This window comes from Delphinus delphis, chromosome 15 (assembly GCF_949987515.2).
Source record: "Delphinus delphis chromosome 15, mDelDel1.2, whole genome shotgun sequence".
NCBI lineage: Eukaryota > Metazoa > Chordata > Mammalia > Artiodactyla > Delphinidae > Delphinus > Delphinus delphis.
This window is the reverse complement of record NC_082697.1, coordinates 1,352,212-1,474,107: the sequence shown is the minus strand read 5'-3', so window position 1 is coordinate 1,474,107 and position 121,896 is coordinate 1,352,212. Positions and strand designations below refer to the sequence as shown.

The window sequence follows — 121,896 nt, the reverse complement described above, 5'->3', positions numbered from 1 at the left end:
GGGGGCAGCTATGTCGTCACCGTTATAGGGGGTCTGGGGGATCCCCAGGGCCCGGGGAGGATGGGGGGCAGTTACTGAGCGGGGTCTGGGGGCGCGGGGCCGGACCACTGCCTAAACCCCGCGTTGTGCGCCGCACGCGCCCCCACGAGACCACCGCTCGTCCGGAGGGCGCTGGGCCCACGCGCCAGCGTCCGGGCTGCAGTCGGTCACCTTCCCCCCGGGACGCGAACCTGAGAGACCCCGCCCCGCTCCCCGCAGGTGCCCCCGCTCGGCCAGCCCCGCGGTCCGGGGGTCCCGGGTCCAATGCCCACCGCTCGGCCCGCGCCCTACTCGCCGTTCCCGGCGCCGCCGCCAGGGGCCGCCGCCGCGCCCCTATGACACAGCAACAATAGAGGCCGCTCTGGCCCGCACGCTGCCGGCCCGCGCTTCCGCCGGAAGAGAGCCGCCGGCACGGGGGCGGGTCTGGCGGCGCAATGGGCGGCCGCCCTCACCAATCGTCAGCGGGCCAGCGCCCGTCCCTCACCTGACGGGGCCCAATCGGCGGCGAGAGCGGTAGGCGGGGCGGGGCAAGCGAGGGCTTCCGGCGGGGCCCGGCAGGCGCCGAGGAGGAAGAGCGAGCCCTGACGGCGCCTCTCTGCCGAGTCTCGGCGCGGCCCAGGTGCGGGGTCGTCGGGGGCGGGGACGGTTACGGAGGCGGCCAGGGGCGGGGCCTGCGCCTTCGGCGGCCCCCGGGCGGGCGCCGGGTCGGCGGGGGCTGGAGAGGCTGGGGGCCGGGTCGGGGGCCGAGCGCGGGCCGGGGTTCTCGGGGCCTGCCTCTCGGGCAGCTCGGCCGCCGCCCCGGGCCTGCCGCGGCCGTAGCCGAGGGCGTCGGGCGGTGGGGCCTGCGGGTGGGAGCGGGTCGGCCGGCCGCGGGCCTGCGTTTCCCCAGGTGCTCGTGTTTTGTCTCCGAAGGGAGCGAGCCGGCCGCGCTGCAGTTCACTGGCGGTGTGTCCGATGGAAACTAGGTTTAGGCCCAAGTGTGGTCTCCCATTCAGTGTGGTTAGCGGTGTGCCTGCCCAGATCGAGGTTTTAAATCTTTCGGAGCCGCAGGTTAAAGGACAGTTTATTTAAAAAGTACGGAAGGTGGTGTTGGCGAGGGTCTCCCGCTGTGATGGGGTCTAGATGCAGAGGTAAATTTCGTTGTTTGAGAACCACGAGAAGCTGGGGACCTGGCTCCACGGGCTCAGGTACCGTGGGGTCGGTCCACCCCAGGAGGAGTTCGGCAGCAGCTGTGGGGCGGCTGAGGCCTGTCCCCTTGCCCCCAGCAGGGGACAGCCTGGGCTTCAGAGAGAGGCCCTTTCCCTCTGCCCGTTCCCGTTCCCGCGTCGCATCTGGAGGTGCTACGGTAGTGACCGGCTCTGCATGCTGGTCCCTCTTTCAGGATGACGACTTCAGGCGCTCTGTTTCCAAGCCTGGTGCCAGGCTCCCGTGGGTCCTCCAACAAGTATTTGGTGGAGTTTCGGGCCGGAAAAATGTCATTGAAAGGAACTACTGTCACCCCAGATAAACGGAAAGGGCTTGTGTACATTCAGCAGACGGATGACTCCCTCATTCACTTTTGCTGGAAAGACAGGACATCGGGGAACGTGGAAGACGTAAGTGTCTGGGAGCCTGAACCTCATCCTAAGGACTCCCGTCCAGTCGTCAGGACAGCGTGGTTTGTACAGGAGGGCACCATGCTTGGGGCACAGAGCAGCTGTTTCCCAGTTCGGTGTGTGTTGGTGGGATGTGTGGATCCGTTAGTTTAGTGCCCTCATCAGCTGCTTTCTTCTGCGTGTGGGGCTTCCTAGCCTCAGTGACTATATAGATTTCTGCCATCTGTGTACGTATGTTTAAAGCTGAAGATTAGGTGCTTAGAATTGGAGAAACCATGTAAAAATCTTGATCTTTATCACAGCCCTCCAGAAAGCTTTCTCTAGCAGTCATCTTATTTAGTGTTCTTTGTTCTTCAGACTAAATCGTTTTTCGTAGGTTCGAGAGCAGGTCAGAGTTGACTTTTTAATTCATCTTGGAATGTTGCTCCCAAAACGTCTCTGTTAGAAATCCTTCAGGAGCCGGAAGCCCTCCTTCCCTGTTCAGCCCTCATGACCTTCGTGCGGTGCCTCAGACCCTCGTTTGTCTGCCCTGCAGAGACCCTGTGGTGACGGGCTTGGCGACTTGTTGGCGTCTGTGTCCCGTGTCCTCTCCCCCCACCCGCACTCACTTAGGCACAGGGTCCAGCCTGTTTTCCTGGAGGTCCTGGGGCTCGGCAGTGGTGTTTCCGTGGAGCTGACTCTGCTCGTGTGCTGCTCTCTAGGACTTGATCATCTTCCCCGACGACTGCGAGTTCAAGCGCGTGCCGCAGTGCCCCAGCGGGAGGGTCTACGTGCTCAAGTTCAAGGCGGGGTCCAAACGCCTCTTCTTCTGGATGCAGGTGTGTAGGTGTCGTACAGTTAGGCTAGAAGCTTCTTCACCGGATGGTCGAACTCGCCTTCACAGACCAGCCAGTGCTGACCGTGCTGCCGTGGGACCTGAGGATTCCAGTGTATCGCCTTGTTGGGGGGGGGGGGGGCATTGGGGACAGGCTCCGCCAGAGTCCAGACACTTGTAGCTGGGCTTTGGGTGCCCTTTCGAGGATGGAATTCCCTGGCTGACCGACAGGAGTGATTTCCAGGCTGGGTCCTGTCTCTGCCTGTGGTTTGCTCGTCTCCCAGGGGCCCCCCCACCCAGGGTCATGAGCAGCCTGGACCAAAAGCAGGGGTGAGCCTGTGCGGTGTCCCTTGTCCTGCCTCTTGTCCCGTGGTGTGCTCTGTGGGTCTCTGGGTGGCAGGGCACCGGGCCGTCCTCGTACCCACTGGCAGTGGACTTGCTCGTGCAGTGGGTATGCACCTGCGTTTGTAGTTTTGACAGAGGTTGTACTGCTGCCCTCCCCCCAGCACCTTCTAGAACAGGGCAGGAAAGGTTTTCCTCTGTGGGCTGGATGGTCTGTGTTGCACCTGCTGAAGTAGTGTGACAGTGGCCGTGGACGGGAAGTAAATGGATGGGTGCAGCCATGTTCCAGTAAAACTTTATTTGCAAACACAGACGGGGTCGTGGTTTGCCAGTCGCTGGTGTAGAGCTTGTTTCTCCACAGTTTCGCCAAGAAAAGTTGTCAGACTCACACCAGCCACTGCATTTTCTGCTCCCCTCTGCTCTGAGGTTAGGGCTGTGTCTTGTGTGCCTCCCCTGGCCCCCACCCCATGACCCTGCAGGCCCACTGCACACACGCTCGGTGACTCTCGGGTGCTTTGTCTCACAGTTCTGGGGGTGCCCACAGGGTGGCGCTGCCTGATGCCCCCCTGCCCACACCCAAGCGCTCAGAGTCAGTGCCCAGCTAACCCTGGAGGGCCACGGGCTGGTCAGTGGACAGTGGTGCGGTAGCAGGGTTATTTCCCAGCAGTACACGTGTTGAAGGATTTGCGGTTTTAGACCGTCGCGGAAACAACCGCGTCTGGAGGGTCAGGGCGTTGCCCTGTGCTGAGCGCGCCTAGTGCTTTAGCCTCCCCGCCTGTGAAATGGGTGTTCGCACAGCCCCAGCGGGCACATCGGGCTGCTGTCCCCGTGCGCCCCGCCGGGGCCTCTCCTTGCTGTGGCCGCGGACAGGTGGCACCTCTCCAGGCCTCAGGTCCCTTGTCAGGGTGGTTGTTGATGGGTGGCTGCTCAGCTGCGCCTGCTGCCGTGTCTTCCCCGCAGGAGCCCAAGACGGACCAGGACGAGGAGCACTGCCGGAAGGTCAACGAGTATCTGAACAACCCGCCGATGCCTGGAGCTCTGGGGGCGAGTGGAAGCGCAGGCCACGAGCTGTCTGCGCTGGGCGGTAATGGTCCCCTTCCCGGATGTGCGGTGAGGTCAGAGTAGCTTTCCGCCAACGTGGATCCCTGGGGGTGCGGGCCGGTGGCTTTTTGGTTTTTTTTTTTTTTTAATGGTACGCGGGCCTCTCACTGCTGTGGCCTCTCCCGTTGCGGAGCACAGGCTCCGGACGCGCAGGCTCAGCGGCCATGGCTCACGGGCCCAGCCGCTCCACGGCATGTGGGATCCTCCCGGACCGGGGCACAAACCCGCGTCCCCAGCATCAGCAGGCGGACTCCCAACCACTGCCCCACCAGGGAAGCCCCGGGCCGGTGGTTTTTAATGGAAGTAGAGGTGTCCAGGTTAGAAGCTCCTCTCGGCAGTTCCCCCTCGGTGCTCCCACCTCCACGTGGTGAAGCGGTGTACGAGCCCTACTGCGCTGGCTCGTGTCGGGAGACACTCGCCACACAGTTCGGGTGGGGCAGCCGAGGTGGGGGCTGCCCTGGGCCGTGGCCACACAGTTCGGGTGGGGCAGCCGAGGTGGGGGCTGCCCTGGGCCGTGGCAGCGGGCGTGCGCACAGCTGGAGGCCCGGGCCTGAGCGCCTCCTGTCTTGCAGGTGAGGGCGGCCTGCAGAGCCTGCTGGGGAACATGAGCCACAGCCAGCTCATGCAGCTCATCGGCCCCGCCGGCCTCGGAGGACTGGGTGAGGGGCCGCGGGCCCGCGCGAGCTTGCTTTGGAGTTGGACGCCTTGCCGCTTCTCATTGGTTCTGAGCGGCACCTGTGCATGTTCTGGGCCCTGGCCTCCCTGGGGAGGGGCCTGCTTTGCCTTAGGGTTTGACCTGGGAGCTGGGTGGGCAAGGCCTTCCAGGGCCCCCAGGGAGGACCCAGTTCCATACTTCGGGGGAGCATGGCTGGCTGAGGTGCCGGGCCTGAGAACGCGTGCTCGGGGCCCCTGGTCTCCTGGGTTGGCCTGCCTGCTGCCAGCTCCTGTCAGGCTCGTGTTTCTGGGACACTTTGGAAACACCGGTTACTTGTACGGGATTTGAACCCAGGTGCATTAGTAGGGTCACGGGACGGAGGAGTGGTCTGATTAGCAGATTCAGCTGCCAGGACACACCTGAGGAGTCGCTGCTCCTGGGCCCCCGCGGGCCGGCTGTGGTCCCCACCTTCCCCTGCTCGGCACCTGGCTTTAGTGCGGGGCCTTTCTGCTCCTGGGCTGGGGGGGGGGGGGCCCTCCAGCAGGACGTGATGTGTGAGCTGTGTCTCCTTGCTCCTGGTAGGTGGCCTGGGGGCGCTGACGGGGCCGGGCCTGGCCAGCCTACTGGGGAGTGGAGGGCCTCCAGCGAGCAGCTCTTCCCCCAGGTGAGCCTCACGCCGCACATCTGGCGTGGCCGTGTCCCCTCCTCCACGGGGGCCAGATGTAGGAGGTGCCGAAGGACAAAATAGGTATCTGGGGAGGGTCCGTCCCTTTTCGTGGTTCAGGCTCTCCTGGGGCCCTGGCAGCACAAGGACTGGGGCAGGACCGACGCGTTGTGGCGCCTTGGTGGGTGCGTAGCCGCTGCAGCGCTGGCCTCGCTCTTCCCAGCTCCCGGAGCCCGTCGGCAGCGGTCACCCCGTCCTCCACCGCCCCTTCCACGCGCACCACCCCAGCCCCCTCCGCTCCAGCAGCTGCCTCGGTGAGCAGCCCGAGCCCCGCGCCCAGTCCAGGCAATGGAGCCAGCACGGCAGCCAGCCCGACCCAGCCCATCCAGCTGAGCGACCTTCAGAGCATTCTAGCCACTATGAACGTGCCGGCCGGGCCAGGAGGCGGCCAGCAAGGTAACACGTGCTCGTCGGCCCCAGGCTGGGGGGTGAAGGTGCCCGCTGCCCCCTGCCCGCCCGCCCACTGATGGCCACCTGCTTGTGCCCCAGTGGACCTGGCCAGCGTGCTGACGCCCGAGATCATGGCCCCCATCCTTGCCAACGCGGATGTCCAGGAGCGCCTGCTGCCCTACCTGCCGTCTGGGGAGTCGCTGCCGCAGACCGCGGAGGAGATCCAGAACACGCTGACCTCGCCCCAGTTCCAGCAGGTAGGCGCGTGGCCCGGGTGCCCCGCTGTGTGCTCGCAGTGGGGGGCACTGCCCACGGCAGCACAGCCCCCGCAGTGCTGAGCACCCCTGCCCCTGTGGCTCCGCCAGTTCTCTGCATGGACTCAGGCGCCTGGCTCTTCCCTGCAGGCCCTGGGCATGTTCAGCGCGGCCTTGGCCTCGGGGCAGCTGGGGCCCCTCATGTGCCAGTTCGGGCTGCCTGCAGAGGCCGTGGAGGCCGCCAACAAGGGCGGTAAGTACTTGTCCCTCGCCTCAGTCGAGGCAGAGGTGGTTTTCTCCTTGCATTTGAAAGCAAAGGCCTCCCCGGTTGGTTTGTGGAGCTCGGGGCTGGCTTGTCCCCATGGCCCTGGCCGCCATCTGATTTCCACCTCCCAGCCCCCTGGTCAGCAGGGCCACGCCAGGGCCTAGAAAGGTCACCTCGTGCTTTTAAATTGGTTTTAGATGTGGAAGCATTTGCCAAAGCCATGCAGAGCAGTGCCAGCCCCGAGCAGCAGGAGGGCGGCGGGCAGGACAGGAAGGACGAGGAGGAGGACATGAGCTTGGACTGAGTCGCCTGCTGTCAGAGGGCTGGCCGCCCGGCCGTGCGGCCTCAGCGGGGGCGTGTGAGCGCGCCCCTCCCACCTCTGTCCCAACTTGCTCATCAATAAAAGTCTTCTCTTTTATCTGCCAACTCTGGTTTGCGTGCCCGGGGGTGGGTCGTGACGGCCCCGTCCGTCCCCCTGTCAGTCATCGGGAGAAGCCCCTCCACGCCCCGCTTCTGACTGACTCTGAGGGACCGGCGTGCTGGGGGAGGGGCTCCGCACGTGAGCGCTCTGCTCGCCTCGGACCTCCAGACCCGCTGGACTGCTTTTCTTTTTTTCTCCATTTAAAGTTGACACTCGGTTACACAGAAGTGACTTTAATTTTTGTTTCAAGAAGCAGGGATGAATGACTTACAGAGCTCCCATTAAAAATTGGTGGAAGGGAAATTTCATAATTAATTAAACTGAAAGATAAAAAGTATAAAACCCCCATTTTGCAGTGTTTTACCCTTTCCCTTAGAAAGTCAGACATAACTTAAACCATTCCCAGAAATAAGACTCATCGCCTGGAGAATCTGCAGTCTACATGAACAAACATACACAAACCATCTAAAAAATCGGCCGAGGGCGTGTTGTCAGCAGGTTGTGTGGAGGGGCTGGGGGTTCCAGGGTGGGGAAGGACTCTGCCCGATGGGGCGGCCTGCCTCGGGGCTCTGGGCCTGGGGGCTCTGAAAACCCTCTCCTGGCTGCTGGAGCTGGTGGCTGGGGTCCCAGAGGGGCAGCTGTGCTACGTGGCTGGGCAGCCGCTGGCCCCCACCGCCCCCTGCACGCCCGCAGCACGAGGCCAGGAGACCAGGGCCTGGTTCACCACCAGATTCCGCATGCAGCCGCGGTAGGTTGGAGGCTGCGTCCAGGGTTCTGGGGGTGTGGGGGGGAGGGAGACGGGTTGGAGCAGAGGCCGGCATCCCACCAGGCTTCGGTCTCCCCGCCGGGGTGGAAAGCAGGGTGACCCCAGTGCCTGGTCCCCAGGGACAGCCTTCCTCCCTCCCCCTGCCCCCAGGCCGAGGCCACACTCACCAGGCAGGCCCCCGAGGTACAGCGGCACTGGGGCGTCAGCCAGGGCGGCCGGCGCGGGGCCCAGGGTGTGGTTGCTCTGCAGGTCCACCTCCAGCCGGAGCCTGTTCCCGCCTTTGGTCACTGCCGGGCACAGGTGTTCCTTGTGGCCGCGCTGGGGCGCCCCTCACCAGCCAGCCACAGGATCGGGGCCCTTTGCCCCTTTGCTCCGGCTTTTGAGTCCCTGCCCGCCCCCCGCCCCAGGGGTCTACAGCTGCCCCCAGTGGGGGTGGGGTCAGGAGGGCCCAGCTCACCTGCTAGGTGGTGCCACTGCCCATCACACAGTACCTCGGGGAGCGTCACCAGTGTGGAGAACTCGCCTGAACCGTCATCTGCCCGCAGCAGGACCTGGGGCGGCATTGGGTCAGGAGGGCCCTACCAACCCAGATCTCGCCCTGAGGCTGCGGCCCAACCCGCTTACCTGCCTCCCCAGCACCCGCAGCTCCAGGTAGGGGGGTGCTGGGCCCCGACCCAAGTGGAAGACGAGGCCGGTGGCTGTCTGGGGCCGCACCTCCAGCTCCAGGCCCAGGTCAGGCAGTGTGGCCCCCAAGGTGTCTGCAGGGAGGGGCCGTGAGAGGAGGAAGGCCTCGGCCCCAGGCCCCCCCGCCCTGTTCTGGGCGTCACTCCCACCCCAGCCCAGGCACGTAGGGGACTGGGGGACGCCAGCAGGGGACAGACCTAGAGTGATGGCTCCCCCGCTGCCTGCAAAGAACAGGCCCTTCTCCAGGGGACCGGAGAAGCAGGGTGTGGCCCCCACCACCCGGGTGGGAGCCCCCAGGAGTTGCCCGTCCAACCTCAGTCTCTTCACACAACCACTGAACCCGGAGCGGCTGATGGCCACCTGCATGGGCACAAAGGGGTGAGCTGGGTCAGGTGCCTGGGGTGCCGAGGAGGGCGGAGAGCGTCCAGCGGGGCAGGGGTGGGAGGCTGGGGCGAGGCGGCTCTCACCGGGAGCTGTGGGCTGTGGCCGCCAGCAGGGAGGCCCCCCACAAAGAGAGTGTGTGGCCGGGGGCCTTCCTCCCCCTGGTGCCTCCGGCCCGGCCCCTCCCGGCTCTGGGCCCAGACCCCGTCCGTCACCAGCTGGATCCGAGTCTTCTCCCAACGCACGGACACCTGGGAGTGGGAAGGCACGTCAGGATGGGAGCCCGCAGGGCCAGTGCCCCACCCCGCCCCGCCCCTGCGTCCCCTCTCCCCAGCCCCTCACTGTATGCCACCGGCCAGTCCGTGAACGCTGGCGGCTCTGGACTCGGAGCTGGGGCCCAGGGCCTTCCGTCTGAGCAACAAAGCGTCCGTGGCTCAGGAAGAGGGCTAGGGAAGGGCTGCTGGCCGTCAAGGGGGCAGCGAAGAGCAAGAGCCCTCGGGGGGCGTGCGGGCGGATGAGCATGGAGAGCTGCGACCTGGAAGCCAGGCGGGCGCGTCAGCCGAGGCTGCCCCTACCCCGGCAGCCCCCTCTCCCCACCGCCGGCCCTGGCCTTACCAGTCATTGGTGGGGGGCGGGACGTGTGCAAACTCCAGGTGACTGGACAGGGGACCCCCAAACTGGTAGGCATCTCGTATGGCCCTGCGGGGCCAGGGTGGCGAGCAGGAAGCGTCCTGGGCGGGCTGCCGGCTGCGGCGGGAGGCCTGGGGGGTCGGATGGGGATGAGGGAATGCAGGAATGCATGGAGGCCACCTTCTGCCTACCCCAGCCCCATGTCCCCACCTTCGTGGCCCGCAGTCCTCGCGGGCTCTGATCTGGCGCCTGGGTGCGAGGGGCCGGGACGCAGCCTGAGCTCACGTTGATACTCTCCAGGTTCTGCTGCAGGTCAAACACGCGCTGCGGCCCCAGGAGCCTGCGGAGGGCAGGGGGTACGTGCGGGTCGGTGCTGGGCCGGGCCGGTGGGTCGTCACCAGCCCTCCCGGGGCCCGCTCAGCTCACCGCAGCACGAAAACGTTGCTTATGCAGCCAGTGAAGTTATGGAGGGCGTCAGACTTGGGCAAGCCCCCCAGGAAGAGCTGACTCGACTCCTCAGGCTGGGGCTGGGGCGGCGGCCCCCGGTGGGGCCTCATCTCCTGAAGCTGGTCGTCCACATAGAGTCGGACCCTGGCGAGAAGAGCAGTGTTTCCCCCGCCCTGCCCCCGACCCCGGCTCTACTGTGCCCCCTCCCTGGAGAGGCCAGGTAAGCCGGACTCACCCCGTGGCGTTGCTGTAGAAAGTGACATAATGGGGGGCCCCGTCGGCAAAGCCTCGTCGCGTTTTCACCTCGGTCCTTGCAAGCCGGAGGGTCACGTGGCCCTGCTGCAGGGACACCTCGCATGGCCCGGTCTGGGGACAGTGGCTGGGTCAGCGGGCCAGGCCGGGGGCCCAGACTCCCTCCCTTGGGCCACCAGCCCCGCCCTGCTGCCCCAGAGGTGGTGGGGCGGACGCACCGGGGACTCTCGGTGGAAGAGCAGAGCGCTGTCCTGGCTGCTGCGGAAGCCGAAGCCGGAGTAGACGTTGCCCGTGAGGGGCACGGCATTGCTGGGGAGCGCCAGGCGCAGAAAGCCGTGGCCGTGGAAAGTCATGGCCCGTCCCACCTGCGGGCAGGGTGACCGTAAGGGCCCGTGGCGGCCGGAGAGGGCGCGCAACTGGGGGAGGGAGGGGGCTCACCAGCAGGTCAGCGGTGCAGCCGGAGCTGATGCCCGTCGTGTTCAGCCTCTTGAGATCCACGTACTTGCCCAGAGCTTTGATGCCCTTGATGCAGCCGCGCACCGAGCCTCCGGAGGGGAAGAGCCGCCGCAGGCTGCGGGGAGGGTCCGCGGGACGAGCGTCAGGGGTGGCCTCTCCCAGGCCCTGCCCACCACGCCAGCCCCACCCCAGGGCCAGTGCTCACCTCGGGGGCAGCTGGCTGGGTGGCACGCCCCCCAGGTAGTAGGCGTCGGCCAGCTCCAGCGTGCTGTCCTGCTCCACGCTGAATACCGTGGTCCTCTCCACGCGCACCAGCACGCGCTTCCGGGTGCCCCCCAGCAAGAACACCTGGATCTGGGAAGCGCCAGCACGGGGTGGCACCTTCAGGGCGAGAGCTGCGACCCCCCTGCCCCTCCCCACGCCGGGCCCTCCCCGAGCCCAGCCCTACCGCCTTGCTGGTCGTGGTCAGAGGCGGCGGGCGCTGCAGCGGGTCGGCCTCCTTCAGGCCTGCGCCGAAGTCGTAGAGGAACACGAGGCTGCCTTCCCGCACGGCCAGGCACAGGAACTGGTCCTGGGGGGGAGGGGAGGGTCAGCGTGGGCCGGGCGGGCTGGCGGGCCGGGCCGTGGGGACGGCGGACGTGCCTGGTGCCGCAGGAAGAAGAGGATCCCGCTGTAGGACACGAGCCGCAGCTCCTGCTCGAAGCGTTTGGTGTTGCTTAGCTGGCTCTCCACGCTAATGCGGGCGAAGCCGGAGCCGTCCAGGTAGGAACCATCCGTGAGCCACGGGTCCCCGGTCGACTTGGAGCTGCGGGTCAGAGGGGGCAGGGTCAGCCGAGGGCGGGCCGAGCCGCGGTGAGGTGGGGGTCAGGCCGCACGTACCGCGCACAAGGCTTATCCACGGCTGTGTCCAGCTGGAAGGTCTTCTCGAAGTTGTAGAGACTGACCACCTCTTCGTTCAGCGTGTCCAGCTCGATGCAGCCCCGGTAGCCGGGAAAGCGCAGGGGTTCGGGAGGCTGTGGGCACAGCACATGGTCAGGGAGCCTCCCCGCCCAGGACCGACCCAAGGGGAGGAACTCGGGCTACAGCACGACGGACCGAAGCCAGACCCTGAGCAGGACTTCCTGGGACAGGGGTGCAGGGCGGGGTGGCCGCGCACCCAGGCCGCACCGGGCTCACCGTGAAGTTGCCAGGGTAGCCTCCCACGTAGAAGACAAAGTCATCCGGCTGCACACTGAGCAGCCCTTCGTCCCCAGGGGCCACCGTATCACCCTTGGTCTCTTGGACCATCTGATTCTCCACCGCGACAGACATATGGCCGTACTGGAGAGTCCTGAGGGCAGAAGTAAGAGAGGGAGGCGTGGCCGCGCGGCCACGCTGGCGGTGGGGGGAGCACCGTGAGGGCCGGGCCTCCCACCTGTCAATGCTGACGGCTGCGAACTCTTCCCCGATGTCCTCGTCGATGCTGAGGGCCGTGGGGCCTGCCGCCCCGAGGCGGTACACCCAGTGCACCTTCTGGCCACGCAGAGCCACACCCATGTAGTCGCCGGTGGCCTGTGGTGGCAGGAGACTCAGCGGGACAGGGACCCGGCGTGGGCCACCCGCTCCGGCCTGGCGCCCGGCTCCACCCAGCCCACCGAGCCCACCCGCTACCTGGCGGCTGCCCATGTACAGCACAAACTGGTCCCTGGCGACCTGGCCGGGCGGCGGCTCTGGGCTCTGCAGGTAGAACTTGAGGGCGGTGTAAGAGGCGAGGCTGGCGAGGTCCCGAGGGGTGCGCAGCTGCACCCCTGAGCTACCGTTGAACTTCATGGGCACCTTGACCTGAGTGGGGGCACAGAGCCCATCAGCGTCTGCCTCCTGGTCTCCCAGACGCCCACCTGGCCCTGGCACTCGCACGCACCTTATCGGCAGCACCCCGGGCCTGGGCAATGAGCTCCCGCACGCGGCCGATGCTGGCCGACAGGGCCAGGCTGGCGTTGTGCGTCCCACGGTTCTGCAGGAGGCTCAGCTTGGCCAGCAGCTGCGGCAATGTCTTCTCCAGGGTGGACACTGCAGGGGGGGAGCGGATGTGGGGAGGCAGCCCTGAGCCCCTGGCCACCCCACCCCAGCCCGCCCTCTTGTCAGGGCACTGTGCGTCAGGGCCCACCTGAGCGGCCTGCGTCGAGCACCACCCGGCCCAGGTCCTGGCTCTGCAGGCCCTTGTACTGGCCCTGCCACCGCTCCACGTTTTTCTGCATGTCTTGAAGCCGGGACTGCACGCGGGCGGCCGTGTCCTGGGCTTCGGTGACCACGGCCTTGGCATGGGCTATCTTCTTGCTTGTCTCGTCTGTGGCAGGCAGTGTGCAGGCTCAGCGGGGGGGCAAGTGAGGACCATCGGGGGGCCTCATCCCCATCTGGGGAGACCACTATAGACCTCCATGCCAAGACCAGCAACAGGGATGTCACCCCCGCCCCCGATCTCGTGAGAGCCTCAGCGCGGTGGAAACGCACCCTCCGTCCTCTCCCAGACGGCTCCTCCTGTGCCAGCCTCTCTCGCCACAGCTGGGTCACCCAGTGTCGGCTCAGCCCCGCCTCCCCATGGCCCCCCCTACCCCTGCCAACACCATCTCTCCTGAGTGCACCCCCCCCTCCCAGAGTCCCCGTGGCCCCAACCCAGGCTTGTGGGGAAGGTCGACTCTCGAGTCGGCAGGGATCCCTCCTCTGCCCTGAGCCCTCCCAGCCCCCCGGCCCCCGAGCCCTCAGCTCCAGCCACGCTGGCCTCTGCTGCTGCCTCCCCCTCCCCCCTCCCCACCTCCCCCAGATGCCCCAAGTCCCTGCCGCACACTCCCGCCTGCCCCGCGCCACCTCTCTCCGCGCGCTCCCTGCCCCTTCCAGTTTTCACTTGCTGCCCGGGGCTACGTTCGTTTGGCATCTGTCTCCGACCAGAAGCAGATCCCCAGGGCTGGGGAGGGTCCCCAGGGTTGGAGCTGCCCACACAGGGGTCCCCCTCAGCCGCCCCGGCCACCACTCCGGACGGCACAAGTGTGAACATGTTCCCCATCAGAGCCTACTGGACAGACTGGCTGATGTCTATCTGGACAGGTGTCTCTTCAGCTCTGGGGACAAGCAGTGAGGGCGGGGGCAGGAAGAAGACCCACCCTACCTGTGTCCATAGCCAGCATGGCCTGCACCTCCCGGAGTCGGGCCGCCAGCTGTTCCTTCCTGGCCCGGGCATCGCGGAGCCGGGTCCCGGTGCCCTGGAGGGTGGCCCACGCTGCGGGGCAGGCAGCCTCAGTCCCGAGGAGCCCCCGCCCCCAGGGTACAGGTGCAGCCCATTTCAGTCCTCCCTCCTGACCAGGGAGGATTAAGGCTCACACGCACACAGTCAGATGGAGACGTGGACACGAGGGCCCTCAGCTCAGGGGGTGGCACTGGTGCCCAAGTCTTGGGGCAGCCTCCTGGGCCCACAGCCAAGGCAATGATTCCCATGTTACAGGTGAAGCAATGGAGGCTCAGAAAAGCTGGGCCATTGCTCGTGGCCACCAGTGCCCTGAAGTGCTAGCAGCAGAGGGCGCACCCCACTGCCCGCTCCCCACCCGCTCCTCCTCGACGGCCTGGCATGCACACGGCCCTCAGCCAGGACATCAGGGAAACCATCAGCCGGGCCCCACGGCCCCTTCCCCAGGCCCTTCCACGTCCCGGGGGCCTGTCATGAGGCCAGGGGGGGTGGTGGGCCTTCGCAGAGCTCCCAGGGACGCACTTGCCGAGCAGTGGGGAAAATTCCCACCGAGGGCAGCCGCGACCCTGGTTCACACGGTGACGACCCACATGGCCGGAAGGTGAGGGTCCCCACGGAGCCCGGACGCCCAGCTGGACCCGGCACTCACCGAGGCCCAGCCTCCGCTGCTCCCCAAGGACGGCCTCCTCCAGGGCACTGCTGTCCGCCAGCAGCTCCCGGGCTCGGGACGCCAGGCCCCGCTGCACGACTACCTGTAGACACAGAGAAACAGGATGCAGTTCACACCTGCCCGGTGGAGCTGCAAGGGAACAGGGGCTCCCGCCGGGGCTGTGGGGGGCGTCGGGGCCTCACCGCCCATATACGGCTCGCCTGCTGCTGCGCCTGGCCGGCGGCACCCTCGGCGGCCCGCACGGCTTGCAGAATGCTGCTGTAGGCGTTGGCGGCCTCGACGGCCCGCTGGATGAAGCGGTCCTGGTTGACTCCCTGGATGATGCTGTGAGGGGAAGCGGGGAGGATCCCAGGGTGCGGGTGGGGGCTCCGCCCACCTCACGGGCCTCCGCCTGCCTGGCGGCTCTAGACTCCCGGCCTTGCACCGCCCTGTGTGCCTGTCCTGCTTCTTCCTGCCACCCTGGGCCCAAACTTCTGCCCGGCCCCTGCAGGGACACCGGCCTCTCCTTCTAAGTGCCCTCCCAGACCAGCTAGGCCACCTCCAGGCCCTGGCTGCACGCCCCCGGGCACCCTCTTTGGGCCCAGTACCTGGAAAGGTTGAGCGCCAGCTGGTCCAGCTGCCACGCGTGGGCCTCGGCGGCCTCCACCAGGTCCACCTTGCTGCTCGCCGGGGAGAAGGCCCGCATCTTCTCGAGCAGGGGCGTCCGGGCCCCGTCCAGGCTGGCAGCAAGGTGCTCGTACTCCTGGGGGTGGGTGGGCTTAGGTGGGACCCTCGTCCCCATCCCCTACTCACCCCCACCTGATCTGCCCCCGCCCAGCGTGCAGCCCTTTGGGAGGGGGGGGTGCTCACCTCCTTGGCCTGGTCCATGCCGCGCAGAAGCTCAGTGAGCCGGACCAGGGTGTCTCTGGCGGCCTGTAGAGTGGCCCCCAGAGTGGCGTTGTCCCGGAACAGCTCCTGTTTCCGTTGCTGGAGACGATGGGGAGTGAGAAAGACGTGATAGAACAAGGATGAGGCAGGAAAATAAAGGGGTGGGGTGACAGAGTAGCGGATGATGAGTATGAGAGTGAGCAGGGGGGAGGGGGCGGGGCTGGGGGTCGCGGGGCAGGCTCCCTACCAGGGCTTCCTCCAGCCGCTCCTGGTTGCGGCTGTTGAGCTCCTCCGCCTCCCGTGTAGTGCCCACCGCCCTGTTCAGGGCTTCCCGCAGGTCCATGAGTCCGGCCTCGTGCTGGGCCAGCTGGTCTCGGGTGCGTGCGACCAGCGCCTGGTTCCTCTCCCAGCGCCTGCTCAGCTGCTCCTGCACGTGGGCCAGCACTGGCCAAGGCCCAGGGCAGGAACGGTCACTTGGGCAGTGACTCCTGGTGCCTGCCAGTCCCCGTCCACCCTCCCAAGCTGACGGGATGCCACTCCAGGCTGACCTCAGCCCCAGAGCCCCCAGCCGGGTCCTCACCCCTCCCGTCTCTGCCCTGCTGGGGCTGACACCACTCACGTCTCTGGGCCTCCCCCAGCTCAGCCTCAGCGGCGGCTCGCGGAACCCCCAGGTCACGGGCCCGCATCTCCCGGAGCAGCCGTTCCACCTCGGCCAGTGTCCGGCGCAGCTGCTCACCAGATAGGGCTGAGGCGTTGGCTGGTGACAGGCGGTCCGTCTGGGACTCGAGCTCTGTGTGGGTTTGGGGAACGGGCTGTCAGGGCCCAGGGCTGGCCTGCTGCCCGGGCACACCTCTGCCACTAGCTTCCGAGCCAGAAACGCCCAGTCAAGCATCTTCAGCTAACCCCCGTGTAAGCCGGCGTGCCCCGGACGGCCCCCAGCTCCTGGCTCCAGGCCGCCGGCCCTCTCGCCACACCCCCTCACCTCCCAGGGCGCCCCCCCAGGATCCCCACCACTGCCGTCTGCTCAGCCCGTGGGCGGGGGCACTGGCCCGTCTTGTGGGGCCCGCGTGCCCCCCACCTCCCAGCCCGGACCCACTGTTTCCGCGGCCGAGGCCCATCTCCCTGTCTAAACATCCAAACATGCCGGTTCTTCAAGGCCGAGCCCCCTGGAGGCACGCCCCCTGCCCTGACTCTCCCCGCCCTGCCCAGGTGGGCCAGCCCCTACCGCTCAGGGCGCGGTCCACAGCCCGGACGGCTGCCAGCAGCGTCTGTGCCCGGCCCAGCGTGGCCTCGGTGCTGTCCAGAAGCTGGCCGGCCTGGGCTCGGGCCCCTGTGGCCTGTGGATGAAGTACCCATCAGGCCTCGAGGCTGAGCGGCGGGTCAGGGGTGACTCTGGATGGTTTGGGGCCCGGGGAGAGAGGCCTCTTGGGGAGGAGTCTGCTGAGAGAAAGCGGTCCCGGGAAAGGGCTTTCCTGGAGGAGGAGCATTCCAGGGGGTGGATTCTGGGGCAGGGCTCCCCAGGCGCCTGCCTGGCCGTCCAGCTGCTGCACGTCCTGCCCGAGGCTTGAGGTCTGTCGTTCCAGTGTCTCCAGCTGCTGTGTAGTCTCATGACGGGGGCCAGGAGGTTTCCGGAGCTGGCTCTGCGGGGAGGGGAAGGTGAGAACCTGCGACCTGGGCAGGGGAGGCTGGGGGCCGGGCCGGGCAGTACCTGCAGGTCGGCGATGGAGGCGTTCAGCCTGTGCAGCCGGGCCCAGACCACGGAGCTGGCATTGACGCCACGCAGCTGCTCCCGGATGGCGGGGAGGAGAGCGCCAGCCCGCTCCAGGTCGTCCAGGAGCAACACCACACAGTGGTCACACACTGAGGGCAGGCGGCAGGTGGGCGTGGGGTGAGGGGTGGGCCTGAGACCACCAGAGAGTCATGGGGTCGGCGAGCTAGAAGCGGGTCACTAGGGGTCACGGAGATGGAACGGGGTACTGAGCTGGGCTGAGGGTTACGAGGTTAGGGGTTGCAGAGGTCAGCGTGGGGGTCTCAGGGTCAACAGGAGGACAGCCGTGGGGTCTCTCAGAAAATTGACAAGGAGCGCTGGGACCAGAGAACTGATCTGGAGGTGGAGGTGAACGTCGGGGTCACCGAGTCAGCATGGCGCTGGGACCGGCACCATCCCAGATGGAGTTGGGAGGGGCGGGGGAGCCGGGTGTGGCCAGGCGGCTGGGGCAGTGGGGAGGGCAGGCACACACCTTCGCAGTGCACGCCGTGGCCCCCAGGCCCTCCTGGCATGGGCACCTGGTGCTGGTGGCTGCAGGTGTCACAGCGCTCCCCACTGAGCCCCTGGGGGCACGTGCAGCGGCCCGTGTGGACGTCACAGTGGCCACCCTGGCACTGGCAGCCTGGGGTGGGAGGGGTGGGGTGAGTGGCCGGCTGAGGGCCCTGGGGTACTCCTTGCTGCCCCGAGGTGTCCCGCCGGCCCGCACTCACGCCTGCAGCCCTGCTCAGGGAGCCCCCAGTGGCCGGGGGCACACTCGCGGCACTGGAGACCCCCAGTCCCGGGCCGGCAGTGGCACTGCCCGCTCTGGGGGTGGCACTCGGAGCCCTCGGCAGCTGGGCCACAGGCGCACGGGCGGCAGCCCCCGCAGCCCTCAAAGCCGAAGTGTCCTTCCTGGGGGCACAAACTGCAGTCAGGGCTCTGCCCAGCTCGTAAGACCCAGCTTCCTTCAGCCCTGAGAGCCTGCACCTCCAGCCATGACGTCCTGCCCCTACACCCATATCCCATCCCTCTGGCCCCGAGCCCCGCCCCTACGCCAAGGCCCCGCCCCACAGCCACAAAACCCCACCCCCACACCAAGGCCCCACCCACAAAATCAAGGCCCCGCCCCACCCTGGCAGCGCTACCTGACATTGGTCGCAGCGCTGACCGGTCACACCCGCTTTGCACAGGCAACGCCCACTACGGGGATCACAGGCCTCCGTCCCACACGGGGAGCAGTCACACCCTGCAGAAGGGTGGCTGTGACAGTAGCCCTGACCCCCACCCAGCCTCTTCCCTCCCACCCCGGGAAGCCCTTACTGGGCACCTACTCCACACGCATCTCCATCCTGCCCCAAGTGAAGCCCCCGGGCCCTCACTTTTCATCCCCTCCCTGCTCCACCTAGGTCCAAACCATGCAGCTGCCTGCTCACCGGCCCATTGTGCCCGCCTCCCCTGCAGCCTGGGCTCAGCCAGAGGACCCGTCAGAGCCCTCGTCGGGTGCCCTCCCTCAGGAGAGGCCAGAGTCCCCAAGTGACCCTCGGCCTGGCCGTGGGGTCGCCTGACCGTGAGTCCTGGGGGCCTGGTCGGGTCCACCCTCTCCACGCTGGGCCCGGCCCGGGACACAGCCTGCTCCGGGTGGGACACCCAGGGGCCCTTCAGCCCCGCCCTCCCTGCCTACGGGTGCAGTTGCCGGGCAGCAGGGCGTTGCCGTAGAAGCCGGGGGCGCAGCTCTCGCAGCGGGGCCCGGTGGTGTGGCGCAGGCAGCCGCGGCAGGCGCCCGTCAGGGGGTCGCAGTCGCTGAAGAGCATGTTGGGGTCGCCGTTGCCGCTGCAGTCGCAGGGCTGGCACGAGCTGCCCAGCACCAGGGGGTTCCCAAAGAAGCCGGGTGCGCACCTGGTGGGGCGGGATCATGGCTGGTGCTGGCAGGCAACGCAGCGTCCCCGGGGCCACGCACGCAGACCCCGCCCCAGTCAGGCACCCGCCTGCCCAGCTCACCGCTCGCAGGAGGCCCCAGCATAGCCGGGTTTGCAGAGACACTGGGCGCGGCCACCTCGCAGGATGCAGCCCGTGGCGAAGCTGCAGAGACGGAGGTGGTCGTTACACCCCAGCACGCTCCAGGTGAGCACCAGGTAAGCGGGGGGGGGGGGGGGGGTCCCCCACTTCACGGGCCCACCCCGGATGCCCCGGCCTCCACAGAGGGCAGTGCTGACCCAACCAGGTAGGGGGTGGTGGTACTCCATTCCGGGTCTTTAAGGACTTTGGTCCACCAGTCAATGGCCGGGGCCCTGGAGGGGCTGTGGCCCAGCTCACTTGTTGGAAGGCACAGCCAGAGGGCAAGGGCAGCTGATGCAGGGGGCCGCAGGGTCCTCAGGTCCGCTGCGCACGAAGCCGGCCTGGCAGCGCTCGCAGTGGTCACCCTCGGTGTCATGCTGGCAGCCCTGGGGCAGACGGGACACATCAGCACCGACGGCGGAGGCCTCGCTTCCCGCCAGCTCCCCCACCCCCACCCTGCAGGACTCCGCCCACTGCCAGCAGGTGCCCTGCCCAGAGTCCCTCCCCTCCCCCAGACCTCAGCATACCCGTAACTGCTGACCAAAGGCCCCCTGGTCTTCCCTACCCTGCGCCTCTGGTGGCCGTCCTCCCCTGCGGGGCCCCACTCACCACACAGACACCCGAGCCAGGGAGGCAGCGGTCTGAGTGGCCATGGCACTGACAGGGGATGCAGCGACCCAAAAAGAGACCTTTGACGTCCCGGTAGTAGCCAGGGGCGCATTCCTGGGGGCGGGTGGGCATCAACAGTCAGGAAAGGAGGCGGGGCCAGCCTGGTGTGGGGGCAGCCGGGGACCCCGCTCCTGAGCCTGACCGACCGCTGAAGGCACAGTCACCGCCCATAAAGCCACACAGATGCCGCGGGCTCAGGGGACCACCTCCTGTTCTCCTCCAAACACCTCTTCCAGGCGGGCGGAGGGAGGGGAGGGGGGTTCGGTGATGCTGTCTGGGTAAACCGTGGACGTGGGACGGACTGGGCACTGAACAGATGAAGACCAGCTGCGTGCACGGGGGGCCGGGCAGGGGGCAGGTGACAGCGGATTAACAGACGGATGAGCAAGTGGCCGGCTCAGCCTGTGGTGGGAAGGTCAGCTGCCGGGAGCGTGATACCCAGCTGGTAGGAGGAGGGGTGGAGTGAGATGGAGACGGAGGCCAGGCGTGGACGCTCGGGGGAGGGCGGACGTGCGCACGCGGGGCAGGGCGACCCGTCGGCGGCAGCCCGGCAGCCCGGTGCCTGCCCCCGCCACCTCACCTGGCACGAGTCCCCACGGTAGTTGGCAGGGCACATGCACAGCTCCACGTTGCTGGCCGGAGGTCCCCCGCCCACCTCGCTGGCCACCTCCAGCGCCACCCTGCGCAGGGAGATGGCTGAGGAGGTCTGCGAGAAGAGGGCGCGGATGTGCAGCTGCTCCAGGCCGGCCAGCACCATCATGAGCTCCTCGCGGGACACAGCGCTGCGCGTCTCCATGTGCCGGAAATTGCCCTGCGCGGCCATGACAGGGCCTCAGTGCGGCCGCCGCAGCGGGGCGCAGCAGGAGCCCAGGACAGACCCTCCCACGGGGGGGTGGGGGCACGCAGGACACGTGGGGGGGGACACGCGGTACAGGTGAGTGACGTCTGATCTGAGAGGCAAAGACTTTAACGCACGAAAGCACTAACTGCAAATGAAAAATGAACGACTTGAGTACATCAAATGCAAGAATGTCTGTTTATCAGAAAAGATCTTAGAGAAAGACACAGGCTACGAGAGTACAGACTAAAACAAGACGATCGCAGCTCTGAAGCCAGGACACAGGGCGAACCTCAGGAATAACACGAAACCCCTCGGAAAGGAAATGGACGAAAGACACGAGCTGGTGGCCTGCAGAGGGAACCCCAGGGCCAGGCATCAGAGGACCTGCTCACCCGTCAGGGATCAGGGGTTTGCAAGCCAGCAGTCGGCCCAGGAGCGTTACCCCCACGGGGAACCAGAAAACAGGCGTGCTGACGAGGGTCCCGCCCACTCCTGGACCCTGTTTTCTGACACGGAGAGCAGCCCCTGCAGCCTTGGGGGCCAGAGACGGCTGCTCACCTCCACCAGCTGCAGCTCCCCGCGGTGAACGTGGCCGGGCACCGGGTACACTGGCTCCAGGAACGCGATGCTCATCTGGTTGCCCTGGGGAGGCATGTGGGCGGATGAGGGCCAGGAATCGGGCTGCCCACGGTCCCGGCTCGGCTGTGCCCGCTGCCCGCGCTTGCCAAGACCACCCGGTGGGCCACCTGCAGCACCACGTCTGGTCTGCTCTCCGTGGGGATGAACACGTCTCCCCGCTGGGTCTCCGAGTGCAGTTCGTAGCGGAGGGTCCCGCCGTAGGACGACACCTGGAGGCCGGACAGAGGGATGCGACCTGGCCAGACCCCGTCCACAGGCCCAGAGTCGGCGGCAGTGGTTCTAGGCCCCCTATCCCTCCCTGGACACCAGCATACTCACTGCCGGCCCCCCCAGGCCTCCAGGAGGTCCTGGACACCCTCCGGGTGCCCTCCCAGGGGCCAATTGGCCTGCTCACCCGGTCCCCCAGGTAGGAGGGTGGGGCCTGCCAGTACAGCTCGGGGAAGGCCTCGGGCACGCGCCGCAGGTCCGCGCGAAGCAGTGTTCCCTCCGCCTGCCGCTCGTGGGGCACCACCTGCCGGTCACCACTCAGCAGCGTCCAGCCCTCCATGTCCACGAACTGCAGGGCACGTGGGTGGGTAACACAGGCGCATGCCCTCGCGTATCACAGAGCCCCGTCCTACATCTCAGACCCCCTCCCTGAGTCCCCTCCCGTCCTGCCCGCACACCTCCCGGCGGGCGTAGGCGGAGCTCCGGCAGCGATCCGTGGCCCCGAAGCAGAAGCAACGGGTGCAGCCTTTCGGGTTGGCAACGTCCAGGGAGAACGTCCCAAGGCGGCACTGGTCACACCGCGGGCCCTGCACGTTCTCCTGGGGGCAGGAGGGCACGACAGGGCAGGGCGGTCAGCCGTGTGCCCGTGTTGGCTGTCACCCCACAAGTGGGCTGACTGTCCCAAAGGTGCCAGGAAGCTCCAACCTCCCAGAGAGAACGAAGGTCCGCTGAGAAGACAAGACGAGGGACGGGGTGGGGTCGTGTCGGCAAGTCTGGCCGCAGACCGCCCTCACCTTGCAAGAGCACTGGCCTGTGAGGGGGTCGCATGTTCCAGGTGCAGAGCCTGCTTCATGGCAGTCGCAGGGGCGGCAGCTGGGGAAGCCGTAGAACCCGGGAGCACAAGTGTCACAGCGGCGTCCAGCCACGTTGGGTCTGCACCTGCCGTGAGGGTTCAGAAGCCGCTGGGCCTCTCCTCCACCTGGCCCCTCACACTGACACGAGAGACCAGAGGTGCCCCCCACCAAGGTGGTGCCCCCCTGAGCGCCGGGGACACTACCGGGGGCTGGATGGGTTCAGGGCTCAGTGGCAGGCGACCCGGGATTGCCCCGAGGCCACGGGGACCCGCACCCTGGTGCTCACTTGCACTGGCCACTGTCCACATCACAGGTGGGGTCCATGAGTTCCTGGACGCCGGGCCCCGAGCAGTTACACTCCTCACAGCCGACCAGGGGGTGGCAGCCAAAGGTCTGGGGCTGGCAGATGACACAGTCGGGTGGGACGGTGCGCGGCGGGCAGATGCACTGGCCTGTGAGCTCATCACAGAGGCGGCCGCTGCAGTCACAGGCTGTGGGGCGCGTGCACAGGCCCCGGTCAGGGGACCCGACGGCAGACCTGGGGACACTGAATGGCGGGGGCGGCGAGGCCACCCTACCCCCAGCCTGGTTCCACCCAGCTCCGGGCCCCAAGCCCCCGGCAGCTCCTCTGACGTGGCGTCAGCTGGGCAGAGCTGCTGCCTAGTCCCCGGAACCTCCTGGACAGCCCTGGAAGGCCTGGGCCCTCGCAGACAGGACGTGGCAGGGCCGGTCCACCAGGAACATGCTCCTGACCACTGTTTCCTGGAGGCACCCCTGGACGTTTCCGCGGACTGGGGTACTCACGCCTGCAGCTGGGGAAGCCCCAGTAGCCAGTGGCACAGCGGGAGCAGTCACGGCCTATGACGTGGGCGCGGCAGGGACACTGGCCCCCGAAGGGCTCACACGTGGGTCCCACGGCGCCCACCTCGTGGCAGCTGCACGGCCGAGCCCCGTTGTTATAGAAGAGGGAGAGGGAGGTGGCGGCGTTGCGGCAGAAGGACGACGAGCTGGAGGGGCTGGGGTGAGGGCGGGTGGTGAGGCCAGCTCCCAGCCCGGCCCCTACCCTGCGGCCCCCGGCCCCGAGCCCGGCCCACCTGACGTGGTAACCGTGGGTGGCGCACTGGCTGATGAAGTCGTAGGATTTGTCCAGGGGCTCCTCCTGGAAGTAGCTGGGGCTGTAGGCATCTTCGGGGACCACCAGCACATACTCCTAGAGCATCAAGGCCTGGTCACCTTCCCGCAGGCCCAGCGAAGGGTGCAGGTCGGGGGTGGGTGCCGGAGCCCACCGGCAGGGGCCGACGCCAGGGCTTCTCTGCCACAGGCCAGGGTCTGGCCGAGCAGCCAAGACAGCGGTGGCGATATCACACCCTGGCCCGGGGCCCCAGCCAGGCTGCCAGGCGCTGGGTCCCTGCTGGGGGCCACTCAGAGGGGAGGCCAGCCTCTGTGGCCAAGCGGAAGCTTGGGGAGTGTGAGGAAGGGCCCAGGCTCCTGGCACCCTGTCCACCCCTTTTTGCCGGACGCCTCCCTCTCCAGGAAGGCCACTCTGACCAGCAGGGCCCCAGAGCTGCTGGGCAATATCTTGGCTCCTGGATCCCCTCAGGAGCCTCTCGTGATGGGCCTGGAGGTCCCCAGAGGCTGCTGCCCCTGGCACCTGGCCCAGGGTTGGGCCGCGGCAAGCAGGGGACACGCTCTGGCAGAGCGACCGACAGTGGTACGACGGGTGGAGGACGGCTACCAGCCAGAGAACTCACCAGCCAGAGCCAGCGGCCCTCGGGCACACGCACGGTCACAGTGAGCTCGCTGTCGGTCACGTCCAGGACGGCCCGGCCCTCACACACCACCAGGGTGCGGCAGCCGTAGGCATGCGGGCAGAAGCTGGCGTTGGCATGGCCTGGAGGTGAGGAAAGGCAGGTCAGTGTTCCCAGCACACACACAGCGCCTCACCCAGGCTCGGGACACTCCTGGAGTCAGCAGGGAGGAGAGGATCCCAACGGTAGCACCCACGGAGGACCACGCGTCCCTGAACAAGACACGCATGTGACCCGCCCGAGACCCACGTGGCTGGGCCCACTTGTGCTACGTGAGTCGGCTGTGGTCACACACGAGGCCCCACGAGGTGCAGGAAGGTCCCCGGGCTCGTCAGAGCAGAATGCAACAGACGTGCACGGACCCGGGTCCCACAGCGAGCACAGGACGGGGTGAACAGATGTGAGGGGCAGGGCCTGCCACACACAGCGGGCCCTGGGGCACCGCATGTGAGAGCTGATGGCAGGATGGGGCACACGGCCCTGTCACAGCCAGGCAGCGGGCACCGAGCCAGGGCCCCTGTGAGCTGTGGACCTGGCACGCGCCCCATCCACGTCGTGTGTGGTATCACGCGATGGGCCGTGTGGATGAGACCCCGAGAGCCTCCTCGCCCCGGGTCCGCCCCTCTGCTTACCCTGCCACACACGACCCCCGTTGATGAGGACCTCCACAGCGAAGGTGGGGTGGGCCGGCTGGTAGCCGTGCAGCAGGAAGGCGTAGCGGCCCAGGGCGGGCACGTGGGTGGTGAAGACCACGGTGCCCTGTGCCGGGGGGAGCAGCTCCGGTGAGTGGGCAGAGACGCAGGAGTATCAGGGGCTGCAAGTCCCACCCCAGCCACCCCCCCGGCCCCTCCCGGCCCCGGCCCACACCTGGGGGTGGCGCAGCAGGGTAGGCTCCACGTCGGGGTCCGCAGCGGTTGGGGGCCGGGGCTGGGGCCCGGGCGGGGGCGCGCCCGGCGTGAGCTCCCGAGAGTGGGTCAGCGGGAGGCCGGGCGGCAGCGGCAGCACCTGGCAGTCCCTGAGCACCACAGGCTGCGGCGGCTTCGGGAAGCGGGAGGGCAGGCAGGCGGCACTGGGGGGTGGGGAACACAGGGTGAGCCCCCGAGTCCCGGCCACCGCCCTGGGCTCCCGCCCCCGGCCCCACTACCTGCTGGGGCTGAAGGCGCCGTGACTGCTGATGCAGCGGACGCGGGGCTCCACGAACTCGGAGCTGAAGGTCTCCGCGGGCACCAGGGCGGCGCTGTGCTGCAGGAGGGGACAGGTGTGGGTGTGGCAGCAGGAGCGGGCCGGCCCTGCTCCCTGCACCGACCCCCGGCCCCCACCCCTCCTGCCTCTCCTCCAGCTGCACAGACCCCAGCCCTCCGCTGTGGATCCTGGGCCTGCAGCACCTCCCAGCTCCCCGGAGGCCGTTCTTCCTCCCACTGCGCTCCACCGCCCTCTGTGGTCATAGGGCCGGGGACCCGGCACAGGCGGGCGCTCAGCGAGCAGGGGTTCGTGAGCAGGCATCTCCGTCCTGTACCGTCTACCATGGCGAAGAAACGTGTGTGACAGATACGGTAAAACGTGACACCTCAGGGGGTCTAGAAAAACCCGACAGCGAAGACAGAATACCACGTGACCATGGCGACAGCTCCATCCATCCCTACCATGGCGTCGGCCAAAGAGGCAGCGCAAAGGAACACCTGTGTGACTCCAATTATAGAAAGTTCCGGAATAGGCAAACTAGGCGGTGCTGTCAGTGTCTGGAGGCAGTTACCCTGGCTGGGGCGGGGGGGGCGTTGGCTGAGTGGCGTCAGGGGTGGGGCCATGTTGCTTCCTGGCCTGGGTACTGGGCTGTGGGTACAGCTCCATGGAGAGCCTAAAGTGTCCCAGCCCACGACTACAGCGCCGCGTGTGCATGAGGACAGAACCGCAGGGGTTCCGATGTCGAAAAATTAGGAGGAAGCAATGTAGCAGGCGTTACTTAGCAACGTGGAAGAAACGGCCTGACTCCGGAAAGTAGAAAGAGAAGTGCGCAGGTGGGGCGTGCGATCACACTTTGTTGTTGCAAGTCTGTTTTCAATGTTCGACACTTTCATAAAAATACGTGCATATGATGCTCTGCTAAAACTTTTAAAGGCCTAGGGAAACGTAACAGTGAGACTAGGTAATACTCTGATGGGAACGACATCACCCATTTTGTCACTTACTGAATAAACGCGTGTGCTTGGTTCTGGGCATTGAACTAACGATTAATATTGCCCAGAACGTTTAGCCTTGGGATTTAATCTTCAACTCTGTGAAGCTGACACAGAAGCAAGTTACGGGCTTCCCTGGTGGCGCAGTGGTTAAGAATCTGCCTGCCAACGCAGGGGTCATGGGTTTGATCCCTGGTCTGGGAAGATCCCGCATGCCGCAGAGCAACTAAGCCCGTGCGCCACAACTACTGAGCCCACATGCCACAACTACTGAAGCCCGCGTGCCTACAGCCCGTGCTCCACAACAAGAGAAGCCGCCGCAATGAGAAGCCCGCGCACCGCAACGAAGAGTAGCCCCCGCTCGCTGCAACTAGAGAAAGCCCACGCGCAACAACAAAGACCCAATACAGCCAAAAATAAATAAACAAATTAAAAAGAAAAAAAGGAGCAAGTTACCACAACTGTGTAACTGTGTAACTGTGTAACACGCTGTGTGGACCCCTTCCTAATTCGGGGCCACGAGGTGTTGTGTTTTTGTAAATTATACCAAAAAGCAGCCTTTCGTTCAGATTGCTCTTCCTACTCTGACTCCAGCGCATCACGGTCCCCTTATGTGACCGTGAACATTATTTATAAATAAATTTACATCTCATACCCACAGGGAAAAAACCCTGCAGGAGGAGGATTCTGGAAGAACCTCCACCCGATGTGAGCTGAAGATGGCACTGGTGATGGGTACCCAGGCTCATCACATTTTCTACTTTTGCGTGTGTTGAAAATCTTTGGAAAGACCTAACCCCACAGTGGGGTCCTGCGGCCCATGCAGGTGAGGGGATTGGGGCCTTACCAGGAAGAATCGTGCCTGCTCGGCTGTGAGCCGGACGCTGGCCTCCGTGTCCAGGTGGAAGACCGCCAGATGGCGCTGGGCATCCAGGGCGGTGCCCCGGCACAGGGTGCTGGGGGACAGGCAGGGGTGGTCAGTGGGTAGGGCAGCCCTGGAGCCCAGAGCCCTCCACCGGCCCCCGGGCTTGAATCCTCTCCCCACTCCCTAGACACCTGTATGGGCAGGGGTGGAGGGTGAGCGCCCCCTGCTGGGGGGCCCGCTGGGGGGTGTGCACAGCTACGTCCACCTCCTGGCGGGCGTCCTCATTGGCGTACTCCACCACCAGGGCATAGGGGCCTGGCTGCGTCACCGCCACCTGAAGCTGGACGTCCACCTGGGGGGACAGGGCAATGTGAGGCCCCCGCCCCAGCCCCCCACCTAGAGAACAGGACACTTCTGAACACGGTCCTTCCCATCCCCTCCCCGCACAGCCTCGTCCCCCATCTCAGGGCCTGTGTGCCCGCCATCCCTGCTGCCTGGGGCACTCCCACGGCCACTCGGCTTCCAACTTCCACTTGCTCCGAGGCCCCCCGCCCACCCGTGGCCTGCCGGCTTCATCACTGTAGAGTGTCCGGTGCCTGAAGTGAAGCAGCGACTTGCCACCTCCTCACAATAAGCTGGAGGGCTGGGCCATCTGCACCCCGTGTACGGATGAGGCCCCGAGGCATCGACTCCCACGGTCAGAGCCCCAGAAGGCAGCAGGTGCTGCCTTAGCTGGCGGGCTGGCCTTGGGCCCCCGGCTGTGCCACCCATGCTCTGCCCGCCATCACGCTTGCCCTGCGCCTGGGTCCTGTCACTGCAACGTGGACACCCCCTCCCCGCCAGGCCATGGGCACGTCTCCCCAAGTCTTGACCCCGCCCACCCCCGTGGGGTCCCAGGGACACGCACATCTGCGCCCTGGCAGGCGACCAGCAGCGGGTGGGCAGGGCTGAGCTGCTCCGTGGGGCAGGGCCGGGGTAAGCTGTTGCCGTGGCGACACAGGGCCTCAGGCCCAGCGGCGGAGGGGAAGCCGTCCAGGGGCAGGTGGGTGTAGAGGAGGCAGCTGGGGGGCACACAGTCTGGTGAGCACGGGGCAGGCGGCCTGAGCACAGCAAGGGTCAAGCCCGCCCCCTCCCCCACCGGCTGGCCCTCACTGGTCCCCGGAGCGCTGCGCGTCGGGCTGGAACATGCAGGGCTCGGTCACCCGCAGCTGCAGGAGGGCCGCCTCGTAGTAGGCGCTGGGCAGCAGAGCCACGTAGTCCTGGGGAGCGGGGGGGAGGTTAGGTGCCGTGGCCCCCGCCCCACGCCCTGCCCCAGCCCGCTCAGCCCCACCTCACCAGGAGCACCCCCTCGGCCTCCACGAGCAGGGCCCAGGCACCGGGGTTCAGCACGAAGGGCTCCCCAAAGCCCCTCTGGGGCACGGTGACGAAGGCAGGCTCCGTGCTGGGCGGGAAGGCCACGGGCTGGCTCTGCTCTGCGCCTGGGGTGGGGACGGCAAGACTCCTGGGCACGGCATGGCCAGCGGGATGGGCCTGGCCTCCCACCCACGTGCGGGGACGAGGTGGGGCGGGCTGGGGCGAGGCGTGCATGGGGCTGGGCCCAGGGGGTAGCCCCCCCACACTCACAGTTGGTGCAGGTGGCAAACTTGCCCTGGTCGTGCACGGAGACCCGCCCGCTCACGCTCGAGGTCCCGCGGTTGACGTAGCGGAAGACCAGTCGGAAGAGGTCAGGGGAGGCCACGTTCAGCCTTGCCACGATCCTGGGCTGCGGTGGGGAGGGGTGGGCGTGGAACGTCGGGGCTGCTCCTCCCTGGCCATTCCCGGCCCGGCCCTGCGACCTCAGGGGCCTGCCCGCCACTCGGCCAGCCACAGCGGGCACTCAGCCAGGCCCCAGGATGGGGCGGCACCGCACCCACCTGGATGGGTGCCATCTGCGCGTAGCCCCTCCAGCTGAAGCTCTCGAACTCGAGGGGGTTGAAGCCGAACCGCACGGCGTGGCCCTCGGGCGTGGCCGCCTCCTCCAGCTCCAGGCGCAGCTGGTGCAGGTCGGGAAGGTAGTGGTCCTGCGCCGGCCTGGCCACGGCAGGGCCGGTCAGGGCAGCTGGCAGCCGGTCTGGGCAGGGCGGGCACTGGCCCTGCCCGCTCACCAGGGCCCCCAGGGAGAAGCCCGGGGGACAAGCTGCCGCCCCAGCCCCCTGCCCGCCCGCCCAGCCGGGGCGGGGGCACCCACTTGCTGCAGGTGGGGCCCTGGGTGCTGGGGCGGCACAGGCAGGCGCCTGTCCTCGGCTCACAGCCCTGTCCTAGAGCTCCGCCAACGTCGCACTGGCAGCCTGCGGCGGGAGGGAGCAAGTCAATGTGGCCCCGCCCCCGTCGGCCCCGCCTGCCCCGCCAGCCCCCGCCCAGCCTCGGTGCTCCACCCACCCTCCGCCAAGAGCGGCTGGGCTGAGAGACCGCCTCACCTCCCCCAGGGGCTGCCTGGGTCCCTGGACAACAGAGGCTCTGAGTCCAGGGGCAAGGGCCCTGGGATCGGTCAGTGACGCCTGCCGCCAGGGGAAAGGGTTGGAAGGGGGAAGCACCGAGGGGCGAAACCTGCCTCCTCGCTCCCACGCCCGGCACGGGTCTGGCCGGCATCTAGAAGCAGCTCGGCAAGTACCACGCCGTGCCTGGGCCCTGGCTGGGCCCCTGCCCCCTCTGCCCCTCCTGGGCCTCAGCATCCCCCAGGATGGGGTCCGAGGGCCGCGTAAGCGGCCGCTTACCACGGCAGCCGAAGTAGTCAGCCTGGTCCAGCCCGAAGAAGCCATCCTTGCAGGCCGCGCAGGTGTGGCCGCATACATGGGGCTTGCAGAAGCACTGGCCGTTGCCCTGGGGGCCGAGGGAGAAGGTGGGACCAGGCAGGGGAGGGTCCCTACGCGCGGCTCCCACAGCCCCCAATACCTGGGTCCTCAGACTCACCGGCTGGCACTCAGCAACTCCACCCAGTGTGCCCCTGGGGTCACAGCTGCAGCCTGGGGAAGGGGCAGAGTGGGCCTGAGAACAGAGCAGGGGGCAGGAGGCCCTGAACTCCATCCCCGCCCCAGCTCTGTGGAGCCAGCCCTCCCCCACCCCAGGGGTCTCCCCCAGCTCCCCGACACCCACTCCGGGCAGACTCACGGGTGCAGCCCTCAGGGTTGCTAGGACTCAGCCCCCAGAACCCAGGTTTACAGCGATCGCAGCTCGGCCCCTCCACGTGAGCCCGGCACCTACAAGGGATGTGCACCTGGGAGAGGACGAGACTGAGGGTCAGAGTGGGCCCCTGCCCTCCTACCCGCAAACCCTCAGCCCTGGAGCCCTGTCCCATCTCTGGCACAACCCTGCAGTGAGGACAGAGGAGCGGCCAGGCGAACAAATGGGCTCTGAGGTTGTCGTGGCAACCGAGCAGCTGAGGAAGTGATGGTCCCTCTGGAAGTGATGGCCTCGGCCCCAGAGGGCTGACCTGGGCTCACCTCAGGAAGATCATGATCGGCTGGGGCCAGGCCAGCAGGGTGGCAGGAGCCAGCTGTGGAGAGATGCCCAGGCCACCGTCATTACTCAGTCACTGACCCCGACGGCCAAGGGCTTCCCCAGGCCTGGCCAGGACCCGAGGCTCCATGGGAGCCAACACACACGCCTCCCACACATGTGAACAGGCAAGAAACCACGTGTGCCTACATGCCCTGGTGCCCGCAGCCGTGAGGGCATGTGCCCTCCCCCCACACACAGCACGTGATCATGAACACGCAATGAGACACACAACAGGCAAACACGTGTGAAGTCATGTGAGCACAAAGCACGTGAACAAGCATAAACAGACACACCACGTGACCACATGCAAGTAAACAGGCACGTCCAAGAACCACTCACAGCACGCGAACGCACATGCATGACACACGGACACTCGTGAACGCAGCACGTGAGCCATGTGAACACACACGAGCGCACAGAGCACAGGGACGGTCATGGGAACATGCAGCACATGACACGCACGGCACCAGCCTCACCTTCGCAATAGGGGAAGTTGTAGGCACCGGGCACACACATGTCACAGTGCAGCCCCGTCACTCGGGGTCGGCAGCTGCACTGCCCGCTGTGGGGGTCGCAGGTTGTGTGCAGGGAGCCTTCGGGGGAGCAGTGGCAGGCTGGGGGAGGGGGGAGGAGAGCGGGGTGTGAGTACGCGGTGGGCACACGCCCTCCCCCACCCCCCTCCCACCAGGGCACTCACGGGCACAGTCGGGGAAGCCGTGGAAGCCTGGGCTGCACTCCTGGCAGGTGGCACCCGCGTAGCTGGGGTGGCAGCGGCACACCCCGCCTGCCCCACACAGCTGGTCCAGGGCACCCCGGGGGTCGCAGGCGCAGGCTGCAGAGGACTCGGGGTCAGGCCCTGGGGACCTGCGGGTGGCCCTCCCACCCCGCCCAGGGCCCCCGAGGCCCTCTGCTCACCGTGGCACTCGGGGTAGCTGTGGTGGCCCGGGCGGCAGCGGTCACAGTGGGGGCCGTCAAACTCGGGTCGGCACGGGCAGCGGCCAGCGTCATCGCAGCCCTCGGGCAGGGTCCCTGTGGGGCTGCAGCCGCACACTGCGGGGCCGAGAGGCGCACGGGGCCCTGAGCCAGGCAGGCCGAGACCCCAGCCCCCCTCCCACCCTCCACTGGGGGCGCTGCGCTCACGCTGGCAGAGGGGGAAGTGGAAGTAGCCAGGGGCACAACGGTCGCACGCCGCCCCCTCGAATCCTGCCCGGCACGTGCACTGGCCCGAGTCGCGGTCACAGGTTCCGTCCACCACGCCGGGGCTGGAGCACTGGCAGGCTGCAGGGAGGAGGTGGTCACAGAGGGGCTGGGCTCCTGGGATCCACGAGGGGACGGAGACGGGGACGGAGCTGGACTCACGCTGGCAGCCCGGGCCGTAGAAGCCCGGGGCGCAGAGCTCACAGTGCGTGCCCTGGAAGTTGGGTTTGCACACGCAGCGCCCCACCCGTGGGTCCTTCCGGCAGGCGTTGCCCTGGGTCCCAGCGGCGCTGCAGTCACAGTCTGTGGGGGGGTGGGGGGGAGGAGTCTCAGGGGCCCCGTGGACCCCAGCCGCCCCCCCCAAAAAAAACCCCTCCCTTCTCCACAAAACTCCTTTCCTTACACTTGACACTGCACTCATGCAAAACGAAAAAGACTTTAAAAATCCCAACAAGGGGGCTTCCCTGGTGGCGCAGTGGTTGAGAGTCCGCCTGCCGATGCAGGGGACACGGGTTCGTGCCCCGGTCCGGGAGGATCCCATGTGCCGCGGAGCGGCTGGGCCCGTGAGCCATGGCCGCTGAGCCTGCGCGTCCGGAGCCTGTGCTCCGCAACGGGAGAGGCCACAGCAGTGAGAGGCCCGCGTACCGCAAAATAAATAAATAAATAAATAAATAAATCCCAACAAGGGAAAGCTGATATTTTGGGAAAACAGTGGCCTGAGGTGAAATCAGGACCACTACACATAATTAGTTGTGTATAATGTAGAAACCAAGTCAACTGCGGGCATCGACACAACCAAAGAAAATGCAAAAACAAAATCATAACAAAGTGAAAAGAAAATCCTACTCTTCATAAATAATTCTGGGGATTAGGAATAAAAAAGAAAAAGTGTGCTAAATGTCTTAACTGATGCACAAAAAGGGGGTAATACTATTTAATTTTTGCTACTGACATGGAATAATGGTTCAGTATTTGTCAAAGCATGAGGGTAACCTCGGGCCAGACCAGAAGACAGAAACAGAACTCGCAAGCCCTTGGAGAAGAAAACACAAACCAACCAAAACACGTTTTGTTGGTCAATCCAGCAAAAGTCGGGAAAGGAAAAATTTAAGCAGGATGAGAGAAATACAACTGGGGCAGGTGTGACCCAAATTGACAGCAGTCACAGTCCCTCCGCTGGGCCACATCTCCTCTCACGAGATAAACCCAAAGGCATCGGCTGGACTCTTGAAGGAGAATCCAGTCATGTCCTTCTGAAAGAATGCACCTTGAACCAAGGATCTGGACAGGAAACAAAGAGCTTCCAGAAGGGAGAGTGGGTGGCACGGACACAGAGAAGGGGAGCATGGAGCGTGGTGAGCCCAAGGCACGAGCATTCGTGGAGACAAAGAGGGATGTTGTGTGTTGAGAAAAAGGACTTGCCTCAAGAGATGCAGCATACGCAAGGCTCAAAAAGCAGGAGACATACGGTCCAGGGGTGCTGAAAACTAAAACTATCGTAGTGGGAGGAGAATTTGGCAAAACCATTGTCATAGAAGAACTGAACATACTGTTCCCAGAATGTGACAAAAATTAGGATTTGGACTTGCCTGGTGGTGCAGTGGTTAAGAAACCACCTGCCAGTGCAGGGGACATGGGTTCAATCCCTAGTCTGGGAAGATCCCACATGCCGTAGAGCAACTAAGCCCACGCGCCACAACTACTGAGCCTGCGCTCTAGAGCCCGAGTGCTGCAACTACTGAGCCTGCGTGCTGCAACTACTGAAACCCGTGCGCCTAGGGCCTGTGCTCTGCAACGAGAAGCCACTGCAGTGAGAGAGAAGCCACGCGCCACAACGAAGAGAAGCCCACACGCCGCAACTAGAGAAAGCCCACGCACAGCAATGAAGACCCAACGCGGCCAAAAATACGTAAAATTAAAAAAATAATAATTAAAAATAAATAAATAAAATCTGACCATGATGCAGTAAAATTAGGACTGAACCATCAAAAAAAAATAAGGATGGAATGGAAACCTAACCACCTGAAATGACAAACGCTGTTCTAAACAACTCGGATCAAAAGGAAAATGAAAACTGAAATGATACACTGCTTAGAAAGGAACAGCTGTGAGAACCCAGCATATCAACCCTATGGGACAGCTAGCCAAAGCTACCCTCTGAAGCAAATTTATAGCTTTAACCCAGGGTTTCTCAACCTTGGCACCAGTAACATTCTGGCCTGGATAACTCTTCATCGTGCTGATGGGGGCTGTCGTGTGCACTGTAGGATATTTAGCACGATCCCTGGCCCTCACCCACTAGGTGACAGTGGCACCCCCCCCAGTTATAACAACCAAAGAAGTCTCCAGACATTTTCCTGCAGAATAAAATCACCCGATTGAGAGAAAATGCTTTAAACCTTTTGTAGATAATTAAGAGAGACTAAAAATAACAATTCAAGAAGCTATAAAAATAATACATAAAAAATGTACAGAAAGACAAATACTGTATGATCTCACTTATATGTAGACTCTTAACCCCCCCCCACACACACACAGTCGAGTTCATGGATACAGAAAACAGATTGGTAGTTGCCAGAGGTGGGGATTGGGGGTTGGGTGAAATGGGTGAAGGGTGTCAAAAGGTGCAAATTTCCAGGTATAAAATAAACAAGTCATGGCGATGTAATGCACAGCATGGCGGCAGGAGTTGTTAATACTCTGCTGCATAATTGAAAGTTGCTAAGAGATTAGATCTTCAAAGTACTCATCATGAGAAAAAAATGGTAATTAGGTGTGGTGACAGACGTTAGCTAGACTTTCTGTGATGATCATTTCACAATATATAAAAATACAAAATCGTGGTGTTATATACCTGAAACTAATATAATAATGTATGCCAGTTATACTGCAATGAAAAAAAGAAAGATGGTTTTAGTTCAGAATTTTCTACACTAGGACTTCCCTGATGGCACAGTGGTTAAGAATCCACCTGCCAATGCAGGGGACACAGGTTGAAGCCCTGGTCCTGGAAGAACCCACATGCTGCGGAGCGACTAAGCCCGTGCACCACAACTACTGAGGCTGTGCCCCCGAGCCCGCGAGCCACATCTACTGAGCCCGCTTACCTAGAGCCAGTGCTCTGCAACAAGAGAAGCCACCACAATGAGAAGCCCGCACACCACAATGCAGAGGAGCCCCCACTCGCCGCAACTAGAGAAAGCCCGCGCACAGCAACAAAGACCTAACGCAGCCAAAAGATAATTTTTTAAAAAATCTTAAAAAAAATTTTTTTTTCCGTATTAGGAAATAAAATCTCTCTCCCAAACTAAACAGAGAAAAACTCCAGCAGATGAGTAAGCTGCACTTTGAGAACACCAATAAACTCAACAAACTTCTGCTGGGTGTAATAAAGGTAGGAAAAAAAAGAAAAAGAGAAAATAAATATAGACAAAAGGAATGAAAGGAAATTTAAAAATCATGTACAGAATGTCGTGCATAACTTTATGCCAATACCTTTAAACATCCAAATGACAAACAATTTGCTAACAAAATATAAATAATCAAAACTGACTGGGCTTCCCTGGTGGCACAGTGGTTGAGAATCTGCCTGCCAATGTAGGGGACACGGGTTCGAACCCTGGTCTGGGAAGATCCCACATGCCGCGGAGCAACTAGGCCCGTGAGCCACAACTACTGAGCCTGCGCGTCTGGAGCCTGTGCCCCGCAACGAGAGGCCGCGACAGTGAGAGGCCCGCGCACCGCGATGAAGAGTGGCCCCCGCTTGCCACAACTAGAGAAAGCCCTCGCACAGAAACGAAGACCCAACGCAGCCCTAAATAAATAAATAAAAATTTTAAAACTGACTTACAATGAGATACAAAATAAACACACGTAATAAAAGAAAAGAAAACCATCATCTAAGCTCTCCATGGGAAACAGGTGTCAGGACCAGATGGTTTTTTAAGTAACTTCTAACAAGCTTTTAAGAAATTGATAATTCCTGTGATTTTTTCAAAAAATAAATTTATTTATTTGTTTATTTTTGGTTGCACTGCATCTTCGTTGCTGCACGTGGGCTTTCTCTAGTTGTGGTGAGTGGAGGCTACTCTTTGCTGTGGTGCATGGGCTTCTCATTGTGGTAGCTTCCCTTGTTGCAGAGCACGGGCTCTAGGCACACGGGCTCAGTAGTTGTGGCTCGCGGGCTCTAGAGCGCAGACTCAGTAGTTGTGGTGCACGGGCTCAGTTGCTCCGCGGCATGTGGGATCTTCCCGGACCAGGGCTCGAACCCGTGTCCCTGCATTGGCAGGCTGATTCTTAACCACTGCACCACCAGGGAAGCCTGATAATTCCCGTGATTTTTAATCTGCTCTGGAGCATAACAAAGTATGGATTGTTTTTCAAGTATTCTACAAGATGAATTACAAAACCAAAACAAGATGGTACCAAAAAAACAACAAGGCTTTCACCCAGCCTCACTCACGAATATAGACACAAAACGTTTATGTTCAATGCTGGGTCCACAGTAGGAAGGATATTAGCAGAATTCATCCTACGGTTCACAGATTAAAAGTGAAATGCTGCACCAGCACAATTACTGAGTGCTCACCAAGGGCCAGTGGAGAAAGGAGGGATTTTCAAGTTTATACCAGGGATTGGCGAACTTCAGTCCAAGGTGCCTGTGCCTGGTTTATAAAGTTTTATTGGAACACAGCCATGCCCATTCACTTGCACATGGTCCATGGCCACTTCCAAGCTGCAACATACAACAGCAGAGCTGAAGCTTTGTAACAGGGAACACACGGCGCTCTAAGTCTAAAACATTTACTGTCCGGCCCTTTTCAGAAAAAACCTGCTGACCCCTGCTTTACCCCATGATGAAAAACTAAACATTTAAACGTCAAAAAGAAAACCGCCAAAGAACCAAGAGATATGCAAATAGTTGGGTTTAGGGACCTCCATTGAGATATGACCGAGTCAGACACCAGGAAGAACCAGGTCAACAGATTCAGTGAAAAAAATAACAGGAAGGGCAAATTACCCACTGGGAGGAAAGCACATGACGCGTGAGGAACAGATAATATAGTTAATACAGAAAGAGCTCCTAGCAGCAAACCAGTGAGAAGAAAACTGAGCCACAACCTCGGATGGGAAATTCACAAGTGAAAGCAACAGGAGTCACGAAACGCAAGAGAAGATTCAACCTTGGACCTCCCTGGCGGTCCAGTGGTTAAGACTGTGCTTCCACTGCAGGGGGCGCGGGTTTGGTCCCTGGTCGAGGAAGTTCTCTACATGCCGTGTGGTGCGGCCAAAAAATATATATATATAAATAAACAAACAAAATGTATTCATAAGTAAATACTTACATGTTAAAAAAAAAAAGAGAAAGATTCAACCTTGCAAACGAGGCAAAGAAACGCAGCCAAAACCAAGGAAATACCAAATGCCATCTGATCTAAGACACAACCAATTACAGGACGCACCACGATTTTGTACTGCTGTGAAAGGAAGACGCCGGCCAATTAGACATCAGTAAGCCGTCAACTGAAAGGCGCATCCCAATTCCAGGAAAACCGAAAAGTGGGGAAGTGAACCAATGAGAAGATTTCTGCGATAATGAATGTTGCCGGGTAGCGACAGCAACGCCCCACACACGTGACGCGGCTGTTGCCATTCCACCTGGTAGACGATTTTATGTCAGGAGAGCGGTTTGGCAACCTATGGCCAAGAAGGTCCCTGAACATGCACGTCTAGTGACCCAGAGCCTTCTTCCAGGAAAGCGTGCTACGGAAGTAGTTAAGAATTCATGGAAAGCTTTAGTCGCAAGGAGGTTTACTGTAGTGTTATTTTAATAAAATCTGGAAAGAACCTAAATTTCCAAGAATTGAGAGCAGGTTAAGCAAGAGCCACATCTGTCTGCACAACGTGGGACACGAAAGGATGTGTTTACAGGATGGCGTGGGCGGGAGACGCGATTACACAACAGCGCGCACGGCGCACACGGCTGTTTATAAACACAGCGCGCACGCAGAGGGAGGAGGGCTTGTCCGCAGGAGATGCGGTTCTGCACACCTCTCTTCTCTAGCATTCCGCCCACCTATATTTTTCACGGTTTTCTAGCACAAATACGTAATATTTGCATGAAATGGAAAGCCGCAGAGACGTGGTGAACAGAACGGAAATACCCGCTCTCCGGGGGCCTGGGTGTGGCCCCTCCTGCCCCACGGCTCCGGTGAGGCCCAGGGCAGGATGGAGACCTCGGGGGACACTTACGCACAATCTGTCCGGCCGGCAGCACCTGCTCCCCCGTGTCATTGTGAGAGAAGGACGGCACCGCTGAGGAAGGAGACAGCAAGCGTCAGCCAGGCTGGCTCAGTGCCCGGCCACCCGTGTCTCTCGGCATCACTGGAGATACAGGCAGGACGAAAGAGTCCCCCCTGGGGTCCCCCGCCCGGCTCCAAGCCCAGCAGGCGGGGATGCTCAGGGGCTCAGGGCCTGCCCCCGCCCCCAGGCCGCGCCCTCACGGTGGCAGCGCGGGAAGCCGCTGAAGCCTTCGGCACACGCATCGCATCGCGCCCCCGTGAAGTTCGGCCGGCAGTAGCAGCGGCCCGTCAGGTCCTCGCACGTCCCGTCCGTGAAGTCCGACTCGCAGTCACAGCCTGGGCAGGGGGCGGGAAGTCAGGGGAACCCAAGTCCAGGGCTTGCAGGCCCCGCGAAGGGGCAGCGTCTGCCTCCCCAGCCTGGGAGGTGGGACGAGAGCCGCGAAGGCCCCCAGGACACCCCGACCTGGGCAGACCCTGCTCCTGGACACCCCTTAGAATGCCCCCGCCCAGGCCACCCCACCCGGGCCGCCCCCACTCACGGCGGCAGGCATGGGGTGAGTCGAGCGGGTGGTCTGGGGAGCGGTAGAAGCCGGGCAGGCACCGCTCACAGTTGATGCCGGTGGTGTGATGCTGTGGAGGGGCGGGGCCGCTGAGTCCAGGGGCAGCCCCGCCCCCACGAGGGCCTGCCCGCCTCCTCAGCCCCACGCCTGGCCTCACACGGACCCCGCCCACCTGGCAATCGATGCACACGCCCCCGCCCCGGTAGACGCGGTCCTGGTTCTGGCTGGCGTTGCTCCGGTCCACCTCAGGGTCGTAGTAGCAGTCGTGGGCGTGGCCATGGCAGTTGCAGGCTGGAGAGTGGGGGCTCAGCTGTCAGCACGCCTCCGTGACCCCGCCCGACTGGGACCCCTGGGGCACGTCCCGCAAGCCACGGGTGACCCCAAACGCGGCCTGGCTCAGGGGACAGAACGTGCCACGCTGCCCGTGTGCCAACAGCACGCGTGTGGGCGTGTTTAAGCGTGTGTGAACACGCGTGAGCCGTGTACGTATTGTTAGCACATGTGCACACACACAAGTGTGCACAAGCACATGCGTGTATACCTGGTATCTAGAGTGTACATGTGTGAACGTGTGTGTGTGCGTGAGTGTACCGTGTGGGCGTCAGCACATGCAAGAGCCTGTGTGAACGTGTGTGCACACCATGTGCACGTGAGCGCACGTGAGAGCACCGCGCTGGCGTGTGAGCACGTGCGGGGGCACTCACACTGGCACTCGTTGGCGCTGTCCGTGGTTGCCGGCTTCCATGGCTGCTGGTTGAAGCCGGGGCAGCAGCGGTCACAGGAGCTCCCACACGTGTTGTGCTGGCAAGCGCACTGCAGCCTGTGGGGGGCACGCGGGCACAGAAAGCGCTCAGATCCGCCACGGGCCCCCAGGGACACGAGAAAGGCGGGGCTGTGCAGGGCCTTCACGGAGGGTGGGAGCTGGGGCAGGGTGCTGAGTGGTCAGCGCGGGTGGCCCCTGTCCACAGGTCAGCCTGGAGCCCTGGGCCCTTCAGGATTTAGTTCCACCACAGCCAGGACCCGAGGCCAAGTCTACAGCTCTCCTGGGCCAGCTCTGAGACCCAGGTCTCGCTCAGCAGGCAGCCCTGGACTCAGCCAGACGCCCCCATGTATCCAGGGCACCTCCCCAGGAGCAAGTGGCCAAGAACGGCTTCCTCTTCCATCCGGGGGTGGACACCAGTCAGAGAGCTGGAATCCTGCCTGCTGTCCTGGAGAGCAGCTCCTGTTGGCTCAGTGGGCAGGTGGACAGCTGGCCGCAGCTGAGGACCGAGGTTGCAGCCACCCACTGCACAGAACCCCATCTCCAGCACACACCTCCTCAGCTCAGCCAGGTGGAGAGCAGGAATCACAGCCCCATCCCTGGGCCGTTTGCCCCTCGGTCCTGGGTCAGCACCACAGCTGTGGTGCTGTGCAGGTCCTGAGCAGCCCCCAGGAGCCAGTCCAAGAAGAAGAGACCCAGAGCTCCAAATCATGCTCTAGCCCCTCCCCCACGAGGGGCCGCAGGGCCCTGGGACTCAGCCCCACCGCTCCTTGGTGTTCAGGAAGGAAGCAGGAATAACCTGCCACAGAGAGGTCATCACAGGAAGGGCCAAGGATCTGTGACGAAGAACCTGTGGCCGGGGTTTGGTTTTTCAAGAATCTACGTAGTCAGGGCACCCCTAAACCAAGAAATGAACACAAAAAGTAGGGTGTCTGTCAAAAGCCCTTGAAACACCACGCTGGAGGGATTCTTCCCAATCCAGGGCACACCCCATCACACGGATGAAGCCCCGCTGAAGAACCTGCAGAGAAACAACCCAACAGGGTCACCCGACGCAACCAACAGCAGGGCTGCACCCCGGAGCTTCATTTAATGGAGCAATTGAGTAGAAACCATAAAAAGAGAGTGTTTAAAGATTATAACCAAAAGAACCTAAGACATAATAAAAACCACAATGCTATGAAAAAAAGGCAGATGTGACCAAAGAACCAATCAGAACTTCTATAAATGAAAAATAAAATGACTGAAATTAAAGACTCAAAGGATGGGCTACACAGCGGATCAGACACAGCTGAAGAGAGATTCAATGAACTGAAGAAGCCATCCAGAGAGCAGCTCAGGAGGCAGAGGCGGGAATACAAGAAGTCCCGAGACCCAAGGAAGCCACCCACGTTCCCACCTGTATAACAGGAATTCCAGAAAGAGAAAAGAGGGAGCGAGGGGAGAGCTCAGAGTCCTAGAGGGCCAATGGCCAAAAACGGTCCTGAAATAACGAAGACACATATTTTTAAATTCAAAAAGCACAACCCTTGAGCAACAGGAAACATGTCCACTACTCAACAATGCAGAGTAAACCTGCAGAGCACTGAGGCAAGATCACAGAAACACCTAGAAGAGGCATAAAACCCAGAGGGACAACGGTGCAGATGACAGCAGACTCTCCCAACCACCAGAAGATGCCAAGAGACTGAAATGACATTTCCCAAGTGCTGAGAGACACGGCCAGCCATCAACCAGGAATCCTACAGCCAGCTAAACTATCACCCAAGAGTGAGGGCAGAACAGCCATCCAAGGACTAACAGACTCTCATGGAAAGTACTAAACGAAAAGGAAACTGAGTCCCCAGGGATGCCCTGGCAGCCAAGGAAGGACAGAGAACAGGAGCTGGCAGTCAAGGTGATGGACCCATTGCTGGGTGCAGATACCGTGCCTGGGGTTAGTCTCCCTGGGGTCACCAGGGAGACAACTAGTTAAATCTGCTTTTGGCGAGGTCAAGTACGCCTGCTGAAGAGGGAGGGCTACCACTGCAATCGACAGAACTAGAAAAGAAACGTAAGGGTGATCACCAATCGCCACAGATTGAATGTTCGTGTCCACCCAAAATTCACATGTGAAATCCAACCCTGAAAGCGATGGTGTTTGGAAGCGGGGCCTTCGGGAGGTGATTAGGTCATGAGGGTAGAGCCCTCGTCAATGGGACTAGCATCCTAATAAGAAGACCCCTGAGAGCTCCCTCACCCCTTCCCCACTGTGAGGACACAGCCAGCTATGAACTAGGCAAGGGGGCCCTCGGCGGCCTCCAGAACCACAAGAAGTAAATCTCTGTTGTTTGCAAGTCGCGCAGCCTCTGGCACCTTGTTAGCCTGACTCAACTAAAACACCAATAGAGACAAAACATGTCACTTCCAAACCAAGGGATGGGGGAGAATGAACAGGGGGCTCAGTACAGACTGGGCAGGTAGTCAGCCCTCAGAACGATGGCCAAGGCGACGGAGGTGGGAGAGCACTTCCGGGGTGGGGGGGCGGAAGCAGAGGGACGGTGACAGGCCAGTGGGTGGGGCAGAGGCGGCAGGGCAGGCTGATACTGCAGGACACTGTGTGTGAGGGGTGTCAGCGTTTGTGGTTCTGGGGGAGGCGCCCCACCCAAGCCCCACCTGCAGGGTGAGCTGAGCTCCGTCAATGCCCAGGTGCAGGCGAGTCAGGGCGGATGCCGACGTCTTCCCAACAGGCAAGGGCAGGCCCACCTCTCCTCTGAGGCCAGTTTGGCCACCCAGCAGGCACCCTTCCCAACCATCACGAGTTCCCACTTGGCACTTAATTTCCCAGAGCAATTAGCTGCGCCCGAGCTCAGTGCTTGAAGCTGCGGGCAGGAACCCACGCCTGGGGCCCGTGCAGAGACTGCACAGGCCAGGCGGGTCCTGAGGGCCTGCCTGAGTCCTCTGGGGAGTGTGATCACACCTCTTCCACCTTCAGACCCATCAGCCATGCCTGGAGAGGTCTGGGGCTCACCTCTTGGTGCAGCTCTGACGGTGAGAGCGGGGGTGAGCTCCTGCCCTGTCTGGGCTTCATTCGCCTCCCCTATCAGTTGGGGTGTGGACACAGCAACAAGACCCCAGCAGAAGTGGGAGCTGTGTGATCTTGAGGCGAGGGAAGCAGCAGGAGAAGCTCGCCCGCTCCCTGCTGGAGGTGCCCCTCGGGGGCGGGGGCTGGGGAGCCTGGTCACGGGCTCCCCATCGCAGGCTCTGCTTCCTCTCCCAGCACCTCCTGTCCAGCCCTGGACCTGCTTTAAGACCCCCAGCGCGCTCAGCCCCACCGGGACCTCTGCGCCGGGCACAGGCCTGCCCAGAACAGGTGCTCCTGGGGCAGCATGTGTGACGGCCACACACAGCTGCTGACGGATGGGAGCAAAGAAGGAAAGGGGGGGGGGGAGGGAGGAAGGAAAGCGAGGAGGGAAAAAGGAGGGGGGAGGGAGGGAGGAAGGAAAGCGAGGAGGGAAAAAGGAGGGGGGAGGGAGGGAGGGAGGAAAGCGAGGAGGGAAAAAGGAGGGAGGGAGGGAGGGAGGAAGGAAAGCGAGGAGGGAAAAAGGAGGGAGGGAGGGAGGGAGGGAGGAAAGCGAGGAGGGAAAAAGGAGGGAGGGAGGGAGGGAGGGAGGAAAGCGAGGAGGGAAAAAGGAGGGGGGAGGGAGGGAGGAAGGAAAGCGAGGAGGGAAAAAGGAGGGGGGAGGGAGGGAGGGAGGAAAGCGAGGAGGGAAAAAGGAGGGAGGGAGGGAGGGAGGAAGGAAAGCGAGGAGGGAAAAAGGAGGGAGGGAGGGAGGGAGGGAGGAAAGCGAGGAGGGGAAAAGGAGGGGGGAGGGAGGGAGGAAGGAAAGCGAGGAGGGAAAAAGGAGGGGGGAGGGAGGGAGGGAGGAGGGGAAAAGGAGGGGGAGGGAGGGAGGAAGGAAAGAGGAGGGAAAAAGGAGGGGGGAGGGAGGGAGGGAGGGAGGAAAGCGAGGAGGGGAAAAGGAGGGGGGAGGGAGGGAGGAAGGAAAGCGAGGAGGGAAAAAGGAGGGAGGGAGGGAGGAAGGAAAGCGAGGAGGGAAAAAGGAGGGAGGGAGGAACGAGCAGAGCAGATGAACAAACCCGGCCGCGAGGCTGCGAGCCAGGAGAGCTGGCTGAGCGCCAGGCTCCAGCTGATAACTGAGCTGCGTGCTCACTGCTGAATGTAGGGCGCCTGGAGCCACTTAGGCACGTAGCATCTAGTGGCAGCTTGTTAAAGATGCAGGTTCGTGGGCCCTGCCTTACTGGCTGACGCTGGGTGGGGCTCAGAGCCCCACTCTGGGTGGGGTCCTCCTCAGATGGGGGTCTCTGGGCTACTCCCTGTCCTGAGCCTTGGCCCCTGCCGGTGATAGGGTGTGATCACGGCTGGGGGCAGCAGGGAGTGTCATCGTTTGTGTTCTCAAGGAAGGCGGGGGAGCTTCCCCTACCCCAGAGAAGAGAAACATGCAGCCTCAGGCGGATTACCTCTCACTGACTCCCCTCCACCGGGCTGGGGGCTTCTGCTGGGGGCAGCTGGGGGCAGCTGGGGTGGAGGGGCAGCTGGCTTGCAGGTCCAGGCAAGACTCCACGTCTGCCGGCAGCAGGGCAAACAGGCCCAAGCCAGGCTCCAGGCACTGCCCTTCCACCTCACAGTGCACACGGGGAAACTGAGGCCGAGCAGTGAGGGGCCAGCGCAGGTCACAAGGGCGGGGGACATGGTGGGTAATGGAACCAAGCCTCCTCTCCTTTAGGCTGGGCAGGGAGCTACAGGTCTCACCTGAAAGGGTCTGTGGGATCTTTAGCGTCGCAGACATCCGCGTGGCCGTGGCAGACACAGCGGCCGCCGATGCTGATGTCCTTGATGCTGTAATAGTACTGCGCCCGCCCGGGGAAGTCAGCGGCCGCCCACACCTGCCCCCAGATCCCAACCCCGAGCCCACGCGGCCCCGCCCACACCAGCCCCCAAAGCCCCGCCTGCCTGCTCACCCTGCGGGTGACTGTGGGGTCCCGCAGTGCCTTGCCCATGAGGTGGCCCAGCAGCGTGTTGGTGCGCAGGAAGCGCAGGCGGATGTTGGTGGCTTTGGTGAAATCACGCAGCAGCGGTGAGTAGGAGAAGTTCATGGCCCCTGGGCGCCCGTTCACCAGGGACACCACGATCTGCGGAGGGGCGCGGGTCAGGCGTGGGCGCGGCTCCGGCAGGGACCGCCCGGCCACACCCCCTTCCCGCGCCGCCCCGCCCACCTCGCCATTCTCCAGGGGCACGATCCGCGAATACTCGGTGCTGCAGATGACGTCGTCGTCCCCAGAGATGCGCTCCAGTGTCCGTGGCCCGAACCGCTCCAGGCAGTCCCTCTTGGAGGCTGCGGGAACCGCCGGAGGGTGAGGGCGCAGGGCTCCAGGGAAGCCCTCGGAGGAGGCCCGACGGCAGCGCCCTGCTGCCCTGCGTGCCCGGACTTCCCTGGAGCCTCATGGCCTCAACCGGGAGGCAGCATCCACCACGAGGCAGGAACGCCGCCCACCCTCGAGACCTCGAGGTCTTCAGACTGTGGCACTTGGGAGGCCAGGGGAGCTCCTCAGGAGGGCAAGGCCAGGGCTCAGGCTGCCCCCGCCCCGAGCCCAGATTGCCTTGCCCGTCCCTCTCTCTGCAGAGAACAAGTGTGTCCCCTGGGTGGCCCTTGCCATCCCGATCCTTGGGGGACCATTCCTGACTGTCCTTTATAGGACTGACCGCCCCGCACTCACTCTCGGGCCTTGGAGTTTGGGGGGACACGTGTCTCAGGCCCGCCCAATCGAAGCAGACCCTTCGACATGACTGGTCAAGGTGGCACATGGAATGGCCGGCCAGTGAGCAGGGGTGCAGGGCTCCCGTGCTCTCCTGACCGGGCAGCTAAGCTGGCCGCCTCTGTCACCTCAGGAGCTGCCGGAGCATAAGGCCAGTCCAGAGCAAACCCGGAGATGGCATGAGAGGCTCCTGGTACCGAGGGCCCCTGGACCCAGCCATGCCCGTTTCAGGGACACAAGCCACCAAACCCCCACCAGCCTTCGGGACATGCACCCGACAGCCCTGACCCATGCAGAAGCCGGCGTGAGGGCAGGCCTGCTGTCTGGAGACCCTGAGAGAGCGTGCGGCCCACCCCAGGGGACACCCCTGGCCCCGGGAGACTCACAGGCGAAATACTGCCATGGCTGGTAGGTGTGGCCGAAGTCCGCGGACCGCTCCAGCACCCAGAGGTCTGGCCGAGGTGAGTTGGCAAACTTGATGAGCACGTAGGCCACGTGGAAAACCTGCGGGGCGGTAAGTGTATGGACACCCCTGAGATCCCTTCCATGCCACCTGGAGGGCCAGCCCCACGCCGTGAAGTGGGGCTCACAGTGGACCTCTGTGTGTTTGCCCTCAAGGGCCAGGCACACCCAGGTGAGAGGGCCGGCTGGCTCAGGGAACAGCCCCTCGCTCACTGGCCGGCCCCTGGCCACTGAGGCCTGCGCCAGGACACAGAGGTGACCGGTGGAACCCAGCATTTCCGGAGGGCTCCCTCTTGGGCCTGGGGGTGCCTCAGGGCCCAGCCCCACCCCAGGAGCTTGGAGAGCCCTGCTGTGAGGCTGCACGCAGGTCTGACAGGGACTGGAGTCAGACGGGGCACACGCGGGCAGCCTGTCTCCTGGGCCTGGGCAGTGGGGCTGGGCAAGGCCGAGGCAGGAGCTCATCCCACTGTCCCCAGAGCTCTGGTGGCCAGCCTGGGATGATGGCCAGACAGTGTCCCAAGCTCCCAGGAGCCTGTCCTCCTCGCACAGCAGGCCGGTGAACCCCTGTCCTGGGATGGGGGCCCCCGTCACGGCCTCACCCTGGTCATCGCCCCCATCATCTTCAGAGCCAACTGGGGACCCGCCCATTTCACCCGCTGACCGGCCTGCAGGGGCAGCCAGCACGGAGCAACCAGGGCCCAGCCTCTGCCTGCCGCTGTCAGGAGCCCCCAGTGGGGAGACAGATGAAAACGGGCCCTCCCAAAGCTGGCGCGGGGAAACCCTGCCAACCCAGCCCCGGCCCGTCGGGGGAGCACCTGGCCAGGGAGCAGGGAGGCTGCTCTTCCAGAGGCGTCCAGAACCCCCCAGGGCCCACCTGCTGCTCTCTCCCTGGGTCTCGGCCTGACCTCACTCCCAGGGAGGGGCCCATCCCTCGTCTCTCTTCTCCTCCTGGCCAGAGGTCAGCATCCCTGGATGTCCCTGTGTCCTGTGCCCCTGGGGGCTTGGTGGGGCCCCTCCTTGGCTAACTGCCCCCTGGCCCTGCAGCCTGGCAGGTCTTAGCCTTGGGGACTCCAGCCCCACCTGGCACAGGCCCGAGGAAAGGGCTCTGGGGCCACTGAGAACAGCCCATGGGCTCAGGCAGAAGCACCTGCCCTGCCTGTGGCCTCGATGATGAGTCACCGAGACCCCCGAGAGGGTGGGCACGTGAGCAGAGCGCACATCGGCTGTGCACCCCACACACCTCTGGGGGTAGCGCCCTGGTGCCCACCCAGCCTCAGCTTGCCCTGCGTGGTGACCACGGGGTAGGGATTGTGGTTTCCAGACCTCAACAGCTCTGAGGGCCAGGGAGCCCCTCCCCCATCCCAAAGCCAAAGACGAGACCATCGTCCAGGCTGGTCTCTGTGCGTGAAGTCTGGGCTCCAAGGAAAGCCGGGCAGGGCCAGTGGGAGACCTGGGCACCCACCCTGCACACGGAGAGAGTGGGGGCCCCAGATGAGGGGCAGAGACACAGCTAGTGAGCACACCATACGTGGACAGCGCCTGTGCCCCCGTTGGAGACCCCCGGCCCACACCCCCATGCCAGACCTGCTCACAGGGGCACCCCGAGGTGGGCTCTGAACTGCCCACCAGCCTTGAGGGCAACGTCACGCCTCCGGCCGCCCGCCGTCCCCTCAACGGGGCCCTGCCCAGCCCAGAAGAGCAGGTTTCCTTCTGGTGTCCACTGCTCTGGACTTCTGCCCCAGACCAGCTGGTCTTCGGTCAGCCAGCCAGGCCCCGAGCCTACGGCCACATGGGGGCAGAGCGGGGAAGCCCTCCAGGGCTGCCCAAGGCGCACAGTCACCCCCTACCCCTGGTCAGCCTGAAGCCGCTGTGACGACCCCCTCGAGGGACAGTGGAGGGAGCATGGACACCTCATGGCCCCATCCCTCAGGAGGCCAGCCTGCTAAGAATCCAGGCGTGGCAGGGTGGGTGGGGGGCAGGGGGCATGAGGTCCTGAGACCCTGAGACACGCCCATTCTGAGTCCTGCCCTTCCCGGAAGGCCTGGAGTTTACAGGGAGGGGCCCAAGTCAGGCCAAGAATGGCCTTTCCCTGGGTGCTGGCGGGGAATGAGGGCCTATTCACCCACTGCCAGGCCTTGAGATCATCTTCCACTTTGCCCTGCCCAGTCAGGGGAGGGGCTCAAGCCTCTGGGGGGATGGACCCTACACCCGGCAGGCAACTTGGCCAACTCTCAGGCATTCCAGGGAGCCCTGGGGATCTCAGATGGCCCCTGTGCCAGGAGGGGTCTTCGTGAGAAAGGGGGGCATGGCGGCGTGGGGGGCCTGGGTGTGCAGTGGACGTGGACACAGGCTGCTCTGGGGGCGGCAGCATGGCCCGCATTGAAGGCCCCCAAGGCGATTAAAGCCTCCCGCCGAGCCCCCTGGGGCCCACCCCCGCCTTTCCCTGAGCGAGGCCACCAGGCTGCACCCTCCGCTGGCCAGCTCTGTCCCTCCCCCAGGTCTACGGGCCGGTCGCATTTTTCCCAGCTGAGAGCACTTGCACAAATATTGACTCGGAGATGCTAATCGGGCAGGACACAGGCAGTATGGAAACTTCTGCCCCCAGGCCCGCACGCTGGGTGCACTCCAAGGAAGACCCTTGCCTTCTGTCCATCTGTCCACCTGGTCATCGGGCTGGCACACAGGGGCCCCGGCCCAGGCTGGAGCGACGGGAAGGCATGTGCTCAGCTCTCCCCACCTGTCCCCAACCTGGTCCTGGTTCCCAGGGCCGCACAGCCGCCCTGGGCGTGACTCGGGAGCGAGAGCGGACCCCCGGCCTCCCTGGACACGGCCCTCCCCACGCCGCCCCTGCCCGCTCGGCTCCACTCGGTGCCAACGCCGGCTGACCCCTCCCGCTGCTACAGAATTCTGTGCAAAAGGAAAAAAAGTCTTTTAAAGCAAAAGCCAAACAAAAGCCTCCGGAGTTATTTTTAAATATTAGGCTCTTCTGGGGCAGGCACGTCTCCAGGACAGCAGCCGGACTCGCCTCTCGGCCACGGCTCCCCTGATGGCCCCCACACGCAGCCCGACCTCGGAGGGCCAGGGCTCGCCAGGAGGGGATCCGCCCCATGACCGCCGCCTGGCGGGGGGTGGCAGGGGGCTGCAGAGCCCTGTGGCGAGAGCTGGGGGCCCTGGGTGGGTCCCAGGCCTCAGCGGCTAGATGGTCCTGGGTGGGCGTGGGGCAGTGGGACAAGCACAGAGGAAGTCAGAGACCAGGGCTCAGGGTTCAGGCCCTTTCAAAATGCCGTGAAGCCTCTGAAAGTCTTGAAAGGGAAGAGGCCCGCAGAAGCTGGCAGCCACCTGGCAGGGATGCCGCAGAGGCGCCACCCAGAGCCACTCCGCACACGCTGGTGCCCAGAGGCAGAGGTGGAAGGAGGGGAGCGAACACGGGCGGGGCTGGAGTCAGGAAATTCAGGGAGGGCTAGAGAGGAAATGGGTGCTGCAGACCCCGCGCGGGTCCCTGTAGCCCCAGGGATGGCGGTGCAGGAGGTGACAGCTGGTCGGCAGCCTCCCGGGCGCAGACACCCACGTCCCAGGGATTGGGCTGGGGCTGGAGCCCCTGGGAGCACAAGGTCATCAGGGCCAGCGCACGCCCCCTCTGCCTTGGCCCATCTTGGGGCTGGGGAGCCCTAGGCCAGGCCCTGTGCCCCTGTCTGGGGCAGGAGGGGCCCAGCCCCCGACCGCTGGGCCAGGCGACATGAATCACCAGGCAGCCTGTGACTCAGCCCCGGCCCTGCAGGAAGCCGGGCCCTGTGCCGATTCCCGGGGACGGGCCAGGGTCCCAGGCCGTGGCTGGGCGGCGGCAGGAAGCCCCTCCTAGACGAGGCGTCCGGGCCGGCTCCCCACCCTCCTGGACCCCCCACCCCAGACTGCTGGGCCGGCCCTCGGGGCCCTGTGTGCTGAATCCAGTTGACCCGGCGCACCCAGGTTTGCCCTCTCTGCAGAGACCCCACCTGGAAGCCTCGATAAAGAGGAACGCCGTGGCAGGGGGCCAGCCGGGCAGGCGTGTCTACTCGGGCCCCCAACTGGGTAAATAAGAATGGCCACCCACACAACGGGAGCCTGAAAACAGGCCACATGTGGATGTAACTCCCGGAGTGGAAGAGCCACTGCTGGAAAGAAAAATAAAACGTTGAAATGTAGAGAGGGCAGGTACAGGCCCCAGGGACCCCGACTGCGGGGCCGGGAGCCCAACACACTGGTGTGTGGAGCAGAGCAGGGGGACTTTCAAGGGCTGGGTGGGGGTGGAAGGGCTCCGACGGCTCTGTAGGAGCTCACCAGCTAGAGTGAAGGGCAAATGCCCATGTGGCCCAGCACCTCAACGGAGCTGAGCCTGGGGGGATTCAGAGACACACACCCCCACCGACCACCCAGGGGCTGTCTTGGGCCCCCTGCCTTGAAGGGGGGTTTTTAGGCCCTGCCCCCCCCCATCCTCCCTACAGCCTGGCCCAGGTCAGGCCAGATGGGCAGTCCCAGGCCACAGGAAGTGGACTTTATCCCACGGGGACCCCGACACACAAACAGTTTAGTCTCAGGTGTGAGCTGTATGGCCAGAAACCAACGCCGTGGCATTTGTTTAAAAGCAGACAGAAGGGGCTTCCCTGGTGGCACAGTGGTTAGGAATCCGCCTGCCAATGCAGGGGACACGGGTTCGAGCCCTGGTCCGGGAGGATCCCACATGCCGCGGAGCAACTAAGCCCGTGCGCCACAACTACTGAGCCTGTGTTCTGGAGCCCACGAGCCACAACTACTGAGCCTGCGAGCCACAACTGCTGAGGCCCGTGCGCCTAGAGCCCGTGCTCCACAAGAGAGGCCACTGCAACAAGGGGCCCACACACCGCAGCAAAGAGTAGCCTCCACTCGCCGCAACTAGAGAAAGCCTGCGCAACAAATACCTAACGCAGCCAAAAATAAATAAATTAAATTTAAAAGATAAAAAGCAGACAGAGAACAGAAGCCTTGGGGGCCACCAGAGCCTGGGGGAGTCAGTGTGGGGTGGCGGGGGTGTCTGTGTGTGCCCAGCGTGAGCAGACGAGTGTGCCAGGATGGCCAGGGGACCGAGGACGAACGGCCCCCAGCCCCGGGCACGGGGGGCCCCTCCGGCCCCGCATCCTCCGAGCAAAGCGACAAGCAGAGAGAGGCAGGGTCTCGCGGTTCCCACGAGGAGAGGTGGGGCCTGTGCCGGCCCGAGGACCCTCGGTGGGGAGGCCATCCCGGACGCCCCGCCCTCTCCTCCGCGGGATCCCAGCTCAAGGGGCCACCTCCGGCCCAGCCGCTGCACCTGTCCTGGTTGCCGGGCCCTGCAGCTAGAGCCTAGCCAGCCCAGCCACACTTCCTGCCACTTCCCTCGAGCCACCCGCTGACCCTCCTGGGGCACTGGCCATGTGGCGGAGCGCCCAGCTAGGTCTGGACAGCCAGGCCAGTGACCATGACCTCATAACCCAGAGGACTGGCGGGCACGCCAGGACCAGGAGGCCTGCCCGGGGAGCCCTGAGTGGGCCAGCTTGGAGGGTGTGTGGCCCAGAACCGCGGCGGGCAGGGCGGACCTGCACGGGGCATCCCGGCCGCAAAACGGCCGGCACGTCCGGGACCCTCAGCGCGGCGCCAAGGCCCCAGCAGGTGCTCTCTGCGCCCGCACCTAGAGAAGGGAGCCTGGCCCGGCCAAGCCCGGCCTCTCCTCCACACTGGCTCTGTCTCCCCAGGTGCTGCACACACCCCCACGTGGTGGGGGGCAGCTGACGCCCCCCCCGCCATCCCCCAGGGAGGGCAGACCCCCGACCCTGGCATTTCTAGAGTTCCCCAACCAACACTTTCTGGCCTCACACCCAACTCCCCCAGCCTACGCTCCACCACCAGCCCAGCCCCGCTCTGCACCTCACCCCCTCCGCCTCCGCTGTACCCCCCAACCTGGTCTCCAGGCCACGCCCCTCCAGCCCCAGCCTCTCAGGGCTGGGATAAGGGGCCACCCCGCCCAGGGCACAAGGAGAAAACACAGCTCACGGTCAGCAGGGGATCTGCATTCCTCACCTGCATCTGGGGAATGAGGGCTGCAGCCCGCAGGTGAGGGGCGAGGGCTGCTGGCGAGAGCCCCTCCCCATGGCCAGGCCAGGAAGCGGGCGTCTGGAGAGGGTGGGGGACGCCCCCCAGGGCCAGCCCTAACCCTGCCCAGCTCCTTAAGACCACGGGGCTACGTGGACGGGTGAGGCTCCGCGACGGGGAGCCTGAGGCGGGCAGGACGCAGGAGAGAAGCAAGAACCCACTGTGCCCCCCGGGAGGACAGGCCAGTGTCCCCTCAGTCACCAGCTGCGCAGACTGCCCGCTCTGGAGAACCCCCTTTCCGAGGCGAGCAGCCCGCAAACCTCAGACCTACAGCTCAGTTCTCTCAGGTCTGAGGGTTCCTGGCTGAGACCCACATGGTGAGCAGGGCAACGGCAAAGGCCTAGACCTCGCCACGCCCTTCCCACCAGGTCTCTGCTCCTGGGGCCTGGTTCTCCATCTGCAAAATGGGGGAAGAGGGTCCAACGGCCCTCGGCCCTCACCCACCCTGGAACGGGGAAGGTCAGAACAGGATGAGGTGTGACCGGAAGACAGAGCGAGCAGGCTTCCGAGGCCCCCCACAGGCAGACGCCGCAGGGACCAGGCCCCACCAGCCCTCTGTCCTCCCCAGGGCAGGAAGTCCTCCTGATGCCCAGGGCCAGCCGCCCCATCACCCCGCCCCGCCCTGCCCCGCCCCGCTTTCCCGGGGCATCCGCTCCAGCTCCCAGAACAAAGGCCCCTGGCAGCCGCTGCACTGGGAGTGCCCAGCCCCACTGCCCACTCAGCCCGCTTCCTCACAGAAGCCCCAGCCCCACCCCAAAGCAAGGGAGCCCCCAGGGTTGAACCAGCTTAGCCAGGCCCCTCCCACTCGGCCTCTCTCCCCATCTGCCCCAGGGAGTGTGCTCAGAGGGTCCTGCCCTGCCTGGGGACATCCTCAGTCTGACTGCGGGCCCCAGCTGCTGCCTCACCAGACCTGGGGGCACTTGAGGATACAGACCCCGGGGCCCCTGTGAGGGCCAGCCGGGCAAGTCGGGCCCACTCCTCCAAGACGCCTCCCGCCCAGTGCCCCAGCCTATGCCACCTCCGTCCTCCCCTACCGCCTACCCCAAGTGGGGCTCCTCGGCCGACGCAGGACCTGGTCTCTGTCCCCGACCCCCGTGAGCAGGGCACCCTGAAGGGACCCAGTCGTCGCACAGTGGCCAAGGGAGGAAGGGGCAACAAGCTCCTTTTCCGAAAGGGAAGGCGGTGAACGCGCACGTCTCCCCTGAAATTCCACAGTGGCTCAGAAACGTGCCCCGGAAAGAGCGCTCTCGCCCGCGGAGCTGGAACCTGGGCCCTTCCGCTCCACCCAGCTCTAAAGCACACTGGTGGGCACCCCCCATGCTCACCAGCTCCCACCCCAACCAAGGCTGGCAGCCCCCCGGCCCAACCAAGACGGGGCTTTGGGAAGTCAGTAAAGGGGGAAAGGAAGAGAGGAGGGAGGAGGGAGGGTCGAGTAGATGGAAAGAAGCGTTGGTGGGTGAATGGATGTTAGGTGGATGGGCTGGTGGATGGATGAGTGGATGGGTGGGTGGCAAAAAGGAAGGAAAGATGGGGGGCAGGGAGAGAGAAAGAATGGCTAGGTGGATGGGTGGGTCAATCTCCCCCCCAGACAGGGCTGGAAATGGCCCAGGCCCAGCCTACAGAGTCACTTGAGTCATTTTACATTTGCGTTATCTTACAGTCGGGGGAACTGCGGCTTAGAGGAGCAGGATGTACACAGTGAAACCCTCTCCCCGGCCCAGGCCCAGTCTACAAAGCAGATGTGCCGCCTGCCTCCACCCCGCTGGCCCATTTCCTACATATGGACACCGAGCCTCAGAGGCCACAGAGCCAGGGGGAGCTGAGCGCCATCCGAGCTGCCCCTCGGCCCCATCCACTGCACCTCCTGCTCCGGGCTACCCCGGGGTTGTCATGGAGACCAGGCCACTGTGCGCCCAGCAAGGGCCCTTGCCCTGCCCTAGTCTGGCCAGGCTTGTCCACGGGGGAGGAGGGGCGAGAAGGGCCCAGTAGCTCAGCACAAGTTTCCCCGATTGACCCTGGGGCAGGGGCAGAATGCACTTCCCCCTCCCCCACCCGTGGCAGTGCCAGAGAGAGGGGCACCCGGGGACGGGGACGCACAGGGTTGCTGAGGTCCCTCCCTGCCTCCAGGGGGAAAGAGAGCACAGATGCAGTGAAAGCCCAGGGAGCTGAAGCGAAATCGGCGCAGCCCCACCCAGACCTGGGTCAGGCAGCACCACCAGCCCCAGAGCCGCAGGCAGGGCCCGCGATGGGCAGCCCCTCCAGCCAGGCTCACAGGAGATGCTCCACCACCTCTCCTCCAACGCCCCCAGGATGACAGCGGCATGGAGGCTCAGCAAGGAGCAGAGACCCACCAGGTCACACACCGGGACCGTGGCAAAGCCGGCCTGGACTCAGGCACCTGGACTCACGGGTCTAGAGCTCCTTCCCCGGCCCCATGAACAGGGAAGGGGGTGGAGGCGAGGTCTAGCAGGATCGACCTTGTAACCCAGCTCCCAGGCAGGCCCAGAGCTGTGGCCGCTTCTGGGCTTGGCCTCACCTACCTCCCCCTCCCCCACCCCATCCAAGGAGGCATCGGGACTGTTGGCCCATTTCACAGGCCAGGATACCAAGGCCCGGCGCCTAACAACGTCACATGAGGAGTGGGACGCAGCCCAGGTCCACCAAGGGGGGCTCGTTTGTCACTGGGAAACGCCTGGCTCCCATCCCCCACCCCTGCCTGTGCAGGGGCCTGGGCGGGCACACCTAACCCCTCTTGTCCTCTGCAGCACAGGTATCCTAGGAATGTCCACTTTCTCTGGCCTCCTCTGCATTCCTGGAGCCCCTCCCACTCCCGCCAGTGGAGCCTGGCTCCCTGCAGAGGAATTCCTCAGAGTAAACACCAGGGCTCACAGCATTTCAGCCCCACCTCCTGTTTTCCCCTTAGCGCCCCTCACCCTAACCCTCCACGTGACCTCTGGAAAGCCCCCCATCCGGCGCCCCTCTCTCCCTGTGCACCACGAGGATGCTGAGAAAACAAACGGAAGGTGCCCAGTGCCACGCCTCCGTCTGTACGGGCCTGCCACCAGCAGCCCGTCTGTGCCCAGCCTCTGCCCAGCCTCCCAAGCTCATTCTGGGTGGACACCTCACCTTCTGGTCCTCGCCCCACGGTGAGCCCTTTGGCCAGGGACATAGGGGACAGGCTGCAGAAGGCGAAAAAGGGACTCTACCTGGCCCAGGTCCAGGGTGACGTTGACCTCGTTGTACTCCAGCCCACGCGACAGCGGTGGGCTCTGCCACCAGCGCTCCGTGCCGTCAACGGCGTTGCTCACAGGGTGTGCCCTGTTGCTGCTTGCAGCTGTGCAGATGTCGCAGTACTGGCCCTGTAGGGGAAGGGGCGGTCAGATGGACAAGAAGGGCTGGGACTCCTTACCCCTCTGGTCACCCTCCCACCCCATCACACTGGCCGCACCCCCAATCTGTGGACCCTTGTGCTCCAGTCACTCATTCACCTGGCAAGTACACACTGAGAGCAAATATGATTCTCAACTTGGGATACGGTTCATGTGAGAGATGATCACACCCATTACAGAGGAAACAGGAGAGCAAGGAGGGAGCAGGGCACCCGCTGCAGGTGGGAAAACATGGCGGGCCTCCCTGAGAAGGTGGCATCTGAGGCCTACACCATAAGGGGGCGGGTGTGCTCCAGGCAGAGGGGCTGGCTGTGCAAAGGCCCTGGGGCAGGAAGAGCAAACAAGGAGTAAACAGCAAGAAAGCCAATGTAGCTGGAGCTGAGGGGGTAAGAGCCCGGTCAAGGGGCAAGTCACACGTTTCTCGCCCACCCCCGCCCCTCAACCACCAGCCACTGCAGGGGGCTTCAGAAGGGCTCTTGCAGGATGGGGCCTGGGGGGGACCTAAAGAGAAAGGAAGGTGGGGCTACAGCCAGAAGGCCCAGGCCCCATGTGAGCCCCTCCCGACCTCCACCAGCTCATCATCCCCCAAACCTCTCCACCAGGCTCTCACCCAGGCCCATCTGGATTAGGGTCTCCAGACAGGCGGAGTTAAGCCATCTCAGCGGCCTGTGGGGACAGGCCCCAGAGTGGAGGCACGCGGGCAGCCAGCAGACGAGGCCTGGACCTCCTGGCTCTGCCACTTCCGAGCCCTGGGACCGGGCCAGGTCACGGCAGCCTCAGCGCCCCGGGGTGAAGAGTGGGGGCGATGCTGGCACCTGCCTCGGCCACTGTAGGGCTGACGGATCCCACACGGGGCCTGGCAGCTGCTTCTGTCATGGCCCAGCCCCCTGCCGGGGCCCTGCCCTCTGAGAGGAGAGAGGGGGCTCCCAGCATCATCCTGGCCTGCTGTCCCCATGGCAGAGGAGTAGGCGCTGGAAGCTTCGGGGGCGGGGGCAGAGGCAGAGCTGGGCCCTGGCTGCTGGCCCAGGGGAGGCCCAACCTCCCACCCCAGAGGAAACCAGACCTGCTGTCCCTCTGCACACAAAGGCAGCCCTCGGAGACTTGGCATTGTCTGAGGCCCAGAGAGGCCACGTCTGGGAAACGCGGCCACTCCACCCCTCCCAGCCTCCCAGGGGGCCAGACCTTGTCCTAGGAGTCAGAGGTGGGAGCGTGGGAGATGCCCTGCCCCACTCCCAGGCCCGGCAGCCACAGAGGGCCCCCAAGCCTCCACACACGCATGGCGCGGACACGTGTGCTCCTGGCTTCCACGGTGCGCCCGGGATGGAGAGACCACGAGGCAGCAGACTCAGGCACCGAGCCTCCCACCCAGGGGCTCCCAGGACCCCTCGTGCTGGGCGCTTTGGCTGACCCCATCTCTACCCTGCTCCTGCCTGGGGCCTTGGCACCCTGATCTCTTGTCCTCCAGCTCAGCTGTCACCTCCTCAGCAGAGCCCCAGAGCTCCAGACCACAACTCCCATCACTGCACTTTATTTATTCTACCGCGGGAGACGTGGAATCGTCTGGCTATTAGCAATTCTCCATTTACTGCCTCCTGGGGGGCGGGGGGAGGCGCACCTGCCTCGTTCTTAACTGTGTCCCTGAGGCCACCACCCAGAGGTGCCACGCCGAGGGGCTGGAGCAATGGAGGACACCCAGAAAAGGGGTACCATCTGTGCAGGCCATACTACCAGCTCAAACGCTGAACCCCAAACTGGAACCCGGGCTCCGGCTCCCAGACCTGTGGGAGCGGCCAGAGGGTGAGCAGAGGAGGGGCTCAGAGAGGCTCACCGAGAGCGCTAAGCACGTGCGTGGGGGCTGTCTGGGGCCTGGCGGAGCTGGGGGCCTTCTCAGAGGTGGTGGGTAGGGCCATCTGGCTGGGGTGGGCCTTCCAAAGAAGGCTCCCTTGGTCAAGGGAGCCAAGGGACGTGTCTGCTCATGTCCACCCAGAGAATCAGGGGAAGATGACGACTCTACTGCCCATGTGGCCGCAGCGGGACTGCTCGGTGACGTGGTCGCTGCCGACCTCTCTGCCTGGCGGATGGGGCTGGGGAAAGCAGCCTCTCTCCGCCCCTCTGCTGCAGAGGGTCCTGCCAGGAACAGAGCAAGGAAGCAAGGAGCAGTGATAAGGACTTCCCCTCCCAGTGAGTCACCACGCCGGCAGCCGAGCCCCCGACTTCCCCTGCGGGGCTGGGCCAGCACGGAATTCCTCCGATGCCCACCTGAAGTCGCAGGGCCAGACTCCCAAGGAGCCCTCTGCCTGCCCTAGCTGCCCCGATGCCCATGAGGGCTCACCCCACACCCCAGGTGGCATGACCCCGGCCAGCTTCTGTCCTATCTCCCCCAGGGGGCCCTGGGAGCTGCTGGCCTGCAGCCTTGGGCCCACGTCCTCCCTGACCCACCCACAAGACTGGGCTCTTGGGACAGAGAGGTGCGCCTGGCCACTCAGCTCCAGCGTCTGTGGGCAAGGCCCAAACACCAACCCAACAGGAAGCCAGGGCGGTGAGCAGATCCCATTCCCCAAGAGGACAGGGCAGAGGCTCCAGTGGGTCCAGCAACTTGACTAAGGTCGGCCTTCAGCCTTTCCCGCTGGCCTTTCTGCCCTGGCAGCCTCAGCAGAGGGGTGCGATGGCTGAGCGCTGCAGAGCTTCAAAGAGAGGCTTCAGCTCCAACTTGCCAGACTGGGAGCTGCGAGGGCAGGGCTGAAGCGCTCACTCAGGGCCCCCTCGCTTGCCATGCACAGCCACTGCCACTTGCCAAGTGGTCACTGTGTGACGGACAGCTTCCCCAGCCCTTCAGGCCAAGCTCACAACTTCGGGTGAGGCCGGCCCTCGTGTTGTTCCTTTTACAGATGAGGAGCCTGAGGCTGGGGGGGGAGCCACACAGCTAAGGAGAAGGCCTTTGACCCCAGGCCACCAGCTCCTGTGCGGCTCCTTTAAGCACCAGGAGGTGGTAATAAATGACCCCTCCCTCAGGGATCCACGCAGCTGCCCCTCCTCAAGGGCCTGGGCCAGGCAGCACAGGTGGGCAACAGGGCGCCTCTCCCCAACAGGGAGATGGCTTGGAGCCTGGGCTGATTAACTGCGGAATCCCAGCTGAGCATCTAGGCGGGCGGGGGGGGGGGGGGGGGCCAGGGCTGGCCAGGCCCTCTGAGCAGCTTTGGAGACCCCCCCCCAAGCGCCTCTCCTCCACCTGTCCCCTTTGATGTCACCCAGAAGCGCTAAGGGCCCGTGCTGGGGTCTCAGGTCACCCCGCTCACCCCAGCCAGATCCTGGTCTGGCTTTGGGGCTTCACAGGCCTGAGTTCCCCACCTGAAACGTGGGCTTGAGACCTCCTGCTCAGCTGTACAGGGCGTTGAGGAGATCATGGGTCCAGGAACCGGCGGGAGGTGACATTTCTGTCCCGGATGGCTCTGCTGCACCAGGGCCCCCTCGTACTCCTCCCTCCCTGGGGGGTGGGGTGGGGCAGGCGGCAGGGAAGGGGCCCCAGCTGAGGCTCCCTCATTCATCACCCACCCCATCACTCTACTCTCCAACTACCTCCTCCCTCCCCCAGCCTCTCCTACCGGAAAGGTGGCAGCAAGTCCCCGGAGGCTGAGGCTCAGGTTACAACAGCCTTGGGGCCCCCAGACTCTCCCTCAGGTTTGGCAGGGGTGGGAGGATGGGCCTAGCACGGGGTGGCAGGGAGCCTCTGGGGCAGACCCTATCGCCCCAGGCAGAGCGGCAGCCGGTCTGTGTTCCCATCCTCAGTTAAAAGTCCCTCCGTTTGTCCCCCTCCCACCTTGAGGGTCCCACCGACTCCCCAGACCCGCGGGAGCGAGAGCTCTGTCTGGCCCCTCCCGCCCCATCCCCGTCCCATCCCGTCGCCAGCAGGTTCCAGCCTGTCCCGGGGGAAGGCGGAGTGGTCCGCCCCCATCCCACAGGCAGCCGGCCGGGGAGGCCAAGTCCCGCCCTCGCCGGGATCCCAGGACTTGGGGCCGCCGGGGACCAGGCACCAGCCCCTCCCCTCCGGCCAGCCGCCGCCGCCGAACTCGAGCGGTGCCGGCCGCGCCCGGGTCCGCTGCGTGCCGCCTTCCCTGGGACACGCGCACTTCTCTGGCTGAGCCCGAAGGGCCGAGTTGGGGTCCCTTCCGTCCGCCGAAAGGCGGAAACGGGGCGTAGGGACGGGCGGCGGGGGCCGCGGTCCGTACCTGGCTTCTCCGCGGCCCCTGGGGCTCCTCACCGAGTCGGGCTGGAGTTCCGGAGTCCGAGCCCGGTGCGTGCCCCGCGCCGGCGTCCCCGCCACCCCGGCCTGGCCCGCCCGCCCCGCGGCCCGCGCTCACCTGGATGGTCTGGTTGGGGTCCCCGCCGGCCACGGGGCCCCCCACCAACTTGCAGTAGAGGTCCTCGGTGGGGCGCGGGGCGCCGCGCGTCGGGGCCTCCTCGCCGCAGGTGGCGGAGGCGGCGATGCGGACGCCCTCCGCCAGGTTGAAGTAGGGCGGGTGCAGGCTGAAGCCGCTGCCCGCTGCCTCCCGCGCCCGCACCGCGCCCAGCAGCGCCAGCCCGGCCAGCAGCAGCGGCGCGGGGCCCCGGGAACCGCGGGGCCGCGCGCCCGGCTTCGCCATCTTCCAGCTCCGGGGACCGCGAGCGAGGCTGGAGCCTGGCGGGTCTGCAGCGCGGCGCCCGGCCCGGCTCGACTCGGCTCGCTCCGCCCGCGGACGTCAGGCCCCGCCCCGGCCCGCCTGGGCGCCCGAGCCCCGCGCCCCGGGGAGGGGGCGGGGGAGGCCGGGGGGAGGGGCTGCCGGCCGCCTTAACCCTTGGGACCCCGGTCCGGCCGGCCTCTCGGAAGGGACACCTGCTGGCCCCGGGCCGGGCCGTGGGAACGCGACGCCGCGGCGGCCCCCGGGGCGTGGCTCCCGGTCCCAAGCGGCCCCCTCGCGCCCTCGGGCACCCAGGCCCCGGGCGCGCCGGCCCGCTCTTCCCCGTCCAGCGGCTCCGCTCTTTGTTTCCCTAACTTCGGGCACCTCTCGGCGGCCGAGCGCCCCCGGCGGCCCCGGGTCAGGTGCCGCGGCCGGGAGTCAGGCACGCTCGCTCCGGGTCCAGCCCCGGCATCTGCCCCATCCACGGCCCGGCCCGGCCCCACCCGCAACCCCAGAACCGGCAGAGCGACCCGAGCGACCGCGGCCTGGGAGTCCGATCGCTGGGGTCCCCCCGGGATTGAGGGGGTGAACTCCGGAGCGCAGCGCTGCCTCTCCCGGCCTGTTTTTGGTTTTTCACCCCTCATACTGGCCCCCATATCTGCCCCATCCAGCAGGTGTGTGGGAAGGTGCTCTCCGTCAGCTGGGAGTGGCGGTAGTAGCGAGGGAATCTGATCTGCCGAGGGACAGGGAGACCCTGATTAGGGACTCCATGCCTTTCTGGGGGGGCCATGTCAGATTCCATCCCACCCGACCCCCGGCTACCCAGGGTTTGGCTCAAAAATACTCTAAAATAGGGAGGTGTATCAGGAGGGACTGGCCCCATGGGGCCCCTGCAGTGAAGGGAGGATGCCCAGGGCTCCGCCGGTGCCAGGAAGGCTGCCTGTGAAGGAGGACATCTATTGAGCACCTGCGGGGGCTGGGGCTGCAGGGCCAGGTGGGCGCTAACCCTTGTGCCTGGGGATTCCCTGCTTTGGGGCACTGTGGACCCCACTATCTCTGTCTGCCAGTGGAACCCTCCTGCTCAGGGCAGGCACTCAAGGACGCTGGGGAAATGGGGTTGGACGTAGAGGCCTGACTCAGGATTGTGTCCCAGCTGATTCTGCGTTTGGGTGGCTTCGGCCACTGGGTCTCCTCCCCTCCAGCTCCTGGCCCAGATCGGCCTCAAGGGAAGCCCTGATGGGGCAGCTCCCTCCGGGTCTATGAGCCAGGCCAGCTGGGTGTCTGTCCCACTTGAGACCCCCTGGACAGTCCTGGGGGGCCGAGTAAATGTGTGGGTGGCAGCCAGCTGGTCCTGGTGGGAGCTCTGCCCCAGCAGCTGTTCCCGGAAGGTTGCGCCACTAGCCACATCTTCCTGGCTGTCCCCTGGCCTCCTGTGAATCTGACTCCCAAGGGGCTGGAGTGCCGCTTCTCTAGGAGTTGAGAAACAGGCAGCAGGATGACCCTCCCTCTTCTCTCCCCTCTCACCTCCCCTCTCCCCTCTCCTCTCCCCCTACTCCCAGGAAATTCCGTAACTCCACCTGGGGGAGGGGGAGGAGAGGTGGTTCCCCGTCGGAGAGGCTCTGGGTGGGGGAGGGGCTGGCCTAGATGGTGGGGGAGGGGCGACAGGCCATGCTGGAATCCTGAGTCCCCCACGCAGACGGGCCAGCTCACCAGCTAATTTATGATCCCGTGGGAGGAGCAGCCGGAGAGCCGCCTCTGGGCAGTAGCAGGGTTTCCAGATGGGGGATTTGACCTGACCCCGCCCCACCCTCCCTACTGCCCAGAGGTCCCCTGTCACGCACATCACAGCAGAGCACTTTGGCCCCCGGCACCCCCTTGACAGCTGGGGACCTGTCAGCCTGGGGACTGGGGCTGGCAACCTCCCACCCTCCACCCCCCCAGGTCGGCTTCCCAACCCCCGTGGAGGGACCAGCGGTTAGAGGTGAGGGGTGGGAGCCCTCTGAGCCTCCTAGGGGCCAGTCATCCGCCATCCAAGAGCAGGCGGGAGGGAGGGGCGGGAGGGGCCGCCGCCCGAGAATGCGCCCAGCACGGGGAGGGTTAATCCTGGCCGAGCTGCTTCCAGGCAGACAGCTGCCCCAGAGCAACTGGTGGCCCGGGCCTGGGGGGAGGGGGTGGGTGAAGTGGGCAGAGGAGAATGTGGTGAAAGGGGCTGGGCGAGGTGCCCACTCTGCCCACACCTGGTGCCAGCTTATGCGTCCCAGCTGGGGCAGGAGTGGGCGGCATGGAGGATGGAGGTGTTACTCCCGTCGGGCTACACACTGACCTCTTGGCCGGTGGTGGTTCTAGGGGAAGGTCGTCAGCGGGGCTGGGGGCGGGAGACCCATTTCCCGCCTCACATTTCCAGCCAGTCATTTCCAAATGGCCTAGCGAGTGCATCTCCCATCTTGCTCTGACTCCTGGGCCACCCAGCTGCCTTTCCTACTTATGAATTCGGAAACTGGTGGTCAGTTTCCGACGTCGGGGGGTCAGTCAAGAGCGTGTGGTTAGCAAGGGAGAGGGAGTTGGACTGGCATTCATTTTCTCCTCTCGCACGTGTTGGGCCCCTTTTGGGTATGGGGCCCTGAGGTAGTGCCCCCCACCCCCCAAGCAGGCTGCCCTGCCCCAGCCTCTGTCCTAAATCCAGGAGAGAGATGGTCAGTCCTGGGAGGTGGGAGGTGGGTAGTGGGTGGGGGTCAGCTCATGGGGGAGGGCCGTGGAGGCAGCCTGACCGCCTCTGTCCTACTAGGCTCTGGACGTGCCCCGAGGGCAGACCCCAGACCCAGAGCCCCTCCCCACCCAGCCCCAGGGTAACAGAAGCCCTGGGACCCGGGGGAGGTCGGGCACAGGTGGCAGCCTGAGTGGGGAAGAGGTGCTCCTGGACCTAGGTAGGGGGTCTGGCCAATTCCTCCTGAGCCCAGGGGTATGGCCTCTGCCATGTGGCCTGGGCCAGGGGAGCCTGCCCTCAGGACAGTGGCCCTCACCTGAGCCACTGCCCCGACTCCTACGGCATCCCCAGGAGCCCCTGCTCAGCCCCATCTGTGGGGCAGCTGTGGGGACCAGCAGGCCAGGCCATGGGCACACCTGCCTCAGCCCGAGCCGCAACTGTAACCTCTCGGGGAGCAGCTGCGTGGGGCGCCCCTCACTGCACTCAAGCCTTGTCATCGCGTCACAATCATAACCGATGGCTGTGCCTGACCGCCTGTTCCGGAGCCCCCTCTCTTGGGAGAAGCTGCACTGTGGAAGTGGGTCCGCGCAGCCGCGTGGGAGGAAGAAGCCCCGAGCTCTCTGCTCGTGACTGGGAGGGTTTGTCTCGGCAGGAAGAGGTTTCAGGAGAGGCTAGGCTGTGGTTTGGAATATCTGAGGCCGCGTTTCCCTCCCCCAGGGCTGCTCTGATACCTTCCAGGGAGCCCAGCTGGTGAGAACATGTCCGCCATCCGTCCATCCACAGGGCAGGCAGCAAGGCTGATGCTGGGGGCCCTGGCAGCCCGGGTCCAGCCCAGTCCTGCGGAGGGGAGGACGCAGCCCAGCTGGGCGCCCTGAGGACTCGCAGCTGAGAGGAGGGCTCGTTAGAAGGTTGTAAACCCACCTGGTCTGGGGCCGGGAGAGTTCCGGGGCCTCTGGGCCATTGCTCAGCCCAGAACTCTCCCCTGGCCTTGGGCTGGCATGGTCCCCTGGAAGGGCTGGAGGCCAGAGGGCAGAGGACAGGCCTCGATGAGCTGAACGCGCACCAGAAGGCTGGGGCCAGGCTGGAGCCCCAGCATTCCCGGCGGAGGAGGGTCTGGGGCCAGGCCCCTTGATGCTCCTGAAGGAGCAGCGTCTCCCCGCTGCCTGTGGCCCCAGCTGGGCCACCTCTGGGCCCTTCCAGGCCTCTAGGGCATGAGCTCTGGGGAAGCTTGGAGGCCACCAGGTTTTGCGTTGACCCCAACGAGGAGTGGACGGCTTTGACCCCATGCTGCCCAGCCAAGGGCCCCCCTCTGGGAACCTTCTGAGCCTGGAGCTCCGGAGGGTCCACCTCTGCCTGCTGTGTGCCCAGCTCATAGGCCAGCCCCCAGGGTGCCCACTGCAGGCCTGAGCCTCGGGTGTCCTGATGGGGGGGCTTTATACTGGAGGGGGCACAGACAGGCTTAGGTGTGCCCAGTGCCACGAGACGCAGGCTGGCCAGCCCCCCGGGTCCTGGGCTCTCCACGGAGGTTCCCCAAAGCTCCTGTCTCCCACTCAGCTCACCTCCTTCCCAACTGGTGTCCTAGGCAGGCAGGCCTGGCCCTATAGAAAGCACAGGAACCCAGGATGCTCAGACATGTGGGGCTTCATGACTCCCCATGGGGTGGTCAGCATGCTGTCCATGAGCAGAGAGCCCTGACCGGCCAGGAGCCCAGAGTCCAGCTCCCGCTGAGTGTAGGGGAAGCCCCGCCCCGCTGACATGGGGACGCCAGGTTTTGCGAAGTACACCACAAGCTGGAAGGAATCCGGCCGGTCACCTTGTGGGCTGGAACCCTTGCAGTAAGAGCTACGGGTGCTGGGTGGCTGCTGGGGCTGGGCGCTGGCTGGTACACGTGTCTCACCCCATCTCCTCCCAGGCCAAACTGGCTTCTGCTTGTTTTAGGGTAACAGCCAGGCGCCTCACCGCAGCTCCCTGGGCCCTGTGGGGCCTCTCAACTACACCCCGCCTGTCTGGCCAGTTAGCAGAGCCTCCAGCCTTCCCTCCCCCTCTATCTCATGGGGACTTTGGCCTTATTCCCTCTGCGCAGGACACAACAGAGCCCCTGCCCCTTTGTTTGACCACCTGGGCCTCTAGGCACCGCCCCAGAGAGCCATCAGGTATGCGCCTGGCCTGCTTTCTCAGGTGCGTTCATTTTATTAAATCCAATCCCACCTGTGTCCTGCCTTTCCCTAGCCCCAGGCCTGGCGAAGAGGAGGTGCCCAGAGAGTGCCCACTGCTCGAGGGAATGGCCTCTGGGGTTCACCCCCCGCAGGTCCATCCAGGCTGTGAAGGGCCCTGTGACTTTGGGAGGCGTTTGGAGGAAACCTCGGGTTCCCAGGAGAAGCCTCCCCGGCTGTGCCCCAGGGCCCCTTCCCAGCCCAGGGTCTGTGAGCTGGAAGGAGAGGCAGCGCCTGCTGGGGAAGGGGGTGTAGGGAGGGGCTGCCAACTGTGATGCGCCCAGGTGTCTGCATCCCTGCAAGACATCACTCCCCTCCCTGGCTCACCGGGCACCCCCAACCCGGCCCTGGGCTTGAGGGGCAAATCTCAGCAGCACATCTCAGGCCCCAGCCTCAGCGGAGGGGGTGGACCGGGTAGGGGGCCCTAGGAACCCCCGGGGAGGGGGCCTGGGACCTCCCTGGAGATCCAACCATCTCCAGAGAGCGAAGGGAGGGGATGGTTCAGTAGTGAGGTTGCTCTTAGGACCCCAGACCCAGGCACCTCCCTTGAGGAAGGGCACCATCAGGGCACCTGCCAGCACCTTGCTGGGGTGTGAAATTGGGGGTCCGGGCTTCCTGATCGCGGATGTGTGGTGGGGAGCACGTGGGGTGACCCTGGAAGACGGTAACGACATTGCATCAACCACGGCATCCTCCACGCGGGACTGCAGCGCGCACATCGGACACCCATGGGGCCAACATTTCTGCAGTGTCATTTTTTTATCCTACTTGACCTTTGGCCCCTAGTACTCCCCCACCCCCATGCTCACCACCTCCCTGCTCTGTACTCCGGACTGGGCAGCCCTGAGGGGGAAACAGGTGAGGGGCGGGGGGGGGGGTGCCCAGCACAGAGGGAGGGGTGGCACCTGCGGGCCTGGGTCGCCCCTGCCCTCCTCCTTCACAGGACCCATCTCCAGCAGGCCCCTTCCCCTGCCTCGGTCCCTGGGGCCTGGCCAAATGGTTCCCGCGGGGTGAGAGCTCTGCAGCTTCTCCAAGAGGTACCCACAGACAGCCTTATATGGCCAGGAGGACTCACTGCCCAGGCGGAATCTGATCCCACGGGAAGGGCAGGGGTGCGGGGCGGTGCCCCGGGCCAGAGCAGGCCCACACGGGGAGTGGCTGGAATGGCCGCAGCCTCCTGGGCCCACAGTCCCCTAAAGGGAGCCACGTCAGTCCGAGCCCCTCGCCAGCTCTGGGGCATCTGGTTGGGGGCCCTGTGATGAACCACGGGGGCTTGCCGCCCCGGCAAGAGCCATGAGATTCGAGGGCAGCCTGCCCTGCCCAGCACCACCCAAACCGCACCAGGTACGGCCCTCTCCCTGCCTGTGGGGCTTAAGGCCAGCAGCCCCTGCTCTGCCCTTGACCAGCCAGGCCACTGGCCCTCAGCAAGTGGCCTCCTCCTCCCGGGCGGCCCCCGCCACCCAGAGCAGCACCGGGGTCCCTGTGCCACACCCGGGCCCCGCTGGGACTCAGCCCCCCGCCTTGACTCCGCTCCCCAGCCCTCTTCCTCTCCCTCCAGCACCCCTACCTTTCTCTCTTCTGACTCTCTCCTCTGGGCTTCTCATTCTCTGGTTACCCTCTCTCTGGCTCTGTCCCTCTGTCTCCCTACCTCTGTCTGTCTGTCTGGGTCTCTCGGTGTCTCTGTCTCTCTTCCTGCCATCTGCTGCCCTAGATCTGCTGAGCTCCGCTACTCTGGGCAGCCCTAGGGCACCCCTCCTCCGTGTCTCCTGGGGCCTTTGGAGAAGGATTTGCAGCAGTGGTGGTGGCAGAGCCACTGCCTGCCTGCCAGGCCCGTCTGCCCACCTGGGAAGCTCTGGCCGCAGGGTTCCAGTGGCCCTTGCAGGCTGGGCTGGGGAGTGGGCCGGCTGGGGATGACACAGCTCTCCTGGGCTTCTGAGTTGCCACACGGCCCTGGGACACGGCAAGTGGAGGTGGAGTCTACCTCGTCCAGGGGGGCACCACAGTCCACTGCCTGCACGTCGGGGCTGCGGCCCGGGGAGGCCCCAGGCCACGGGCAGAGGGGGACAAGGGCCCACATGGCGCTGGGTGCAGCCACTCCTCAGGCCAGCGTGGGAGGGCAGGGACTCTTGTCACCCGGCTGTTCAGGTGAGCAGAGGAGGCGGGGTGGGCCCAGATGACCCTCTGTGCCTCCCCCGAGCCAAAGGCCCGAGGACAGCGTGGGGGCCCCTGGCCCTTGCCACGTGTGCGCATCTTACCGGCAGGCTCTCGGGGAAACTGAGGCTCGGGTGGTGCTGTGGCCCAGGAAGGGTGAGGCTACAGGGTGAGGGGTTGACAGCTGTCTGTCTGTCCAGGATGTGCTCCAACGGGATGCGGTAGAAGGGCAAGGGCTGCCAGGCCGCCAGGGCCGGGTTGCAGCAGGAGGCCTGGGGCAGCACCTGCCCTGTCCGTCCTCTGTGGTCCAGACTGGCACATCCCCTGGGCTGGCAGGAGCCTGCGACATCTTCCCCAGCGCTGAGCGGGAGGGGGTGAGCTGGGGCCCTGGGGAGCCCTGGCCTGGACGCTGCCCGGGGGTTGAGAGCCACCCACTCTGGGGCCCCCAGCTGTGACAAGGGGTCGCTCCTCTCTCCGTCACCTCAGGTGGCCTGTGTGCCTCTGCTGGAGACTCTCCAGGGCCCCCGGCCCCGCCCCTGCAGCTTCCAAGGCCGTCAAGCTGCCTCTCGCCCCCTTGTTGCCCCCAGCGTTCCAGCCTCACTGGCCTCCTTACAAAGTCTAAGTGCCCCCTCGCATCACAGGACCTTTGCACGACCCATACCTTCCACCAGGAATCTTCTCCCACCCAGCTCTGGGCCACCCTACGGAGCCCAGCTCCGGGCGTACATTCTTCCTTCCTTCATTCAATGACTATTTAATATTTTTATTTATTTCATTTCACTATCTTATTATTTATTTTATGTCCTGAGCCCCGTGCCAAGCAGGTGCTGGGCAGTTGTGACTGGATGCTGGGACACCTGTGCCCCATGGCCTTCACACTGGCCTGGAGGCCCCGGAGGGGGGAGGGCCGGCTGACAGGGAGAGGGCTCAGCGCCCAGGGCCCTGCTTCTCTCGTGCGGCCTGAGGGCCACAGCGCAGAGTGAAAACATCAGACAGTAACAAGTGCGGGCCAGGATGAAGGAAGTCGGGTCCCCTACGCTGCCGGCGGGACGCAGACGGTGCGCCTGTGGACCTAGTGTGGTGCTTCCTGAGAGGAAACGCGGCGTCCCCCCGGGGGTCCACACCCCTACTTCTGGGGGTGCATCCACAGCGATCCCGTGCACAACGTCTGTGGCGGCGCTTTCCATAGCAGCCAAAAGGCGGAAGCAGCCCAGATGCCCATCAGTGGGCGAGCGGGAGTGAGCTGCTCCACACCCACCGCAGCTCTGAGCCTGGCAGGCGGACTCTTTGAAGAAGCCGCTGGAACCGGGAGCCGGCAGTTCGGGGTGCGCCTGGGCCACAAGGCTCGCTGAGCAGGCAGAGCGCAGCGGAGGCGGGAGCGGGTGACGGCAGGTGGAGATGGCCGAGGCAGGGCTGCCTCTGGGTGCCGGACCGCTCCCATCACACAGCCAGCTCGTCCCGTGCTTCCCGTGAGCGCTGGGGAGGCGCAGGCCCGTGTTTAGGGCTGCGGGGAGCCCAAGACACTCAACCCTAAACGGGAGACTGACTCACCCTGTCTCCCCCGAGCGTCCACGGGGCCCTGGGTCACATGCAGCTCAGCCTGCAGGCTCGTGCCTCGGGGCCTGACCGCGAAACCCGCCAAGTACTGGGGCTCCCCCAGGGCCACCAGTGCTTCAGATGCAAGTGACACCCAACCACCTCCGTCTCCTGTCACCCCAATTTCATAAAAGGAGGGCTTGAGAGTATGGAAAGGTGGGGCCGCGGAGGGACCACCGGTTGGGCCCCGTCCCACCGCCCAGGGCTCCGTTCTGGCGGTCCCCTCCAGGACCCCCGCTGGGGGCTCCCCCTGCCGGTGTGGAGAGGTAGGGACGGTGGGTGGGCTCAGCTCCAGGCCTCTGTTTGCCTCAAGTTTCAACATTTACAAAACATTGGTCCTCAGCTCTCCTGGGGAGATATTTCCTAGAGGAATGTAAACACCGGAGATTGGGAAGGCTCGTGCTGGGCTCCGCAGCGGTAGGGTCTCCTGAGAGCACAGTCTCCTTCTCGGAGGGGCTCTGTGGCTGGGTTCCCCCCCCCCGGGGGTGGTAGTGAGGGAGGTGAAGCCTGGGAGTTGCGAGTCACCCCCTCCCTGGGAGCCCGGTCTCCTGTTGCCTCCGTGCTCCATCCAGGGCTTGCTGCGTGATCTCAGGTCAGAGGCGCAACCTCTCTGGGCCCCTGAGCCGATGGGGCTGATCGTGTTCTCCTGCCTGGCTTTGGCCCCAGTCCCTCAGCGCCACCATGTCTCTGTGCCACACACCCAGTGGGGCTTTAGGGAGCTGCCGTTTCTGGTGCCCTGCGCTGGCGCTGGGTGGGCGCCTGATCTGATGCTCACAAAAGCCCATTTTACAGACGGGAGACTGGGGATCAGAGGGGCTATGTGGACGCTGCCTGTCACCAGCGCTGTGACCCCGAGACACTGTGCGACCCAGCCTGCTGGTCAGGGGTCAGGAGGCTGCCGGGTTGGTCAGTCCTGACCTTATCTGCAAGGTTGCTCAGTCCCCGTCCCGAGGGCTTGCTCCTGCCTGGACATGTGCCCACGCGCTCTGTAGCAACAGCTGACCCCAGGCATCGTCAGCGAGGCCCCAGCCCCGGGAAGCCGAGCGGGGCAGAGCCTGCCAGGAGGCCGTCCGGGCCCAGCAGGAGGCTGGCACAGGCCGCCCTCAGGGCCTCCGGTATCTCCACCGGAATGCACCGAGCGCCCACCCCTGCCCACCCAGGGGGAGGAATGTGGCCGAGGCTACGGGAGCAGGGAGCCTGGGGGCGGGTGGTGTGGTAAGAGGCCTCCCGCCACCTTCTGGAATCCTCGGCCTGCCTCTCCCCGCCCCCACTGCAGAGCGAGCCTCTGGGCCTCCTCTCCGCAGGCTGCAGGGGCTCTGGGGTGACCAGTGTGAAGGGGTGGCACCTCCCAGGGCTGGTCCCTGCGTGACAGCGTCCCTTCCTCAGAGAGGCCTTCCCTGACCACCTGACCTACGGCCCCCTCATTTGGGCCGTTGCCCTTCAGAGCCCTAGACCATGCCCCATTGGCATCCTGGGCCAGACGCCTCCCTGCAGGGCCCTCCTGGGCACCGTGGGGTGTTCAGCAGCATCCCGGTCTCTACCCACTAGCGGCCAGTAGCACCCTCCCCTCCCCCAGGCAGGGCAGTCAGCCGGACAGTCAGTATGTCCTGGGGGGACTGTCCTGGGATGAGACCCACTGCCCCAGACCTTCCTGAGATGAGACATTAATTGTCCTCTTCCCCAGGCCAGGAGCTCCCCGAGGACACGGGTCACCCGTCCTGAACGCTGCAGGGCCCGTGCCTGCCCAGGGGCCCAGGACAGCGTCCCGGCCCGCACGGCCACCTGCTCGAGGTCACAGCAGGTCAGGGGGGCGGCGCCTCCTGGCTGGGCCCTGCAGGACATCCTGGGGCCTCAGAGTCCCAGAGAGCCTGTGGAGCTGGGCAGGGAGCAGAGAAGCTGCCCAGAGCCCAGAGGAGCTGTGGGGCCGGGCTGTGCCGGACAAGCCCGGGCCGCGCCCGCTCACGCGGGGCAGGAATCTGGATTCCGTCACTCTCCACCTGGGTTTTCCAGGCCCAGCAAACCTCTGTCCCTGGGCATGTTTCTGCAGCAGCTGACATGCTCGGCTGCCTGGTGCTCAGAGGCTGGGCTGGGCCCCACAGGCAGCCCTGTCCACCCGGGCCCCCTGCTGGGTGTCCCCAGGGCAGAGCAGGGAGGTGAAGGACCTTCAAACCGCCACTTCTGAGTGCTCCGTGCCTGAAAGCCCACCATTAACCCTCCTTAGGGCTCAGCTTGGGCGGGGGGGCGGGGCGGGGGGGTCCTCTCCGCCGGCACAAGGGCCCATCCTGGCTGCGCTGCGTCCCACCCCTCCACCCCCAGAGCCCGAGGCTGGGTTCAAGCCCTGCCCTGCATCCTAACTCCGTGAATGGGGGGAGCCACTTCCTCTCCCTTGGCCTCAGTTTCCTGCGCTGTACATGCTGCCGGTTCCTCCCAGGGCAGGAAGAGCCGGTCCAAGGTCACCTCCCAGACAGACAGACAGATAGACCGCAGTACCTGTTTCCACTGAAGAGCACAGCAGTAAAGGGGTGGGTGGAAGAGTGGTCTTTCCCTCCCGAGGTCTGTGCCCGCCCGCAGGTGTACAAGGCCCCCAGCTGCCCGGTCCTGTTGAATGCTCCCCTCCACCCATGGGGGAAGGGAGAACAGCTTCGACCTTCTGATGGGGCAGCTGAGGCTGAGAAAGGAGATGGGGGACTTCCCTGGCGGTCCAGTGGTTAAGATTTCACCTTCCAATGCAAGGGGTGCAGGTTCGATCCCTGGTCAGGGAGCTAAGATCCCACATGTCTAATGGCCAAAAACCAAAACATAAAACAGAAGCAATATTGTAACAAATTCAATAAAGACTTTAAAAATGGTCCACATCAAAAAATCTTAAAAAAAAAAAAAAGAAAAGGAGAGGGGCCGGGGCCGGGGGGTCGGCACTAGAAAACAGGCCTGCCCAGTTCCCAGGTCTCAGCCTTAATCACTGTGCTGCCCCTTCAGGATGGCGGGGCCCAGGACAGAGGTCAGCCTGGAGCCAGACCCCGGTGTCCGCCCCCAGCAGGCCTGGCCCGGGGGGTAAAGGTGGGCCTTGCTGCCTGCTCTCTGCAGCCTGCTTGCTTTGAACCTGAAACTCCACCGGCTTGGCTGGAACGTCGTGGCCTGTGGCCAGCATGCTGAGCCCGCAGCATGTCCACGAGGATGAGCCAGCTGGACGCTGTGTGCGTGCCTGGGGCGGAAGTGCCTCCTTTCCTGTCCTTGGCTCAGTCCTTGTAGCCCGGCCCCACCGGAGGGATGGGGCCAGAAGATGGACGTTCTTGGGTGTCTCTGACCTCAGAGTCCTCTCCGCTGGGTGTCAGCCGGGGTCCGGGAGCCCGGCCCGGCCCCCCACTCCGCCTCCAGAGTGCCTGCGCCTGTAACTGGGGAAGGGGCCCGCGAGGGCCTCCCAGGAGCCACCCAGACCTGCCCCAATGCCAGCGCAGTCAGCAGCACGGCCTGCCTGCCTGGGGGAACATGGATGTAAAAACCCAGGGGGAAAACAAAAACAAAAACAGAGGCTTCCCTGGTGGCGCAGCGGTTGAGAGTCCGCCTGCCGATGCAGGGGACACGGGTTCGTGCCCCGGTCCGGGAAGATCCCACATGCCGTGGAGCGGCTGGGCCCGTGAGCCATGGCCGCTGAGCCTGCGCATCTGGAGCCTGTGCTCCGCAACGGGAGAGGCCCCAACAGTGAGAGGCCCGCGAACCGCAAGAAACAAAAACAAAAACAAAAAACCCAGGGGGTGGAAGCTCAGGGTTTGTGTTCCCTACCACGTGTAGGTTATACCTCAATGAAAAAATCTCATATGGTAAAATAAATAGAATGACAAAAGAAAGTAAAACAGAAGAGAACGTGACACTGGCCAGACACTCTCAGGCTCCCCCAGGCTCTGACAGCCTGCGAGTAACGATGCCCAAGGCCCCACAGCCCAGGTCACCGAGGCTGGGCCCACGTGCTGGGGCTGCACGCCAGCTGGGACCTCCCTTGAGCCTCACGGAGACTGGGGAGGGCCGGCATCTGCCTATCTCCCTGAGGCCAGAGGATGGTCTGGAATCACGGCTGGGGGCGGTGGCACCGGGACCTGCTGGGTGGGAGCCCCTCTGAGGCAGGAACTCTGTCGTGAGCTGGGCCTTCTCCTGAGAGAAGAGGGCAGGCAGGAAGGGCCAGTGGTCACAGCTCCTGGCCGGGTCTGCACAGGGAGAAGCCTGTCCCTTGGCCCTGAGCTGCAGCTCACTCTGGCCCGCGCCCAGGCCCGGAAGGAGGGTTTCCTGGTTTTGGGGCTGGTTCCCTTCTACACACAATACATTTCAGGCTGACCTGGCCCCACCCGGCCCAGAAGCAGCCACTCTGGGAGGAGGAGGGAGGCGCCCCAGGAAGGCTGTGAGCCTCGCTTACCTGTCTGTGAGGTGGGCCCCCAGGATGGTGCTGGGGGATGGGCAGCGGATGCCGCACACGGACACCATCCAACACCACTAGCCGCCGTCACCCAGCTGGGCGGCCTGAGTGAGGACCCGTGAGACACTGGGGTGGTGACAGTGCAGCTTCTGGAGTCGTCAGCCCAGGGTTCAAATCTATAGCGGTGGGACCTGGGGTCACAGCATAATAATGATGGTGATAGCGGTGACGAAGAAGGTGGCAGTGATGTTGACCGTGACGATGGGGGTGCTGAGGGCCTCCTGAATGCCGCATCCACGCTGAGCACCGCCTGTGTTAACCCTCCAGAGCGGTGCTCTTACCGCTGTCCCTACTTTAAAGCCAGGAGGAGGAGGAGACAGCTAAGCTACCTGTCATACAGCTACGAGGCAGAGGGAGGGTGCAAAGTCAGCCTGCCATACTGATGGGAACTGGAAGCCAGGGCGATCTAGAGCACTTGGGGGTGCAGCGGGCAGTAACAGGTGTATGCTCTGTAGACACGGAAGTGCTCGGGGATCCTGATGGGGACCATCCTGCTGAAGAGCCGCTTCTCTGAGCCCCTGGGAGCTGCCCCGGGAGCTGCAAAAAGGGCTCAGGACAGTGTCTTCAAGTGCCAGGTCCTCCCATCCCCAATCCCTTCATCCCACCCAGCCTCTGGCCCTTTTCCAACCTGGAGACCCCACAGGAAGCTCAGTAAACAAGTCACCCCTCGGGCACGGGGCGAGGGGCCAGGGGCCTGAGGGAGGTGCCGGCCCCCTTCAGCCGGCAGGAAAGTGGGCAGAGAGTGGACAGGTGAGCCTCTGCCCTTGGGCCCCTCGCAGGGCTGCCTGCAGGGTCAGGTGCAGCTCTTGGGCGCCCCATAGTGGCTGCTGGGGAGAGTACAAGTGGGATGTGGTGACACCTCTCCCCAGGTTCCTGACCTCTGGCGGCCTCCAGCCTGAGTAGCTGCCCTCGGCCACTTCAGATGCCAGGAGGCCCTGCTGATGGAAGGCCCACGTAGGCTCCCTTCAGGGACCACTGGCTCCTCTGTCTGTGGGACCTGAGACTTCACACAGCAGGGTTTCTTAAAGGTGGGGTGGGCTCATCCAGATTTCACAGGCCCGAGGGTGGGGTCACAGGGCTTCCTTTTGAAGATCTTGGCCTTGGGATCCCACCTCGGGGAAGGTGAGACTGTGATGTCTTGTGTGTGCGCCCACGTGTGTGCATGCGTGCGTGACCTATAGTCTTAAATGTTTGGGTTTTTTTTTTGCGGTACGCGGGCCTCTCACTGTTGTGGCCTCTCCCGTTGCGGAGCACAGGCTCTGGACGCGCAGGCTCAGCAGCCATGGATCACGGGCTCAGCCGCTCCGCGGCACGTGGGATCCTCCCGGACCGGGGCACGAACCCATGTCCCCTGCATCGGCAGGCGGACTCTCAACCACTGCGCCACCAGGGCAGCCCCACCTTGATCATTTTTAAGTGTGCAGTTCAGCAGTATTAAACACATACATAATGTTGTGCAGCTGTCACCACCATCCATCTCCAGAACTTTCTCGTCTTGTAAAATGGAACTCTATACCCCTTAGACACTAGTACCCCACTCCCATCTTCCAGCCCCGGGCTCCCACCATTCTACTCTCCATCTAAATTTGACTCCTCTAGGTACCTCGTATGAGTGGAATTACACAGTATTTGTCTTTCTATGACTGGCTTATTTTAATTCGCAGAACATCTTCAAGGTTCGTCTGTACCCGTGTCACAATCTCTTTCCTTTTTAAGGATGAATAATGTCCCACTGTATGCACAGCCCACATTTTGCTTATCTGTTCATCCACCCATAGACGCCTGGGTTACTTCCACCTTTTGGCTCTTGTGAAAAATGCTGCTGTGAATATGGGTGTGCAAATACCTCTTCAAGACACTGCTTTCCATTCTTTTGGGTAAATGACCCAGAAGTGGAATTGCTGGATCACATGGTAGTTCTTCAGTTTTTGAGGAACCACCATACTGTTTCCCACAGCAGCTGTACTATTTTACATTCCTACCAACAATGCACAAAGGTTCCAATTTCTCTATATCCTTGTCAACACTTATTTTTATAATATATTATTTTTTATAGTGGGCGTGAGTGGTACCTCGTTGTAGTTTTGACTGGCATTTCCCTGATGATTAGTGGATGCTGCACATGTTTAAATGTTCCTATTGGCCATTTGTATATCTTCTCTGCTGAAATGTCTTTCGGAGTCCTTTGCCCAATTTTTTTTTGCGGTATGCCGGCCTCTCACTGCCGCGGCCTCTCCCGTTGCAGAGCACAGGCTCCGGACGCCCAGGCTCAGCGGCCATGGCTCACGGGCCCAGCTGCTCTGCGGCATGTGGGATCTTCCCGGACCGGGGCACAAACCCGCGTCCCCTGCATTGGCAGCATCGGCAGGCGGACTCTCAACCACTGCGCCACCGGGGAAGCCCCTTTGCCCATTTTTGCATTCGGTTGTTGTTGTTGATTAGTTTTAGGAGTTCTCTCTATATTGTTAATACTAATCCCTTATCAGATGTATGATTTGCAAATATTTTCTCCCATCTTTGGGTTGCCTTTTTACTCTGGTGATGGTCTTTTTAAGAAAATTTTATTTAAAAAAATTTTGGGTGGCCATGCCACGAGGCACGTGGGATCTTAGTTCCCCAAACCTGCACCCCCTGCATTGGAAGTGCAGAGTCTTAACCACTGGACCGCCAGGGAAGTCCTGATGGTGTCTCTCTTTTTTTTTTTTTTTTAATGAATTTATTTATTTTTGGCTGCATTGGGTCTTTGTTGCTGTGCACGGGCTTTTCTCTAGTTGTGGCGAGTGGGGGTCTACTCTTTGTTATGGTGTGTGGGATTCTCACTGTGGTGGCTTCTCTTGTTGAGAAGCGTGGGCTCTAGGCACACGGGCTTCAGTAGTTGTGGCACGCGGGCTCAGTAGTTGCTGCTCATGGGCTTAGCTGCTCCATGGCATGTGGGATCTTCCTGGACCAAGGCTCGAACCCGTGTCCCCTGCATTGGCAGGCAGATTCTTAACCACTGCGCCACCAGGGAAGTCCCCCAATGGTGTCTTTTTGATGCACAAATTTAATTTTTCATGAAGTCCAATTTTTTTTGGTTGTTGTTGCTGCTGCCCGTGCCTTTGGTCTCATATGCAAGAAATCATTGCCAAACCCAATATCATGAAGGTTCTGTCTTATGTTTTCTTCTAAGAGTTTTATAGTTTTACGTATTGTGTTTATGGACTTGATCCATTCTGAGTTAATTTTTGCAATTGGTGTGAGGTAAGGGTCCAGCTTCATTCTTTTGCATGTGGAGACCCAGTTTTCCCAGCACGCTTGTTGAAAAGACAGTCATTTCCTTCTTAAACGGTCCTCGTCAGCTTTTTGGTGCTCCGGGGCTCTAGCTGTCTCCGTCTCCTGCCTCTCAGCTACAATCTGGTTTTTTTTTTTTTTTTTGCGGTACGCAGGCCTCTCACTGTTGTGGACCCCGTGCTGCGGTGCACAGGCTCCGGATGTGCAGGCCCAGCGGCCATGGCTCACGGGCCCAGCCGCTCCATGACATGTGGGATCCTCCCGGACCGGGGCACGAACCCACATCCCCTGCACCGGCAGGCGGACCCCCAACCACTGCGCCACCAGGGAAGCCCCAGAGACAATCTCTTGATGACCAGGCCTAGCTGGGCTGACCCACACACTGACAGACAGGCAGGCCAGCTGTGCAGACCCCCAAATGAGACAGACTGGCACCTGGGACCCTTTGCTGCAGGGCTTGCACCTGGACAAACGTCTCCTTGAGCTACACAACATTGTACAAAAAAACTGTATGGGATGAAAAATAGCAGCATAATGCACACTGGAGGCAAACTATGGACAGAAAGATACAAAAAGACCAAAAACCCAGCTGCCACTTTTAAAGAGCTGGGAGCAAGAACAGGGTACATGGAGCAAAAGCAGGGTCCTGCGCATGCGCCCTGCACACCCCACCACCTAAGGGGTGGGCAGACCACCTAAGCCACCCCTCTGGCCCGAGCCCTGGACCTGCCCCTATCCTCACCCCATATAAGAAACCAGCTCGACTCCCCTGGGGAGCTAGCAAGGGAACCTGTTACTTGTTTCCACTCCCCCCTGCTGCAGCAGGAGCCCCGATAAAGCCTTGCCTGAATTTCTTGTCTGGCTTCTTATCAATTTCTACTGATTAGGGAAGGCCAAGAACCCTGGTCCGTATCACAACCACAAACATGAACACGTAATGTCTGTGCACGTGCTGGGGGTCCTGGAAAAACTCACATCTCTCACGGCTGGCATGAACATGGAGTGTGACCTTCCTACAGGGCGCTGGCCTCGGTGACTCACTCCTGATGCCCAGCTGCTGGCGCCCAGCGGAAGCAACAGCAGACACACTGCCCGCAAGAACACTGGTTTCCGGGTACGAGGGAACTGGCGGCCTCAGCCCCCACCAGGCCCAGATGTTAAACCCTCCCAGAGCCGCACAGAAGTTGGCAGTGACTCAAATGGGGCACCGTGTGGCCAAGCTGATGGGGAGCATTTGCACGTCACCACAGCGTGAGCAGACACAGTCCTGGGAAGTGAGCTGGGAGCCCAGCCTGGGAGGATGGGGAGGGCGTGTCAAGCAAAGGGGCCTTTGGACTTCGGAGACTCCACGGCCAGGCTCAGCCCGGGCAGCAGGCGGAGGCCAAGTGCGCAGGGTCTGGAGTCCACCCACGAGGGGCCTTCCCTCTCCTCCGCGAGATGAAGCCCAGGAGGATGTTTTAGTCGAGGCTGCAGGGCACGCCCCCAGGAACGCAGGGCGGGGGACCCTGGGAAGTCAGCTCTGCAGCCTGGAGTTTTCCTATTTTCTTCCTTAACGGACCCTTAGCACCAGGAGAGACTGCTCCGTGGAGGATGGAGTGGGCGTGATGTGGGGGGAGGGGTCCTGGGCAGGGGCCGGATGGTGCAGGGAAGGGCTGAGGGGGCTCGACCTGGTTCTGCCACGAGGCTTGGCCGAGCTCCTTCCCCGCTCAGGCACTGGTTTCCCGAGGGGTTGTCTTCCACGGCCTGGGAGGGCGCCCCCCACCCCAGCCCTGCCGCTCCTCCCTCAAGACCGCAGGGGCTCTCCCCACTCTTCGCTCTTAGAACCAACGGCGCCCCTCCTGCGTCCACGTTCATGATGCCCGGCTTGTCTCCGGGGAAGCGCTTCGGTCCGCAGCTCTCACGTGCCCGTTCCAGGGCCCCCGGCCCCCGCCCTCGCCCCCCGGGTCCGCAGGTCCTGACTGAGCGGCCGCGGGCACCGGGCGGTCCCGGCGACGGGAAGCGCCCGCCCTGGGCGCAGCCCACCGCTGCGGGGACCCGCCCGCGGGCGCCCTCGCGAGTCCGCGCCGGCCACCCGCCCAGCACGGCGACTCGCCCTCGAGGCGCGGCCGCGGCCACCTTGCGGTCGCCAGACGTCAGGAGGCTCTCACCCGCCGGAAGCAGAAGTGCGTCAGAGCGGCCGGCCTTGCTCTCTGCGTAGAGTCGCGGGGGCGTGCGGGACCCGGAAGTACTCGCCAAGGCCCCGCCCCACCCGCTAATAGCACTGCCGGGGGAGAAGGCCCTTCCTCTGTGCGCTCGCGCTCGTTGTGGTGCCACCAGGTAGGTCTCGCGGCCGCGGTCGGGGTCGGGGCCGGGGCCCGGGCTGGGTGGCGGCGCGGGGGCCTGGGTCGGGGCGGGGCGGGGCGGGGACGGACTCGGGCGTGCGTGGGTCGGGGCCTGGGCGGGGTGGCGGCCCGGAGCCCGGGTCGGGGCGGGGACGGACCCGAGCGCGCGGACACGGCCCGTCCTCACGGCGCTGCTGGGGGCTCCACAGACGCTCCCTCAACATGCAGAACGACGCCGGCGAGTTCGTGGACCTGTACGTGCCGCGGAAATGGTGAGCATCCTCCGCCCCGGTCCCTGCATCCCCCGCCGCCGCCACCGGCCGCCGAGCCCTCTCCCTGCCCCTCGCTCGCCGAGCCCCGTCCCCGCTCACTGCGCTCCCCCCGCAGCTCTGCCAGCAACCGCATCATAGGCGCCAAGGACCACGCGTCCATCCAGATGAACGTGGCCGAGGTGAGCCGGGCGGCGGGACGGCTTGTCCCCTGGGGAGAGGCGAGGTCTGGGCGGGCCTCACGTCGATTCCCAAACCCCAGGTTTAGACCCGAAGGCGTTTGGGTGCACCTCTTTGTGACCCCCATTCTTGATTCTCGATTCATAGGTTGACAAGGGGACAGGCAGGTTCAACGGCCAGTTTAAAACCTATGCCATCTGCGGGGCCGTTCGCAGAATGGTGAGTGTTCCCCGGCCTCGCTCAGCGGGCCTTTGAACCGGAGCGGCATCTCCCTCCCTGTTCCCACCCTGAGCAGGTTCGTTGGCAGAAGAGACTGCAGCCTGCTGCACTGGACTGTGCTGGCTGCCAGCCCCTTCCTGGGGGTGGAAAAGGGTGCTCGGGGGCCCAAGAAAGGGCCCACCCTGAGAAAACAGGCAGGCGATGACCTTGGAGCTTCCCAGTTATCACAGCTCCTTGCAGCCCCAGGGGTCTGACCCCTGTACCGTCAGGGGTCTGCCTGATGCTAGCGTGTCTGCCCTTGGTCGGTTTGGACGGCAGTGTGGCTGAACCTCTGGCCAGCAGGGTGCCTGGTCCCACTGTGCGTTCTCCCCTAGGGCGAGTCAGATGACTCCATTCTCCGACTGGCCAAGGCTGACGGCATTGTCTCAAAGTAAGAGGACGGGGGTTTGGGCACAGAGGCCCAGGACGTCTTTGGAGACTAGGTTTTAAAGTTCTTCCTTTTGTTCTAGGAACTTCTGACTGGAGAGGATCCTGGATGTGGAACGTGTGTTATAAATAAAGAGTGAAAACCTATCTGTTGTTTCACTTCTGTGCTTCGGGTTGGGGGAGGGAGGGTTCCTCTGTGCTCTGGAGGGTCGGGGCTGGCGTTTTGCTGTGATTGGAAGGGGCTGGCCGGCTGAAGGGCAGCCTATGACACGTTGCAAAACCAAATTTTACTTAAAGCACAAATACATTACTTTTTGCAAACAGATCCATGACACTTGACTAAACAGTGAGGTCAGATGGCCACTTAAGCGCTCATTTAAGTCCACAGCGCCTCCTAGGCACTGAGGGCGTGGCCCCAGGCCCTTGGATACAGATGTCTGGGCTGGTTCTAGGCGGTGACATTTTAGGCTGGAGTTTAATGCCTTAAATACTGGCTTCATTTGAGTACCACACAGTGGCAGCTGTTGACATTAAAAAGGACGCAATGCACTAAAGGGAAGGTTACAGACGGGTTTGGTGAATGACTAATTCTCACTACACGAACAGGTAAAGTTTCTGTATCAGCCATTCTAATTAACATCTGTATAGACATTTCCAGGAAGATGTGTTCCTCAAGGCTGAATTGTAAACCAGGACGTACATTTTGTAAGTCGGTCCCCTGCAGTGCCTGTAACAGGAGTGTCCTTGAGACGCTGTGTTGGCTGGACAGGTCACTTGCAGAAGGGTTGCCTGGAGCCTAGCAGCTTCATCCTTCCAGCCCTCCTTGGTGCACGTCAGGTGTGGGAGCCATCTTGGGGAAGACGGGGAAGAGGCACTCCTCAATAAATAAGGTCAGGATACAGACTGGGGCTTCACGCTCCGTCCTGCAGTTGTCCCCCTCTCCTCCCTTAGCCCAAGCGGCTGACTGAGGAAGCAGGAAGAGCAGCCAGCAGGGCGGGAGCCGCCGTCCTGCACCCCTGCTGGGGTCTCAAGTTGCTGGTGGTTGAGCGCTCTGATGAGGGCTGGCCTCTGTTCTGCAAAAGCACCGGTGCACACGCGTAGAATGCAGGGTGGGGCTGTCCCGGAGCCCCTCCAGTGACAAGCTTATGGGACAGCAGTAGGGAAGCAGCTTAATGGCCCAGCCAACACGGTCCTTTCTGAGAGCAGCTGACCCGTGAAGGAGAAGCTCCAGCCCACGGTCTTCAGTGTTTCTGGTGGGGCAGCAAGTGGATGAACTGGGCCATGTGTAGCGTAGAGAAGCTGGCGTGCCGGGCACACACCTGCCCAGGACAACGACCGGCCTTTGGGGTCGGCTTGGTGTGGCGGCTCCTCTGGCCCAGGTGGCTCCCACTTCCTGCCGGGAGAAAGAACGCTGGCCCGACCCTTGCGGGGAGGCAGGGCTGTGAAGGGGTCAGTCTCCTCCCTGCTGGAGGCTCAGGTGTGGTTCAAGTCACAACTTCAGCAGACGCCGTTTAACCGGCTTCTGTGCCCTCAGGAAAAAAGACCCAAAGAACCAAATCCTACACGACAGTAAACACGGTTTCTCCACAATATTGCGTAGGAAGATCAAGAGCCAGCAATCCAGTCATCCTGAAGGTCCCCAGTGTCGTGGGCAAGGGGCGGTCTTCCCGGTGAGACGGATCCTTGCGTGGGGTGGGCTAGTTCTGTGCCCAGAGGCCTGCTGGGGTGTGTGACCCCCAACAGGGCATCGGGACTTCACAGTGATGTGATCCTTGGAAGAACAGAAGTCTGAGAGTAAAAAAATGAGACTAAAACCAACCAGGGGTCTGCTATCCTTGGCTTCGGCTGACGCCAGAGCTGTGTGTGTGGATGTGGGTACGTGGGTGCACACCCCCCGAGGGGGCTGTGCTGGGCTGGGAAGGAGCCGGGCCGAGGGGGGAGTGGGGATTCCACAGTGCGGTCTCCACGTCCGAAAACCCCAAACAGCCGAGATTAATGCCCCAACAGGTTAACGCTGGCAATCCAGCGCGTGCAGTGAGGTCTGGAGACCCAGATCTCCACGAGACACTAGTGCAGTGGCTACGATGGTAGCAGAAGGCTGGGTGATGCAAAGAGGAGAAAAGCTGTGAAGTCAGGATCCACCACCGCGCAGCATTAAGTCCTGGTGCCAGACCAGGCACAGGAAAAAAAGAAACAACAAAGCCCCACATTTTGTTCACGGAGGAACGCAGCAGGGCTCTCCGAAATACCGCGGTGGTGTGGTGTGCTTTGGAATGGAAGCCATGTCCCTCCAGGGAAGCCAGGGCGTGGGGGAGCGGTGGCACCAGCCGGCGAGGGCCGCGGGTCCACACCCAGTGCCTGGAAATGCGCCCGCCGGCCCACGACGTGCCAGGAGCGCCCACAGGGGCCGGGCCACGCTAGAACTGCTGCGTGAGGCGTCGGTAATGAGGTAACACCTGGTTCTCGGGAAGGTAGAGAGCAAGTTCCAGGGCCACGAGCACCGTGAACTCAAACCCAATCAGATCCCGTCTGTTGAACCGAAACTTTTCTTCTAACTTCTGTGTTGAAGAAGAGAGAGGGGTTGAGCTGCGGCCCCTCCTCCGGTTCCCGGCCAGGCGGCCAGGTGGCTGGGTCTGGACGTGGGGGGTGGTCCTGCCTCCCGCAGCCGGGAGCGGGGGGATAGGGACGTGCATACTCACATCGATGAGCTGCTTCACGTCGTTCTTGCGGAGGTCGCTGCTGATCTTGGCGGCCAGCAGCACGCAGGCGCCCGCACACAGCTTGCGGTTCTGCTTGTTGACCTTGCCCTGCAGGATCAGCTTCTCGAAGTACACATAGGCCATGGACACCGTCACGGGCTCCAGACCGCTCTCCTCAGACAGGTTCCACATCTCGCGTTTCAAACTGCGGGTTTACACGGGAGCCAAGGGCTTTGGGGCCAGGAAGCGCCCACGTCCCTGCTTGAGGGGTGTGCCTTTGGGCCACCAGAAAAGCGCCATTTCCTCCCAGAGGCTGTGGCCCGGCGCTAGGGCCCACGTCTTGGTGGGCGGGCAGCAGGCTGGTCTTGGTCTCCACTTGGCCCTCGGCTGGGCCCGCGGCACCCAACTGTCCTCAAGGGGACCCCCCGGAGGACAGAGTCCCCGTGCTCCTGTGGCAGTGAGGGGGCCGTGTGGGGAGGGAAGGTCAGTGCAAAGGCCCTGAGGTGCGGCCGTGCTGAGGCAGAGTCTGGACCTCTGGCTGTGAGGCCTCAACCTCGTCATCTATCAAGTGGGGACGGTCACAGGGCCCGGCTCAGGGGCTGTGGGCACCAGTGAGGAGGAGCCCTGCAGGTGTGGGCAGGTATGAGAAGCACCGAGGGCACCTGACCAAGGAGGCGGCAGGGGAGCTGCTGGCACTGGCCTGGCTGGCTGGCGGGAGGGGCTGAGGAGGGGCGCGTCCCTTTCTCAAGCTCAGGGATCTGCGTGGACCCGGCCTGGCGGCAGCAGTGTGAGAAGCCCCTGTCGGGCAGCGGGCTTGGGGACGCCCGCCTCGGCCCTCCTCACCTCCTGATTTTGCTCAGCGTCAGCTTGATGTGCGGGAACTTCTCCCGGAAGGTCTCGTTCATGTCCTTCTTGAGGTCGGAGGGCTTCACGTACTCTATCACTGTGGTCTGCGACGGATAAGGACCGTCCCCATGCAGCCCCAGGGACGTCTGCACGCCACCTGGGCCTGCAACCGTGAGGCCCCGGGCCCGAGAGAACAATGCCAAGACGTGGGGGAGGCTGGGCCCAGGGCGCGTAGCTGCCCCCGCCCCTGGTGCCAGCCCACAGCCCAGCCCTGGGCGGCGCCCCTACCATGTAGGACGCGAAGATGAGGACGCGCTTGTGCTTGCCGCAGGGCCACTGAGGGTCATCCAGGAGGTCGGGGTTGTACTCCAGGGCATCCCCTGCGTCGGCCCCTGCGAGCAGAGGGCAGCCCTGACCCACCACAAGCCCCGGTGAGTGGCTTGGCCAACCCCAGCCTAGTGCCAGGCAGCAGCTGTGCTGAGGGCGTCATCGTGGGACAAGGAGAGTGGGGTCAGGGGCTCCAGGTGTGGTCCCCCTCCTCGGGGGCCGGGGTCGGGGAGGACGTCCTGATGAGGAGGGGCCCCCGCCCAGAGCCATCGGTGGGTGCAGGTTCTCTGCGGCTGGGCTCAGGGGCAGCACAGGGCGTGTGCTCTGGGGGCCCCCCTCCTGAGAGGCTGCGGCGGACCCGCTCCCCAGGCTTGGGCTGAGGACTGTGGGGCCACCTGCCCTGCTCCCGGTCAGGGCCCTTGGGCTACCTAGTTCCGAGCCAGCTGGCGCTGCCCTGGGCGGGATGGGTTTGCATCTGGGCCCCAGCAGAGCGCGGGGGGCACTGGGCCGGGGCTGAGGTGGCGGGCCATGGCTGTCCGGCTTGAGCGTGACCAGGGCGTTGGTGGGGTACAGGAACTTGGCGTAAGACACAACCTGGCAGGCAGTGCATCGGGCTTAGCCCCGCCGCCCCGTCCAGGACCAGAGGTCCAGCCAGGTCCCTCCTGACCGCTGCAGCTCCCGCCGCCCAGGGCTGACGCTGCTCCCCGCTTGCAGGTTCCAGAACGCCCCGCCCCTCATCTGGGATCTGCAGCCGGAGCTCTTCCCTGCCTCGGGGGCCCCGACCTCCCATCGTCACCAGGCCCCCACGAGGCGACCGGCCTGTTTGGGCGTCTGCTCCTACCTTTCCATCTGCCCCCAGCTCGACGCCTTCCAACTGGAAAACCATCTCGGAAGACACGGAAACGCCGCCGGACGGATGCCTCTGCTTCTGGCTGTCCACCCTCAGGTCACTGCAACGCATGGGACAGGACAGAGCTGCCGGCCCCGCCCCCGACCTTGCGCAGGTGGGAGCTGAGCCCCAGGGGCCCACAGCCCCCCACCTCCCCACCCTCGAGGCCCTGTAGCAGCCTCAGCAGGGGTCACGAGGACTCCCGCTATGAGAGCCGTCTCTGTCTCAGCTCCTTCCTGGTCCCAGGCCCTTCCTGTTCAATCTCCCTGGTGGTGGGCTGGCCTCGGCTTCACCTCAAGTCACTTCTCAGGGGTGCGCCCTCCGCCTGCAGCCACACCCTCGGGCACACGGGTCCCGATGCGCCGTCCCCACCCTGACAGCCGTCTCCCTCTTCCCGGGACTATGCGCTGGGCACAGCTGCCTGGCCTGGTCACGGGATGCACAGCAGTGTCCCGCCAGGAGGAACATCCCAGGCACCGACGTTTAGCAGCTCAAACGGGATAACGGTGCGGACGCGCCCCTCCCCGAGGACCAGGACCCAAATGGCCTTCGAGCTCTCAAGCAGCTTCGGCAGAAGCTGGTCTGCTGGCCCCGTGTGAGGCTGCGATGGTGTGGAGCTCCCGGCCGGTGGGGACCAGCCGCTCACCTGACACGCAGGCCTTCTCCATAGGGCAGGACCGAGAAGGCCGCACACAGGGACCGTTTGGCGCAGATGAGCACGATCCTGCGGGAAGGATGGGGTCAGGGCAGGGCGGCAGGCGTTTCCCTTCCTGCCTAGACTCAGATAGGAACTGCCCCAGGCATTGGGGGACGCCCGGGATGGCAGTTCATACGAGAGAGGCCAGGCTGTGCAGACACCAGAGGCAGAGGCACGTGCCCGAGGACGGCTGGTCAGGGAAGCCCATCCTCGGGCATCCCAGCACGGCAGGAGCCTCACAGCATCAGAAAGCACCCAGTTCCATGTTCCGAGACAAAGTGGCCCGAGAGGGGCCGCTGCGTGGGGCACACAGCAGGGAGGATGGCGTTTCCTTCCTCTGGGCATGGCTCTGCCCAGCCCAGCCCCAGTTCAGCAGGGAGGACGACGGTGGAAGACCCCCTTCCCTGGCTGGGACCCTGGGCACCAAGGGTCCACTGAAGCCAGCCCGGCGCTCAGTCTGCCGGGGGCCTGCTCCTGGGCCAAGCCTGTCATGCTGGGGACCACGCTGGGGTTCCAGGACTGTCCGAGCTACAGCCGCCGCAGGGAAGACGCAGCACTGCCCGACCAGGGCTGCCTGGTAGGTGCCTGGGCACGGCCTCCAGCAGGAAGGGGAACGGTCTGGAGACGCTTTGGGTCAGGGCAATGGCCTCAAGGCCAGGAGGGCAGAGCGTGAGGGACACGGGGCATGAGGGACGGGGCTTCTACAGATGTAGGGCCTCGGAGGGCTGTGCTGGGCGCTGGCTATCACTCTGCAGCCCTGTTCAGGGAAGCCAGATGCCCTCTGTGTTCCCTTCTCCCCCAGACACAGCCCACCACTCTGCCTGTTCCCACTGTGTTTCCAGCATCCCTGTGTTTTAGACTTCTACTCAAGGCTGCGGTGGACGGGTGGCTCCTCGCCCGGACGTGCTGAGGACCCCAGCGTTTGGTGAATATGGAGGGAAGAGGGTGGGATGGGGAGAGGGTCCACTTCCGAAGGGACATGGGCTGGGCCGTGTGGGCGAGCAATTCCTTAGCGCGCTGAAGGAAGAAATGGCTGCTGACAAGGGCAATACCCCGGACCCCACCGGGCACGAGGGAGGACCCGCTGGGCAGCCACAGGGCGGGGCTGGGCTGGCACACGCTGGTACCTGCTGTTCTTGGTGTCGTACTGCCTCATATTCTTGATGAAGTGCGTCTTCTTCAGGCCTTTGTGTCTTGGGGATCCAGATGTATGTTTGGTTCTGCAGGTGAAAAGGAGGTGACTCTTCCCCTCCTGGGAGCCTCTCTGGCCCCAGGAGAAAGGACGGGGGTGAAAGCGGCAGGTGGGGCTCCTTACCTTTGAAGCGAGGCACATCCCACCGTGTCTTCCAGAAACTCGAGCGAGCAGCGCTGGGAGCCTACGCGCCTTCTGTAAAGAGGACACGGCAGGGCCTCAGGGTACCGTCCAGAGGCTGCCTCCTGCGCCCTCCTCCCAGAGGCCCAGCGTGCTTCTCAGGCCCCGACGGGGCCCCCAGGCCACGGGCCGGAAGCAGGTCTGCGGTGAGGCCTGAGTGTTGGGCAGGGCCACCCAAGGCCACAAGAACCTGAGGGGGACATGGCCTCAACATGGCCCAACCGGGAGGGATGGCTGGCCGGGCCCTGGTCTGCCCACTGCCTCTCGGAGCTCAGCCGGGGCCCCGGGAAGGGGGCGTGGTGGGGCTGGACCGGGTCCCGCGGCGGCTCTGCCACGTCCCGCCGACCCTCTCCCGCCCACCTCAGCGTGTAGTGCTGCCCCGGCCCAGGGCACCTAGAAGCCTCCCCCTCGGCTGGGCCGCCCTCCCTGCACCAGCCCCCGCCCCCGGCCTCAGGGCCCTGGCAGGGGCTGTTCCCTCGGTCTGGAACCTTCTTTCTCCAGATCTTCCCGTGGCTACGTCCCCCTTGACTTGAGGCTCAGTTCACACGTGGCCCTCCCCCTCCCCAGGGCAGCAGCAGTCCTGGTATGCACGTCAGGGAGGTGTCTGCTTGGGCCTGTCGCCGGAAGCACAGTGGGCGTGCTGAGCTTGCGGTGCTCCCCCACCCTTGCCTCCTGCCTCTCAGCTCACCCCCGGGGAGCATAAAGGAGCCAGAAACCCATCAACCCGCAGCCCCACCTCAGCATCGTCCAGGCCTGGCGGCCAGAACTCTTCCCAGACCAAAGCCCTGCCCAGGGACAGGGAGGAAAGCGCTTCTATTAGACCCACACAGAGGGGAGTCTGAACGCAGACATGTGGCTGCGTGGTCAGGAGGCCCCCTGGGCTGGGGAGGTGGCCTCAGTGACTCCTCGGGAGGGGACACAAATGGCCTTAGGTCAGGCCTGAGGCTGAAGGCTAGAGACCCCCAGACGTGCTGGGCGGTCGGGGAGGAGTGTGTCCCGGTGACCACAAAAGGGAACCAAAGACCGGCTGCCCGATGACAGTCGGGGGCTGCCCCCAGCCCTCTGAGGTGCTGACGGTGCTGGGGTTGTCCCAGAGACAAACCGGGTGTTTGGTCTGGTTTAAAACCATCCCAGGAGGCGGCCTTACCAGCACACAGGGAGCTCGGGAGGGCAGCCTCCCACCTGGCACTGGGCCCAGAAACCCTGCACAGGCTGCACCCTCAGGTCAAGGTCACACACCCAGGTTCCTGCCACCAAGGCCACCAGCAGGGACCGCTCAGGACAAAGCCAAGAAGCTGGGCTCTGCTGCCCCACTCCTCCTGGGCTCAGGTCACCGTGGTTTACGAGATGGAGGAACACGGTCTCACACTCAGCCTGGGCCGGGCAGGTGCCCAGGGCCCAGGTGTCAACGGCAGCCGTTCCCTGAGGCTGAGCCTCGCTGCGGAGCCGCTCCTGGAAGCTGCAGCCTGCCCTGCTGCCGCCTCCCTTGCAGCATCTCACGGGACCCTCCCCCTGGCAGGACCCCTGGCGTCCAGACGACGCCTGGCACGGTCAGGCCATCTCTCCCGCGTCAGGCCAGGTGGGAAGGCGGCAGCAGGAGGGGCACGTCAGGCAGACACCCAGCACCCAAGGAGGCCTGCGGTAGGGACTGGTGAGCACTGGCCCCACGGTGGGCGATGAGGCAGGCCCTGCCCTGAGAGGGCGCCCCACTGCAGGTGGACGTGCAGGACCCGTGCTGGGAAGCGAAGCCAGCCTGGTGGAGACGGGAACGCCCCACACAGGTGTGCGTGTCCTGCCCCGCGGGGCTGGGCTCAGAGGTCCCGGGCAGCAGTCCCGCGTGGCCTTCTCAGGCTTGCTTCCTCAGGTAATTTCCCAGGTGAGGCCCGATGGCTCCTGCACGCCTGGGACCTCGCTTACAGGGCCCAGAGGCCAGCGGCAGTCTCCACGGAGGCAGCCAGCCCGGGGGCACAACCAGCACCCCCGCTCCCGGGCTGCCTGAGCTCTGGCCCAGCGCGCTCCAGGAGACCTCTCTCACCCCACCGAGCGGCAACACCTGATCCCAGCTGGTTTCGTGCATCTCTATCTTTGTGGTTTTCTTCTAGATTTTCTTCTCTGTAAGCATTTTATACGTAAACTCAATCCTCACAGCCCTCAGCGTACAGGTGGTGAAACTGAGGCACAGAGCTGGCGGGAGTTAGGGGCTGGGAGCTGCGCCCTGCCCCCCGGCGCTGCCTCTGCCCCTGGATTCTGCCACCGCCCCCGTGCCACCCCCCCGACCGCGCTGGGGGAGCTGGAATCAAGGCTGCTCCGTGCTCTCAGGGCTCCTTTCCTGAACTCGGCCTGTGTCCGTGTGATGCTATTTGGGTTTGGGTCCAGAGACAGGGATGACGCTGACGAGGGTACCCTGAATCCTGAGCACAGACCAGGCTGGCCAAGTGAGGGGCTGTTGCTTTCGAGCCCCCCACTTCCCACCTCCCACCCCAGAGGAGCTGGCCCCGCGGCCCGAGGGAGGCTGAGAGCCCCGCTGGGATGGGGACCCTCCGGGGGCCGCCAGGCAGCCGCAGGCTCGCTCGTCCCAGGACGGCGACTGGCGCCCGGCCCCTTCCGTAGGCGGCGCCCTTTCCAAACCCACTGCTGGCCGGTCGACCAAGGAGGCAGCCTCTCAGGAGTCCCGAGGCGGGACCTCCACGGTCTCCCACGTGGCCCTGGGAGGACGGCACCCCTGAGCACTCGCCGCTCTGGAAACGGCTCAGAATCCCAACGCTGACCACACGCCGGCCCGGGCCTGTAGGCACGACAGGAACGTTCCAGCAGCTCTACCCGAAACGACCCCCACTGGGAGCAATCCTGCCGTGGACCCCATTGGGAGCAGGCCCCTGGAAGCGGTGTGTGCAGGGCCCGGCTGAGGACCTGAGCGGGGATAGGCGGTGCCGCGCCCCGGGTCCTGCTGGTCGGTGGTCAGGATGTGCGCGCCTCTCCCTGTACACCCGTTACTCTGTTTAAAAAGTGCTACAAACAAACTACAAAGAACCAAGTCTGGGCTCCTGCCGCCTCAGCTAACACCCTCCCACTCCCCGACGTGTGGGCAAATGCAAGTCCCAGGGAGCCAGGAGGCCCTCCCGGCTAAGCCGTCCAAGGCACACGGGATGGTGCCCCCCACATGGCGGCGACTGGCCCGAGGCCGCCTGCGCTGGACTCTGTAGGGAAGATGGGGTCGGGGGCACAGGGGACCACCCACTGGCTCACGTTCACAGCTGCCCCTTTACAAACCGGTGGCCCATACTCGCCTTCCCCCAGAGACAGGCAGGAAGAGAAATCGCCACTTTTTAGACGTTGTTTCCACTTGATAAACTCCTTCACTTTGTAACTGAAAAAACGGCCCAGCTGAGAAGAGAAGGGCTCCTGCCTAGTTGGGAGACCACTCAGTCCGAGCCAGGGGCCACGTGCAGGGGCTGCTGTGCGTGGGCTCAGCCGGTCTGAGAACGGGCAGGCCGCTGACAGGGGCCAGCACGACGACACTGAACCCTCCCCTGCCAGGAGAGTGTGGGCAGGGGTCCTGTCCGGCCGGCCCACCGCTTCACCCGGGCCTGAGCACGGGGCCTGGCACATCACAGGCCGTCGTGCATCCTTGTTGAGTGAGTGGGTCGCCCTAGGTGGGTCCCTGTCTCACCAAGTCCCTGCCAGCTTCCCCGGGTGACAGGACCCACATGTGGTCCTGGGCTGGCCTCCATCTCAGCAAGGCCTCTGGACCCCCTCTAGGCTCCAACCTCAGTGACCACTTCCAGCTGTTTTCCAGCTGGAGAGCAAGAAACTCCCAAATCAGTGATGTGAACAGACTGCCAGACACTCCACCGAAATCGCTTTAACTCGGACAGGCGCTCGGCAGCCTCCAGAGCGCTAGGCGGCTCCTGGCTAAGACGGCAGCTAAAATCCGCCCTTCCTCGGGGCCAACCCTGCGCAAGCCCTTCCGAATCGCAAGGGTTTCTGCTCCCAGCTAACCCGGCCACGCCCCCGGCTCACCTTCCCCCGTGTTAGTGCCCTGGACTAACGACTAATGACGACTGCTGGGGGTTGAACAGTGTCCCCAAAATATGCGAAGTCTTCACCCCTGTCACCTGTGACTACGAGCACAGCTGCAATAGGGTCTTCACAGGTGTGACCAAGTTAAGGTGAAGCCCTTAGGCTGGGCCCTGACCTGATGACCAGCTGGGTCAGGGTGTCCTTACAAGCAGAGAGAAACGCCAGGTGAAGACAGAGACACCAAGGAGAAGCTGTGTGAGGACGGAGTCAGAGACTGCAGGGTTGTGGCCACAAGCCCAGGACATCTAGGGGACCCTTACCCCCGAGCCCTCCCAGGAGCAAGGCCCTGCCCACGCCCTGACTCAGGCTGTAACTTCCAGGACTGTGAGAGGAAACCCTGCTGCTGCCTGAAGCCTCCAAGCGCCCCCCACCCCCGGAGAGAGGAGGGCCAACATGACAGAGGAGGGCGCAGCGGTCTGGTGGGGCAGGAAGAGGACCTGCAAGCCTGTGTCTGACCCATCCGGAGAAGCCCAGAAACCCGGTAAGCGCTAGGTGACCGTGGTGTCGAAATGAAAGCAAAGTTCTAGGGAGGAAGGTAAGGATTCTGATGAGTCACTCACTGGCTTAGCAGCAACAGCCGCACCAGACTATGCCCTGAGCATGAAACACAAACTCCCCACCGTGGGCTGAGCTGTGAGCACACCCTGGGCAACCGGGATGTAACACAAGTCCTCGCTCCCCGGGCCGGGCCACCGTCACCCTCGCTGAGCCCTGGCCACCCAGCAGACCTCACAACAGCCCCTCCGGCAGGCAGTACCTAACACAAACCCATCTCACAGAGAAGCAAACTGAGGCTCAGAGAGGCTGTGCCACCTGCTCTGAGTCCCAGAGCTCCTGAGAGGTGGAGCTGGAATTCCAACCAGGTCTGTCCCCAAAGCCTGGGTCAGACCACCACACTCATGACACAGACTTTGGGAAAAGACCCTCAGGATTCTCTCCATTCCCCAGAACAACTTAGCCTCGAAGTCCACAGCCTACAGCTGGCAGCCCCCTTGCTACTCAGCAGCGACTACCTGCGGCCCTGCCTCTGGGCCCAGGGAGCACAGAGAGAAACGGACAGTGCCCACCCCAGGAGCCTGCCATCTGTCAGGGGAGGGTCAGTGACTCTCAGACCCAAGGGCTGGGCCCTGTGCTCGGCAGCAGAAACCGAGGAGGGGCAGAGTCTGGGGGGGCAGGTGCGGCCCTGCGACATCTGAACGGGGATTTGAAGGCCAAGTGGGAGGGAGGGGCAGGAGAGGGCTCCTTGCACAGGCCAGGCCAGGGGAGGAGGGACACAGGGACCGTGGAGGGTGCAGCGGGAACACCGAAGGGTGCCTGACTTGTGCCACATCCCAGCCTGTTCTGTGTCCCCAGAGCTTGGGCCCCTCACACGCTCTTCAGAAGCAGCACAAGCACCATCAAGCCCCATCGCCAGGCAGGGCTCCTGGCTACAGGCGCTTCATTGCGTCCCCGCATTCGAACGGCTTCGCGGGCCAGGCTGCTGGCCTGTCGGTTCACAGCGAGGGCCTGGCCCCCGACCAGGGCGCCTGAACTGTTTGCTGAATGACACACGGCCTGCCCAGCACCACACACAGGGCTGCGGGACCGGGAGAGGAGGGCACAGCGCAGGCCTGGCCGTAGGTGAGCGGGACCCTCGAGGCCTCACACAGTGGACATCCCTGCCACTCTGCCCTGGCGTGCGGAGTGACTCGAATGGGACCTGGCGTGAAGGGAGGACTGTCCTCGGGCTGATGGCTGCCAGGAGACAGGACCACTCTGTTGGAGAGTCTGCCGGCTGAGGAAAGCAGGCTTTGGGGCAGGGGGCACAGACTAGAGGGGCAGAGCTCAGGGGTGGGGGTGGCCCTGAGATGGGCTGAGGCGTTCCTAGAAATGAAATCAGGGCAGGGGGAGTGCCTGCGATCTGGGATGTGACAGGCCCAGGGGCCCTGAGCTCAGAGTGGACAAAGGAGGCAGGGGTAATGGGGGGCCTCCAGTGACCAGTAGCTGTGGGATGGGGGGCTGGGAGGTCTGGCCTGGTGTGGGAGACTCTGGGGCTAGATGTCACAGTACAGGGAAGATCCCTGGCCCACATGGAGGGGGTCACCCAGTTTAGAGAACGAAGGGGAACCCAGAGGGGGTGTTTGTGAGTCCCTGTGCCAGCAGGACTGGTAACAGTGGGCTGGGGAAGGGGGTGTGTCTGGAGCTGACAGGGCTCTGTGTCTGGGGGCTGATAAGGGCTGAGGGAACCCCAGACTCATGTTCAGGGGACCGACAAGATTGAGAGGACCCTGACCCCGTATTCAGGGGTGGCAGAATTAAGGGGACCATGACCCTTAAGTTTGGGGACTCACGGGGCCCGAGGAGACCCTAACATCCGTGTCCAGGGAGTTGACAGCTTGCAGATGACTCCCGACTCTGACATCTTAGGATGGTGGGGCCCAGTCAAGACTCCCTTCTGGGGCTGGCAAGGCGCAGGACACCCCAACCCTCTGTCCCTCACTGACAGGGCCCAGGACACCCCAACTGGTGTCTGGGGCTCACAGGGGATCAGGGTCACCTCCCGGTCTCCAAGTCCTACGCTGACAGGTCACTCAAACCCTGTGGCACGAGCTGACCCTGATCTTCTGTAGGTCACCTCAACCCCACATTATGAGCTGAGCCAGCCCAGGGCCACCTGCCACCCTGCTCACTGCGCTGATGGCCCCCAGGTCACCCCGACCCTGTGTCCCGGGCTGTCAGGCCCCCAGGCCCCCTCAACTCCTTGCCTGGGCGACTCCACTGCCTCCAACCCTGAGCCCTGGGTGACTCCGCCAGGTGACCCCGACCCCCGCGGTGACCCAGCCCCAGGCCACCCCGCCGCCCCCCAGGCCCCAGGTGACCCGGGCCACACTCACCTCTGGCGCTGCCCGTCCAAACCCAGGCTCAGGCCGAGGCCCAAGCCGGCGGGCGCGGGCGCGGGGCTGAGCAGGCCCTGGGGCGCCGAGGCCCGGCCCGCGGGTCCGGGCAGGGGCAGGCCGGCGGGGGGCGCGGGCGGCGGCGGCGGCGGTGGCGGCGGCGGCGCGGGCGGCTCGCGGGCCTCGGTGGGCGGCGGCGGCGGCGGCGGGGGCTTCTCGCCGCCCGGGCCCAGGCTCGGGGGCCGCCCGTCCAGGGAGATGTTGTTGAGAAAGAAGAGCGCGGCCTGGCGGCGCCGCGAATCCCCTCGCCGCCGCAGCGCCTGCGGCGCGGCCCGGGTGGCGGGGCCGGGGGACTGGTCCGAAGACCCACCCGCCGCAGCCGCGGCCATCCTCCGACTGAGCCCGCCGCCCGCCCGCCACCGCCCTCCAGCTCGCGCATGCGCCCGCGCCCGCCGCCCATTGGCCGGGGCGCACCCGTATGCAAATATATCGCCGTCACGCCCGCCCATTGGCCAGCGCGGGGCGGGCGGGGGGAGCGACTCCCTTGGGTCCTAGAGCGGGTTCCGAGGCGGCCCAGGGGGAGCCGGGAGAAGCCCCGAAGCCTGGCTCTGGGCGAGCGGTGGAGGTGCCGCGGGTTCGAGTCCCTGACTCGGAAGTCGCGGCCCCGGGGCGCCAGTGCTCTGTTCCACTTGCTGGGCTGTGGCGTTCGTGGTCAGCGTTCTTAAAGCCTCGTCTTTAGGCTCTTCCCCTCTTGGGGTGTGTGTCTTTGCGGGGGCGGGGGGTCTGACGTGCGGGCGCTGGAGCTGTACCACCCGCCGGGAGCCCCAGGAATGGCCAGCGGTGCCCCCTGGCCTCCCCCAGTGACTGAAGACGACACCGCGAGTCCGAGGGGAGAAGGCACCTGCCTGGGGTGGCAGGCAGGCGGGCGGTGCTGGACCTTCAGCCCCAGACAGAGTCCTGCACGGCCGTCAGCAGCAAAGCGACCTTGAGTCTGGGGGGTGCCAGGTCTGTTTCCTCTTCTGTACCGGGACCCCCAACTTCAGAACCGGTGGCTTCATGCTCAGGTGCTGCCTTCTGGAGCCCCCAGGAGCCCACCTGTGTCTTGGGGGGCAGGATCCTGCAGCCACCTCTGTGCCACTGGCCTGCTCTGTCCAGCTGTGTGCCTGTGGGCTTACTTATCCTTCAGGTGGGGGTCGCTGATTTCCACCTCAGGGTATGGTCAGGGTTGAGTGGGCTCAGCCCGGGGCTGTCACCAGCGCTGGGGCTTCCCGGCGGTTGGAGACCGGCACTTGCCGTGTGGTTTGCCCACGCAGCTGTGAATGCTCCTGCGTGGAACCATACACGGCACACGCATTTCCGTCCTCCGTGCAGGTGTTGGGGGGCGGGGCAGACACAGCCCTGGCCTGCAGAGCGCCTCCTAGCGAGCGGGAGGCCAGTGTCATCATCGTGGATCAGGGCCCCAGGGCCTGGCCCTGCTGGCCAGCTGTTACCAGTAGGAGAACCCTGGCAGGTTGGGGCGGGGGCGGGCTGCCAAACTGGTAGCTAATAGTTAAGCGGATGTCAGATGAGGAAAATGAAAAGGGGCGGTGGGAGGATGAAGCGATGGAGGGCTGTTATCTGGTTATTGGCCCTCAGCTCCAAAACCATGCTGTCTGCTGCCCGATAATGGAGCTGGGCCCTGTAGACTTTTCTCCTGTGCCAATTGGCATTATGTTAAACTTCGGTGGTGCCGCAGGGGCACGGTGGGGGCGGGGGGAGTGGGCGTGGTCTTCTTCCAGGTTCTGTGTCGGGTGGAAGCCTGGGTGAGCTGCCCTGTGTGCCCTGTGGCGGTGCAGATGGCTCACAGGCCAGTGGACCAGGGACCCAGAGTGTGGAGGGGCTCTGTGTGGGGCCTGGCGGACATCCCCTGTTGTGTTCCCACAGCCCTCCCCAGAGGCTGCCCTGGTCCCTGTAATGCTCTGCAGATGGGGCTGGTTTTGATCCTGCCCTTCAGAAAGGGAGTGACTTCCCATCCCTGGGCACATTCAAGAGCCTCTTGCGTCACCTGCCCAGGCAGGTGGAAGCCCAGATGACCCCCGACCCTGCCAGCTGCACACGCCATCCTTCATTACACTTTATTCTCCGGGTGCCCTGGGACCGGCGACCCCCCACCCCCGCTTCCAGGTGCTGCCGTCAGCCTTCCTGCGCCCTCAATGCCCAGCACCCGTTTGTGGGACTCCACGAGGGGGCGCCCGAGACCACTGCTCAGAGCTCCATGCCCCGTCAGGAATGGGCGGCCAGGCTCGCAGCCCCTTGGGTCCAGGATGCTAGTGGAGTTGGTGGGAGGAGGGGGCACTGTCCAGGAAGGGCTGCCTGTGCACAGCAGGGGTGGGGGCGGGGCGGGGCTGGAGCTTGAGCCGCCCTGGCCTCCCAGGCCCCTACTCCCTGCAAGGGAGCAGATGCTGGGCTGAGGGTGGCGTGCAAGACCATTTCTGAGATGGAGGGGTTCAGAAGACCAGCCTTCTTGGCCTTCCCAACCCCTTTGGATGTGGGCCAGGACCCAGTCCGCTACGCTGCTGCTGGGGCCGTCTGCTGGCTGGCGGCGTGGGCTGTCCTGGCCTCTGGCAGTCGGGTGGGGAGCACGGCTGGGCAGGCTGGGGTGCCCCTGGCTCTCTTCCCAGCTGCTGGTGCTGGGTGAGGGGCTGCCGTCCTTGGGGTCCCTCGGGCTCCTGGCTCCCCTAGGTTCCTTATTCCTCAGGATGGCTTCTTCGAGGCTGTGGGAAGTGGACCGAGGTTAGACCAGGAGGCGCAGTAGTGGCCTTGTGTGTCCTCTTTTGCAGCAACACTGGGCTCTCACCCAGGGCCTCGTGGGCAGTTTCTGGGAACTCAAGAGCCCACACTTGTTTGCAACAGCAACGGACACCAGGGCAGGGGCCCGACTGGAGGGTGAGCCTTGGGAAGTTGGTGGAAGCACAGACCCTCTCCCCAGGTGTGATCCTAGAGTCAGCCTGGCCCCAATGCCTCCCTTGCCGCCTTGCAGAGGGTCTGGGACATTCTGGATAAGCCGAGCTCACGGGGCAATTCTCTCAGAATCCCCAAGACATGGGCTAGGTGCTTCCATGGGCCTGCCTCTGCGGCCACAGGGAACGGGCATCTGGTCCTTGAGACCCTTCCAGGTGGGACCTGCCGAGGTACTGGGCTTCAGGCCCGTCTCTGATGCAGAACCAACTCTAGGTTCTAGGTCAGACAGATCAGGTTGGAATCCTGACCCCATGTACCAGCTCCGTAACCCTGGGCAAGTTACCCCATCTCTGAGCCTCAGTTTCCCCATCTGTGAAACAGTGATGATTCATCACTGGGCTGGGTCATGAGGCCCAAAGGCAGTAACGACTGGACGCTGTCTTGAGCTGCTCCATGCGCACAAGATACAAGGGCGCTGCCCTGGCGCTGAGCCATGTGGCACAAGCTGGGCAAGGGTCCTGTTCTCACTGATCAGCCCTGTGAGTGCCTGCTGGGGAGGCCCTGCCCTGGCCCGGGTGGGCGGGTGAGGGTGGGAGTGGGCTTGACTCAGTGTGGAGGGTGGGGGCGGACACGGTGCTCCCCTTTGGACCGCGCCCACCAGGACAGCTTCCAAAAATGCCCAGTGGGATGTGCCACGAGATCACACAGGCGTGCTGGCCTCCTCCACCGCTCACCCGGCAAACACAGGCTGCAGTCACCTTCCCGGCAACAATGGTGCATTGTGGCGGCCACAGCCCAGCCTGCGACGCAGGCCTGCTTGGACAAACACCAGGCAGCATGCAGTATCAGCTAGCTCAGGCGTTCTCAGGCTCTCGTGGGCGCCCGGAGGCCTGGCCTGAGCTGCCACTGTGGCCGGAGCAGGAAGTGGGAGGATGTCCTGATACCCGAGGCTGGAGCAGGGGGTGGGGGAAGCCCACAGGTACCACCCTTGGCGAGCACGTGAGCAACCCCGAACCCCGAGAGGGAACAAACACACCCACACCCTGGAGCAGCACCCTCTGCTGCTGCTCCTTTTGGAAGGTGCACAAGAGGGTCCAGGAGTGCCCACCCCATCCTGGTGGGACTGGGAGAGGGGGAGGGGTTCAGGAGCACCAGGCCTGGGGGCTGCTCATGGCCCAGGACGCCCCTTCTCCCCTGTGACAACGAAGATGATACGACCATCCTCAGCTGTGTCCCTGGAATCTCACGCTAGCCCTAGTATCGCCCCCTTTCCAGAGGGAAGCAGGCCGGGGGTGAAAGGGCCAGCCCGCGAGAAGTGCAGTCAGGGTTCACGCAGGGCTGACCCGGGTCTCTATCACAGGGCTGCTCCGGGAGAGGCTCCAGGGCTGGCTGCTGGGCTCCAAGTAGCCAGAAAGGTGGGGTGGGGGCATCAGTGCTGTGGCCGCCCCGCCCAGCCCTGGCCGCCCACCTTTGCTCCACTGGTCTGAGGCCCGCTTCCTCTTCTGTGGGCCCCGCCCATGCTCCGTGGCGCAGAAACCCCTGGGTCCCTCGGCTGGCAAGCTCTGCGTGGCCCCCGCCTCGGTGCTCAGGCCCACCTGATGGGGTGGGGGTGTGGTCATGCTGAGGACCCTCCCCGAAGCCTGGGGCAGCCCTGGTGCCCCCATCCCACCCTGCTGTGTGGCCGGGCACCCACCTCGCTGTCCGAGGTGTCTGGCTTGTCTAGCTCATCCGACTCCAGCTGCTGTCCTTGGGCTTTGCTGAGCTCTGCAGGACGCAGGGTGTGGGTCAGGCCAGGCTGGTGGCCTGGGAGTCTAGCGGAAGCACAGGCCTTTAACCTACCGTACTAGGACCAGTGGCAACAACTCTTCAGATGAGGAAACTGAGGCACAGAGGGACCGAGGAACCTGCCTTGGGGTTGAATCCAGGCCCAGTGTCTCCAGCACCCGTACAATGACCCCACCAGCTGGAGTGTCCCCTGGCTTGGTTGCTGGGTGACGGTGAACTCCCTACCTGCCCGGAAGCCCTAATTGTTAAGATGCTCTCCCTTCATTGCCTGTGGTCAGAAACATGCCCTCCCTGAGCCCCCAGCTGCTTTCTGGGTCCGTAGGTGGGGGGAAGCAAGTCCGAGCCCCAGGGTTTGGTTGGCCAGGCCCAGGGCGCTGAGCCAGGTCCTGGGATAGGGGCCGCCAGCTGATGCTGACCACCGCACCTCCCGCCCCCTGTGGTACCACTTGCTGTGTTCTCGTGACGCCAGTACTCACCCTCACCCGGGTGGCTGTCTCCATCAGGCCTTTGCGGGCAGGGGGGCAGTTTTGGCCTCCCTCTGTCCTCATGTCCTGGCCCACTTGGAGAGGGCAGGCTGGGGCCTGGGAGAGAATGTGAGGGTTCCTGGGGGGAAGCAAGTAAGTGACTTGAGTTCACATGAGGCAACTTCCCTGCCCTCGCCCGGCTCTGGGCGCAGCCTGCGGGACCCTGGCTGGGGCTGGAGGGTCAGCCGTCTCCCGTGTGGTGTGACTCAGGCGGCCAGGCTCTCCCCCTGGGAACCGGCTGGTGGAACAGAGGGAGGAGAGCAGCCCGGGGCTGCTGGGTGCTCTGGGTGGGGCGCGTGGAGGCCAGGAACAGGGCTTGGTCCCTTTACCGTGGAAGGTGGAGGCTCTTCCGCCTCTGCCTCTTCGGCCCCCTTGGTGCAGTCGCCGAGCCCCTGGACCCCAGACTGTGCAGAGGGCTCCACTCCCTGGGGTGGCTTGGGGCTGGGCGTGTGGGCACCTGGGGGGCTGAGTGATCCTGGCGGGCTGGCAGGCTTGGGGGCGCCGTCCCGGCCCCGGCCCCACTCCGAGAGGTCCAGGGGCTTGTCTGGGACGTAGTCCTGTGTGGCCGAGGCCTCCTTTGCCCGGGGACTGCCTGGGCCTGCGGGCCGTGGGTGCTGCCCTCTGGGCAGGGCTGCCCAGGCCGCCCCGCCCCCGGGACCCTCGGAGTGGGGGCCGGCTGGCGGGGAGGGTGGCGCCTTGCCCGGCACCGGTGGGCCCCTCAGCCCGGCACCGCCCGCCCGCCCCCGCGCCCACAGCTGCTGGGCCAGGAGCAGGTGCAGCGCTCCCTCCAGCCGCGGGTCCCGCACGCCCGCCAGGGCGCCTGGCAGGCCCAGCAGACCCACGGGCTCCTCCCAGGCCTCCGCCTCCCCAGCCTTGAGGCCCGGGGGCTGGGGGCCGCTGTGAGGGCTCCCACGGGGCAGGGCCAGGTGGCGGTTCAGGTGGCAGAGGCGGTCAGCCTGGAGGGAGCTCTTCGGGGACTCGCAGGGCTTGGCAGAGGGCAGAGAGGCCTGCAGGAAGCTGTGGGCGAGGAGGAGCCTGCTGACCACGGCCCACGGTCACCCCCGTTTCACAGGGAGGACCGGGGGCCCGGGGAGGCGAGGCGAGTGCCCAGGTCACACGGTGGGTAGCTGGGAGGGGAACGCCCGGGCCCCCTGGGCAGAGTTGACCTGGGGCCTGGGGGCTCTAAGGAGGGACCTGGCCGCCAAGGCCTCCCCCTCTTCTGGGCGTCGGCTGCCTGCCCGGTCCCCTGGGGCACCCAGCCCACCCGTGGGCCCACTGCAGCCCTGCCCCCAGTCTCCTCTCAGACGCTGAGAGTGGTCTCAGACCATGGTGAGAGCCTTTGCGTGGGCTCTTCTGCGGGGGCTCTCGGTCCCCATCTCCAACCCCCATGTCCCCCTGTCCCGCCCTGGCCATTCAGGAGATGGCCACGTGGGAACTGTGCTACGGGCAGGGTAGCTGGGAAGGCCAAGCCAGGGAAGGGTGGGGCTCCTGGAGGGATAATGGGAGGGACTCCCCTGGGCTTCTGGCCCCTTCCCCAAAGGTGGGACCAGAGTAGGAGACTGGGTACCCGACTGAGGCTGCTCCCGGGGGCGGTGGTGGGCTGGGCCTCACCTGTCCAGAGGGAGGCCGTGCTCTCCAGACGGGCTTGGAGGGCTGCTCCTGGGGGGCGGCAGTGGGGACGTCCCGTTGACGGAGCCCCGGTTGGCGGAGCAGGCCCAGGACCCTGGCCGCACCACGGCGATGGTCCCGTGTAGCTGGTTGGAGATGTGCTGGGGGCTCTGCACGGGGTAGATGGGTCAGCCTGGGGGCGGTTGGCTGCTGCCCTCTGCCCTTTTCTCTGTGCGACCTTGGGCAGGTCACCCACCCGCTCTGAGCCTCGCCTCCACCCATGTCACAAGGAGCTCAGGGGTCCCTGCTTGGCACGGGCCATGTGCGTGGCACATAGCAGGGCTGGCGGCAGGCGGCTGCCAGCCTCCTGCCTCGGGCTGCCCGGGGAGAGGAAGGAGTGGGCTCTGAGTCCCTCTCCCTCACCATGTCCGGGGCCCGGGGCTCAGGCAGGTTGGCACCCGGGGAGATTTTGGCTACTGGAGACGTCCCGTACCCCACCGGCCTTTCTGTGGGAGGAGAAGCAGAGGGTGGGATGGTTGGGAGGTGCTCAGAGGGGCCAGCTCAGCGCAGAGGGCTCCCCGGTCCTGGGGCTCCAGTCTCCTGGCCTCCCCTGCCCCCCAGCAGCCCCTCCTCCCCATGGACCCGCACCTGCGTGGCCGTCCTCCACCTCCTCATGGCCTTCCAGTGGCTTCTCAGTGACGGCCTTCCGGGTGCCCAGGGAGGGGAACAGCAGGGGTGACAGGGGTCCTGGGGCACCCTCTCTGAACTGGGGCTTGGCCCTGTCTCGAGAGGGGAGGCAAGAACAGGGTGGGTAAGGGAGGGCAGTGTCCCAGAGGCGATCAGAAAGGCGAGGACGCCCTCCTGGGGACCCAGGTGACCAGGAAAGACCACCATCGTCGGCTCGCACCGATGTCCCCGTGGAGCCCAGGCATCAGAGCTGCCGTGGGCGCTGGGGCCCAGCTCCGCTCTAGGACCTGTGCTTGCAGAACAGGGGAGGTCGCATCTGCTCTGGGGAGCCCCTCCCCTCGGCGCCGCGTGCCTGGGGCCCGTGGACGTGCTGGGCGCCTGCTGTGGCTGAGGTGTGTGGGGTGAGGGTTGCTGGGCCCTGGTGCCTCCCCCCACTCACCCTGGGCCCCGCAGCTGCTTCACCTCCTCCTTCAAGGCATCGTTTTCCTCCTGCAGCCGGGTCAGCTCGGTCGCTGCAGAAGGCGCTGATTAGGAGGGACTGGGGGAGGGGAAGCAGGGCGGGGTGGGGCCCTCACAGCCCCCAGGAGCCCCTCCTGTCCTGGCCCCAGCCCCCAGGGACACCCCCCACCCCACCGTGGCGCCGAGAGAAAGGGGCGTGTCCTCATCGGCAGACCCTATGAGACCTCATGGCTCAGACCTCATGGACCCTCCTCATCATGGAAGGTGGGAGCTGAGGCCCCGAGAGGGCAGGGACGCCCCCTGCCTGGGTAACTGACCAGTGGGGGGCATGTGGGCGCCAGCAGGGGGCTTTGCACCATTTGTCTGTGAGTTGGGGTGTGGGCCAGATGGCGTGGCCCAGATCGCCTCTTCCCCTTTCCCCGAGACCCCTCGTCGGTCTGGGCGGGCCCTGGGGGATCGCCGGCCCCCACGGGAGGGACGCCAGGGCTGGGCTCACTGAGTAGGAAGACATGCTGCAGGCTCTGGAGCAGGGAGCTCTCGAACTCCTGCTGCTTCTTCCTGGCCAGCTCCTGGGTGACCATGCAGCGGTCGCACAGGCCGGCCCGCAGCCTGCGGGGGCGAGGAGGCGAGAGGCCGCTCTGAGCAGGGAGCCTGGGACCCGCACTGCCCCCCTCCCTGGACGAGCCCTGCCTTTCCCAAAGTGTGTTCCGTGGAAGCCCCGCCTCACCCCTACCCCGGGGGCTAAGCGCTCCATGTGCCGTTGAGTTTGGGAAGGAACCTTGAAAATGCAATTTACTTAAGGCTCTGAGACTTCCTGCGGTGGTTAATTTATGCCGGAGCTTCCCAAACTCGTTCTCCGCAGAACCCTCCTTGGCTTCCCTGTGCGCCCTGCCCCCATCGTGAGCGTGGTGTTAGGTGCCCCCACCTGTTCTCCAGCGCCCGCAGGTTCTCCTTCAGCGCCCTCTGCTGCTCCCTGAGCTGACGGTTCTTGGCACAGAGCTCCTCCGCCCTCTGGGCGTCCCTGCGGTGGGGGGGCGGGGGGGAAGGGCCGCGGTGCGCATGTTGCTCTGCTGGGCCGGCGCTGCCCCGCCAGCCTCTCCCTGGCCTGGGACTGCCTTGAGAAGTGGGGCCTTGCAAGGGCAATGCCAGCACGCCCAAGCGAGAGTGTTCGCGGCCTCCCTGGGGACCCTGTCTCATCCATGTGCCACCTGCAGCCTCATCTGTGCAATGGGGACCTGGGGAGCCGGCCCCCGGGTCTCCCAGACTCACGACGGGTCCTCCTGTTGGTAATGATTGGTCCCGGAGGCGCCCTGCATGGACGCGGCTTGCCCAGCCCCCTGGAGGGTCCCTGTTCACTGGGGGAGGGGCTTGGACCTTGGACCAGAGACTCCCCCACCCCCCAAGCCGAGCCTCAGTGTCTGCTTCTGCATCCCAGCTGGTGGCAGTTCCAGAGCCCTGGGGCTGCGGGCGTGCGCGTGAGCGGCTGGGGAGCCGCTGCCCTTCCCATCTGCTGGCCCAGGGCCTGTCCTCACTCACCGGCACCTCTCTGAGTTCAGTTCCAGAAGCTTGTTCTGCAGGCCTGGAGGAGCAAGGAAAGGAGCAGAGGGTCAGGCCCAGCCGTGCTGCCACCCCTGCAGCAGAGCTGGGGCGTTTCCTGTCCCCGGCTGTCTGGCAGGGCCTCCTCCAGACACCTGCCACCTGGGTTCCCTCACTGACTCCCTGAGGTCGCCCCCTGGGCGGGCTCCCAGTCTGCACCTGCTGACAGCTTCCGCCCCCTCTCCTGGCTGCCTGGGACCCGGTGCGGGCCCAGCCTCTCCCCTCCCTGGGGTCTCTGGCTCTGGTGTCTGTCTGGAGATGGGGAGGGACCCTGATGCTGGGGGTGACCAGCTACCTGGCCAAGTCCCAAGAGGAGTGTTTTTTCGGTGCTGCCAGCGTTGAAATAAAATGGGCCCTTGGGGGAGCCCCCAGCAGACCCCCTCTCCCCCACCTCATCGTGGTCTGGCTTGGGCCCTAGGCTAGCCCAAGCAGCCCCTGCCCCTCTGGGCCTCTGGGGGAGGTGACCCAGGCCCTTTCGGACTTCAGGGTGTGAGCGCTCTCACAAAGGTCTTGGGAGGGTGTGGCCCGGGCACTGGAGTGAAGGGAGTGGTGTGGCTGCAGCCCTGTTGCCGGCGGGAAAATCGGACTGGGCAGACCTCAGCCTGGGTGTCCTGGAGGGGAGCAGAGGGATTTCAGCTCAGCGCCCTGGAGAGCTCTAGACAGGCCTCTGGAGCCTTGAGATCCCATTGCTAGTAGGGAAGTAGGTGACCTTGCTTTTGGGGGACACTGAGGTCCCCACCTTGGGAAAGGGGCCGGTCTTGGCCAGAGCTTCTCGGGGTCTGTGACCAGGCTGGCTTTTAATTTTTGCTCTGATGCTAGCTGACCATTCAGGGACCACTCCTCCAGGGCTGTGATCGGAGGGGCTGGTCTGAGGCTGGGCTCCTGACCGCTTGCAGCTCGGGCTCTGGGTCAGGACTCCCCTTCTGGGCCTGGAAGGCAAGGTCCCTAGGTTTGGCGAGATTTGGAGGCGATGTGTGGGAGCCCCCCGGCCTGGCTTTGGCCCTTAGACTGCTGTCCGGGTGAGGGTTTGTCCATCCCGAGACGCTCACCCGTGATCTCATTCTCATGGACGTCCTTCAGCCGGTTTAGCGACTCCATGAAGCTCTCCATGGCTTCCCGTGGCCCTGGCCCTGGCCCAGGCCCTTCTGTGCTCCAGGTGTAGGGGTGGCCCCTTGGGCTCTACTGCCCCTCCATTTCCAGCCTATGGAGCAGAAAGTGCGGAGACGGTCACATTAGCTCAGGAAGGGCCTGTGGGATGTAGGGTCCAGCAGTAGCCTGGAGAGGAGGTGGGTGCCGGTCCCAGGGGGTGTGGGAGTCCTGTCTTGTGACCACCCACTGAGCCATGTCCATACCTGAGAGGAACATAGAGGGATGGGACATTCTCACTTAATCTCAACTCCCTAATCAGTCCTCACAGCAAAGCAGATGCCTGAAGACGCCAGTTCCCGCTTGGTGCTGGGGCCGCGACGGTGCCTGCGACGCGTGTTGACGAGGCCCCAGACCGGAGATGCCCATGCCTGCCCGCAGCCAGCGGATCGGCCAGCCAGGGCACGTTCATCCGCTGGGAGAGCCCCCTCGGTGGGGTCCAGGTGCCCGCAGTGGCATGGACGGCCCCGTGGGGCCATCCAGCAGATCGGCCAGCCAGGGCGCGTTCATCTGCTGGGAGAGCCCACTCGGTGGGGTCCAGGTGCCCGCAGTGGCATGGACGGCCCCGTGGGGCTATGGCGGGGGCTTTGGGGGCCGGCTGGTTGTTTCCCCGGCAGGAGCTGGTGACTGTGCACAGGTGGAACTCTACCCAGCCGCCCCTTGTGGCCTGGGCCCTTTTTCCTGCCTGTGTTTCACCTCCATGAAGTGTTTGCTAAAAATTAAGAGTGTGGGGTTGCGAGCCTAGCCTAAGCTGGGAGCTGGACGGTGTGACCACCGTGAGCCCTGGCCCCTCTGAGCCGCGCTCTCTTCCTTCGGGCAGTGGCCACGGTGCCTGTCCAGTGGGCACTGGTGAGTATCCTGCGGGGTCCCATGGGGTCCAGCTCCTCGGGGCTGGGTGTGAGGCCGGGGCTCAGCCCAGCGACAGCTTCCTCACCATGGTGCCAGGCGCCACCCTCCACCAGGCGAGAGCCCCTCCGTCCCTGTGGCAGACCTCTGGTGGTGGGTACCGAGGCCACCATTGGCCGCCACTGTCCAGCTCTGTGTCACCATCTGTCACAGAGCTGGGAGTCAGACGCACAGCTCACAGAGCCCGATCAACGCAGATGCCACCAGTAAAGACCCCCGCCATCAGCGGCCCCTCTGTTCCCTCCTTGCACTTAGCCTGAGGAGCCCTGGCGGTCAGCTGACCCTGAAAATGAGCGTCCGGGGTCCTGGCACTCCCGACTCACCTGCCGGCTCCCTACCCTGATCTGTCGGCAGCGGTTCTCGGTTTGCCTTCTGTACTCCCGGAACCTGCCCCAGAACCTCACCTTTCTTTCTTTCATGGCGCCCGCCTGGCCCAAGCCACCACCCCACCGCTGGTGCACTGCCGGCTCTGCATTGGCCACCCCAGCTTCCATGCCTCTCCCCAGGAGGCACTCTCTGCGCAAGCCCTGGGGACCTCTGCTCAAAGCTCCCTGCGGGAGGCCATGCCTGATCCCCCCCAGGGCACACTGAAGGAGGGGCGTGGTCTCGCTTGCATTTCAAAGTTTGCCCCGAGACTGGAGTGTTTGCAGCAAGTCTCCAAACTGGAGACCCTCAAATGCCTGCTGGCGAGTGTCCTGCGGTGGCAGGACCATTACGGTTCCCACACCGCAGAGTGGGGGGCCCGCTGTGGGAATCACTCACCAGGAGTGCAGAAGAGGCACAACAGCTCTGGGCTCTCAGAAGTTGGGGTGGTGGGCACCCTGGGGTGGTGGGATCAGTAACTGAGGCGAGCAGGCCCTGTGATCCCACGAGAAGCCAGGGGCCAGGGCGAGCTGCCTGAGGGGAGACTGGACAGTGGAACCTGGCTTTCAACTGGGTCCTCGAACCCCAGGTCAAGGTCAGAGTACCGGGGAAGCCTCGAGGCTGGGACCAGCAAGAGGACAGAGCGCAGTCCTGCGTCCTGTGCTGGCCACGGGAGCTGGCGGGAAGGGCCAAATGGGGTGTGCTGGGGGGGTGAGCGGCGGGAAGGGGGGGCTCCCCAAACTCACTGTAGACCTGCCTGGCGCCAGGGGAGTGGGGGCATCACGTGACAGCTCTGTGTCGGGTGGGTGAGGGCTCTGGGATCAAGGGGGGCTTGGGAGGGTCCCCCTCCTCGAGGCCTGGAGCCAGAGGGATGTCCTGGCAAGTTAGGGGAAAAGATGCTGAATTGCAGAGGCTGGGGGAGACCAGGGCTCGAGCGGGGTTTACCTGATAACCCCGGCCCCACTTCCTGAACCCATCTAACCCTGATGATGTTGCGAGGAGCCCACTTTCCTGACGGGGAAACTGAGGCCCAGAGAGATCAAGTCACGCTCCCTGGCCACCCAGTGGGAAGCGGGGGTCGGGGCTTGAATTCACTCTGGCGCTGAGGATGCGCCCTCGCTGCCTTGGACCAGGTGCCCTGCTCTGCCGGCTCTGCCCTTCTTTATTTTGCGGTGGGGCTTCTGGGAGATAAGACTGGGAGGGCCCCCCCTGCCCCCCTCCCGCCATGGGCTCAGGCTCCCTGCGGGCTGGGGGAGGTTGGCCAGGGAGGGGCCGAGCCACTGCGCCTGAAATTCCACCCAGACCCGTCTGTCAGGCGGTTCTTCCGCATCAGAGCCGGAGCCTGCTGCCTGCCTCCGCATGTGGGCTGGGCCAATGCTCGTAAAGGAGCCGCCCCAGGGAGCCTGCGGTGCCCCTGGGGCTGGGAGAGGCTCTGTGGACACCAAGTCTGAGTGAGAGACCAGCACCGTTCCGTGTGGTGTGGAGGCCCTGTTGGTAACGGCCCAGGGCCCCCTCTGTCCCCCACACCCTGGCTCCTCTCTGTATCCAAACCGTCACAAGCCACCCAGGGCCCCCCCGGCTGCCCCTCTCGGGGTCTCTGATGGGCAGGGGAGACACCCTCCTGCATGGTGGGCAGGGTCCTGGGCAGGATGCGCAGGCGGCTGGGGGCACAGCTGGAAGGGATGCATCTTGCTGGGAGCCCCGCATTTCCCAGGGAGGACCAGGGCTATCCAGGCCCTGGTGACAGTGCCATGGGGGTGGTGTGACTTCCCTGGGCAGGCAGGTGACAGAAGGGCGTTTGGCCTGTGAAGTAGACAGTCTCCTGGGGCAGCCCCTGTCCCAGCCCCACCCTCGGTGCAGGGAGGGTCCAAGGAAGCGGCGGAGAAGGAGGGAGGCGGGCCCCCACCCGAGGTGGATGTGGTGGCTGTGAGTAGGAAGAATCCCCACTGTAGAAGTGCACAGGGTCTCCTGCCAGGGCTTGGGGGCCCAGCCCTCCCCGGTGGCCGCGCTGTGTTTGCCAGGTGTGCAGAGCCGCTGGGTGGGGCGCTGGGGGTTCAGGGAGCTCCAGGCAGGAGGGCTCTCCCCCAGGCCTGGGGTGGGGCTGCAGTGGTGCTAGGATGAGGGGGCAGGCCTGTGGGGTGGGGCTCCGGGCTGCTGCCTCTGGGCCGGGGGGCCTGCGTACAGGGGAGGGTGGCCTGAGTTGCTGGCTGGGGTGGGGGTGGGCCTGGGGGCAGAGGCCTGAGAGCTGCTCCCCAGGGTCCTGCGGGGATCCCAGCCCCTCCTACTCGGGATGCTCAGGCTGGGAGGAGCCCCGGAAGGAGCAGGTGGGAGGGAAGGGCCGGGGGTCAGCTGTGCCAGTGACCCTGCCCACCTGCCACTCACACAGGGCAGAGGACCTCCAAGCCCAGAGGCCCCTGTCCTGCCTTCACCCTCTGCGTGACCGGGACAAGCGCTTTACCTCTCTGAGCCTCAGTTTCCTCATCTGGGGGGTAATTCCACCCCCATATCAGGTTGTTGTTAGGCCCCACCAAGTAACGTGTGTCCAGGTGACACATGTCCGGGTGATGTGTACTCAGCACTTGCAGGTGCTCAGCTACCTGCGGGTGGAGACCCCGCGTCCCCCGCGTGCCGTGCCCCCACCAGGACCTCCCCCACAGGCGGCCCCAGGAGCCCAGAGGTGCAGCTTGCAGGAGCCCCTTCTCCCTTGGACAAGTTCAAGGGCCATTGCCGCAAACGCGCTTTGCAGGAGGACAAGAGCGCCCCCCGACCGAGTTCAGGGCAGAGGTCTCAGCGTCCAGCAGTGAGGGTGCACTCTTGCTCACTGAGCAGACGCTCACGGGGTCCACTGGATCTTGGCGCCGTGTCTGGGGGAGGTGCCCCCTGGACCCCCTGCACAGAGGAGGCCACCGAGGCGCCCGCTGGGGCCCCGGCCCACGGCGGTGAGGCTCTTGCTTTGCTCCTGGGTCCGCCGGGGCCCCAGACTCCTCACTGCCTGGCCGCCGCCGCCCCTGTTGGGGCCTCTCCTCCAGCAGGTCCCTCGGGTGCAGAAGCACCCAGCCCCCGGTCATACTCCTTCTCTGCCACTCATCTGTCCACCCACCTTCCCATAACACAAGGACAACGACACAGCAGTAACGATAGCGGGGGCCTAGGTTTCCGGAGCGTCCAGTCAGCCAAGCACTGGGCGGGGGCCCTACACGCTGTGTGGTGTCTACTGCAGGGGCCCTGCAACGTCCCAGAGCTCCTCTGAGGAAGCGGAGTGATCCCAGGGACACTCAGCCTGCCTGTCACCAGGGGACCATGCACGGCCAGGCGCACCGTCCAAGCCCTTCGAATGTTCTTGGCACGAGCATTTACGGAGCACCTGCTGTATGCCCTGGCTCGGCCCACACGTGTGATTGGAGCTTGCCCGGCCTTCTGAGAAGGCTCTGACTGTCCCATTCTACAGATTCAGGCACTGAGGTTCGACGCAGGGAAGAGGCTCTGGTGTCTCTGTGTGGCCTCAGTGGTGACGGGTGAAGCCCCTTCCCTGGCAACTTTAGCCAAGTCACTGTCCCGGCTGTGCCTCAGTGTCTTGGGCCACAAAACAGACGGTGGGGTGTCCCGGCCCAGCTCCTGGAGGCTGGAGGGAGTCTGCGCCACCACCTCGGGCTGTCGGGTCTCATCGATGTGGTGGGCATCCAGTGCCCGTCGACCACAGGTGGTCAGGGGCCCGCCTGCCAGCCCCCACGTCCCGGCGCCCGGCAGGAGTGTCACGTGCAGTGTCACTGGGCTCATGGGGCCCAGGGGGTGGCCCCGGCAGTCCCCACTTTCCACATGAGGAACCTGCAGCTCAGAGTGATGTCACCTGTCCACAGTCACCAGCTTGCAAGGGACATGGCCAGTGCATCCCCCTGGCGACCTCATGGGCAAGGTCAGATGGCAGGTTGAGTCCACAGAGGTGCCACTGTTGGGATGGTTTCTGACACTGCCAGACACGTAGACCCATGACACACGTGCACACGTGTGACGCCCACACCCACACATACAGACACAACAGTATCCCAACACGCGCGTGCACACCCGAGAAACGCCAAGCACGTGGGTGCCGCCCTCAGCCACCTCCCCCGCTGCACACACAACACTGCACAGGCACGGGGAGAGCTGCCTGCACGTGTGCGCACATACTCGTGGGTTGCACGTGCGTGTGCACACATGCACAGAGGCGCAAGGCAGGCTGGGTGGCTCAGGTAACAGCGGGCCCTGCAACCCGACTCCTCGAGGATGGGCCAGGGGACTTCCCTGGCGGTCCAGTGGTTAAGACTCCACGCTCCCAATGCAGGGCGCCCAAGTTTGATCCCTGGTCAGGGAACTAGATCCCACGTGCTGCAACTAAGAGTTCGCATGCCACAACTAAGTCCTGGTGCGACCAAGTTAGTAAATAAATAAATAGTTTTTTTAAAAAAAAGGCTGCGGTGCCTTCGTGGGCTGCCTCCCAGAGGCCTGGCTGGGGCAGCTGAGCCGGACCGGAGGCCCCCAGGGGACAGCGGGCTGAGGGCAGCCAGTGCCCCACCGTGCCCGGCTCCGAGCTGGGGCTGGCTGCGCCACGCACCACCCCTCACTCCTCAGCTGCACCCTTTCTGACCCGGGAGGGTCTAGGCAGTGGGGCAGGTCCCAGATGAAGTGGCAGGCCACCGGCCCCTTGCTGGTGCCCCTAGACCCTCACCCGGCCACGGGCAGTGCCAGGCCCTGCCTTGGCTCACCCAGCCCCTCTGCCCAGGAAGCGCACTGAGGTCCCTGCCCCCACTCGGTCCCCTGGACCAGGTGCCCAGAGCAGGTGGCTGTGTCCCCTAGGCCAGCTCTGCTGCCGGGCCCACCTCCTGCCCGGCAAGCACCCCGACAGTGACCCCAGCTCATGCGACCCCCTCCCTTGCCCCCGACTGCTGAAGGTACTCACAGGGCCCCCCGTCCGCATCGACCTCCGTGGACCTCGGCTCCGATCTGGAATGTCCTGCCCGAGAGATAGAAGCCAGCGCTGTGAACTTGCTTGAGAACAAGACATAATTTTGGCCAAACCCGCTTGACAGGTTTTTGATTCCCCCGGCCAGGAGCAGAAAAGAGGCAGAGACTGCCCAAAGCCGCCCAGCGGGTTCTGCCGTCGCACAGAAAGTGGCAAAACGGGTTGGGTCTGAACCCTCACAGAGATGGGATTGTTCCCCCATAATTATCGCCTGGCCCGTGCCTCTGGCCGGAGTGGGCCGGGCAGCAAGGAGAATCCAGGGCCTGGACACGGACACGAGGGGCAGGGCAGCAGGGGCAGGCAAGGTGGGCAGGAGGGAGTAGTTGTCACCTTGGGGCAGAGGCGGGCGGCAGCGGTGCCTCCCGCCTCTCCCCCTGGCTCCCGCAGGCTGACCTTTCTGGCCTCAGTTTCCTTGTCTGTAAACTGGGGATAATGACGGCAGGCCTGTCCCTATCAGAGCTCTGTAGATGGACATCCAGGAGTGGGGTTGGCAGTGGCCCTGCCGGGTTGGAGGCCCCTGCCGGGCACTGCCCCCTCCGCACTCCCACCCCAGAGGAGAGCAGGCAGGTGGCCCAGGCGGGTGGGCACCTCTGGGTCTCAGGGCAGCCTGGGGTGCCCTGTGGGGTGGTGAGCGCAGGAGGAGCCGGTCCTCCGCTCCACGACCCTGTGCTCCGGGGGCCCGCAGCCGCTGACCGCCCCTCCCCCGCTCGCCCACAGCCCTCCCCCACTCCCCTGCTCCCTCCGCCAGCCCCCGCCCTGTGGTCCCCTCCCCCCCAACTCCAGCTCTGCGCAGGAGCCCTCCCCCAAGGGCGCCCGAGGGAACCCCAGGGAGTGCTCAGGGCTCAGTGGGGGAGGACCCAGGCTCCAGGCCAGTGCCCTGGTGAGGTCCCAGGGGTACTTCCTGCTCCCTGGTGAGGCCTCTGCTGGTCACTGCTGGCCGGCCCCGGGCTCTCAGGGGAGCAGCGGTCAGCCGGGCACGCCGCAGGCTCCAGCTGGGCCCTGGAGCTTTGCCGACGCCTCCTGGCTGGGCCCTCGGGAGAGGTGCCTGCGTGCTGAGGTGTGTTTGCGCCCGTGGGGCCCGTGTGCGTGTGTGTGCTTACCCCTTGGCTTGTGTGTTCATGTGTTTGGTGTGTTCCTGTCGTGTGGTTGGTATACCACGGGCAAGGTAGGGGCTGTGGACGTGAGTGTGGGCTGTGTCGCTTTGCGTGTGTGTGTGTCTGGGTGTCCCCGTGGGGAGGGCAGGGGCAGGGGCAGGGCCAACCCTCAGACCAGCCAAGGTCATCCTAACTGAGCCCTGTTCCCCTGCCCCCATCTCAGCCAGGTTTGAATCCTGACTCTGCCCCTTGAGAGCTGGGCCACCTTGGGCCAGTTACCCAAACTCCCTGAGCCGCGGCCTCATGAAAATGAAGCCATCGGCTTCACGACGGCGGCTGGGCCAGGGACCGCCCCAGGAGGTGCTCACCATGTTGGTCAGTGGATGGGGCAGGGACTCCGCCTGGACCATGTTAGGAGTTGAGCAAAAGCTCTGGTCTCCTAAAGACAAGCTCACAGCTACCCCACAACCCAGGGACCTGAGGTGCTCACAGCGTCGTGTCCATAACTATGCAGCTGGCCTCAACGGGCGCGTGGATGAGCGATCCTCGGGCCGTCCACACTGGCTTGGGAGGAGAACACGTCTGACACACCAGCGATGAGGTGAATGTCAGGCATCCCGCCGCCGGGGCAGGGCGCTGCTCAGCAGGGGGCCACGCCTGACTCCGCTGACAAGAGCCCAGCAGGGAACAGCCAGGGGCGGTGGGAGGCTGCCAGGGTCCAGGGTCGGAGTGCACAGAGGGCAGCAGAAACTTCCCAGTTCTGACGGCTCGTTCTATACCTTATTGTGGTGGTGCTTATTACAAGGGAGTGCCTGTTTGGCAAAACTCATCACCTTACACTTAAAAAGTGTGTTTTATGCAAATGTACCCCAATAAAGTTTTTTTAGAATGAACACACTTTATGTTTTAGAGTAGTTTTAGGTTCACAGCAATGAGAAGGCGACACAGTGATTTCCCATGTGACCCCCCCCCCCACACATACACAGCCCCCCATTATCCACAGCCCTGCCCCCTACACACACACACACAGCCCCCCATTATCCACAGCCCCCACCAGATGGTGCATTTGTTATAACCGGGGAACCTACACTGACGCCTCACCACCGCTCAGGGTCCACAGTTTACATCAGGGCTCACTCTTGGTGACGTACATTCTACGGGTCTGGACAAATGTATAATGGCGTGTATCCAGCTTTACAGTATCATACGGAGCAGTTTCACTGTCCTAACGTCCTCTGTGCTTCACCCGTCCATCCCTCCCTCCCCATTCACCCCTGGCCTCCCCTGCTCTTTTTACTGCCTCCATAGTTCTGCCTTTTCCAGAATGGCATAGAGTGGAATCACGCAGTCTGTCGCCTTTTCAGATTGGCTCCTTTCACTTAGTAAAATGCATTTACATTTCCTCCACGTCTTTCCATGGCTTGATAGCTCATTTCTTCCCAGCGCTATTCAGTTGCATATTATTCAATACTCCGCTGTCTGGGTGTATCACAGTTTATTCATCCGTTCACCTGCTCAGGGACATCCTGATTGCAACCAGGTTGTGGCAGTTATGAGTAAAGCAGTTATAAACATCCACGTGCAGGTTTCGGTGTGGACATAATTTTCAAATCCTTTGGGTAAGCGTAAAGGAGCATGATTGCTAGATGGTATGGTAAGAGCGTGTTTAGTTTTGTAAGAATAAAGTTGGTTTTTAAAAAGCTGAAATGCTCTCTAGGGCCGGGGGCTGGGTGTGACCATCCATTGCCCACGCTCTGCCCAGCAGCTCCAGCCCTTGGCTCCTGCGCTGCCTGCCGGTCAGCCCCGGCCCCAGCCTGGCCTTGGGGCAGGACACTGGCCTTGGGCTCTAGCCTCATTTGCTGTGTGCTCTGATTTCTTTTGGGCCTTGTCTGGGTTCTGGCACGGCCGCTGGGCTGCGGAGAGGCCACTGCTTCCACCCTGTCCTGGGGAGGCGAGCAGCTGGACCTGACATCCCTGAGGGGGTCCTGTCCCCTCCCTCTGGCCGACCTGTTTGCACTGGAGGACAAATAGGTGTCTTCCTGCTTTGCAGCCGGGGCCCCCTATTCCCCCCGTCCAGCTGGAATCACAACAGCTGTCCTTGAATGTGGGCTAGAGGCCAAGGGCTTTCCTGTAGCAGCACCTTTGCTCTCTCTTCTCGGGGGGGAAACTGAGGCCAGGGAGGTGAGGTGCCCAGCCCAGGACATCACCTGCTGAAGGACTTGAACCCAGGTTTGTCTGAGAGCGGCACCTCAGCCTTCCCACCACGATGCAGCCCCTCTGTGCACGTGGGGAGTCAGGCCCTGGGGGGCGGGCCTCCCCTGGGTGGGGTCCCAGGCTGCACCCCCCTGCCTCGTACAGCCCCCCACAAGCTTCTTTCTCAAACTCTCCCCCCGCCTCTGTGTGTTCATGTCTGGCCTGGGGGCTCCTGGCCTGGGGCCCATGATGGGCTGCAAGGTAGGGGTGGAGGGTCTGAGACCCTCTGAAGTGGGTGAGACCGTGGGTGTGCTTGTTTCTAAGAGAGTCTGGGAGGCGTCTGGCTGTGACATCGGGAAGCTCTGCTGGTCCCATCAGACCACCTGTCTCCTCTGGGTATCCATACCCCCTTCAGGGCTCAGTCCCTCCTAGACTGAACCCCCAGATGGAGACCTGGTCAGAGCCAGCACTCACACGGGTCGGGTATGCATTGGTGCGCCATAAACGTTGCTCTTTTGTTGATAAGGTTCCTGGTGCTACAGCCTGGCTCAGATGCCCAGGTGAGCCCCTCCTGGATGCCTTGCCAGCACGAGTTGCCTCCAGGGCAACACTGGCACCCGCCACCAGGCACCCTGTCTGCAGGTCAGAGGTGACAGGCCCTGCTCCCCCAGGATGCTGCAGCCCTGAGGGGAAGAAGCATGTCTGTCTTCTTCTGGCCACACAGTGGGGGGCTCGGGGAGTCTCAGTCTCAGGGGAGGGTTGGGCTGCGCAGTCAGGATTCACTCCCACCCCTTCCCGTGTGGCCCACCCCAGCCTCGAAGATGGAGATGATGACAGAGTCCACCATGGACGGGGGGTAGCCCTCAGGGAGCCGCAGAGGCCCTGGCAGCCTGTGAGCCCGGGAAGGGGGCAGCGGGCATGGGGCAGATCCAGGAGTCTGGGGCGGTCCCCGCCGGCCCTGGGAGACCAGGAGCTCATGCACTGCAGCTGCGGGCCTTGCGGTTCTGGGGAAGCGGCCTTGACCTGAGGACCTGTCAGGGCCCAGAGTCTGCGGGCGTGGGGGAGAACACACAGGGCCCAGTGCGTGCCCCCTGAGAAGCCCTGCCGGGGCAGGTGGGCTGGCTGTTCTCCCAGCCCTACACCTGCCCCACACCCAGCCCCGAAGATAATAAGGCTTCCCCGTCCAGCCAGGCCAGCGGCCACATCAGCCTGACACTCCCAGGTGACACCTCCTGCCCTTGCTGCCGCCGCTGTGTAGGGACCAGTGATCCCCGGGGGCAGGGGAGACGGGGGGGGGGGACAGCTTCATTCAGGCTCGCCCCCTCCGCCCCAGACGTGTGCGGGCACTGAACACGTGACGTTCGTTCCTGTGTTGATACAGGCCACACGGGCTGGGAGCGGTGGGGCTGGCCTGGTGCAGGTGAGCTGGGAAGACACAGCAGCCTTAGGTCCATCTGGCTGTTCACAGGGCACCGCTGTCTGCAGGCTGTGAAGGTCCCATCTGGCTGTTCACAGGGCACCGCTGTCTGCAGGCTGTGACAGGAGGGAGGTACCTCTCTCCAGAGCCCCGCTGAGTGTGGGCCCTGGTGACACACGATCGCCCTGGTCACGCGAGCGGAGCTGGTGCCGGTGCCGCGGGGAAAAGGAAGCAAGGGCCTGTTTGTGACAGGGTGAGGGCGCCCCGAGATCGGGCGCAGCGCAGGAGGCTTCCGCTGAGACCTGAGGGAGGAGAGGGCTGAAGGGGGACGTAGGGTGGGAACAGGCGGGCGAAGCTGAGTGGCTGGAGAGTGCCCGTGGGGTGGCGGGGTCCACGAGGTCAGGGAGGGGTCATGTGGTCCCTTCCCAAGGCCGGCAGCTTGGGGGACCCTGGTTCAGGCCTCAGTTTCCCCGTTCACTTGACCGGCCGATGCCAAGGCCCTGCCTGGGAAGGCTGGATCAGCTCTTTGGACATGAAAGTCCAGGAAAACGCCCTGTGAGGTCTGGGGCACCCCTCCCGCTGTGCCGCGTCTGAGGGGCCATCGGGAGAGCCGCAGCTGGCCAGGGCTCAGGCACGGGCACCACTGGGTAGGCCAGCAGCTTCCAGGAGCAGCAGGTAAAGCCTCTCTGCCTCTGGGGCCGTGGGTGGAAGAAGGGGGAAGGAAGAGCAAGGGCAGCTGGGGGCACGCCCAGCCTGAGGAGGGGCGTCTGCGGGGAGGGTCTGGGGGTGAGGTCTGGGGGAGGGTCTGGGGTGAGGTCTGGGGGAGGGTCTGGGGGAGGGTCTGGAGTGGGGGACTGGGGAGGGGCGGTCTGGGGGGAGGGTCTGGGGGCAGATCTGGGGGGAGGGTCTGGGGGGAGTCTGGGGGGTGAGGTCTGGGAGACGGTCTTGGGGGAGGGTCTGGGGGAGGGTCTGGAGTGGAGGACTGGGGGGAGGGTTTGGGGAGAGGGTTTGGGGGTGGGGGCAGGTACCCAGCTACTGCCCAGTCGTTTGTTCACTCATTCACTCCTTTCTTCATCTCACCATCTGCAGAGCTCTGTCCTGGGCTCTGGGCACACATGGTCGTGACCCTGATGCTAACACTTCCTTCCTGCTTAGGAGACTTTTGGCTGTCAGAATCGGGCGCCCGGAAGCGCTCTCTGAGCCTCAGTTTACTCATCTGTAACCCAGAGACAAAGATGCCCACTTTGCAGGGTGGATGTGAGGATTGGGTGGGATTGTATCCTGACATCGTGCATGCATTCATTCAAAGTTGAAGCCCTAGGGAGCTAAGAGCTGGGGAATGGGATGGTCTAACCAGCGTCACCCGCCCCTCGGAGGGCATGTTGTCCAGGAGACTGCCGCCCTGTCGGAGCTCAGGTGTCGGAGCTCGGGGGCTGCTCCGCGGCCCCCCAGTCTTCAGCTTCAGATCGAGGCTGGAGCAGGTAGGGCCATCCCTGCCAGGGAGCAGGAAGTCAGGAGCAGCTCCCAGAACCCAGCCCAGGGGTACTCTGCACCAGACAGCTCTCCTCTCACACCTGGGGGCTGGGGCTGCGAACCAGGGCTCCCGGGCCCCTGGCCCAGCTTCCCCAGCAGACAACTGGAGGCAAATGCTGCCCCCGAGGTGAGGCGTTCTCGGGCGCTTTCATCCCTGTGCTGGGAGGGGTCGGAGATAAGGCTTCAAAGGCTTTTGCAGATGTACCTTCAAACGCCAGGCCCGTTCTGCCTGCTGTTTGGGTTACTGCATTGATGGATGGGGTGGGAGGGTGGTGTGGGGAGCCGGGTGGGGGGCACTGGCCCCCAGATAAATGGGTCACCTATTACTATGGCCCTGTGGTGGTGGGGCTTCTGTGATGTCTGGGGCTGCGGTCCCCACCCTCACTGCAGACAGGCTCTGTCTGACCTGGCTGGGGGCGGGGCGGCCGGCGGTAGGCCTGGCCTGGGCAGTTGGGAGGGTGGAGGGGGCCTGGGATTTCTTGGGGGAGGGAGAGGGGGAGGCACCCCCAGCCCTCCCTCCGCTTGGCCTCGACACTTGGCACCCTATTTTTAAAATTCCTTTTGATAACACGAGAACTGTGAGGATGACCCACCTTGCAAAGCAGTAAAACACTCCAAACAAGGCCAAAGTCCCTTTTTATTGTCACCTCTCGTCCGCTTCCCAGGGTAGCCTCTGCTCGGGCTGCCTGCTTCTTGCCGGGTCTTCCTCTGTGTCGCCACTCACCTGTGCATTTTAGCGCAGCTAATGGGAAGCACACGCGGTCTTCAGCACAGCGTGTCTTGCACGCCCTGATGTCGGAGCACATTCCCCAATTTGTGCAACATCACCACTAACTTCAGAACATTTTCATCACCCCAGAAGCGAACCTCGTGCCTATGAGCTATCACTCCCCCGGCAACACCTAACCTGCTCTGTCTCTGCGGATCTGCCTGTTCTGGACGTTTCCTATAAGTTGAATCACTCTATCTGGTCTATGGTGTCTGGCTTCTTTCACTGAGCATAATATTTCCAAGGTTCATCTATATGGTAGCATGAGTCAATACTCCTTTTTGGGGCTGAATGATATTCCACTGTATGAACAGATATTTTATTTATCCATTTACCTGTCGGCGGACGTTTGTTTTTTCCCACTTTTTGGCTGCAGTGAACATTCATGGACGTGCTTTGGATGAACACCTGTTTTCGGTTCTCCTGGGTAGATACCTAGGAGTGGAAGAGATGGGTCACATGGTGACTCCCTGTTTAACTTTTTGGGGAGCTGCCAAAGGATTCAGGATTTGAACAAACCTGAAGGTTATTTAATTGAGCAGCTAATGAGAAGCACACACGGTCTTTAGCACAGCGTGTCTTGCACACCCTGATGTCGGAGTCATCTGGGGTCCTTACTGAAAACAAATTTTTCTGTGTCTATTGTAGTGCATGGAAGGAAGGTCAAGAGATGATAGATGGTAGACAGACAGATGGAGACAGGTAGACAGAATGACGGAGACATAGATGCGTCTGTGGATAGATGGATTGAGAGGTAGATGGATACAGAGATGGATGGATAGACGGATGGATGGATAGGCGGATAGAGAGGTAGATGGACAGTTAGATGGATGGGTAGACGGATGGATGGATGGATCGATGTCCAGGCTGGTATGGAAACTCGGAGCCAGCAGGTCCGAGGTGAAACCGGGGAATCTAGTTTTAGCAAAAGCTCTCAGGCAGTTTGTAGGATCAGGCTAGTAGTCTTAGAAGCCCGATGCCCCTCATTCCATCCTAACAGCTCCAGGGCGTCCCTCCCTGTGAGTGACCTCACTGAATCTAGCCGTTTCTGCTCAGAGACTTTCACGTTGCTTCCATTTCTGGGATTGGTTTTAGTTTTCAACTGCGGCAAAGTGCTGGAGGGCCATCTTCCCCGAGTCTGGGTGCAACTGATTCTTGCAGGAAGATGAGAAGTGGGCTTGTGGAGTGGGCTCCACGCCCACGTGCTCCAGGCTGAAGGGCTGCACCCCGGCTCTGAGCCGGGCTGTGCAGGAGACCTGGTGAAGGATCCAGCTGGGCCTGCAGAGGTCTGGGTCAGGAGGAGAGGAGGGGTGTCTGTGTGGTCACAGGGTCCCACCAGGGCTGGATCTGGGTGAGGAGAGGGTGCAGAACTGAAGGCACACCAAAAGCTCAGCAAACAAGAGATGTCACATACATTTCTGGGTTTTGCTTTAAAGAAATTTTTATCAAGATGGTTGTGGAGTCACAAGCAGCTATAAGAAATAATGCAGAGGGGTCCTGTGTGCCCTTTACACGGAAGACACGGCTGCCTTCATTGGTGATACGTTACCTGCACTGCTGTGTGTCTTAAATTCTACATGGTCTTATCTCCTCTGTAGTTTCCTGGACCCACCACCAAAGCTGAGACAGAGAACATTCCCAGCACCCTTTGTGACCTTACGCTTGTCCTTTTATAAACACACCCCCTCCCTCCGGCCCCTGTCCCTAAACCCTGGCAGCCACTAATCTGTTCTCCAGTTCTAGACTCTGTTATTCCAAAAACTCTACAAATGGGGTCATACTGTGTGTGCCCTTCTGGGACTGGCTTCTGCACCCAGCATAACGCCCTGAGGTGCTCCCGAGTCACTGGCACTTGTGCAGCGGCTTCTCCCTCTTTCCACTGCGTGATGGAGCCCTGCAGTGTGGACGGGCCGCATGTGTCCATTTACTCCCCCTTGAAGGACGTCTGGGCCCTGTGTGGGTGACCACACATAAGTATCTGTGAACACAAGTTTTCTTTTATTTATTTGTTTGTTTTTGGCTGCGTTGGGTCTTCATTGTTGCACGTGGGCTTTCTCTAGTTGCAGCGAGTGGGGACTACTCTTTGTTGAGGTGCGCGGGCTTCTCACTGCGGTGGCTTCTCTTGTTGCAGAGCATGGGCTCTAGGTGTGCAGGCTTCAGTAGTTGCGGCTCCTGGACTCTAGAGCGCAGGCTCAGTAGTTGTGGCGCACGGGCTTAGTTGCTCCACGGCATGTGGGATCTTCTGGGATCAGGGATCGAACCTGTGTCCCCTGCATTGGCAGGCGGATTCTTAACCACTGTGCCACCAGGGAAGTCCTGAACACAAGTTTTCATTGCTCTGGGATATAAGCCCAAGATGCAATGGCTGGTTCGTATAGCAGTTGCATGTTTAGTTTTTAAAGAAATGGCCAATAATATTTTGATACACTATTTTAAAAGATCAAAATTCATAGGAAAGAAATCCCACGATGGACAAATTATCAACATTTGAGGGGCTTCCCTGGTGGCGCAGTGGTTGAGAGTCTGCCTGCCAGTGCAGGGGACACGGGTTCGAGCCCTGGTCTGGGAAGATCCCACATGCCGCGGAGCGACTGGGCCCGTGAGCCACAGTTACTGAGCCTGCGCGTCTGGAGCCTGTGCTCTGCAACAGGAGAGGCCGCGATAGTGAGAGGCCCGCGTACCACGATGAAGAGTGGCCCCCACTTGCCACAACTGGAGAAAGCCCTCGCACAGAAACGAAGACCCAACACAGCCATAAATAAATAAATAAATAAAATTAAAACAAAAACAAAAAACAAAAAACATAAATAAAGACAGGACAAGGGCGGGGGAGGGGGGTGCCTGCTCTCAGGGTTGTACGGACTCAGGGTGGAACCTGCTGCAGGCCCCTCGGGGCAGGGAGCCCTTTGCTAATCTGCAGAGGGGCTGGCCTCACTCGCCTGCCAGATTGTTCTAAGGATGGGGTAGCTTAGGCCCACAGCCCAGGGCCGGCCGGTATGGGCTGTCCCCTCTGTGGGACCCTTCCTCTTCTCCACCTGCTGCTAATGGCTCCCTGGGTCAAACTCCTGCTTCTTCAGCCCAGCCAGCCAAGAGCCCCCTCAGAGCCTTGAGGTCTGATCCCTCCTGGACGGGCCCACTGATGCCCACCTGATGGGAATCCTCTGTGGCCAGCTCTCCCCCTCCGTCTAGCCAACTCCTGGGCATCCTTGAGGTCTTGGCCCAAGCACCACCTCCTCAGGGCAGCCCTCCTGGACTGCAGATTGGGTCAGGCCCTTCTCTCACAGGCTCACACGGTGCAGGTCTCCGTGGCCTATTGATGGTCCGGGTAACTTCAGAATGCCGTCTCCTTGTCCCACCACTGGGCACGTGGTGTGTGCTCCACACACGTTTCCTTTTTTTTTTTGAGATTCTTTTCCATTATAGTTTATTATGAGATATTGAATGTAGTTCCCTGTGCTATACAGTAGGAACTTGTTGTTTATTTATTTTATATATAGTAGTGTGTATCTGCTAATCCTAAACTCCTAATTTATCTCTCCCCCTCTTTTCTCTTTGGTAACCATAAGTTTGTTTTCTATGTCTGTGAGTCTGCTTCTGTTTTGTAAATAAGTTCATTTGTATCATTTTTTTAGATTCCATATATAAGTGAGATCATATGATGTTTGTCTTTGACTTACTTCACTTAGCATGATCATCTCTAGGTCCATCCATGTTGCTGCAAATGGCATTATTTGGTTCTTTTTTATGTCTGAGTAATATTCCATTGTATATGTGTACCCCATCTTCCTTATCCATTCATCTGTTGATGGACATTAGGTTGCTTCCATGTCTTGGCTATTGTAAATAGCGCTGCAGTGAACACTGGCGTGTGTGTATCTTTTCAAATTAGAATGTTCTCCAGATATATGCCCAGGAGTGGGATTGCTGGATCACACACACACATTTCTTAAACGGATGTATGAACAGGGCGATCCCAAAGTGATTCCAACCCTGGCAGATTTTGTCCACAGTTGAAGGAATAATATAAGAAAATGTCCCCAAACGGAAGGATGCGCGTGTCCACAAGGAAAGGACCTTGAGGGGCCAGAACTGTGCGATGGGTAAGCCCCGCATCTGGGCATCTTGGGGCCCATGCACCTGGTGTGAAGAGGCAATCCTGGAAGCTTCCAGAAAGGAAGGAGAGGTCCTAGGCAGGGATCAGGACGCAGCAGGCCTTCAGAATTCTCCTCAGTGACTCTGGAGGCTGCAGGGCGGTGGAACAAAGTCTGTGTTCCCAAGACCATGACTTCAAGTCTGGAAGCCTCTACCTAGCTGCTTGTTGCCAGGCATTAAGGTGGACTCGAGTTCTTATGGGTGAGGCGGGCTCCCTAGGCAGGCCGCAGGGTCTGTGTTGCAGCAAACAGGGCGCCAGCCAAGGGAGTGCGGGGCTGGGCTCTAGAGAGGGGTCCCCACGGGGTCGCCAGGGACAGGGGTGCAGCCGGGGGGCCCGGCGGGAGGTCTCCCAGAGCCTTCGGCTGGATCGAGAAGAGATGTAGACAACGGCCGATCCGTTTGGGAATTATGTACCGATAAGAATATAGAATGAAAAGAAAAAAACAAAAAAAGACAACCATTCACCCCAGAGTGCTCAAAAATTGTGCAAACAGGGAAAAAAA

At 63.7% G+C, this 121,896-nt stretch overlaps 5 protein-coding genes across 9 annotated transcripts; 2 read left to right on the top strand and 3 right to left on the bottom strand.

Annotated features, from left to right (window-relative positions):
• Positions 1-548: 548 nt before the first annotated feature.
• ADRM1 (ADRM1 26S proteasome ubiquitin receptor) lies at positions 549-6,599 on the top strand. The gene is made up of 10 exons (XM_060033299.1): positions 549-658; positions 1,421-1,634; positions 2,336-2,452; positions 3,751-3,874; positions 4,464-4,550; positions 5,129-5,210; positions 5,434-5,666; positions 5,760-5,917; positions 6,065-6,167; positions 6,377-6,599. Exons 2-10 carry the CDS (start codon positions 1,422-1,424, stop codon positions 6,481-6,483), a joined length of 1,224 nt encoding a protein of 407 aa, XP_059889282.1. The 5' UTR covers positions 549-658; position 1,421; the 3' UTR covers positions 6,484-6,599.
• A 179-nt stretch (positions 6,600-6,778) lies between these two features.
• Positions 6,779-59,660, bottom strand: LAMA5 (laminin subunit alpha 5). Its single transcript, XM_060033298.2, has 80 exons — positions 59,329-59,660; positions 54,788-54,940; positions 45,368-45,485; positions 44,442-44,560; positions 44,187-44,357; positions 43,978-44,075; positions 39,130-39,245; positions 38,598-38,716; positions 38,405-38,495; positions 38,067-38,201; positions 37,816-37,878; positions 31,726-31,866; positions 31,507-31,644; positions 31,282-31,416; positions 31,064-31,198; positions 30,843-30,980; positions 30,309-30,361; positions 29,977-30,082; positions 29,779-29,831; positions 29,583-29,688; positions 29,057-29,156; positions 28,743-28,899; positions 28,453-28,591; positions 28,165-28,307; positions 27,982-28,088; positions 27,737-27,890; positions 27,021-27,181; positions 26,812-26,920; positions 24,935-25,032; positions 24,658-24,859; positions 24,423-24,549; positions 23,734-23,873; positions 23,077-23,192; positions 22,787-22,998; positions 22,269-22,473; positions 21,923-22,067; positions 21,587-21,727; positions 21,316-21,477; positions 21,029-21,130; positions 20,841-20,924; positions 20,022-20,252; positions 19,382-19,495; positions 19,031-19,158; positions 18,716-18,796; positions 18,399-18,613; positions 17,863-17,963; positions 17,449-17,629; positions 17,211-17,360; positions 16,679-16,830; positions 16,500-16,610; positions 16,196-16,307; positions 15,590-15,760; positions 15,218-15,414; positions 14,953-15,069; positions 14,691-14,845; positions 14,286-14,427; positions 14,083-14,185; positions 13,359-13,469; positions 12,363-12,542; positions 12,117-12,265; positions 11,867-12,037; positions 11,631-11,767; positions 11,393-11,546; positions 11,096-11,229; positions 10,859-11,021; positions 10,665-10,787; positions 10,422-10,570; positions 10,199-10,331; positions 9,979-10,125; positions 9,744-9,874; positions 9,488-9,652; positions 9,272-9,401; positions 9,047-9,192; positions 8,774-8,966; positions 8,518-8,682; positions 8,248-8,410; positions 7,991-8,124; positions 7,824-7,917; positions 7,534-7,653; positions 6,779-7,374 (listed from the first exon to the last, which is right to left on the bottom strand). The coding sequence occupies exons 1-80, from the start codon at positions 59,608-59,610 to the stop codon at positions 7,244-7,246; spliced, it is 11,058 nt and encodes a 3,685-aa protein (XP_059889281.1). The 5' UTR covers positions 59,611-59,660; the 3' UTR covers positions 6,779-7,243.
• An 18,589-nt stretch (positions 59,661-78,249) lies between these two features.
• Positions 78,250-79,586, top strand: RPS21 (ribosomal protein S21). The gene is made up of 6 exons (XM_060032630.1): positions 78,250-78,340; positions 78,555-78,617; positions 78,733-78,796; positions 78,942-79,013; positions 79,388-79,443; positions 79,523-79,586. The coding sequence occupies exons 2-6, from the start codon at positions 78,568-78,570 to the stop codon at positions 79,530-79,532; spliced, it is 252 nt and encodes an 83-aa protein (XP_059888613.1). The 5' UTR covers positions 78,250-78,340; positions 78,555-78,567; the 3' UTR covers positions 79,533-79,586.
• Positions 79,587-81,071: 1,485 nt separating this feature from the next.
• Positions 81,072-93,731, bottom strand: CABLES2 (Cdk5 and Abl enzyme substrate 2). The gene is made up of 10 exons (XM_060033297.1): positions 93,223-93,731; positions 86,213-86,284; positions 86,025-86,117; positions 84,847-84,924; positions 84,153-84,261; positions 83,740-83,905; positions 83,273-83,376; positions 82,982-83,088; positions 82,139-82,343; positions 81,072-81,997 (listed from the first exon to the last, which is right to left on the bottom strand). Exons 1-10 carry the CDS (start codon positions 93,729-93,731, stop codon positions 81,857-81,859), a joined length of 1,584 nt encoding a protein of 527 aa, XP_059889280.1. The 3' UTR covers positions 81,072-81,856.
• A 2,076-nt stretch (positions 93,732-95,807) lies between these two features.
• On the bottom strand, positions 95,808-110,284 carry RBBP8NL (RBBP8 N-terminal like). Of its 5 annotated transcripts, none has more exons than XM_060032626.2 (14): positions 110,173-110,284; positions 103,871-104,022; positions 102,762-102,804; positions 102,151-102,246; positions 101,722-101,834; positions 101,206-101,278; positions 100,728-100,858; positions 100,503-100,585; positions 100,083-100,249; positions 98,801-99,488; positions 98,424-98,550; positions 97,856-97,926; positions 97,631-97,757; positions 95,808-95,975 (listed from the first exon to the last, which is right to left on the bottom strand). In XM_060032626.2, exons 2-14 carry the CDS (start codon positions 103,929-103,931, stop codon positions 95,956-95,958), a joined length of 1,800 nt encoding a protein of 599 aa, XP_059888609.1. In that variant the 5' UTR covers positions 103,932-104,022; positions 110,173-110,284; the 3' UTR covers positions 95,808-95,955. The 5 variants fall into 5 exon arrangements, 4 of the variants coding, with proteins under 4 accessions (XP_059888609.1, XP_059888610.1, XP_059888611.1 ...); XM_060032625.1 differs by lacking the exon at positions 95,808-95,975 and adding an exon at positions 96,917-96,975; XM_060032627.2 differs by lacking the exon at positions 97,631-97,757.
• Between the last annotated feature and the right edge of the window lie 11,612 nt (positions 110,285-121,896).

Bases quoted from the DNA above. Each gene is read 5' to 3' on its own strand.
- RBBP8NL (XM_060032625.1), bottom strand. From the start codon at position 103,931: ATGGAGAGCTTCATGGAGTCGCTAAACCGGCTGAAGGACGTCCATGAG. The intron at 97,927-98,423 runs GTGAGTACTGGC...TGCGTCCTGCAG, and splicing joins AGACAGCCACCCGGGTGAGG to AGCTCAGCAAAGCCCAAGGA. The intron at 96,976-97,630 runs GTGGGCGGCCAG...TTGTCCAAGCAG, and splicing joins CTCAGACCAGTGGAGCAAAG to GCCTGCGTCGCAGGCTGGGC.
- LAMA5 (XM_060033298.2), bottom strand. From the start codon at position 59,610: ATGGCGAAGCCGGGCGCGCGGCCCCGCGGTTCCCGGGGCCCCGCGCCG. The intron at 28,089-28,164 runs GTGAGGTGGGGC...CCCGCTCCCCAG, and splicing joins AGGCCGAGGGGGTGCTCCTG to GACTACGTGGCTCTGCTGCC. The intron at 24,860-24,934 runs GTAGTGGGGCCG...CCCACCCCCCAG, and splicing joins GGCGCCTTCAGCCCCAGCAG to TGCCGCCTGCCTGCCCTCCC.
- RPS21 (XM_060032630.1), top strand. From the start codon at position 78,568: ATGCAGAACGACGCCGGCGAGTTCGTGGACCTGTACGTGCCGCGGAAA. The intron at 78,797-78,941 runs GTGAGCCGGGCG...CTCGATTCATAG, and splicing joins TCCAGATGAACGTGGCCGAG to GTTGACAAGGGGACAGGCAG. The intron at 79,014-79,387 runs GTGAGTGTTCCC...GTTCTCCCCTAG, and splicing joins GCGGGGCCGTTCGCAGAATG to GGCGAGTCAGATGACTCCAT.
- CABLES2 (XM_060033297.1), bottom strand. From the start codon at position 93,731: ATGGGCGGGCGTGACGGCGATATATTTGCATACGGGTGCGCCCCGGCC. The intron at 84,925-86,024 runs GTACCAGCGTGT...TCCTTCCCGCAG, and splicing joins TACGACACCAAGAACAGCAG to GATCGTGCTCATCTGCGCCA. The intron at 83,377-83,739 runs GTAGCCCAAGGG...CTCTGCTCGCAG, and splicing joins GCCAGCTGGCTCGGAACTAG to GGGCCGACGCAGGGGATGCC.
- ADRM1 (XM_060033299.1), top strand. From the start codon at position 1,422: ATGACGACTTCAGGCGCTCTGTTTCCAAGCCTGGTGCCAGGCTCCCGT. The intron at 1,635-2,335 runs GTAAGTGTCTGG...GCTGCTCTCTAG, and splicing joins CATCGGGGAACGTGGAAGAC to GACTTGATCATCTTCCCCGA. The intron at 3,875-4,463 runs GTAATGGTCCCC...CCTGTCTTGCAG, and splicing joins CGAGCTGTCTGCGCTGGGCG to GTGAGGGCGGCCTGCAGAGC.